The sequence below is a fragment of the Desmodus rotundus genome, chromosome 7 (assembly GCF_022682495.2).
Source record: "Desmodus rotundus isolate HL8 chromosome 7, HLdesRot8A.1, whole genome shotgun sequence".
NCBI lineage: Eukaryota > Metazoa > Chordata > Mammalia > Chiroptera > Phyllostomidae > Desmodus > Desmodus rotundus.
Genome location: NC_071393.1, coordinates 6,532,808 through 6,671,488, shown reverse-complemented (window position 1 = coordinate 6,671,488; position 138,681 = coordinate 6,532,808). Strand labels below are relative to the sequence as shown.

The window sequence follows — 138,681 nt, the reverse complement described above, 5'->3', positions numbered from 1 at the left end:
GTGGCCACAATGGGCGGGAAGCTACCAGCATCCAGTGAGTAGCCGCAGCCCAGGATTCTTCTCAACATCTTACAATGTCCAGGACAGCAACCCCCCTCCCCCACCCCACCAACAAAGAATTATCCAGCCCCAACTGTCAACAGTGCCAAGATGGAGAAACTGGCTTCATTTCGGAGCACCTGCCCCCGTCACCTTAGTCACTGGAGGAGGTTGTCCCTGTTATTCCTTCTCCTTGTATCGTTTAAGCACAATTTGGACCAGACCCACGGCAGGCGTCCCAGGGTCCTCGAGAAGACACTCGGGGAGCTCAGAACAAACCACATTGCCCCGCTGTGTCAGGATCGCAGAAGCAGGAACTCACACAAAAGAGTTCCATGCGAGTGATTTATTAAGGAAGTGCTCTAGAGAAACGAGAAGGCGATGAAGTGAGGCAGAGGAGGAACAGGGAGAGCCCGGGCAGGATGAGGTTTCAGCCAAGCCTCAGCTCCGCCTGATCCTGTGGGGACCCAGGCGTGTAAGTTACAGCTCAGGGATTGTCCCAGCGCACTCGAGGCAAAGCAGCTGAGCTTTCAAACCTGTGCTGGTCACTCCAGAGCGGCACCAGGGAATATTCTGTGTCTGAGCCCCACTGGCCCTCTGGGCTGGCAGGCAGAGCAGCCAGCCGGGAGCTGGAAGCAGCCAGCCAAGAACAGCCACAGGTGTAGCTACCAGGAGCTAAGGCTCCCAGAAGCCAGAGAATGTTCACACAGATACACCTGGGGGATCCGGATGGTGAACTGACCATGGAAATCTGCAGAAAACCTGGGCGATCCGGTGAAAATGAGCACCCCCATGTGCTGTTTCTGCTCTGCAAAGCGGCAGATCCTGTCGATGTGGCCCTCCTTCCCAGGGGCCAGCGGAAGGGGACAGGCATTGGCGAGCCGGGAGCTGTGACGTGACATCAGTGGGCATCGTCAGTACCAAATCCTTGCCCAGAGTCTTTGCCGCTCACGCTCCCCCATCATAAAAGGTTATAGACGTCGCTTCCTCCTCATGATTTATGTTTCTACAAAGGTTGCTCATAAAAAGCACATCTGTATGTCAAATCCACTTGACTTAATCAGCTCAGAGAAGGTTCTTCACTCCCGCTCTGCCTCTTTGAGCCAGTAACCATCTCCAGAATGGCTCCGCAGCCATGGATGAGGCTGGGATACTCGAGAATTCCCCGAAAGTTGTTTCCGAAATTCTACGTGGATGTGAGTGTTCATAACGAGGCTATGTTGGTGTCCCGGGGGCCTGGGACCCAAAACACATCCAAAGATAGAAGACAGACGTTCCCCTTTTGGCAGCGCTTAATTTCCTACTTCACGATGTTTATTAGTTCGCTCAGGCTGCCGTAGCAAAGTGCCGCCAAGAGGGTAACTTATGTAACAGAAATTTTTTCTTCCCGTTCTGGAGACCGGAAGTCCCAGACCGAGGTTGGCAGGAGCGGTTCCTTCTGTGGCCGGGAGGGAGACTGTCTGCGCCCTGCCTGCCCCTGGCTTCAGGAGGTTTGCAGACAGTCTTCGGTGTTTCAACCGATCTCTGCCTCCACCTTCACAGGGCGTCTGGGTTCTCCCCGTGTGCCATTCTGCATCCAAATGTCCTCTTTTTATAGGGACACCGGTCATATGGGATGAGGGGCCACCCTATTCTAATATGACCTCACTTTAATTACATCTGCAATGACCCTATTCCCAAATAAGGCCACATGCGGATGCACTAGAGGTTGGGCTTCACGATAAAACTATTTGGGAAACTGAATTTTAGAACATCTTAACACAGGGCAGGCACTATCTTGTGTTGTCGGGGGTGGTGCCCCCCGCCAAGGGTAGAGGCTGGGAAGGGGAAAGGAATGATGCGGGTGGGAGTAACTAGTTGGCTGTGGCGAGAGCGAGCCAGCCCCAGCCCACCACCTCTGAGAGGCCTTCCTAGTGGCCTCCAGTGTCTCCCACCCTTTTGTAGACCTCTTCTGCCCACCGAGCCCACCTCTTACCCCTGCCACTTTTGGGGGGTACCAGATCACCAGTGCACAACCTAGAAGTGGGTGGGAGGTGAGTCACTGGGTGGCCTTGACCATGGGGGAATGGGAGCCCATGGAGCAGGCTCCCCTCCCTTACGCCCTGAGCAGAGGCTTCTGCAATGCATCTCCTATAGCTTCCGAGGTCCTGCAGGACTCACACCAGTTGCCAGGAGCCAGGCCGAGAAAGTAACGAGTGTCCCTGTCGGCTTCTTTCCAGTCCCTCACTCCTGCTCCCTGGGGCACCTGTCCGCACATGAACCCTCGCTTGGGCTCTGCTTTCAGAGCTGAGCTAAGATAATTCTGCGAGCTGAGACCACAGGGAAACCGGAGTGGCCTTCCGGCTGGCGCCATCAGCAGGGCCCATCCCTCGTGTGGACTGACGAAGCTCTGGGGAGAGAGCTGGGAGGATGAGGGAAGAGAGGTGTAGGGGCTGGGGCAGCAAGTCCCCGACGACAAGCCACCAGCCTCTGCTTGTCAGGAGCTCAGGGGCACCTGTAGACACCCCTGCACCGCTGAACAGCCCCATTTCCTAAAAACCCAGGAATGTGAGCTTGCCTCCCTAACACCCCATTTTTTCCAAAAATTAAAAACGCTCTCCCTACCCACCCATTCCCGCCCTTCGTTCCTAAAACAGCAAGGGCTCAAAGCTTTGAAAAGCCTCCCCTGTTAACATGTAACGTCGGGCAAGTTCCTTAGACGGCCCGCACCTCTGTTTTCTCATCTGTAAAGTGGGGTCACAACAGTGCTGGCCTCACAGTGTCCTTGCAAAGTTTACATGAGGTCAGTCCCGCAAGGCCGCTTCCTGCCTGCCCTCCTTCCTAGCGAGCACGCAACAAACACAAACAAAGCCAGCGGTTTCCAGGGAACCGGGTGGGGGAGGGGGGCTGGTGACCGGAAGGGAGTGTGAAGACTTTGGCGGGGATTGGGGGGGGGAGGGCTGAGAATCTACTGTTTCCCCATCTGGCTGTGTTCAGTTTGTGACAATTCAGTGTGCTGATAACGTGCCTCCTCCTGTATGCGTGTTATACTTGAATAAGAAATTCGAAGGCCAAAAAATAAAATAAAATAAAATAAAATCACCTGTCGCTGCCGGTGGTGGCAGCATGGCACCCCCAGGCTGTAGGAGAAAGTGGAAGAATCCTTGGCCGCAGGGAAACTCCCAGTAAGCGGTGACCCAAACCATTGGGGCACCTCCCAGGTGGGTAAATACTGGGTTGGTTCCTGGTTGCGTGCCTCCCCGTCTCCAGACCTCAGTTTCTCCTCGTGACCCATCACCTTCGCCTGATTCCACCGTCTTGTCATGGTTCTCCATTTTACTCATGGGGAAACTGAGGCCCCCAACAGCGCATTACGAATTATTAGGCTCCAGAGCTGGCCCATTCCCTGGGGACTGGCCGTGTGACCTCTCCCTGGGGACCAGGCACTGTTCTAGAATGTTCATTTCTTAGCTCATTCCATCCTCACTTTAGCATTCCCATTTCACAGAGGAGGAAGCTAAGGCACAGCGAGGCAAAGTCCACAGAAGCGACGCTCGCGCTCCCAACCGCCCCGTAGCGCCAGGCCCCTGCAGCGGGGGGGGGGGGGGGGGGGGGGGGGGGGGGGAGTTGCTCCTAGCTCCCACCCTCCCAATCCCTCTTTCCCCTCCCCCACCCAAGCATTTAGCCGGGCTGGGTCCTTGCCAAGTCTCAGCTGTCACAGCGTTCCCACCTTTGATCACCAGTCAGCGTTCTTGAAGTGCCGAGTCTCCCAGATGTTGGGCTGATCAAAGGCAGCTGTTGCCCGGACCCTCCCCAGAGCACAAGATTAGAGACGCAGGCAGGACCGGGGCGGGCGGTGGGCGGGGCGCACGCGTGATGGAACCGCTCCGCCGGGGGGCGGGGCCAGGCTGAGTGAAGGCGGAGCCTGCTGGCCTGGGGTCCCTGTCGCTGCAGGTTGAAGCAGGATCAGGTTCCACCAGCGCTGGGCAGAGAAACCGAGGCTTGGGACAGAGAGCTACGCCATGGGCTTAACTTCAGAAATGCTGGCGCTGGCTGCAGGGACCCTCCAAACCGGCTCAGAAGCAAAATCTCAGAGATTAAAACTCGAGGTTGCCAGGAACGTTAGTAATGACCATATTTTTTTCTGGCACGTCGCCAAGAGCTGAATTTTACGTTTACAATTAATTTAAAAACCACAGATGAAACAGCGTGTACACACAATCTTGTGGGCCTTTCCCCCCCAGTATAGTTATAGGAACAGAGGGTGAAAAACTGGAAAGCATACACCGGAAAACCTGCGGTGGGCGGATCTGAGCTGAGGGAAGGCTCTTCCTTTCACTTCTGCCTCATCCATTGACTCAACAACACTTAGGGGCATATTCTCAAATAGCAGCACCTAAGATTATGCTACGTTTGTAATAATTTTTTTAATTTAAGTAAAATATTAAATGGTATATAGAGTGGATATTCTCTAAAACATAAGTCTGTAAAGGATAGGTGCTAGAGATTAGATACATACATAGATAGATAGAGACACATATAAGGCTAAAAACATGAGTAGAAATACATGAGCCCCAGCACCTGCTATTTGATTGGCAGGTAGCTAACCCCACCTCCCTCCTTGTCTCGGTTTCCATTTCCCGTGGGAGAAACAGAGGTGTATGTTGTGCTGGAATGGCTCCAGTTCCCACCCTCAGAAACCCCAAGATCACAAACCCTGATGGGAGCTGATGTGAGGGCAGCTCCCCTATTTCTGAGAGTTCGACTTGTGCCCAGCACTTCGAATGCATTTTTCTCCCGCCCTCTCAACAGCCGATGCAGCAAATACTACCCCCTGATTTTACCAGCTGCAGAAGCCGGGACACAGACTGGCTGGAGACAGAGGGGCACAGGGCCTGCCTCACACCAAGCTGATTGTTAAGTTTGCAGGGATTTTGTGAACCATTTGTCAAACACAGCCGTTATGAACAATGAACTTATGTAAGCTCACATTTAAATAGATTCCATGAAGAACGGAGGAAGCCTTCAGCTCACCACCTTCTCATTGTCTTACTGCATTGTACTCTTACGTGTGTTCCTGGCTGGTGGACGTACATGGCATTAAGGGGGGGGGGGTGCTACCTTGCACTTACAGAAATCAGCCACAGCTGGGGCCTTTATACCATGGAAATTGGCAAATGCCTCACAGCCAAGGGACCAAGTCCTCCAGGTACATAAATAAATAAAATGTGCCCCAACCAGTTTGGCTCAGTGGGTTGGGCGTTGGCCCCACAAAGCGAAAGGTCGCTGGTTCTATTCCCAGTCAGGGCACACGCCCAGGTTGCAGGTTCAGTCCCCAGTCAGGGCACATACGAAAGGCAACCAATCAATGTTTCTCTCTCACATCAATGTTTTTCTCCCTCTCCTTCTCCCTTCCCCTCTCTAAATAAATACAGTCTTTAAAAAAAATAGAAGACATAAGATGCAAGTTTCATGTAAGCGGAAACGAGTCATTCTATTGGGAATGGAAAGCACGCAAATTGAACCCTTTTCTATGGATGCCGCTGCAAGTTTTAAACAAGGTCCCGGTCCTCTCTGCATCCTTGGCCACAAGGTGGACAGTGGCTTCCCTGGGCATGTAGTTGAGAAGTACGCGGTGTTGAGGAGACGCCCTTTATTAAGCACTTACTGTATGCCGGGGTATGTGCAGAGCCCTCTAAGAAAATTTTCTCATCTATTCCCACAACAGATGTTTGGGCGTTTGAATACATCCAGGAAAACCCACGCACATCATGTTTCTGCTTCCCCTAGTCACGGCCCCAACAGTACGGAGCCGTGCCCCCTGGGCATGGGAGGGTAAACTGACACCCAGCTAGCAGGTGCCCTGGTTGCTCTTCCTCACCGGGCAGCGCCTGTCCTCAGTCCCCACACGTGCTATCCCCTAAGACGTAAGAGCCGCGATAGGGGAGTCCCTGGCAAACAGCTTAGGATTCAAGAGCCACATCCTGCTGGCAGCAGCTGACTTCTCATGGGCCTGGGGACTGTGCACAGTCAAGGGGTTCAAAGTTAGGTCAACCACATCCCTCCTCCTGCCTGGAATCTGGATGCAGCAACCCAGACTCCACATCAAGGTCACAGCCCAAGATGATCAGACCCATGTAAATGTCTTCAGCTGAACCTTTTGTGGGTCCCCATGTTGTCCTCGTGACCCCAGAACACCAAGCCCTGCCACACCCTGTCCTGCACACACAGGATGCCCTTTCCCCTGGAATTATCTCCTCCTCCTCCTCCTCCCAGCCTCCACTCTGCTGCCTCCTTTTCCCTTTCTCTCAGTTTCTCTTCACGGACCAACCCGGGCAGGGAAAGGCCTCCTCTGTGGCCTTCAGGCTCACATAGAAAGTGCCAGGGTGAGCAACATTGAACATATGTAACAAGCAGTAAGGCTGGGGTAGCAACCCATCAACATGGCCTTGAACTTGAGCAGAGGGATTATGTCTAGGAAACAACTGGTCCACCCATGCTGCCGAGCATGGCTGAGCATCATCTCTGCTTACCCTCATCACGCCGGGTCACGGGGTCTCCTTCTCCAGCTATATCCCCTTTAAGGATGTGAGCCATGTCCCACTGGAGTGTAGGAACCGGGTCCTACTCTCTCGAACAATCAGTATTTGCTGAGTGCCAAATGGAATTGAACTTCACTAGCACTGTGTTCCAGTAACTGTGTTACTAGCACTGTGTTGCTCGACTCACCTGTAAAACAGGTCAGTAGCAAGATCTGCCTTGTGCTTTGGCTGCGAGGGGACCATGATGGAAAGTGCTTAGCATGATTCCCACGATCATTCATTAAGTGGGAGTTGTTTATTATTATTTTGTGGGGGTTGGTTTTATGGGCTCATTGGCTGAAAGGGGAGCCCTCCCCAGGGAGAAAGGAGAGACAGATCGGGCAGTGCAGAGAGGCGAGCTAGGTAGCCTATGGCTCTGCCTCGGTGCTCCCAGAGCCGGAGTCTCCTCACCCCTCCGTTCCAGCCCCCTAAGAGCATGAGACCAAAGAGGGGGCTGATCAATCACCGGGACTTTAAAGGCTGCTCGGCTTTCATACATCGCGTCCGCCCAATGTTTCTCTTAGCTGCGTGCTAACACCCGTTTGTTTGGAGCTCACAGCAAATACATCTTGGAGAGGACTTTGATCCCTGGCAGCTGTGTACGTGTGAGTGAGGCAGAGTCCCAGGGGCAGGCAGAGCCTGGGAAGGAGGCGGGCTGGACTTGTCTTTCTGATGTCCTCTGGGTTTGGCCCTTCCTCTCCCAAGCCCCACCCCAGCATGCTGCCCTTGGAGGCAGAATCAAGAGCGAAAGCCCATTCTCCAAAGTCACAGAGTCCTGGGTTCAAATTGGGCTCTCTCCTTTTCCAGCTGTGTGACCTTGGGCAAGTCACTCAGCCTCTCTGGGCATCACTTTCCTCACGTGTTAAAAGGGCTTTAGAATTGTTCTTGAGGACAGTAGTCTGAATAGGAATAAATAGGATTGTGCACAAAAAAAAACACTTGTGCCAAGGTAGGAAGTTGACAAATGTCTGAATGAGCAAATTTTGGTTCTATTTGCAAGAAAGGCACCACATCCTTGTAATTAAAGGCACCAGCAGGGTCAGGTGCCAGATGACGCCATGCTCCTACTGTCCTGCTGTGTGACCCTGGGCACGTCACTTCCCCTTTGTGAACCTCAGTCTCCTCGTCTACAAAATGGAAATCACAATAGCGCCTCCCTAACGGGGAAATGAATATGAACTTAACGCAGGCAGGACTTCGATATGCTGAGAAGGGCCCTCGGCACCCACTCAGTAAACACGGCCTTCGTCACCATCACGAGTGGCAGAGGAGCAACGCCCTCGCCTCTCTGAGCAGATTCCTATCGGGAAAGACGAATAGTAACAACAACAAGAATAACAAAGAACTCACAGGGTAGGGGAGGCACTGAGACCACATGGGGAAGAGCCCTGCGTGTGGACAGATGAAGTGATGGGTCGCGGGGTCATTTAGCGCAACATTTCCTCAGTTTCTCCAGCCGGAAAAGGAGGAAGCTTTCCCCCACCCACTGATTCAGACGTGGCAGTGTATGTGGCCCTCTCTGTGGCAGGTGGAAGAGCCACCTCTTTTTTCCAGCCTTGTTGAGAACATCCCCCTTTCGCTGAGTGGAGTGCTCCATCTGGCCAGGCAGGAGGGCACAGAGGTGTTCCTGTCCCTTCAGCATTGGGGGCAGCAAGCCAGGGCAGGCCCTCCAGGGTGGCTCAGAAACAAACACGAGGAAGAACCCCCCCCCTCATGTGCCTCTCCATCCCCATGGCCACCACCCTAGTCCATGGCCACAGACACCTCTCACTGGATGGCAGTGGCAGCCTCCCAGGGCCTCCTTGTTCAGAAAAGACCCAACACCCTTCTCCTCTGCTCCATTAATAGGACTCTGAGTTGGTTGGGGGTGCCCACCTGTGCACCTGAAGGACTACATTTCCTAGCAGCTCTTACAGCTGGAGAGAGCCATGTGCCCAAATCCTGGCTAATGGTAGATAGGTGGAAGCTGTTGGGAGGATCTTCTGTCTGGAGGCCCTTTAAGAATATCTGCTTCTGCTGACAAGAATAAAGGGGAGGGGCAGGAGAAGGCAGGGAGACCCATCGGATCGGGATACAGGCCTGACACTTGGGAGGGAGAGGAGGAAGGAAGGACACCGCTCTGAGAGCATCTTGACTAGCCCACTGGGGGCCCCAGAGCGAAGATCGCCCACTAGAGGAGTCCCACAGTGGGTGGAAATGGCCTGGCTCCGGGACCCCACCAGCTCAGTGATCAGTGGGGAGCAGCCTGGGGAAAGTGTGGCCTTAACATGGACACAGTGCGGGACTTGCGGCCTGTCACACAGCCTGAGTCCCTGTAACAGGGTCTCAGGCGAGTTGCTGCGTGGCTCACCTCCACAGTGGCCACAGCACTGTCTCCCCCTCCCCGCCCTTTACACTCACAGGAGGGCACAGCTGCCCCTGAGGCTCAGGTCCCAGGGTGCCCGGCCCCCCAGTCTGTCCTCTGGCTGGAGTTGTCGGGATTTAAATGAAAGCAGTCATGGTGTCTAGGGAGAAGTCCCCACGAGCGAAGCCGAGAGCTGTGTGGGGAGCTCTGGCACTTTAACATGGCTCCTGTGGTGTGTGAGGCAGGAAGGGGCCGAGGGCCACTTTGTCCTTCCCAAATTCTCACAAGCCTTCCGGGCGGCAGGTTTCCTCCAGCAACTCGGCCCCTGCGGAGAAGAAATGGTAAAACACGGGGGGCCACAGCAGGGTGCTGTGACCCCCTCGGGAAGCCTGAGTCTCCGAGGGAGACTGAGGCTTCTTCCCTTGTTGGCTTCCGGGGGCTGCCAGGTTCCTGGCCTGCAGCGGCATAACGTCCCTCCACTCCATCTCCCATCGCCTTCTCCTCTGGGGGTGCCTAATGTCCCCCTGCTTCCTTTCCAAAGGGCACGTGTGGTGGTCTTTAGGGTCCACCTGGAAAATTTGAGGTACTCTCATCTCAAAATCCTTAGCCCAATCACATGTGCAAAGACACTTATTCCCCCTTTTTTTTGGTAGCACATAAGGTGGCATTCTCAGGTGGCAGGGATTGGGGTGTGGACATCCACCTAGTGCGGGGGCTATTTCACCGTCTTTACCACGGGCTCCCACTGTCTTAGGGTCCTGGCATCTCCTTCCCCTGCCCCTTTCTCTGCAGGTCATTGCCTCACTGAAGTATCTTCAAGACCTCAGCACCATGTGTCCCTGCCTCCCTTCCCGGACAGAGCTCCCCCTCCTCTTGCTCTCTGCACACAGGCCCCTCTGGCTTTCTTTAACTTTCTCCAGAGTCAGTCCATTTATCCAGAAATAATTTACTGCCCATCTATAGTCAGGCAGTAGGGTGAGCTGAGTTCTGCAAGGAGGCAGGGTTCTGTCTCCCTACATGGACAGAATCAAGAATAAGCCCCATCTGTTGTACACCAAGCCAGTTTTGGTGAGGGCCTGTGGACAGCGTCCTCCAAACGTCCTGCCGTGCCCATTCAGGTCCCCAAGCACCGCTCTGCACCGATTGATACGCGGTCCTCTATCGCCGCCTTGTGGTCCATCCGTAGAATTGCAGGGAGCCATTCTAACTGGGCAGCACAAAGATCAGCTACGAAACGATGGGGTTCCAGTGAGCTGCCGGTCTGACCCTCTTGCCCCCGCTGCCTGGGACATCAAAATAAGATGCTGGTGTTACTGGCCCCTTGCTAGGCAGCATGAACATGTTATCTCAAGTATTCACCACCATCCTGGAGAGGGGCATCATTGGTCCTGCTTTATAAATAAAAGATGAGGTTCAGAGAGGGATATTGACTTACCCAAGATCACACAGCAGGAAGTGTCGGAGGTGGAACTAGAACCCAGGTGTGTTCACCTCTGCGTCCAGGCTCTAGGTCTCTGTCTCAGGTTGGGCTATTTCATGCTGTGGTTTTCCAGGGCCCACTCCCCTCAGCTGCCGAAGGGAAGAAGAGAGTGGGGTAGATGGTGGCCCCGTGGAGTCCAAAAGGAAAGCCAGGAGGGTCAGGCAGGCTTGGCGTTTGGTTTGCCTGGGGACACTCTCCTCACACAGAAGGCCAGAAATCAGTCTTAGACCTTTGACCCTGGAGGAATGCAGCCCCCTGCCCCTCTGAGATGATGCCTTTGAGGGTACAAAGCTCGTCCCTCAGTGACTGCACCGCTCGTGGGACGGTGGGGATGCACACCTGCCCCGCAATGTCAGTCTCTCTCACTCGCCTGCGAGCCACATCGGAACAGGGAGCTGGCCAGCCCTGACCATCATCACTGTCTCAGTGCCCATTACATATTAGAGCAAGTGAGTGGGTGAGCAAATGAACATGCTGGCTTCTGTCTAGTTGAACCATCTACCTAGCTGGACCACAGCCAAACTGAGTGACTGTCATAGAGCTATACTTCCCACTGGTCGATGTTTTACGATAAAAGAACGTAAGGCTCAGATAGACGGTGGGACGCACTGTGAAAAGCAGGGGTCTTGACTGAAGGGCTTTCCCCAGACATTAGCATCCCAAGGTGCGCTGAGAGTTTGTAGGGCTGAGTTACGTTACATAGTTTTTTCTCAGCCTACTTAGGCACCCTTCTCCTCCCTCTCTCCACAGAAGACTTAGAGATGTCTCGCTGGTCGCTGTTGCACAAAAACAATGTTGCAAGTGTTTTCTTAAATTCACCGCAAGAGCGGGGCTCTGATGTTGGGTAAGAATGCGTCCTCGCCTTGTTTTCCCAGCCATTCAGCATGCCCCCTAAGCAGGAGTGACTACAGTGAAGATGCCTGAGAACCATTAAAGGCAAGTTGAAGCCAGGGGTTTGTGATCTGGCTCACTTCCTGATTCTGTCAATAAAGTTGTATCAGAACACATTCGTCACACTTATTCCTCTGGCTGCTCGGAGTGGCAGAGTTGAGTCACTGTGACAGACACAGCTGTATGGCTCACACCCTACAGCCAAGTTTGCTGACTGTTGATTTAGATCCGTAGAACAAACAAACATACTAGGTACAGTTTGCCATGAAGGCTGTGCGAGGCAGGCAAAGAGCGATGGGCCTGGGACCCTGTGGGGACAGGCATCTGGACGGAGTGGGGGGCCCAGAGCAATTCACATTCATGCGTTTGCTGTGAGTGACTGTTTTTACACAGCTTGTATTGCCCGCCTGCCAGGCACCCGGTGTCGGGACACTCTTGGTCGTGTCTCAGGCATGGTTCTCAGGAAGCTGACTCATAGGTGGAGTTTAGCACACAGGAGGTTTCTTTGGGGGTGCCCATGGCATCAGAGAGCACCCGGGGGAGGGAAGGGAAGGAATGGGAAGGGAAGGGAGCAGAAGTGGGTAGGGGGAGTCACCTTCAGCTGCAGTGACAAAAGAGGCCTGAGCTGGCCTTTTGGAAGATTCTGAACCCAGGCTGAGACTTCAGGGGTGCCCCTGGTAGGGCAGGGAGGCTGGGCCTTTATAACTCCCCAGGCCAAGCGTCATTGGACTGCAGCCCTGCAGGAAGGGGCACAGCCTGGGTTGAGGCAGCCCTCTGTAGCTGAGGAGAGTCTGTAAACCGAATTCCATGGAAGGGGGCGCTGGGTGGGACGTCCCACCGTCCACCGTAGTGAGCACAGGCAGACCCAGCCCTTGCCCAGTAGTGAGCCCTACCTTCTCGGGGGTCAACGGTCATTCAGCATGTGGGCAAGCAAATACCTATGGAATGGCAAACGGCTGGGGGAAACGGAAGGTGTGCTCAGAGGCACAATCAGCGTGGCCCTAAGATGGACTGGGGTGTTCTCTCTGAGGATGAGGCATTTAAGCTGAGGCCCAAGGGATGAGCTGGACGAGGTCAGATGAAGAGTTGAAGGATGAGCTCAGGATGTGCAAAGGCCCTGAGGTGGTGTGTTAGTCTCCTAGGGCCACTGCAACACACGACCACAGTCTGGGTGGCTTAGCACCACGGCAACGTGTCCTCGCACAGTGCTGGGGCCTGGAGGGCTGAAACCCTGGCGCTCATAGGGCTGGGCGGGCTCCGAAGGCTCTTCCAGCTTGCAGTGGCTGCCAGCAACCCTTGGCTTGTGGCTGCATCACTGAAGATCTGCCTCTGTGGTTGCCTGGAGGTCTCCCTGTGTGTCTGTGTCTCCACGGGGCCTCCTTATAAGGACACCAGACATTGACTTTGAGGCCCACCCAACATCCAAGATGATCTCCTCTTAACATTCTTAACTAATTAGATCAGCAAAGACCCTGTTTCCAAATGAGGTCACATCCACTGATTCCAAGGACTTCAACATAGGTTGTTGGGGACACAATTCAAGCCCCAGCAGGTGAGAACAAGGGTTGCCCGTTGGAGAAGCAGAAAGTGGCCCGTGTGGCTGTGGCTGGGGTGGGGAGTGGTGGTCCGTAGCTGCACCTCAAAGGACCTCAAGGTCAAAGTGAGGAAACAAACTTTCTTTCCAAACCGGGCCTTGGTGGTCCTTTCATGCAGAGGAGGCATCTGCCCGTGGCACAGCTGAAAAAATGAGAAAATGAAGGGTGATTCTGGGTTTATTTGTAGTTCATCCCCAGAAGGCCCTGCCTCGGGCCCCGGCCAGCATGGCAGCCAGCAAGATTAAACAGGCAAGGAGATTTGGGGCCTCCAGAGTCCCGGGTAAGACCCCCATCTGCTTGTCTCCTCAGAACGGGCTGAGCTTTCCCCAGCCACATTCTGTTTGATGAATGATTTGCGACCGCTGCTGCGAATATTTATGGTTGACTGCGGAAAGCAGGAGGGGCCCCCACATCTCTGATGTTCAGTCCCCAGCAGGGCCTGGAGGAGAGGGGCAAGGTTCAGCCACCATCTGCCCCCAGTGAGCTGCCTGATGTCCATGCAGGTGTGGCGGAGGCTGGTGCACACCTGGTCTCCTGTCTCAGGTGACTCTGGCCACCTCAATCCCTCGAGGCTCTTCTGCAGATGCCTCAGAGCCAGGGGGCTGCTCTTCTGAGGGGTTTCTGGGGTGATGGTCTGCGAAATGTTGGGGCCACATTCAAGGTGTCAGGTGGTGACACACGGCAATGGTCTTTGTCACCCGCGGCTACCCCAGCTTCCTGATTCCTGACAGTGACCATAGGTAGAGAGGAGCAAAAGGAGCCCCCTTGAACCTGACCTTGGTCCTCCGTTTCCCTGCATGTCAACAGATAGGAAGACCGTGACTGCCTCTGACTCTTTCTAAAACGGGCGATATTTCTCAGACCCACACAGGGCTTGTTGGTGACAAAGGGGACAGCTTTCTAGAGAAGGAAACCGGCAGACAGCGCCTTCACCAGGTGATCAGAGTCCCCATCAGCCAGTACACATCTTAACCGAATGGAATCGTGCAGAAATATCAGATTAACCCACACCGAGAGATGCTCTCTAACGCAGCTGCCTGGGAGCCTTCAAAAGCACCGGGCTCCTGACAGATGAAGACAGACTGAGGCCATACAGCAGGTTCTGAAGAAATATGACAAGGAAGAGCATTGTGAATTATGGACCAGGAGGGAAAAAATGAATTAGATTCTAAAAAAATTGATTCGACACACACCCAACAGCAATTCCCCCTCTCCCCATGGTAGTCCTGTTCTTTCTAGAGAAGACCCCATCACCCATCTCTCCTTTGCTCCCCCAGAGACAGCCACATGCAGGGAAAAATCAAGCCTTCTCTGCGAGGGTGAGGCAGTGAACACACTGAGCTTCGCGATGGCCTCTGTTGCAACTACCCCACCCTGCTCTTTCCTCGACAGCGAAAGAGCACCTGCAGAGGAGGCATGCATGCACGGGTGTGGCTCTGTGCCAATAAAACTTTATTGATGGACACTGACATTTGAATTTCCTATCATTTTTACGGGTCACAAAACATCATTCTTCTTTTGATTTTTTTTTCCCCCGCAACCATTTGAAAATATGGAGGAGGTTAAGGGGTGGAGGGATTGAGCAAAAAAGGAGTAAGGATTCGTGGACGTGGCCAACAGTGTGGTGATTGCTGGGTGATGGGGGGTGGATAAGGGGGCTTCATGGTAATGGGAAAAAATACAATAAAGATTACATAAAAAATAAAAATAAAAATGTGGAAAACATTAGCTGGGTGCAGCCATAGAAAAATGGGCGGCAGGCCAAACGTGGCCGGGATAGGGTCTGGGGGCCTGCGTGGAACAGCAAGTGCACAGCGAGAGACTTTTTCTTTTCCACAAAGGAAGCCTGTGCCCGCAACTCGCTGTCCCCCTTTAACAACGGACCTCGGTGATTATCCCACATCGGTAAAGAATGAGGTCCTCCACCCTTGTAATTGTCAATATCTTTTAAAAATATTTACTGTGCTCCTTAGTTTAGCATCCATTTAGACTCAGAAAAGTCGTGAGAAGGTTAGAGTTTTCATGCAGGCTGCACCCAGCACACCCTGTTTTCAGCGTTACTGCCACGTGTTCCACTTGTCACAACCAATGAACCAATGGTGACACCTTATTGTTAACCAAAGGCCATGCTTTCGTTCGACATCCCAGTTTCTCCCCATGTCCACTGGCTGTCCCAGGACACCACGTCCCTTTTAGTTGTCACGTCCCTTTGGGCTCCTCTTGGCTGTGACAGTGTCTCAGAATGTCCTTGTTTATGATGATCTAGGTGTTTGGGTTTTTTTTTTCTGTTTGTTTGTAGAGAGAGAAGAGGGAAGAGAGAGAAACGTCCGTTTGTCCCTCCACATTCTTGTGCCTTCATTACGTGATTCTTGCAGGTGCCCTGACCGGAGATCGAACCCACAGCCTCGGCGAATCGGGACCATGCTCCAACCAACCGAGCTGCTAGGCCGGGGTGCGCTAGGTGTTTCTGAAGCATTCTGGTTAGGGATTTCGCAGGATGTCCCTCCACTGGGGTTTCTCTGACGTTTTCCCCTAATTAGATTTCTCGTGGAGAATATTGAGCTCCGTGTTCACTCTCTGTCCAGCCTCTCTCAGCCCGTTCGAACCTCCCACCCCACTTCTGGCCTTTCCTTGATGGGAAGTTATTCCCTCAGGTGCAGCCCCACTGGTGAAGGCAGCCGTGAGTGGGGCTGCCTCACACCTGGCTGATTGTTTTTTTTTAATTCCCAGGTGTAATCAGAGAGGCCAGCCCCATGGGGTCCAGGTGCCCCCGATCATGTTTGCTGGGGGAGAAAAGGAGACAGAAGACAAAACAGGAAGTCAGGAGAGCAAGGAGGCTAATAATAACTGTATAACATGGTTGTATATTAAATGCCCGGGAATATACGGCCCAGGAACAGTCCCTCCAACTGCGACATGTGGCGACCATATTCTCTTGGCCCGGCGTTGAAACGTGTGGACTGGCAAAGAGCATTTCACTTTCTTTAAATACCTTCCGGTTTGTGAATTTCTTTAGGGAAGGCTACATGTAGCTGCGTGTTGTAATAAAGGCAGTTCGTGAAAATAATAAAATAAAAAAACACAAAACCAGGACTGGCTGGGCAACCCACACTTGACCTCTCATAAAAGGCTAAGATCTCGGAGCAGCTTCATAAAGGCTGCTCCAGGCGGTTCTGACCAAAGTCACGAATTGCAGGGGGGAAAACCAAACACCCAAATTGTCATTTAACTAAAAAGTACTTTTACACATACCAATACGTATCTGTTAAATAAATAAGTGACTTTCAAACACAGAACCCCCCGGGCACGGGCTCTAGGCTCCAGGGGACATTTTGCGTGTGTCTGTGAGTTTGCACTGAATAAACAGTCAACATAAGACATGCAGAGGGTGAAATCTGATGTTCAGAGTCACTTACTAGAGAGCAAGTAAGTCCTCTAGTGATGGATTGAATCGTGTCCCCCCAAAAAGATATGACCATGTTCTAATCCCTGGAACCTAGGAGTGACCATATTAGCATATATAATGAAGGATTTCTAGGTGAGATCATTCTAGATTTAAGATAGCCCCTAAACTCAATGGCAGTGTCCTAATAAGAGAAAAGAGGGGAGAAGCCCACGTGAAGATGGAGGGAGAGTGGAGGGATATAAGTTACAAGCCCAGGAACACCTGGAGCCACCTGACCGGGAAGGGAGGGGAAAGATTCTCCCCTAGGGCCTGCCGAGGCAATAGCAGCCCAGCTGACACCCTGATTTCGGGATTCTGGCCTCCAGAACTGAAACAAAAAAAGATTTGTTGTTTTCAGCCTCTAAATTGCTGGTAATTGGTTAAAGAAGCTCCAGAAACCAACGCACCCCCCTAATCCTATCACTTAAAACTATTTAACCCCTACTGCTACATAATGCTTAATGGCCACACGACTTAGAGCAAGCTGCTTTACTCCTCTGGTTCCCAGTTCACTGTCTGGCAAAAACGGGGTCGTTTATTCCCAATGCACACATTCCAATATTTACAGGCGATGTTCAGTAACTGATTCAAGGCACTTGGCAACCTCTCTCGCCTCAGTTTCCCCATTTCTAAAGGGAAGCAAGAACCCCCAATCCTGTCCGTATTCTCAAGTGTAGGACTCAATAACATAAAATAGTAAAGGAGGCTGAAATCATTTCCTCGTCTACACAGCTGCAGAATCCCCCGCAATCCTCCGCAACCCCCAGCCTGTGTTAGGCACCAGCGCCCCCTGCCGACTTTGCGTTGGTCTCAATAGGCCCCGCCAAACAGCCTGTGCCTGCGCAGAATGCAAGCGTCAGGCCCGCCCCCTGTGGGTGTGACTTCCTAATGTCGCTTTGGCTTTGGCCACGCCCACTTCCGGGGCCAGCCTAGGTCTGGAGCATGTGACTCTATTCCTGCTCATTAAAGATGGCGGCGCCCGTCGCTGCAGCGTGAAAGTGGTTGGTGGAAGACGCTGTTCCTCCGTGCTGGAATCCAAATAGTGGCACCGTGCGCCATGTCGCGATTGATTGTGAAGAACCTCCCGAATGGGGTGAGTGCAGGGCCTGACCCGGGGATCTGAAATTAGGACCAGTCAGGAGCCGGGGGTTGGTAGGGGAGAATTGAGGGGTTTTCGCTCTGGGGCAGGACTCTGGGCGATTCGAAAACCAGGAGGGCAGGATCTTTGGCTCATCTCCACTTGACAGTGGGAGGGGACGGATAGTGACTGCTCAAGGCTTCACAGCTAGCCTGTGGGGACCTGACCCCCAGCTGGACAACTTTTCCCAGGCAAATGCCAGTCCCCACCTCGTGCCGAAAGTCTGCTCCCCCACCCCCTCTCGTCCGATCCCGTTGTGTTAGTGACTTTTGACTGGATGACACACTGTTCCTATAGCCTTTTCGCACTCGGGACTGTTGGAGAGGCGTGTGGGGAGTAATAGTCTCAGGGCCTGCGTTCCAATTCTCCCTGCCATCTTTAGGGCGTGGCCCATTAGCTTGAGACAGCTGAGTGGATGTGAAGGGCTTTTTAAACCATTATCCAGTACTTGTCTCTGTTCCCCTAGAACCTAGCACAGAATCAGTGACAGGCATTCAGTAAACACACGTCCAATAAATGAGTGGAGAAATAGATGAATGAGTGAGATACCAGACGACTGGGTGCACTGGACCATCCTCACCTATGTCCCTACACCTTTCCACGCATGGAAAACTTTCCGCACCACTGCTGCTAACGAACTCATTCCTGAAATCCAAAGTGTGCCATTTGGGTGCTATTAGAGATCTTCTGTATTCTCGACTCTCCCCCTTGGGACCCTCTCTCCTTAGAAAGTGTGAGGACACAAAGCCATTTCTGTTTCATTGCTGTGGTTTTTTAACTTTACCTCCCCACCCTGGGTTGGGGATTGGGGGGGGCACTATGATACAATTAAAAAATTCAAACAGTAGTACAGTAGTGTATAAAGGGAGAAGCAAAGTTTATTCCACCCTAACAGCCCCCAGGGTAGGAAGATTTCATTGCAGCCGTTCTGAGTCTTGATTTCCTCGTTGATGAAGTGGGTAGGGGACTTGCTCAAGGCCACACAGCCAGTAAGTGTTCAAGCTAGAGCTGAACCAGGTCTCATTGTAGAGCACGCTTCTTGGGGAAGCCACAGCCTCCAATCTTCAGCCCATTCTGTCCCCTCTTGGCTCTGAGGCCTCCCAGGTCCTCCCTCACGGCACCCCTTCTGCACTAGATGAAGGAGGAGCGTTTCAAGCAGCTGTTTGCTGCCTTTGGCGCGCTGACGGACTGCAGCCTGAAGTTCACCAAAGACGGCAAGTTCCGCAAGTTTGGCTTCATCGGCTTCAAATCCGAGGAAGAGGCCCAACAGGCCCTGAACCATTTCAACAGGAGTTTCATCGACACATCCCGGATCACGGTGAGTCGGTGCAGTCTCGCCCCTGCCTGTCTGTCGAAAATGATCTTTCCCTCCACCCTCCTGTCCCCTTTTGGGCTGTGATGTCAATGGTGTTCCTCTCTTGTTCTCATTCTTTCATGCCTACGGGCCCCCTGGAGAGCTTGTTAAAACAGTTTCCTGGGGCCTGTTTTCAGAGTTTCTTATTCAGTATGTTGGGGACCCAAGAATTTGCATGTCTAACAAGCTGACAGGTGATGTGATACCACCTGTTTGCATCATTCATTCATGAGCCTGTTCACCAGGCACTCAGTGAGTGCTCACTTGATACCGGGAATTTAGAGCGTGGTACCACTGGCCCCATCCTCATGGAGCCAACAGCCTACAGACAGGCAGGGGGAAGGGGGACGCCAGGTAGAGGCTGCTTTCAGTCAGTGTGGTCAGTGCTGGAGAACAAAAGGTGCCCTTTTCCTTGCTGGGAGTGAGTGGTGAGGCAGGAGAGCTTCCTGGAGGAGGAGGTCCCACTCGTGTCACTCATGGACATTTAACGACTTGGTAAAAACATTTGTAACACTTTGTTGAGAAGGGAAAGCCAGATACTGATGAACAGTATACATCACGGGACCCCGTTTATAGACTCATTTCCCTCCATCTCTCTGTGTGTGATAGCGCGTAGAGCCGTGTGGAAGGACTTTTACCAGAATAGTAATTCCTCTCTGGGTGATAGGAAGGAATTGGGATAAAAAAAGTTTTTCACCTTCTAGGACTTTCCTCTGTTGTTTGAATTGTACACGTTGAGCACACGTCACTGTCACTGAAACAGCAGAACTATTTTGAGAAGGTCACACGAAGGGTGTAACAGTGGCACCTCCTTCCCAAGGGGAGTAGCTGGTTGACGGTGTCCCCTGGGCTGTGGCAGGAAGTGCCCACCAGGGCCCCCAGCAGGGCCACCTGTCACAAAGGTCATCTCGGGGTGTGTTGGAGGGTTAGGGCCAGAGAGGCGCGTCAACTTCGGCGTGACACTCAGCACTCTCCCCTGCCCCAGGGGGGCGCCCTGCTCTTCGCAGAGCCCCAGAGCTGTTCTCAGGCCGGTCAAGCGCACTTCACGGTGAGTATGGTAACATGAGAGCCGTTAGCTCTGCCTCGCCTTGTGCCGTGACCTTGTGCCGCCCTTCGGATTGAATGGCAGAGAACCTGGGCTCCAGAGCCGGAGTCCCGGCGTCCCAGTCTCCATTCTGTCACTCTGTGCCCGGGTGGCTGGGCAAATCACTGAACTTCTCCGTGCTTCAGTGCCCTGATCTGGGATGTAGGGAGGTCACGGTCCCTCCCCCGCACTGTCGGGCAGCTCACATACTTAGTCACAGAGCACCGAGACTCCCGGCGTGAGGGGCTCTTCGGTAAATGTTAGTGACCATAGCGACCTCAAAGAGGGCAAAGCCGAGGCTAGAGGAGGACAGGTACTTTGCTTCAGCCAACTCAGCTAGTCAGTGGCAATTGCCTTTTAAAAAGCCCCAGCTCTGAGGTGCTGAAGTGGGGCACCCAGCTGGGCGCAGTGGCGGGTGTCACCATCATCACCCTCTCTCTCCCGTGCAGGTGGAGTTCTGCAAGTCATTTGGGGACCCGACAAAGCCCCGAGCCTGGAGCAAGCATGCCCAGAAACCAAGCCAATCCAAGCCACCTCCAAAGGACAAAGACTCTGTCCCCCCAGAAGCTAAGAAAGTACGTAGAAGGTCACTCCGGCCCTCGAGCCCTGTGTCAGCAGGGTGGTGACCCCTGGGGGCTCGGTGGTGGGAACAGGGATGACCTGAGAGTCCCTCTCAACAGTTCCTGAAGGCAGGCCCTCCCAGGACAGTATAGTTTCATCTCCCCTCACTCACCCTACATCTGCGACCCTCACCGTCTGTGCCTTCTGTTTTTAGGACAAGAAGAAAAAGTCAGCAAGTAAGCTGGAGAAGGTGAGTCTGTCCTGTTGACCGAGGGAGTGGGCGTCCAGGCGTGGCCCTGGGAGGGCTGCATAGGCCGGGAGAAGGCGGCCGGCAGAGCCATGCCTGGGGCTTCTTAGTCTTCTTGTCTGGTGAAGAGTCCACTCTGCCCTCCCAGGACTGACCCAGCTGACCCCAGGGGTCTTCCAGACATGGGGGGAAATGAACTTGGGAGGATGCTCTGACCCTCCTGAGAGTTAGGAGGGGTGAGTCTGACCCGAGTCTTCTCTTCTTCCCACTGCCCTGCCGCATTGTCACCAGCTAAAGAAGGACGCCGAGTTCCAGGAGTTCCTGTCGGTCCACCAGAAGCGGACACAGGCAGCCACTTGGGCTAACGATGCCCTGGACGTGGAGCCCTCAAAGGGGAAGAGCAAGCCGGCCAGTGACTACCTGAACTTCGACTCCGATTCGGGCCAGGAGAGTGAGGAGGAGGGAGCTGGGGAGGGCTCTGAAGGTGAGGCCATTGCTGTGCATCTGTGAGTTCCCGCACGCTTAAGGGCCTGCACACTCCTGGGCTTACACCAGCTTGGGGCCGCTCGGTGCCAGACACTGCCCTCTAGTGGGATGGTTATCCCAGCAGCCGGAACATTGGCCTTGACTGATCTCAGTCACTTACTCATTCATTCGATCACTCAGACATCAAGCACTTACTGTATGCCAGGCACGGCTTTAGGCATTGGGGATACAACGGTGAGAAAGATGGGAGAATCCTGCCTTGAGATACCACAAAGGAATAAGTTCCTTATTTAGTATGTTACGTGCAGCCGGGTGCTGCAGAGAGGAGGCAGGAAAGGGGAGAGGAGAGTTCCCAGGGAAGGCCTCGGGGGACGTGGCCCATGATGTAGGTTGGAAGGAGGTAAGGGAGGAGCCCCTGTCCTCAGAAGGTGCTCACGGTATAGGGTGGGGACCGGTGGGTACATGAGCTGCTGCAATCCAGAGTAAGGGTGGTCGAGGGTCGGGAGTCAATTTTGGCTTAAAGCAAGAGAATGAGCTTGATGTGACTGCTATGCATGGTTAAGCTCCTGTGCAGAGCTGGGCGTTGGTGGAATGCCGTAGGGGAGGGGCAGGACGGGGTTGCAGGGGAGGGCACGGCGGGGCGGAAGACACGGCAGGGTGGAGGGCGCTCTGTGCGGCCCAGGGTGGCTGCGGCCCTGGGAGCTGGCGGGTGGGCTGGGGCTCTGGTTTCTTCCTGCGAGCCCCTGGAAACCACTGGGGGGTTTCACCCAGAGCAGCAAAAAGTCCCACGGGTCGCAATCAAAAGAATGGATGACGAGGGCAAGGCTGGTGCGGGGAGCCACATAGTCCTCGATGTGTGGCTCGTACAGTATCAAAACTCCCGCATCTCACCCCATTTGACGTGTACCAGAGGACCCTCTGGGGCTGTGCAGCACAGGGCCCCTGGTCCTGGTGGGCGTGGCACCGCCATGCCCCCTGCCGTCCTGGGCCCCTGGTGTGCATGTGACTGGCTGACTCCCAGCCCCCCCTGTCTTCCCAGAAGAGGACAACGGCCCCGAACCGAAGGCGGCTGTGTGGAAGGAGCTGTCGGACATGGAGTACCTGAAATCCAAGGTGGTGAGGGCCGACTCGCCATGCTCCTCTGGGGAGGAGGAGAGTGAGGATGAAGCTGTGAACTGTGACGAGGGGAGCAAGGATGAGGAGGAGGATCTCTGCTCTCCGCTCACCCAGCGGGACCAAGACAGGACAGGGCCGGACCCAGAGCAGGGGACACCATCTGGGAGCAAGAAGCCACAGGAGGCCAGAGCCAAGGTGTGTGTGGGCCAGGGCATGCCAGGCACCAGAGGGAAGAGGGGGGCCTGCGTGCCCCCACCCCTGTCCCCTGCAGGCCTGAGGCCTGGCTGCCTTCTGAAGGGAGGTGCTGGTGGCTATTGGCATCTTCTACTGTGCGTTTAGTGGCAGTGCAGACAGATGTCAGCCCCCAATCAACAGTAATAGATAAGGTTAATTGAGCACTTACTACACGCTAGGTATAGTACCTGCCATATCATTTGTCGTTGGCTCTCACGGCAGTCATGGGGGGCAGGTATCCTTCATGTCCTGCTTTACAGAGGAAGGAACTCCGCCCAGAGCAGGAAAGTGACTTGCCCAAGGTCACAGCTGGGGAGTGAAGGAGTCAGGACGCAGACCCAGGTCTGCCGGGCTCCGAGGTTCAGGTTAGAAATGCGGGTGCAGCCCTCATGGCCACCATCTCATCTCCCCCCGGGGGCCTCTGCTTGGAGACGGGACGGTGCGTTGAGTCGTTGGGTCCCCGTGCCCTCATCTCTGGGTCCCTGTGCCGAAGTGTGTGCTGCAGCTCAGAAGGCCTCGGGTTTCAGGAAGCCACCCTGCGCCCTGTGCTACCTCACGCCCGTGCTGCCTGGGGCAGCGGCCCTGGTCGAGTACACTGCTCTTCCTGCAGTGAGTCCGGAAGTGCCCACTCGTGCTACACAGAACAGATGTCACCTCAAAATGCCCTCAGTCAGAACGGCTTTACTGGCAAATGAGGTCAAGTTCAGGCAGGTTTTGTTGCCAAAGGAGTTACCAAAAGTGTGGAGTTTTCAGAGCTGTTTGGATTGCAGAATTACAGAAAAGACCCTGAACCCACCATTTCTCTCATCATCCTGGAGATGCTGTAGGACAGCGGTGTCTGCACCGTGTCTGCACGGACTGAGCCCTGAATCTGTGGCAGCAAACGTGGCCTCACCTCAGGCTGCTTCCCGTGCCCTCTGCCCCTCCTTGCAGCTGGGGCCCCTGTGAGCACACTCCATCGACCTGCCGGCCGGACTGCGTGTCTGCAGGGCAGGTCCTGCCAGCATCCCCAGTGCGCTCTCGGAGTCACCCGGAGCAAGATGTACCTTGTGCCTGGGACTCACCGAGCGCCTGTCTGTCTGTTCTGTCCTCAGACGGAGAAGCCAGCAGCCCAGAGGGAGCCCACCACCCCTCACACAGTGAAGCTGCGGGGAGCCCCGTTCAACGTCACGGAGGTTTGTGCCACTCCCTGGGGACAAGGGCAGGGAGCCAGACGTGAGGGTGGGGTGCCAGGGGCCTCTGCAGCCTGGGGGTCCAGGACCCGCTGAGGACTTGAGCTGGAGAGAATCGGAGGCCGAAAGGCCCATAAGTAAGGCGTCAGGCATTGTCAGGGGAGGAAATGCGTGGCTGTCCCGAGGCGAGAAAGACCGTTCTACTCTCAGATCCCATGTGCGAGGGGGGACAGGCTTCTGCCGTTGGAAGGGAAGAAAGGCCCAGCTACCGGACACTGAAGGCTTTGTGATCCATGGTCTGGGTTGCAGAGGCAGCCTTGGACAACGTGAGCTGCCACAAGGCACGGCCGTGTCCCCGCGACTGTTAACAGAGCCAGGCGGCAGGCCTGATGGGGCCACGTGCTGTAGTCGGCTGGCTCTGCGTCTGCTGCTGAGAACGCTTGGTAAAATCTCCCTCCTCGTGCAAGTCCCACGTGGTGACGGCCACTCACGAATCCCCGGGACACCTCCTTCCACATTTCTCCCTCTGTGTGTAAACAGCGAGTCCTGCCCTTTGTTTTCCAAAACCAGCCCTGCAGCAGGGACTGTTGAGCCCACCCTCGTCGTTAACTTAGGTCACGGATGTCTTGAATGTCGAATGCTGTGCTACAGAATGGTCTTTCACGCGCGCACAGCCCTTACTCTGGACGCTCGGGGACGGAGCCGCCTGTGTCCGAAGTCGGGGCGCCGGGTGGCTTCTGCTCTCACTGTTGATAAATAATGATGCAGTCGGCATTCTGTGGGCTCAGCTGTTGCAGGTTTCTTTCTGTGAAGATCATGTTTTAGACTTTGGGGGCCGTGTGTCCACATCCTTTCCGTTGTGCATCATTATTATTATTATTCCCCTTCTCCTCCTCCTCCTCGTCGTCCTCCTCCTCCTCCTCTTCTTCTTTTTAAAATACTCCTTCTAAAATGTAAGAGCCAGCGTTAGTGCGCAGGTCATGGGCGGGCGGCCCTTGCCCCGCGTCCGTGTTTGGTGCAGGCGCATGGGCATGGCCGAGGCTCGATGCGCCACGGTGGTGCCCCCGGAAGCTCTGCGGGTTCATGCTCCCTTCCGCAGAGCGCGCAGGTCCGTTCCCGGGAGCCCCAGAGATCCCCCTCAGCACAAGAGGGGCACCTGCCGCCTCGTTTGAAGTCATGTCTGAAGTTGATAGTGGGATCAATCATCCTTTCGCATTGTATAAACCACACGTATATCTGTTTTTGCAAAGTGCTTGACCATCTTTTGCCCTTTTTTTCTCTGGAAGGGATCCTCTTTATTGATAGTTTTTCTGTTCACTAGTTTTTAAAAAGTAAAACTTAAGCAACTTCTGAGTTATTTGCATTTGGGTTATACGAAACCATGTGAGTTGTCTGGTAATTTAGGGTCAAAAGCCTTTCAATACCAACCATGCAGAAAACCATGTGCTTTAACTAAAAAAAAAAAAAAAGTAAACATTAGGTGGCTTTTTGCAAAATTAAGACACAAAAACAGTCACTTCTTCCCTCTCCACAGTGACAAAATACAATGGAAGAAAAGATTCCTTTTATATATGGACCGAAAAGAAAGTTACCTTTAACACTCTAGTGCAGTCGAAAAAGTTGAGATTTAGTTAACTTGGCTAACTAAACTGTGGCACTTTGAAACAGTGGAATATGATGTGTCCTTAAAAAGAATGCTCTGGAAGGTTCTCCAGGACGTGTATAATCAGGTAAAAGACACAGGCGTGGAATCGTGTGGAGAGACACACAGATGCTCGTGTCCTACTGTTAAGTGTGCGGGGGGGATCTCCCAGCATCTCAAAACGAGGAAAAGGCTTTCTTGGAATAACTGAGTCATTGACACTGTTGACAAACGGGAAGCTGCCCGGGGAGGGACGCAGAGCGTTGCTGGACTGCCCCACCGACCTGCGGCCCTTTGACCGGCTGGGCCGCCCGGACACCCCGAGCTCCTCGGCACTGGTTCCTGTGGAGTTCCGCTCTGCGTTTGTGCGGGTCCAGTGGGTCTGCGCCGCTCCCGTGTTCAGAACAGAGATGTAGTTCGGAACCTGGCCCGCCCGCAGCAGCAGCTTCGCCTGTGCCAGCACTGGCACCGTGAAGTAGCAGGGACAGGCATCTGTGCTGCGACGAGTGCGATGAGCAGCAGCAAAGGCCAGATCGAACCCAAGTGTATAAAAAGGTTCTTATGGGGGGAAAAGATCAGACACGATGCTTTCAGATGCTGACGGCAGCATTACTGTTTCAGATGTATGTCCTTCAGCTCCAGTTTCTTTTCAAATTTTTTCCAAGTTCATCTTAGTGATGGAGAAAAGGTATGTGTGGTTTAGAGGAAAGCGAGGAACGGTAAGGGACGAACCACGCTGGCAACCCTTCTGAATTCAGGAGTTCGGCCGGTCTCTTTCTTTGGGTTGCCCTGTCACCATGGGGTCAGTAAAGGGGGAAACCTTCCTTCTCCTCACAGAAGAACGTGCTGGAATTCCTGGCGCCCCTGAAACCGGCAGCCATCCGAATAGTGAGAAACGCTCACGGGAACAAAACGGGTAAGGTCGGGGCTGTTGGGCGCTGGCGCGGCAGCAGGGGACAGTGGAGGCTGGGGCGGCCGAACTGGGGAGACACGGGGAGGGCAGCTGTTCTTGTCCTGTCTGTGGTTCTGTGGCTTGGTTAGACTGCCGGGCTGGGGGTCTACCTCTCATCCTGGCCTCTGGCGGCCTGGTGTGTGGTCCTCCCTGCTTCTCTCGCCTCCCCGCCTCCCCCTTGGCCCACACGGATGTACGCCAGCAGGCTCACCTGTTGCTTTCAACAGACGGGCCCAATCCTGGGGCTCGCTGAGCAAAGCCCCTGGGCTATGGTCCTGACAGGCGCCACTCTGAGCTGCCCAGAATGAGTGCCGTCTCCCCTCACTGCCCTCTCTCAGCCCCACTCGGGGGAGTCAGCCCACTCACCGCCTGGGCTTCGGAGCCCTGGGTCTGGCTGCTCTGGGGCAGGGGACATGCTGGAAGGAAGGGTCTGAGCTTGGAGGGGTGGGAGCCTGCCTGTGGCTCTTGCGGGCCAGGCCAGTGGTACAGGACACGCAGCTGTAGAGTTGGCTCTGCTCAGACAGCCACACCTAGGCTCTCCGGGCAGCGCTGGGCACGCAGGCCGGCCTCAGCAAGAAGATGCTGGCACGGGCTGGGGCAGCCGGGATCAGCGGGGGCCAGTGCCAGGGAAGAAAGGGCTCCTGCTCTCGGTCTGGTCCTGTCGCCTCCAGGTTCCTGTACCTCCTGCCCGGCTCTTCTCCGAGCACCAGTGCCCTGCCCACCGTGCAGGGCCCGTGAGAAGGGGTCCCCTGGGGGCTTAAAGCAAGGGGAGGCCATGGTCATATTCAGAGTGGCCCCTGGCCTGAGCAGGGCCCACAGGAGGCAAGTGGGCTGGGCGGGGGGCTTTTGCAGTCCCTCCTGCAGAGGATGAGTGGTGGGCAGGGCCCAGCTGTGGCTGCAGGGGGTTGAAGGGGAGGGAAGAGAGTGACAGGTGCTTATGGGGCAGGCGAGGCCTCTGGGTGCGGGAGCGGAGGGGAGGGAGGAACCCAGGGGGGAGAACCTGAACAGCCTTGTGGTAGAGACCAAGCCCCTGGGGGTGGCCCACATCACAGCACCGCCTCCTGCCAGCTTTGGGCAGGCCTGCGGCATGTCACTGCACTCTGGGGAGGCAGAGGAACGTCGCCTGCAGGGCCAGGCCCCAGGAGGTCGAGGATGGAGGTGGCTCCCTGTGCCTGCCTCTGTGTGTGTCAGAGCCTCAGGCTCGTGGGCAGAGTAGCAGTGGAGAGAGCCCCTCCGGTGCTGAGCCGGGTCACGGCACCACCACCGCAGGCCCGTCTCCCCTAGAGCAGACCTGTGGGGGGGGGGGGGGCAGGAGGGAGGCAGAGAGGCTTGTGTTTCTGAAACCCGCGCTCCGGTGGCATCCTGGTGAAACGGGGCCCGGGGTCCGACGCTCCTGCAGAGGGAGACTTGGCCGGCCATGGGGGGGCAGTGTGGGGATGCCTTGCATTTGGAGAACAGGCAAACAGAGATTTCCCCCACTTCCTGCTCAGACTCTCCCCAACACCTAGCTCGGCGTGGGAGACTGCATGTCCACAGGACCTGCGATCTGACCTTCGTCATTGTCCTTCCTCAGGGTACGTCTTCGTGGATTTCAGCAGCGAGGAGGAAGTGAAGAAAGCTTTGAAATGCAACAGAGAATACATGGGTAAGGACAGCGCACCCATGCCAGTCTGCGCGGTGGCAGGGGTCCGTTTACTCAGCTGCGTGCTCCATACGTCTTGGTCTGCTGTGTGTCTTGGTCTGCTGTGTGCCGGGCCCTGTCTAGGCACCAGGGAGGCGGCAGGGAGCAGAACAGACCAAATTCCCTGCCCTTGTGCCTTGAGTTACAGTGGGCCGACATACAGGGGGAGAGGGGAAGGAATCCAATGGCCCAGCGACGAAAAGTAGAGCAGGAGGGGCTTGGGCTTGGAGGAGGCCCAGCAGCCCCCACCAGGCCTGAGCAGCCAGCACGGAGTCCCTGGCGAGCTCCGGGCCTGCCCCTGGAGCCCTGACCCCTCTCCCCTTGCAGGGGGCCGCTACATCGAGGTGTTCAGGGAGCAGAATGTCCCCATAGCCAAGGGGACCCTGAAGACTAGTGCCAAACCCTGGCAAGGCCGGACACTAGGGGAGAACGAGGAGGAGGAGGACCTGGCGGACTCCGGGAGGCTCTTTGTGCGAAACCTGCCCTACACCAGCACCGAGGAGGATCTGGAGCAGCTCTTCTCCAAATTCGGTAGGGCGCGACCCTGGGGGGGGGGGCGTACACCCACAGCCCGTCGCCTCCCTCAGCTTCAACCTTGGGCTAATGGCCTTCCCCTCCCACCTTGGTTTTTTCATCCATAAAATGGGGCTGATGGTCCCTGAGCTGCTGTGAGAATTCCAATGTGACGTACGTAGCAAGCTCGAAGCAGTCGGTCACGTTACCAGCACCTTTTGCTGCCTGCACCCACGCTCTCTGAGCTCTCCCTCTGAACCCAGGACCGCCGGGCTCCGGTGTGCTTTTCTGCTACGCCCCTTGCTGCCCGAGCCCTTGCCTCAGTATTAGAAGCCCAGTACCTGCGTGGGTGCGAACATGACCGTGCTCCTTGGTCTAAATGGCCTTGCTCCCCAATCTGAGCATCCGAACACATGTGGTAGCGGGGGTTATTTGTCCTCTAGTCATTGTTGCTATTGTTACTTCACAGGACATGAACTTGAAGACCCGTAGCTTAACTGGTTACACAGGGTGTATTTGTACAATCGTGGCTGTAGAAGGGAAGGAAGTTAGGGTTTAAAACGACAGTGAGGTCTTGATGCTTCCGGCATCCCCCAGAGGGTCTCCCACTTTTATTCAGGGGCCGGCTCTGGGTCGTGGAGGATCATAGGGTGGATGAGTGCCTGTCGTGGGGACAGAGAGGCCCTGAATAGGACTCTGCCTTCAGGCAAATTGGTGTGACCTCTCAGGCCGTGATTACTGCTGTCCTGGACCCTTCCCCCAGGCCAGTGTGACGTTTATAGCAGGGCTGGCTGCACAGGGACAGGATCAATAGCCTGCACGTCACACCCAGGTTCAGAGCAGACACGGATTCAGGAAGGTGAACTTGAACTTGAGTGCAATGAGAGGAAACACGTCTAGGGCACTAACAGCAGGCACTGTTCAGTAGGCTTCTCGCATTCATGCGATTGGCCCTCCCAGCTGCCCTATGAGCAAGGTGCTCTTGAGATGCCACTTTACAGGTGAGAAGACTGAGGCACCTGAAGGCTGGTAACCTCCCAAGGCTGCACAAGTAGGTGGTGGGGGCAGGATCCAGCCCCAGCACCTCTGCTCCCAGGGCAGACTCGTAAAGCGCTGTGAAAGGACACGCTTGCCTCGTGAAGCAGCCTCACTGCCGCCTCCGGCCACGTCCTTCCGCAGGCTGGCCCAGAGCAGCAGCGCAGCGCTCTCGCCATTATAGCCCGTCCCCTGTTGAGTGCCGAGCGTGCAGCCCATCTCGGCCTGCAGGACACTGACGCTCGCCTGTCCGCAGGGCCCCTGTCCGAGCTGCATTACCCCATCGACAGCCTGACCAAGAAACCCAAGGGCTTTGCCTTCGTCACCTTCATGTTCCCCGAGCACGCCGTGAAGGCCTACGCGGAGGTGGACGGGCAGGTGTTCCAGGTGACCGCTCCGGGCTGGTGGGGTGCTGCAGGGCCCAGGTGACGGGCAGAGGCTGTGTGCGTGTGGGCATGTGTGTGCACACCCCACGTTTGTAAGAAAGCACACCCAGTGGCGTGTGAAGCCCATAGAGGGTAGAGCTCCTTGCGGCAGGGTCTGCCCTGGTTGCACTGATCTGTCAGCACCTCGGACAGCGCCTAGCATGTAGTAGGCACTCAGAGAGCATTTGCTAAATGAAAGAATACGTTCTCTGTCTGAGAAAGAAAGGATTTGGAAGAGGAACGAGGAAGGAAGGAAGTAATTTGGCGCAGTCCCATTAAATGGCCACGGTGGAATGTAAGGCCTCGTGTGTCTGAGTAAGGTGCTTAGTGCACATCCTCCCGCTGAGGCCGCCTCTCCTCCCTCCCCGTTTCTCATTCCTTCCTTCATGGTTCGCTGACTTCTCTGTGGTCCCTGGGCCAGACCTCCGCGCAGGGGCAGGATGGGGCCCAGGCCTGAGTGGGGTGGCGGTGCTGCGGGCGGCACTTACAAACTGACCAGTTTCCTTCATGAGGCTGTGACAAATGGCCTCCTCCCCAGTGTCAGGCCCCTGTGTCACGGGGCCAGGTCCCCATTCTGGATCGAGGGTAAACGTGTGGTTGTTCGGCCTAAGGCCACGTCTTCCGACGGGGATTTCAGCACAGGGTGCAGCCTACTCCTGGAGAGGCCAGCGTGCTGCCCCTTCCTCCCTTCACCCCTCCTGCTCGTCCCGCTCCAGGGCAGGATGCTCCACGTGTTACCATCCACCATCAGGAAGGAGGCCAGCGAGGATGCCAGCACCCCGGGATCATCCTCCTACAAGAAGAAAAAAGAGGCCAAAGACAAAGCCAACAGCTCCAGGTGCTTCCCCAGGACTCGCCTCTGAGCCTGACCCAGGCTCCCGCTGCCCTCGCCCCGCGCTTTCCCAGCTGCCCGGTGCGCTGGTGCCTTGCAGTGGGTGGGGTCAGGCTCTCGCTTGTAACCTTGCTGAGCCCAGCTTCCTTGTCTGCACAACGGGGCGTCATCGTGGTGCCTCAGTTGTGTGGTGTTCTGAGGTTAAATGAGTTGACGTAGGCAGAGCACTTAGTCCCTGGCACAGAGTAGGTGCTTAACAAATGTCAGGCGTTATTAATACCACTGTTGCTGTCCTTGTCCTCAGGCCCTGGGTGCTTGGCCCACCCAGGCAAGTTGTGGGGAGGAGGCGGCTTTGGGGCTTAGAACAGCAGGTGGTAACCTCACTATTCCTGTCACTGAGCCATGGTCTGATGCCCCTGCTATGCCTCTGCCTCGCAGCTCTCACAACTGGAACACACTGTTCATGGGCCCCAATGCGGTGGCCGACGCCATCGCACAGAAGTACAGTGCCACCAAGAGCCAAGTGTTCGACCATGTGAGTGAGCAGCCCGTCCGATGTCCCCATCTCTGGGCCAACCACAAGGGGGCAGAGAGCAGGGAGGGGGCACTGTGCTGGGGTGGGGGTGAGCTTGGTGTCTGGGTGGAGCAGCAGAGAGGCCCGGGTGACCGGAGTGGAGGGAGGGGGAAGGGCACGCCGGAGAGGGGCCTGGGGCCCTTGACTTACAGTGAGAGACGCGGGAGCCAGAGCCGGCACCTCAGCAGGGTCGGCGAGGTGCGCCGATGGGTCCTCTCCATGCAAGGCTCCTGCCCAGGCTGCTGGGAGTTGGGAGGGCTGGCTAATCACCTGCCCAACAGCCAATATGGCCTCTCCCTGTCCCTCATCCCACAGGAGACCAAGGGCAGCGTGGCCGTGCGGGTGGCCCTCGGGGAGACCCAGCTAGTCCAAGAAGTACGGCGCTTCCTCATCGACAACGGGGTCAGTCTGGATTCCTTCAGCCAGGTGGGTTCATACAGCCCGGCTCAGCTGCTCAGGCCCCCGGGCCCTGGCGAGCTTTCAGGTCAGGGGTGTGCCGTTGGGTTTCAGGATCAGCCTGCAAGGGTGACGATCATCGTTAACTTTAGTCTCTGAAGAAAATGAGGAAATCACGTGGGCTGAGACAAGGGGCCCATCTGACCCGGATGGTGTCTCTCGGGGGCCACGTGCAAGAGGGCTCCCTCGTAACCCACGGTTCCTTCACACAAACCCAGGGCAGGGGCGAACGTGCCATCGTTCCCCCCACCAGCTCCTCACCGAGAGCACCTGTTGTCTGTCTGGAGCGTGAGACCTTCCCCAAACCAAGCAGGGGAGAAGTCGGCACCTCCACATGTTCACGCTCCACCAGGTGGGGGTTCTTCTTAGGTTTATGGTTGTTCAAGCCTAGAAGGTCCTCCTCTTCATCTTGCAGACAGGAAGCAGAGGCCCAGAGAGAGGGGGAGGTGACGTAACAGTCCCACAGAGTCTGTGGCAGGAGCCTGGTCTCGGTCTCAGCGTCTGGCTCCCAAACGGCTCCCCCTCAGACTGGCCAGTCTCAGATTTCCCCTTAAAGGGTACACAGGGTAGACGGGTGGGTGAGTAGTGGGAAGTGGGGTGACGGATCCGAGGTAGGTGGGTGGGTGGACGGATGGTACGCAGCTACATCAGTAGCTAACGTTTAGTCAGACACACCAACACACCCTCCTCCTTCCCCCGAGTCACTCTCACCACAGCTGCGGAAGGGCAGCCCTGTTGTGGTCCCGTGGTCCAGAAGGCACTGCGGTCACAGAGTGAAGCCACGTGTCTGGGTCACACAGCCAGCAGGGTGGAGCTGGGCTGAAAATCAGGCCCCAGAGTCCACGCCCCGAACCATTACACCTAAAGCGCCCACGGGTGCCCAGCCCTTCCCACCTGCAGGCGCTGCCACACTGCTGGCCTCACTCCGTCCTCAAGGCCACCCTGTGAGGCCCGCAGGCTGGGGGTACTGTTAGCCCATTTTGCAGAGGAGCAAACGGTGGCCCACAGGGAAAGCAGTTGGCCCAGGGTTTCAGCTTAGATCCGTGGCCAAGCTGAGACTCAATGCCAGGGGATCCTTCTACCGGAATTTGTCCACTTTTTGACTCTCTTTCTACGCCACCAGTGTTACTCTTTCAGTAAAACAGTCGTGCACACACAGAGCTTCTGCTGTGTGCGCCCTCTGCCTGTATGTGTGCGGCTATTGCACCCTGCTCCTGGGCGGCCCTGGGGCCAGGCAGGGCCAAGGCCTAGCTCAGCACCTTCCTTGAGGCCAGATAGCTAGCGCCTTGGTTTGGGTTCTTCCAAAAGCAGACACTGGGGCAGATGCAAGGGTAAGTAGTGGACTGGGCAGAGGACAGTGGTGAGAAAGGCTGAGCAGGAGGCAGGAGACAAGTGCAGGGCGGGCTTAGGACAGTCCATGTATAGTGGCAGCCTGAGTCCCACGTTGGGCCACCTGCAGGATTACCCCAAAGGCCCGGGGTGCACCAGCTCCTGTGAGCCTGGGGCTGCTCCTGGCACCTGTTGCCTGCCATGTGTGGTAGCAGGCGGTCTGCAGTGGCCAGAAAGGGCCTTCAGCACCGAGTCACAGTCACCGGTCTGGGCAGAGCACTCTGGAAGGCCCACCAGGGGCTGCAGGGGCACCAGTGGGGGGTCAGGACTTGACCCAGGGGGTCCACTCTGGAGCCCTCATCCTTACCCATTCCATGGAGCCCCCTCTTACCGGTGGAGCCACATGCCTGAGACAGTGGCATCTCCTGGGCCCGCTTTTGAAGTGCCTGACGACGGACGTTTCCAAAGGGGCACCTGGTCTGGAGTCAGCCACTGGTCAGTGCTGGTGTCAGGGACTGGGGACCCTCCCTCCCGTTGTTCCAAGTGTGTTCCTCTCCACCCTTACAGGCCGCTGCAGAGCGAAGCAAAACCGTGATTCTGGCAAAGAACCTGCCAGCAGGCACCTTGGCGGCCGAGCTGCAGGAGATCTTTGGCCGGTTCGGCAGCCTGGGCCGCGTGCTGCTGCCCGAGGGTGGCATCACCGCCATCGTGGAGTTCCTGGAGCCCCTGGAGGCCCGCAAGGCCTTCAGGCACCTGGCCTATTCCAAGGTAGGGCTGCCCAGGCCTGCTTCCCGGAGGGCGTGAACCAAGCCGCTATAGAGACGGTCTCAGTGCAGGCCTGGCCTGTAGGAGCCCGGCTTAAAAACCATGGTCTCTGTCCCAATCGCGGGTTTATGCCCCACTGAGAGCACCTGGGTGGGAGAGTGTGAGAGGGCACCTCAGAACCGCCCCCAGGAAGCAGCCTTGGCACCCTGCCTGCCTCTGGTCTCCTGGGCTCTCTGTGCCCCCGTGAGCGGACCCAGCGTTCTTGGTGCTCTGGCATCTTGTACCTGCGACAGTTTGGAGGTCAGCGCTGCAGGTGGGCTGCCTCCTGCTTCTGGGTGAGAAGAGAAAACGAACGTGTACACACACACGTTGATGTTTAGGGTCCTGTGGCCGCCATGGCGAGCTGCCCCAAACTCGTGGCTTAGAGCAGCGGAAATGCCTCCCCTCGCCCTTCTGGAGGCGGGAGGGCTGACGTCAAGGTGTCCTCGGCAGGGAGGGCGCAGGGGAGGCTCCTTCCTCGCCTCTTCCCGCTCCGGGTGGCACCAGGCGTCCTCGGCCTGTGGCTGCAGCAATCCCATCTCTGCCTGTCTCGTGTGCCTTTGCCTTTTCTCAGTTTCTGTCTCTGGACCTGGGGCCCACCCACATAACCTGGATGATCTCATTTAAGATCCTTCACCTAATGACATTTGCAAAGACCCTCTCCCCGCCCCCCCCCCAAATACGGTCAGGATGTGGACATGTCTCTTGGGGGCCACCTTTTAACCTACTGCAGGTGGTTTCTGCTTACAGGCACTTGTGGTTTGTGGCTTTACTCAGAGTCTCCCCCTTTGAAAGAACTTTGAAAGTGGTGCACGCACATTTGCACCGCATGGCCTGAGTGTCGGGTGGGGGGGCACGGTCTCTAGTGGCCCTTCTGCACTTCCTGCAGGAGAGCTGCATTTCATCCCTGGTTCTGTCCCCCCAACCCCACACCCCATTCACACTGTGGTTAGAGAAATCACAGGGGACACAAATGTATCCAGTGACAGCAATGCTCGGCCTCTCCCGAGCCCTGAGCCGCAGCGCAAAGGGTTCTGGGCTGTGCTCTCCCTGCTGGCTCCAGTCCGGGCTGAGTCGCTCATACTCTTTGAACTTCAGGCTCTTCATCTGTGTCAGGCACTGAGTCCTCCCTGCCCCTGTCCCTGCAGTTCCACCATGTCCCCCTGTATCTGGAGTGGGCTCCAGTGGGCGTCTTCTCCAGCTCAGCCCTGCAGAAGAAAGGAGCCCAAGACACACCTGTGGAGCCTGCAGAAAAGGACACAGCGGAGCCAGAGACGGGTGAGAGCCTAGTCTGGGATCAGGGTGTCCTGGGACAGCGGGGGAAGGACTGGGGGTGGGGCCACAGTGAATATTTATTCGGTTTGAAGTTCTTTATTCATCCTGGAGACAAGTGGGTGCCAAACCCCTGGATTTCACAGGCAGGTGAAAGAGCATGAAATTGATGGGAGCAGCGTGAGGCAGTCAGCTTTCTAGCTTGCGGGTTAGAGGTAGTGAGGTGGGAAAGAAAACTGGAATCTATCATTAGGGACTCAGAACACAGCAAGGGAAAGCGGCCTTATTTCACACCGCACCCCATGCCTCCTGGGTGAGGGTTATTCTGCAGCGTCCTTGACGTGGCCCAGCACCCTCTGGCGTCCAGGGGCTGCAAAGGCAGGAAAGGGGAGGGAAGGGGTGCTGTGGGCAGTGGGGACGGTTCGTTCTCATTGAGACTGTTCCGCAGACTGAGATGCCTCACCTTCCTGCACCCCACCGAAGTGTCGGGTGCCCCTACAGACAGTGGTAACCTGAACCACCCCCCATATTCCCAAACGCCACTTAGGGGGTAGGCCAGCCCCCAGGGGAGAACACTTGGTCTGGGGACCACGACTGCATCTTAGAATTCAACACCTTTAGGAAAGGTTTTTAAAGGGCTGTGATAGGCCTTTTAACTGGGGGCTAAGATTTTGCTCATCAGTGACATCCCTCCCCCTTCCCTCTACTTACTAGTTTATTAGAGTAAGAATTAAAAAAAAATAACTCTTCTATCTACCATCTCCATTGCTCTTATTTTAAAAAAGGTGTTTACCAGCAAAATGGAAGGTGGTGGTAAAATTCCCAGGTTAAAGAGCGGTCCTGTAACTGAATAGACCTCACTATCCACAGACCTCCTTACTGTCCGCGTCTCTCCTTGTCACCCTGCGTCGGTAAAGCCTTCAGAACTGGCCCTGGCCATCCAGGGCATGGGGAGCCCTGGTCTGGACATCCGGTTCCCATCATGGGGAAGATGATTCAGCCTGTGCCCCTTGGGGCTCTGACAGTGTCTGTGGTCGTGTGGTCGTTGGAGGGCCCGGTTGTCGGTGGAAACCTTGCCGACCCCCTCCTGAGCCCGTTGGTGGGTTAGTTGTGTCAGGGGTTGGATTGGGGTCTCCTTCTAACCCTGCTCCTGTCAGAGAGTCCTCTGTGTCACTGTGGTTTGTCCTAAGTGACCATCACCTCCAAGCCATCAGCTCCCTCAGCGTTCATGCCCCTTGTTGGACTTGAACCTGACCAAAAGCATAGTGCTCTTTCAAAGCACAGAGATTTGGCAGGAGTAGGGGCCCTGGACCCCCATCACCACAGAGGCCTGCTTCGGAAGGACACGGTGCCCCCGTGGGCCACTGCTGCACGGGGCCACGCTCACGGGCCCGTGTTGCTGCCTCCCTCCCTCCCTCCACTCTGTTCCTCTGGAACACTTTGGTCACACTTTATTTTACTTGCTTGTTTTCCGTAACGGCCATCTCTGCCAGACGGGGAACCATGAGGGCAGAGAGCGCCTGTCGCCCCCGTGAGATGTGGCCCCAGGCACGGAGGAGCTGCCCTACTGTGTGTCGGGGGGGCGGACAAGTGCAGGGAGAGGGGTTTTTTCACCCCTCCCTACATCTGTGAAAGGTGGGAGCCAGGCCTCTAGCGCGTAGTAGGAGCTTAGTGACATTGGAAGGTTGGTTCTCCGTTGATAGGCCAGGCTCAGAGCCTGACCTGTGATGGTAACCCTATCAATGCCAATAATTGTCACAGTGAGTACCAACCAATGTCCCCCCCGTCACCTTACCCTTAATTCTGTTTCAGATGCTTGTCACTTCTAGGAAATACATCCTGGGTGGTTCATTTCCTCAGGGTCTGTCTGCCTGACTCCCCTGCTAGAATGTCCCGTCCACAAGGCCAGTGCCCCATCTGCTTGCTCACTGTTGTACCCCAACCCCTGGAAAAGTGCCCGGCGCCCAGTAGGAGAGCTGTAGGTGGGTGCTGAGCAAGCCCATGGGCAGAAGCAGCACTTACTCCCTGCTGGGCCCTGCGCTGCGCACTTCGGCTTCCTCAGAACGTGTGGCTCTGAGCTCCTGGGAAATCACTAGCTGCCTTGACATCCTCTCCTAGCTCTGTGGCTGGCCCAGCTGCCGCCTTCTCGGAGGCTTCGTTTCTGCGTCTGTGCAAAGGGCCTGGTGCCCATACCTGCCTCTGTCCAGTGCAGGGCTGCCTGTGACCCCCCTTCCTCTGCCGTGAGCACCTGTTTCCTGCCACCCGCTAAGCCGATGTCACCACGAGGTCATGACATATTCTTCTTCCCCACAAGCTCCCACATGGCAGGGGGCAGGTGGGGCTGTTTGGGGACAGCTGAGATGTCACAGTGGTAACAGATGGTGGCCCTGGGGACAGACTGGAGGCTTTGCAGTGATAGTGTCCCCTGCTCTGAGGTTGGACAGCTGCCCAGCCCGCCCCCTGTCCCCAGGTTGATGTATCAAGAGCATCCCAGAGAGACTGGTCCCAGGAGGCCCTGCCTCGCGGGGCCGCTGTCCAGGGTCCTGCCGTGGCTCCCACAAGGCGGCCCTGGAGTGGTCGTGGGGTGGGGGGCACCATTCCAGCACGTAGGTCCAGATCTCCTGCTGCTTCTGTGCTGGTGTCTAGCCCCTCCTGGTCCCACGTTGTCATCAGCTGAGTTCCCCCAGAACTCGTCTGTGGGGACTCTTATTGCCCTTTCTGTTCTTTTTCTAACACGTACATCGTACACAGTCCCCTCTGTCCTCTGCGCTGCTCCCTGTCACCCGCTCCTCCCCCACGCCCGGCCTCCACATTGTTCTCAAAGCTTCTGCAGATCCCCATCCCCACTGCACAGGACTCCACCCACCCCTCGCCCTGGGTTTTCTCCGCAGAGGAAGGCGAGCAGGGGGGGTGTGGACAGAGCGTTTTGTTCACCCCCCCCCCCCCCCCCCCCCCCCCCGCCTTCTGCAGGCAGAGCTGTACCAGTCCTGAGGGAGGGGCCATGTGTTTTATCTCCCCACCACCGAGACCCTCACCTCCAGATAAAGGGCTCCGAGTGGGGGCAGGCCCTGAAAAGCTGCTCGCAGCCGATAACAGTCTGCCGTCAGCCTTCCGCTCGGAGCCGGGGGGGGGGGGGGGGGGGGGGGGCTAAATTCTGCCACCTGATTATAATAAGGCCCCATGCGGCAATGCGTGACTGGGTGTTATTGTGCTAACTGCGGGTGGAAGCGCCTTCTCCCCAGCCTCCCTCAGCCCACCTCTCCCCACCCCTGGGCCCAGCCCTGCTTCCTTCCTTTCTTCTTCCCTTTCTGCTGGTTCCTGGTGATTTTGTTGGCAAACATCTGTTTGGGTTTTACAATACCTCGTTTTTTTCTTTCTAGTCTTTCTACGGCCTCCCCACTCGGGGTCAGGAGCAAAAGGGCTTTTTATAATGACCTTTGCTTCTTGGCCCTCTCCACACCTCTCTGGACGCAGGCATGGGCCGCAGAGGGGCCTGGCCACTCAGCGAGCCGAAGCTCTTCCTGGGGATGTGGCTGGCAAGAGCTTGGTCCCCGGACTCCGGTGTGATGCTGGCTGTTTTCAGAAGCTGGCAGCAGGCAGGCCACCCTGCAGGGAAGGGGGAAGAGGGCTGCATGATCTCTCCACCAAGTCTTCGGCTAACTATCCTATCTGCAGGGCCCAGGATTCTGATGTTTCCCCCTGGATTTTTCAAGGCCTGGCCACTCAGCGTGGGCAGTTGGGGTGACCCAGGCACCGTTCATCCTCGTAATTGTCCTACAAATGGACACCTTTTTTTTCGTCACCTTTTTTTTAGGTGGAAAGAAGGAAGCACAGAGAGGGTGAGTGACTTATACAAGGTCACTCATCTGAGAGAGCCAGGATGTGTGACTCAAAGCCACCCTCTCAGGTCTGTGCCTTTAGCTATGACTCTCAGGCACCTGCCTGCCGTCTGCAGAGCACCAACCGTGTTCCAGACACATGCACCTGCTGGACACAGTCCTCAGTCCACGTGTATTTGGAGCCAGGTAATGGGGATACAGTGCTGGCTAAGGCAGACCTGGCCCCGGCGTTTAGTGAGCTTCCTTTCTAGGTGGGGAACACAGACAAGGTAGTTTTAGATCAGGGTAAGGGCTCTGAAGAGTGGGCCCCAGGGGAATGTGATGGCAAGTGGCCATGCCTGGCGACCCCTGGTGCTAGGGAGGACAGGGAGAGCTCTGAGGGAAGGACATCTGAGCAGAGACCTGATGAGAAGCCAGGTCTGGGAAGATGGGAGATGAGGAAGTGGGTCAGTGAGGTGGCGGGGGCAGCAGGTGCAAAGGCCCTGTGGCAGGGTGGGCTGTAGCAGCAGAGTAAAGGGCTGTGCTGCTGGACTGGGTGGGGGGACAAGGTGGGAAGAGCTGGCAGGCCCGGGAAAAGTGAGGAGGCCGCTATGTCATCCAGACTAGAAGCAGCGATGTCTTGGACCAGGGTCCTGGCACGTGGGTGGAATGGCAGTCACTTGTACTTCTGAACAACCCGGAGGAGGGCAAGGCTGTGTGTGTGTGTGTCTCCACTTTCTAGGTGGGAGGCAGTGGTTAAGCCAGTCGCTTGGGGACACACAGGTGGTAGTGTCTCCGCCAGATCACGCTCACTTCCAAGGTCGTGCGCTGCCTCCTGCCTGCAGTCTGTGGGCCCGCTTCTTGTGTTTTCCCTCCCCCCTTTTCTCAGCAGATCTCAGGACCGTGGTGCCCTCGTCCTGTTGGTCCTCCAGCTCGGGGCGTGGCAGGTGCAGGGAGGCGGGTGCTGGGAGAGAGCGGAAGTCTCTGTGCTGCTGTGGGGCCAGGCCAAGCCCGGTTGCCTTCGGTCTCAGTCAGATGTCCCTCCCACACACTGGAGTCGCGGGGGGTTGGCTGATCCTTTAGAAGTAGGAGGAAGCAGGTGCGCCAGGTAGGGAACAGGTCCTGGCGGCCCCTCAGTCCCCTCTCCTTCCTCCTGGGCTGAGGCTGAGGGCAGCTCTTCCTCCAGGGAAGGAGGGGCTGCGTCTCTTTCTGGGGTGCTGTCGGCTCAGCTCAGCTCTGTTCCCAAACCCAGACATCCGCCCTTCCTGGCAGGTGCCTGTCCATGGCCTTTGAAACAAGCACATGGCAGCAGACGAGCCTCTGCTCCTGGGGCAGGGAGGCAGGGCGGAGTGGATGGGCCGTGGTCAGAGCTGGTGGGCTCCCCTGAGTTGTCCTGTGAGGCTGCGCACACCGAGAGTGCCATGCTGGGACCTGGCAGAGGCCAAGGGAGGGGTCACCAGTCTGTGCCCAGAGTCTGTGCTGTGGCCGGAAGTGGGGGATCGAGCACAGAGACCTCATTGGCCGCTTGTTACCACACGGCGACCACCGCCTATTTCAGAAGCCGTGTGCGTGCCCTCGAGGTAGTCGCCAATGAACATCTGACCGCCCTGGGTTGACCTTCCCACGTGACGACAGCAGCTGGCTGGTGTCACGAAGGGGCCACCCCCTTGAACCGCGTGAGCCCTCTCAGGCACCGTCATCCCCACTGTTCTTTGCTCTTTAAAAAGATACTTTTTAGTCTTCTGATGAACCTCTGTCACAACCTGAAGATGCCTGAGACTTGGGGTTCAGATAGAGCAGCCTCCAGGAGTGTCCCTGGGCCGCCCACTGGTGATGTGGCTGCTGTGGTCATTAGCGAGATAGTGAACTTGAGGCGTCGAGCCACGTGCCTGGCACAGTAGGGTCTCATCAGCTCCCTCCCTTCTTTCATCTCCAGGACGGCAAGGCAAGGCGGCCCGGGCTGGAGATGTTGTGGCTGAAGGTCACGGTGTTCATTTGCATTGAGGTTCGCATTCGGAACCTCAAGTCCGAGCCACTTTGCGTAGCTTTGCTCCCCGTCCTTAGTAATTAGTAGCTGTTTGCTCCCTGCTTTGCTTTGAAAGCTGGGTTTTGAGTACAGATGGACACACCATGGAGTCCCTTCTTGGGTAAAGTTTGCGGGAAAGGAACCTTTGTGTGGATCCCCTCTTTTTGTCCTGGAGAGAGTCTGGGTTCGGGCTGCACCTCCGAGGGGAAAGCATGAGGGGTGGGGGCTGCCTCTGCCGCTGATGTTCCACAGAAAATATCATCACCATGGCCGGTTCCACTGGGGCTAAAAGGGCTCTTTTATGACACAAAAGATCCGTTGGCACCGCCCTGGGACTCACAAGCAGTAGGCTTACATCGGAAAGGGCGGGGGTGGGGGACGGAGAGGCTTGGGTGCTGGGCATGAGTGTGGGGACAGGTTTGGACCCCACACAGCACCTTGGGTTTCCCAGAAGGTCGAGCCTTTTGAGTGCAGGCGTGAGAGCGTGACCAGGGCTGGCTGTCCCCATCAGCAGTGGGCCGGCATGCAGAGTGGCCTGGCTGGGCCTGTGGGGTTGCCCACCCTGCTCCAGCGGGTGAGGGGTTTGCCGGCACAGCCTGCTGACTGCCTTTTGCTTTGAGAAGGGGTTTGACTTCCTGGAGAATGTGGGAGGAGCTTCAGAGGCTTGAGTGTGGAGGGGGCATCTGTCCCTGGCCCCAGTCATGTGACTTGGGGAAAACTGGGGAGGTTGATGGAACTGAACATGTTTCCAAGCGGCAGGGCCCCTCGGGGGTCCTCGTGAGGCTCCAGTCGCCCGCGGGTGACATTCACACCGAGCCCCAGGGCTCCAGGCTCCGAGTGGCAGCTTCACACCCAGCTAACGTCCAGCTAGCTTCATGTTACTGAAATGTGTTCACGTTGATTCCTGTTTCTGAAATGTGTTCCTTCACAGTCAGGGGTGGTTACAGGGGTGGGGGGGGGCAGGATGAAACCACGACCCTCTGTGGCCCCCTTCTTTAGAAACAACCAGGAGCGTGGTATGCCCAGCCTACCTGTCTTCTGGGGTGGGTGGGTGTGTGTGTGTGTGTGTGTGTGTGTGTGTGTGTGTGTGTGTGTGTGTGAGAAACAGAAGAAGTCGCTTCATTACAAAAACAACAGACTTGCTGATTTTTACCTAATTCCACTTATATTACCAGTGCAAAGTATATGTCATAGGAAGGAAGTTACCAAACCCGAAAATACTGTGCGTAAGTGGAACGAGCCCACCGTGCAGAGCTAGCGAGCAAGTGGGACGTTACAGTGGCTGCTGCCATCGTAACTAGTTCAAAGTACACACCAGGTCTGCGGTCGAGGGCAGAGTGTAAACACGTGAAAGTGAGTTTCTCAAGGAAGAGTCGGAACGTTTGTTTGAGCAACTTAAAATATGAATGAGGGTCGTCAAATATAGAACCAGCCGAAACATTTGCTGTTCTTCTTTCCTGAACAAGAGCTGTCACGGCGCGCGTCTCTCCAGGCCTGCTGAGGAGGTCTGTGAGCGGCTCAGGGTGGTCTTGAACCCTCTCCCGGTTCCCCGTGGACAATGGAGGGCGGTCACGTCGTGTGGTGTTTCATATCTTACTTTTTCTCCTGGTTGTTACGAGCACCCTTCTCTGTTTAGCAACTCAGACTGCCCGCGAACTTGTCCGTGTTGTTGAAAACACTCAGGAAGCATCACGTGTAGTGACTACACTCGTTCCAGCCTGTGGTCGCATTCCCGTGACCTTCCCACTCTCCTGCTCACGCGCAGGGGGTGGTTTCCCCGAGTGTGCGCTGTTGTGCGTGACGGAATCCGACCCGTCACAGGCAGGTGAAGACACTCCGGAGCTGTGTGCGTCGGAAACCAAAAATGAATGTAGCGTCCCTCTGTCTCAAGGGTTGTTGAGAATGTTCTACATTTTGCTCACATTCTCTGATTTCTGAAACGTCTTAAAGTCGCGTTTTAATTTGAAAGTTCATTAAGTTGGGGGGTTTTTTTGAATTTTTTTTTTTTTGAGAAAAAATAAACTTGCTGAGGTTTGGGGCTCCATAAACTCGTTCACACAGCAGTTCGTTTGGAAGTTCAAGTTAGTGTGACCTGGTCCAATTTAAGGGTCGTCGTCTTCAGCCTGCATTCCAGATTCCCTTCTCTTCAAAACAGGAAGGAAGGAGGCAGCACAGTCTCTCTCTCCCCTCCTCTCTCTCTCTCTCTCTCCTCCCCCCTCAGGAGTTGCTAAAGCCCAGCCCACGCTAGGAGTCAGTGTCCGTCCTGATGCGGCCCACCCAGCAGAAAACCCTTGATCTAGCAGCTTCTGTGACTTAGGCAGAGTAGATGTCATTTAATGGATTTTGGGTTTTGGGTTTTTTTGGTGGGGACCCAGTGCCTGACAGTGAGACTATGGAACCTGCAAAGGCAACAGAAGGAGGAGCAGATGCCTCTTCATCAAAGGTGGAAGAAGAAGAGGAGGAGGAGGAGGAGGAGGAGAGCCTTCCTGGGTGCACTCTGTTTATTAAAAATCTGAACTTTGACACCACCGAGGAGACCCTGAAGGGGGTGAGTGCCGGCTCCAGGCGGCGGGGGGCAGGGAAGGGAAATGAGGCCGGCTCCCGCAGCCACCACGCTTGTCCTGCCTGTGGACGCGCCTGGTGGTCACGTGTAGTTTAACACCAGCCCCACCTGCTGACCTCTGCCGGGCTGCCCTGCAGGCACCTCACCCAGGAACACCTCTCGCAGCCACCAGACCGGCCTGGGGGTGGGGTACACACCCACGCACACGGAGGGACGTGTCGGGATGTCTCAGGAGTGCGCGTCCTGCAAAGGTTACAGTCAGTGGTAGTGTCCCGTGCTTAGAAAGCACAGCCCATCGGAGTCTGCGGTGGCGGGCACAGCCCTGTCCTCAAAGTCACGCCTGCGGCGGCTGCATGGCTGCAGGATCGGCCGGGAACCGCTGGCAACCCGTGTTGACACTCTCTTCCAGGTGTTCTCCAAAGTGGGTGCAGTGAAGAGCTGCTCCATCTCCAGGAAGAAGAACAAAGCAGGTATTCTCTGTGAAAGTGCCACTGGGGCGAAGCGGGGCTGTGGGAACTGGGTGGCTATGGGTGGGGCTGGAGCTGTGTGGGCCACAGCCAGACCCAACGCTCACTCAGCCGGCCCTGCCGAAGGGGCAGGGGGCTGCGCCGAGGGGCCCACGGGGCTGTCAGGCAGAGGGTCACGGGAGAGAATGCCCTTTCTCCATAAGCCCAGAGGGCAGCAGGGAGGGAAATGGTGTGACTAGAGCCACAGAAGAAGGGCCACCAGCAGGAGCTGAGGGCGTGAGTTGGACCCCGGCACTGCCAGAACCACACCCTATGGAAGGAGCCAGGGTCCCAGTCTCTCCCCTCACCCACCCATCTCAGATCCCGGCTGCCCCGTGGCCCAGCCCTTTGGGAGGCCAGGCCAGGGAGGCCAGGCCAGGGAGCCCAGGGAGAGCTTTCACAGGGGGTCAGCCTCCCAGGGCAGAAGGGCAGAGAGTGCCCAGTGTCAGTGATGCGGCTTTGAACTTGACTAGTGTGCTTCCTAATGCGCTTCTTAAATGTCACGCTCGCACAGACTCCAGCGACCCTCAGCACCTTGGGTCTCCCAAGGAGCGTGTTTTCAAACTTTCACTGAAGAACGAATATTTAAAGTCGCCACACGGTGGCACTGCTTGTCAGCCAGCAGCTCTGAGTCTCAGCTCCCTGGCCCAGAGCTGTGTTTGGGCAGCGCCTGGGGGTTCTCCCTGCCGGTTCTTGTGAGTGGGCCTGCACGCAGGCAGGTCCCCATGGGTGGCTCAGTGCTCACAGACAAGTCAGGAGACAGAGATGGGGACCCCGAGTGAGGCCCAGGGAGCAAAGCTTGAGCCTCACTTGGACCCGTCAGACTTGAGCCAGCCCTCGAGTTCGTCTCTGGGAAAGAGTGGAGAATAAGGGTAGTAAATGGGTGTGAGGTGCTCAGGGAGGCAGCATCCCATTTTGTGTCGAAAGGACAAGGGGCCACCAGAGGTCTTACTCGTGTGCAAGCCCTGTAAACGCTTCCCTGCCCCCAAGTATACGACTTCAGAGTCGGGAAGCCAACGTTCCTGATACATCTTCGAGATACCCCCGCTCTCTGAACTCTTGCTCCTCACCACCTGGAACTGGGGAACCAGACTGGTGCGGACAATGCCGTCCCCTCCCCCTCCCAACTTCGGGTCCGCAAGCGCATGCGTGCGGATGGCGGGAAGTACCTGCGGGGCGTTAGCCTCCCTGCGTGTGCCTTTCACGCACATGCTCACCTTACGCATTCTGCATGGGAGGCAGCGGGGCACTGCCCAGGTGGAGGTTTTGTCACTTGTCATGGCGATGGTCATCCCCGTTAGTTCCCTCTCCCTCCCAAAGGCGGAATTCTATTATGAAGTTAATTATCACGTCAATCATCTGTTAATTAATAGTCAGCCGGGCCTCAGGTGGTGGCTATATAACCTCATTGGTTGATTCTTCGAGATGACTAGTAATAAATGGCAAGCCCGGGAGCTGAAATATTTTGGGGAATGAAGAGCGGTCTGAAGGAACGAGGATATGAAGCCGAGGGCCAGGGCACATCAGAGCCCTTGCACTTGGCTTTGTGCTCACTCTTCAATTTCCTCCGCACCCCTCTCCCCTCCAGGAGCGCTGCTGTCCATGGGGTTTGGCTTCGTGGAGTACAGGAAGCCTGAGCAGGCCCAGAAAGCACTCAAGCAGCTCCAGGTAAAGGGGCTTCTCAGGTGGGGCCCCCGCAGTCACGTGGCGGGCGCTGGGGCGGGGGTCCCGTCAACCCTCCGATATGGAGTGGGAACACTGATAAGGCCGAGCTTTCTCTAGGGCACTGGGGCCCAAGGAAAATCAGGAAGCTTCCTCCGCACCCCAGAGTCACTGTGATGCATTCGTTTAAGCCGCACCTCCTCATCAAGGGTCTGGCGTGTGCTGGGCTCTGTGCTAGGTCTGGGCACGCCGGTGGGGAGGGCCTGCAAGTAAACACACAAGGCCACGACGTGCTCGGACGGAGACAAACCGGGCACTGTGATGGGGCGGACAGCTTTAGGTTGTGTGACTTCTCTGAGGAGCTGGCAGTTCAGCTGACACCTGCTTAACCGGATGGAGTCAGCAACACAGAGGCCTGGGAGTAGAGCCATCCGGGAAGTAGGGACAGCACGTGCAAAGGGCCTGAGGCAGGGACGCCAAGGCAGGAGGGAGCTGCTATGTTTGAGGAGCAGGAAGAGGCCAGTGCGGGCAGGGACAGTGTGGGAGGCAGGTGTGGGGGCAGTGAGGTGTCCTCAGAGGCTTGCAGCACATTGGGGACATATCTGATTTCTGCCTCAGGACAGGCTCCAGCTACTGTGTGGAGAGTGGATCACAGGAGGCAGGAGGGAGACCACTGAGTCACCCAAGCAGGAGGGGATGATGGCCTGGGCCAGGGTGGAGGCCGTGGCGGCGGGAGGAGGGGCTGGGCTCAGAGGGGTTTAGACGTGGACGCACAGTCCTGTGCCAACGGAGAGAGGAGCAGTGCCCTGCTGCTCGGCCCAGAGTGCGGGGCACGTCAGGGTCCTCCATAGCAGGAGGGGAGCTGGGGCTGCAGGGAGCAGAATGACCTGGGGTTTGCACCCCACAGGGAGCCAGGCCTTGGCTTGAAACTGCCCTCAGCACCCGTCCCCTGAGGCCCCACACCCCCAGGCCCGTCCGTGGCAGGGGACAAGGATCCGTGCCTTCTCAGGCACCTCTTCTTTCTGTAGACCCCCTTGCTCCCTGCTGTCACTGGCCTGTCCCGTTCTGCAGGAGAGGTGACCCAGAACAAGCTAGGTGCTCACGATGGTGTCTCTAGAACAGGCTTCTGAACCCTGAGTCCATGGAGGCCTTCGGCAGGTCCAGGGACCCTTTTACGTCACATTCAGAACTCCACGGGTCTGTGTGTGTGTGGCAGGAGGCCAGGCAGTGTGAAGGTCAAACAGCGTGAGTAGGGCGAAGCGTACAAGCCAGGCTGCGCACAACCCCCAGCTCTCGTTGCCTCTCTGAGAGGTGCGCCGTGCCCAGTGGGGCTGGGCTGCACTTGGCGGGAAGGGGGCCCAGGCAGGGCCACCACCCTGGGGAGCTTCGCTTATTTGTAGGAGCCTCCAGGTGACTGACTCTGTCCCAGGAGAGCTTCCTGGTGAAGGGAAAGGCCTTGGGCTTCATCAAAACCGTAACCGGGCACTTGACCAATACAGTTGTTTCAGCAGAATTTTGACCTTCCCCTTGACTCAAGGCAGCTCCACCAAGGGCTGCTGGCTCAGGTTTGTGTAGGACGATGGGGACGAGGTGGCCTCTGCTGTGCCTTTAGTTTGAGAGGCTCTCTCTCTGCACCCAGCTCCCAAGCTCAGGGCCCATGGGGCCGGGCGGTCAGTGTAAGTGAGGGGCAGGCCTACCCAGAGTGAAGCCTGGCACGCTTGCCCTGTCTGAAGGGCCAGCCACGGCTCAGTGTCAGCCAGCGAGCGCCTCGTGGGAAGGCGGGCCTCACAGACAGACACCAGGTCCTCTCTGGGGTTCTTGTGGGCTGCGGTTTTCTGAGAGGCGCTGGGAGTCCCCCGTGGCCGTGAGATGTACTCACTTACTGGCTTTTGGCTCCACGCACTCCGCAGCCCGTCTTTCCCCACGCGAGTCGGGGTCCCGCAGGGTTCTGCTCTGCACAGCATCGTCTTCAGTTCCTCGCGTTGCGCACCCACACGAGCACATTGCCCTGGAGAACCGCTCCTGCAGACGGTGCGTGCTGTATTTCATAGGCGATTTAAGGGATTTTTGAGGGTAATTTTGCTCATACGCCAGTTTTGCCTCAAGGGACTGACGTGAGAGCCTAGCTTAGGTGCAGCTCCACTGTGATTGGGAGTTTATTTTTAAGAGCATACAAACTACACTGGACTATCTGCAAGCCAGCCCAAAGGGGCGTGCCTGGCCTGAGAACGCTGATAAACAGTGGAAAATTCTGTGCCCCTCGAGTGGCATAAAGGTCAAGGCCCACTCGTGGCTCGAGAGGACACTGGAGGGCTGGGTCTCCGTGACCACCAGCTGCTGCCCGGGCTCCGCATGAGCCGTTTCCAGGAAAAGCCACTCTGTCCTGGACTCTAGCTAACCCCTCCTCCTGGTGAGAGTCAGTGCCCCCTCCGAAGCTGCGACCCCCTCACTCGGCTGACTCTGGGGAGGGGCAGGGGTATGGGCGAGGATTTCGAGGAGAGCAGAGGGACAGGCTGTGTTGTCTTGTCTTTTAGGGCCACGTCGTTGACAGCCACAAGCTGGAAGTGAGGATCTCGGAACGAGCCACTAAGTGAGTCTTCAATGCCCTCTCTTTGCCTCTTTGCCTGGATCTGAGCCGGCCCTTTCTGCTCTGGTGTTGCCGCCCCGAGGGGCATCTCACAGCCCGCTACCATCCTCTCGCCCAGCCCCTCTTCCTAAGTAAGGCGGTGTCTCGTCTGCCAACCCAACACCACTTCCCTGATGAACTGGGACTGGGCCAGTGTTTCGATAAACGTGTGACGCATGGATATTATAATAAAAGGGACGCAGGCAGGACAGACAAGCAAGCCCCACTCATCTGGGCCGTGCGCATAAACCAAGGAAGACTTGCAGCGTGCCAGCACTGGCCGGGCCAGCAGAAGCTAGCAAACCAGGTGTTCGGCTCTCTGGGGCTCTCTCCTGTGGTGCTGGTCAGCAGTGCCCGGAGCGGCCTCCGGCTAATTTGAAGGAGACTCAGTAGGTGTTAAAGGTGGAGACTGGCGACAGGCCGATTGCCCAATGCCCAGCGTCTTGGAGGAGTGAGCTTTTTTCCAGAGTCTTAGTTTTGCCCTGACATCTCCGCCTGTGCGTGTATCTCCATGAGCTAATATACGTGAGGCGCTTCAAACGGTGCCCAGCACAGAATGCATGCTCCGTGCGAGGTGTTACTACCATTGTCATTATCATCTACCTGCCTCAGGTGATGAAGCGGCCACTGCTAGCCGTCCTGCAGCCACTTGAAGATATTTATTCGGTACTTTCCTGCCACTTGCTCACTTGTGTGGTCCTTGAGCAGATGAGCTGCCAGTGAGCTGACCTATTTCTTCCTTCTCTCTCCGTTTTCAACGCTGCTTGAGAACCCAGCCTCGGCCCCCTCTGGTGTGGTCCGCCCAGGTGCCCTAGAAATCGAATGGGGGTGCCCAGGCTTGGAGCCCTGCGGCCTTGGGTTCTGGTCCAGGAGCCGGGTGACCTTGGGTGGGTGACTGTGCCTGGAAATGAAAATGTGACGGCCAGAGGTTGGTGTCAAGCCTCTGCCCGAGCACTTGGCCGTGGTGGCGATCTTTCTTTGCTGTCCCCCAGTCCCAGGGAGCCGGGCCGGAGGCACCTCGCATACCCTCATTCCTAGCCAGCGCTCGTGCGTCGCTCTTTTGTAACCAAGACCCTAGAAAGCCAGCTGCGCGCCAGACGCCCTCCCCGGATGCTGGGGACCGGGTTCCTTGTGGGGCTGACCTGTGGGGGGCGTGTTCGATAAGCCCCTCTGCAGTGATGGGGACCACCTGTGCTGTTCCACAGCCGTGCCGTCCAGTAGGGACGCTGCCTGCGCACACACGGTACGTGCACACTTGGAACTGGCAAGTGGCACCGTGCTGACTGTCTGCTGCCTAACGAAGTGCCCTGAACGCCACAGCCTGAAGCAGCAGCATTTACCATCTCAGAGTTCCCGTGGGCCAGGGGTCCGGGAGCAGTGTAGCCGGCAGCTCCATCTCCAGGTCGCTCCCCGGGCTACACTCAGGACGTTGGCCTGGACTGCAGTCTTATCGGAAGGCTTGGGTGTGGCTGGTGGCCTGCTTCCTGGGTGTTGCCCTCGAGTGGCCATGGGCAGGAGGCCTCAGCTCCCACGCCTCTCCGTAGAGTGCGACAGCCCAGAGTGAGCGAGATAGGGAACGAGCCAGCTGTCCAACAGGCAGTGGCAGGGGGACACAGCCCCGTCCCTCGCGGCTTGTTTTAGAAGTCGCATACCATCGCTGAGCTGTCTTCTGTGGGTTGCACAGCCCTGTTCCGATGCAGTGCGTCCCACACACTACACATGGGCCCCAGCACGAAGGGGCAGGGACCACGGGGACCATCCTGGGGGTCGGCTGCCCCGGCAAATGAGAAACTGAACTTTGAATTCATTTCATTTGTACTTGGTTTCGCTGCCTGCGTGGGGCTAGCGAGCACTGTTGCCCAGCACGGCCCTAGGGACAGGGAGAGGCTAGCAACGTCGTTTCGTGTCATGGGTTGCGAGGTGATGATGCGTGCCACCCGGAAGAGAAACAAAGCCAGGGTCACTTGTGCAGTAGAGAGAGTGAGGGAGGCCTCTGAGGAGGCGGCGGTCCCTGTGGCAGCAGTCCCTGTCAGCCAGGGGCACTGTGCAGTGCTCGACACGTCCCCTCTTGTCAGGCCCTCAGACGACGTGATGAGCCTGGCACTAACGGTGGACCCTGTCTGTCGTTGAGGAAACTGAGGCAAGAGGCCAAGTAACGTTCCCTGACCGCACAGACCCTAGGGGCTGAGTTGGCATGGGCTCCCATATTGTTAGCTCGCAGCCGGGCGTGACGCCGCCCTGCTTGGACAGAGTGGGAGGTCTCCCTGGGGAGCAGTGGGGGGGGGGGAGGTAGGGCTGCATTGGGGGCAGCCTTGGACCTCTGGCTGAGGGTTTCTCCTGTCACCCCTGTCCTGTATTCACGGCAGGAAACTGGGTGGTGTCCCTCGGGTGAGGGTGGACACACACTGTCCAGCAAGTCAGGGTCCTCCTGCATCTGGAAAACCGCAGAGCAGACTACATGTGGGGAGAGATAGGCCTCGCCCTCGTCTGAGTCTCTTATAGCCCCGTGTCCCTGAGGTGAAGGGCGGGGGACACCAGGGGTGGGATGTGTCGACCAGAGAGGCCATGGTCCGCCTCCCCCGGGGGCACTGCCCCTCCCCCGAGACCTCAGCCCCACTTACGCCCCCTGCTCCCCAACCTGAGCAGCAGATGAGCACCAGGTCTGGGAAGGGGCAGCAGCTGCTGACATCCAAGTGACCCAACCCCTTTTCCCACCCTGCAGGCCAGCCCTGACATCCACTCGGAAGAAACAAGTCCCCAGAAAGCAGACCACCTCCAAGATTCTGGTGCGGAACATCCCCTTCCAGGCTGACAGCCGGGAGATCCGCGAGCTCTTCAGGTGAGGCGCGCCGGTTCGGTCCAGGGGAAGGCGTGTGTGTGGGGAGCCTGCCGGAGCCTTGGGGAAGGCAGCCATCGGGGCCACGGTGGCTCTGCTGAAGGTCAGCGCCATGGTCTTTCCCAGGTCATCTGTGGCTGCCTGTGACTTCTCTCCCTCCATCTCAGCCACTGCTCTCCAGAGGCGGGACTGGAAAGGGTGGTCTTCTCCATCCCCATCAGCTCTGCCCTTGAGCTTCTGAAGTTGCTGTTGCCCAGGTCACTGCTTTGGTTTAAGCCAGTGGTTCTTCACCTCGGCGGCACATTTGCATCACTGGGTGACTTGAAAACGTGCCTTTGCTCAGGCCCAGCCCCCACAGTTGGATTCCCCCAATCAGGGGTGTGGCCCAGACGTTGGGATTTTAAATGTCCAGCCAGGGCGGGGCCCACTGGTCTGTGTGGCGGTCTGGAGAGGGAGCCCCTTTTGGGGTGAGAGCAAATCACCTACACGGAACGCAGTCTAGCAGTTGCTAGCATGGGGTCAAAACGTGGAGGTCTCTGGAGCCCGGCAGGTAAGGGGACCTGCAGGAGTAGGCTCCGTGGGGACTGATGCAGTGACGTCACGCAGAGGTGCAGGTTTTATTGGACCAGTTCTTTCCGAATTTGAAAGAGAAACTGGCAACCGAACTCTCGGGGGGGGGGGGGGGGCGGTTGGCGGCTCACTCGCTGTCTAAACTCAGACACTGTGCAGGACAGAGTCTGTCTGGGGACCAGGGCCCGCCAGGTCGCCAGCCCTGTGCTGGTGCCTCACGCCGTCCGGTTTTCCTGAGCAGCCAGGTGGCACCCAGCACCACGCCCCAGATGCAGTGCCCGCATGAGGGGAATGTTTGAAGCCGAGGCGCTTCCCAGGCGTGTGCCACGTGGCACCGAGAGGCTGTCCAGCCCTCAGAACGGAACAGTAGATGACATGAGCCCCAACCAAGCAGCTCAGTCAGGCTTGGCTGGGACCTAAGAGAGTTCTGGAAACCCACGTGGGTGAACATGAAGGATTCTGCATACGAGGCCCCGTTCACGCAACCTGTGTTTTTCTGGTTCTGGCGTGGAGAGCAAATCTGTGTGAAAATTGCCAGTTGGCGTCTTGCAAGGTCGCCTGTGGGTGCAGAAGGTGAGTTCTGTGTTTTAGAGACTGGAGAGGCGCGTCTGTGCGAGAGCTGCCTCTGCGCGCTCACTCAGTGGGTTAAAGAAGGGGGTCATTTAGAGGGTTTGCTTCCGAAGCCCCCATCCTCCCGTGCGTTCTGAGTCACAAATGAGTGTGCGGCTCCTTAACAGGCGTGGTTAGCGGGGGTTGAGGCAGAGACACCGGCCCCGCAGGGTTCTGTCCAGCAGGGTCTGAGCTTGAGCCAGGTTCCCCTGCATGGGGACAGTCTGGGGGGATGTTTTCCTGCGGCGATCAGTCAAGAGGAGTGAGTAAGGTGGTCGTTACAATAGGTTCAGAAGCGTAGCCTGTGGCGCCTGCTCTTTAAGGAGAGCGCGACTGGAGAACTCCCCGGCGGAAACGGGAGTGCTGTGCGCAGCACCTGTTGAGCAGGAAATAGTGTCCTGTCGGGATGGCAGCTTCACTTGCTCCCGAGGTCGGTTTAGGGTACCACCTCTCCAGGGAACAGAGACCCCGGTGGAAAGGGAAAACACTTTGTTTGATCTCGCGTTTTATATTTATTTTGAGAAGACAAGGAATTAGTGTCCACGGAGCATAGGAACACGCGGTGTCTCTTCTCCCTGCCGTTGTTCCACAGGGAGTTCTCATCAGCCCCTGGAGACTGGAGACTTCCAGGCAGGCTCACCTTGCTTTGTTGTACACATGTCTGGGGCAGTTCCTAGGGGCGGCCAGCAGGGGTCGCTGCGAGCCTTCTCGGGGAGGCAAGCTTGTCCAGGAAACCACAGGCCTGATTTCAGACAAAGCCAGTGTCCAGCAAAGGTCAGAACCAGGGGGAGGTTTCAGGGTTTGGGAGAACCTGTCTGGTCCATTTGTCCAGGCAGGTTTTGCAGACCTGTCCTACCAGGTGTGATCGAAATGACAGCTCCATCTGCAGAGCTCCCATTGCTCTATGCTGGGCAACCTGCGAAGGAGGGGTGGGGTGGACGCCCTTGTCCGTTCTGCACCGGAAGGAAATGGGAGGCCTGGGGACGTGAGGCATCCTGCCCGGACCACACCGCTGAGCCAGGATCTGAAAGTTGGTGTCAGTCTGCGCTGCCAGGCCTAGAGGGCGCTGTCGGTTCCCACGTCCCCTCAGCGGACCCCGAGAGTGTCCCCTGTAACGGGCTCTGCGCTGGGCACTGAGCGTGTGGCTGTCTCAGGAGCAGCACAGGCTCCTCTCCAGGGAGTTCACCGTCTCTGGAGGAGCAGGCAGGAGGGTGGCAGAGACAGTCCGACAGTGCCATACCCAGGGCGTGCGCCGTGCATGCAGGGCTGTGGGAGAGCACCTCGGGTCTCCAAAGACAGCCCACGGGGCCATGCAAGCCGGGACCACAGCTGCCCAGTGAGGCATTGTCTGCCCGGAGGCAGCTGGCACAGTTCTGCGGGATCGTCATCTGGGACGACGTGGGGCTGACCCTTCAGAACAGTCGGAGTGGAGGCCCAGTGGTGGGTTAGGAGACAGCAGTCCTCTCTCTCTACCACCCCCTTTCTGGGCCTCAGTTTCCCCTGGTGTAAAACACTAACGACAGTGTGTGCTGTGGTTTATGGCGAGGGTAGAGTAATAAAGGGTAATGGCTGTTATTAACAGTAAGCATAGTTTTCAAGCCCACCCCCTGTGTCAGGCACTGTGAGCCGAAGTGCCTCTTGTCATTACGTGTCCATTCACTGGAACAGCCCTGCGGGGTGGTCAGTGCCGTCTCCGATTCCAAGTGAACACACCAGCTCTGGAGCCCCACTTCCACTGGGTCATCAGCCCGCTCGGTCTGGCACCCAGCTCCCTCGCCATGTGGCTAGTGCGAGGGCCGTTGAAAGGATTGTATGAGATTGTGCATGTGAGGCCCTCACCACAAGCGCCTGCACAGAGTGGGCGCTAACCAGCGCTCACTGCAGTCATTCAACACAGAGCCGGCGGCCCCACCGGCTTCGAGCTCAGGGCGGGTCTGGCCCTGGGCAGAGCCTGAGCTCTACCGCAGTGCCAAATGGAGGTCCTCTGCAGCGTGTGTGTGTGTGTGTGTGTGTGTGTGTGTGTGTGTGTGTGTCTCCTTCCCCGAGCGTGTCCCGTCTCCCAGGCCTCCCGCACTGGAGTCCGCTCCAGGAGCCAGGCGGCTCACGCCAAGCTTTCCGGAAGGCAGTAATCTTTGGGAAGGGGGTTCCGCCAACAGGCGGGCCGTGAGCGCCGGGCCTGGGGAGTCGCACGTGGCCCCATGCTTACTTACATGGTGCTCTGCTCTCCCCGTCTTCAAGTCCTTACTTTTTGAACAGGAGGCCTTGACTGTTCGTGTTCTGCTGGGCTCTGCAGGGCAACAGAAAGACCGGGAGGTTTGGAGTCAGAGTGTTTCCTCTTCTGCGGGAGGGGATCGAAAGCCGTGCCCGCCTCCCTCCCCTCCCTGACGGGAAAGGCTCAGTGAGAGGAGGGGTGGGCGGACTGACGGGGGTTGGGGACATTTCACAGAGGCTCATCTGTTGTTGTCCTTGTCGTCACGAGTTACCTCCGTGGGTCGTGGCTCAGGAGCAGGGTGCGGACTGACCTGCCCTGTGAGGACGACGTAAGAACGCCCAGGCAGTTCTCAGTTCCGGGAGAGGTGGGGAGCTGGTGGGGGTCACCCCTGCCGATAGACTGTGTGGGGTTGGGACAGCTCCCCTTTTCCCTGGGCTGTGCCACTTCCCAGCTCTGAGCCTCAGTTTTCCACGTCTGCAAAACAGGAATAAGAGGGACGTGGCGGACAGCTAGGTGGTGACGATGAGTCAGTGTATGTGCGATGCCCAGCGCGACGTGCAGCTCGGGACGGGCGCCGGGAGAGCAGAGCTGCTCACACTGCACTTCCTCTGGGCGGGCAGTTACCCCAGGGCACTGAGTTACTGCTGTTTAAGGTGAGGCCTTCCGTTCCCCCTCCCACTGCCTCAGTCCCGACCCCCAGCCAGGGCAGCTTGGCCTGTCTCGTTCTTCCGCAGCCCCCAGCGCGGTCCACCCGGCCCGCCTCATGGCTGCCCTCAGAGGGCTGTCCACATGGTTGTTTGGCACGTCACCCCACCTCCCCCCGCCGACACACCCCAGGCTAGAATCTCAGACACCCCACTGCTGTGTGCACAGGTCCCTGGTACAGCGTGGTGCTCGGTAAGTATTTGCTGAGCACAGGGTCCCTGCGCAGAACCTGACTCCGTGGAGTCCTGATGAAGAGAGGGCGCATGAGGGGCAGAGAGGCTGAGGAGTTCGCCCAGGGTCACACAGCTTTGCAGCAGCACTGCCAGAGCCCCACCCCCTGGGACTGTCCCCAAGTGTCAGGGATGTCAGGTGGGCACTGCCGGCAGATCAGGCAGGCTGGGCCAGCGGCTGCAGGCTACAGAGGGAGAGCTTTTCATCTGAGCCTCTTTTTTTTTCCTCCTTTCTCAGAGGTGCGAACCACCTGCTAGGGGTGTGAATGGGCAAGCTCACAACAGGTGTCTGGAGACCTTAATTACAGGGCTTGCATCTCCTGTCCCCAGCGCATCTGTCTGTCCCTGGCCTCCTCTCCTCATTTCCTCTTGCAGTGACCATGACCGGGACCTGGAGGGAAGGCAGAGGGCAGCTTGCCTGCTGAGTTCCTCTCGGGCTTGCACCTCGTACCCCTCGCCCAGGTGTGGGGTCACTGCCTGATTAACTCCTGGTTGTCAGAAGTACTTTTCCAAAAGCAGTGAGCTTCCCGCCCTGTCACCTGCCCTGGACGATGGGGCTACTTCCTGTTTACCAGGCTTCCTAGGGAAGAAGTCCTGCAAAAAAAAAAACAAACCCCAAAACCAGCCAGCCCAGAGCGTTGGAGTAGGGGAGTGTGGGTGGGGGGAGAGGATACCCTCAGCCTGGTTATGGGTGGGGCAAGGAGGGCGAGGCTGTCCCCAGGTACCCGCCCCCACCTCTGCAGAGCCCCTAGGTGGAGGGCGTCACACCCAGTCGTCATTTTCATGCTGTCTGGCTGCGTCACCCCCGGTGGCAGAGCTGAGTAGTTGTGTCAGAGACCAAATGGCCCTGGAGCCTGCAAATTATTGGCTCTCTGGCCCTTTATGGGGGCAGTGTGTCAGCCCCTCAGCTAAATTACACAGTGGGTCTCTCTGGAGGTGGGGCATGCCCTAGGTGAGGGGTTTTGGTTTTCTGGTTTTAGTTACACAAAGTATTTTTCCCCCCTTTTATAAAACTTACAAACATTACAGGTAAGACCATAACCCTTCGATCCCCACTGAGGACAAGGGGCGAGGCCCTGGCTCAGTTTCTGGGTTCACTTCTACAGCCACTGCCCCCTCTGACCCGTTTCCTCCTCAGGGGTCCATTCCCCTCCTCCTTGGCTGACGATTTGTCTTGTTTTGTTTGAAGACTAGTTTTTAAGAGCTAAGTTGAGAGGTAGGTACAGAGAGTTCTCACGTGTCCCATCTCCACCCATGCACAGCCTCCCCCCGTCATCAGCACCCCCACCAGAGTGGGCCACATGTTACAGACAGGGAACCTGCATGGACGTGCCGTCACCCAGAGTCCGCAGTTTACATCGAGGTCCCTCTCGCTGTTGTGTGTCCCATGGGTTTGGACAAATGCGTAAGGACAGGTGTCCACCGTTGCAGTATCGTACGGAGTAGCCACACTGCCCTAAAAAGTACCCATTTTACTGATGAGCGTTTGAGCGGTTTGCACTTGTTTTTCTATTTCAGATATTGTTCCTGTGAACATTCTTGCGTGTGTCTTTCGGTGGCCATGTGCTTGGTCTCTGTAGGGTGTCTGTGTGGGGGCCGTATTGCTGGGTCATGGGATGTGCCTGTGTCAGCATTAGTAGGTATTTCTGAACCCCCTTCCCAAAGGAGTGGTATCCGTTTGCTCTGTTTGGACGTTCTGGTTGCCCCTTGTCCTTGCCAACACTTGGTATTGTCTGTCTTTCTCTTTTTAGCCGTTTCGTGGATTTGTGATGGCACCATCACACTGCGGTTTTAATTTGCACTTTCCTGATGGCTCAAGAAATCAAATGTTTTTTTATATGAGTATTTGGATATACTTTTTTGTGGAATGCCTGTTCAAGTCTTTTGCCCATTTTTTTAAAAATGGAGTTGTCTGATTTTCTTATCCATTGTTCTTGTTAGTTTCCTAGTCACATTTTGTGTAAGTTTATATGTTGTAAACCTCAGCTCTCCGGTGGGTGTGTGACTGGCGTCCCCCGTGCTCCCGTTGTGCAGTTAGCCTAACGGTGTCCTTGGATGAACGAGGCTCTTAGCATTGCCGCTCTGTCATTTTCTCCCCTTCGTGGTGAGAACTTCTGTGTCCTGTGGAAGAAATCGTGGCCTCCTCCAAGCGCATGAAGTTAGCTTGGTGTGTTTTCCTCTGAAAACTCTGACCTTTCACACTTGGCTGTGCGACCCGTCTGCAATTGATTTTTGTGTGCGGCGTGAGGCAGAGATCGAGGGACGCTTCCCCCCGTGTGGGTGTTCAATGGGCCTGACGTGATTTGTTGCGAAGACCGTTCTCTCCTCCACTCTGCGGTATTGATTTTGTCATAAATCAGGTGACTGTGTGTGTGAGGGTCTGCTCCTGGACACGCTGACTCGTTCACGGGTCTATTTGTCTACCCCTGTGCCAATACACAGTCCTAATCACTGTGGCTTGCTTGTAGCTCAGTGTCTGGTGTCTTTGTTCTCCAGGCTCCCGGGGGCTGTCCCAGCCCTCTGCGCTTGCCGGCCTTTGGGTTTTTATCCCACAGCAGCTGCAGGTTCTGAGCAGAGGGAGTGGGGGGTCTGACGTCCTGTCAAAGGTCTTGTGAGGGACATAGGTCAGAGTGAGTGTGAGGAGACCTCCCAGGAGGCTTTGGGGTCACCTGGGCCAGAGGTGACTGTGGCCTGTCCAGGTGTCCATGGTGGAGGTGGAGTGCCGGTCAGTGTGGGGCTGCATTCGTGGGGACCGGCTGATGGCTGCGGAGAGGCCTGGGGTGAAGAGGGGAGTCGAGGACGACCGCTGTATTTAGGTCGAAGCAGCTCACCGGGGGCATCGAGGGTGGGCAGGCCCAGGGAGGCATCAGCCCCACTCCACCCACGCCCCCTTCCTCACCTGTGAGGTGTTACACAGCCACCGGCCATGATGGTGGGGCCCATGCCGTGATTCTCAGTCACCTGCCCGTGTGTTCTGGGTTCTGGTGGTCGGTCCTGTCGGGGACACCCCAGTTCAGGTTGCCTGTCAGCTCCTCAGATGTCCTCTGTGGCACCAGCGTTGCTGTGTCGCTGTTCCTCACGGGCGCATCCTCAGCCCTGTGACCCAGGCAGGCTGTGTGGACTCCGGGCGCTTGCACAGCCCTTACCAGAGGGCCAGCCGTGCGGTGCTTTTGTGCTCACAACGTCACCTTCTGTCCCTGACAAACCCCGGGAAGCCCTAAGCCCCGAGCGAGCAGCACAGGCGGGCCTACAGTCCCAGGCACTTTTTCCTACAACAGCAGCAGGGACAGAGGTGCGCCCTGCGCCCTCCGATGTGCCCAGCAGCACACAGCTGTTAAGTCCTCGTGACACTCCTGCCTTCAGCAGCGTCACCACTGGGGCTGCACGTGTATGTGAGGCTTCTTAGGGCCAGTCTGTGAACACTGCACGCGGGCCCTCTGTGAGTCAGCGCCGGCCAGTTTCAGAGAGCCCACTGCTGTCCCCGGGTCCCTACGTTCCAAGGAAGCAAGAAGCCACCTGGAAAGATGATTGCGGTGATAGGGCAGGAGCAGAAATGACCAAGGAGTTCATCCTTCCACAAAGGGAACATCCCAGGGACCGGAAGCAGGCATCTTTCCTAATGTCTTATCAACAGAAAAGATCTGGGGTTCCAAATGGACTCCAGGGCTCACGTTCGCTGTGCGGTGCAGCCCAGCAGAACCACGTGGGGTCCAGGTCCCAGATGTGGTCACCTCCTGCCCCCCAATGTGTGACCACAGCTTGAATGGAGCTTTTAATGTTTTAGTGTGGGGCCCACTGGCGTAGGGGGGCGGGGCACGAGCAAACCAGACTAGACAAATTGGAGGACCTAGGGCTGGCCAGCTGACAAAAGGAATGCTGGCGGGGAGAGGACAGGGCTGAGACTCACCGCACATGGCACCCGGCATCAGGTTTCTGCTCTGAGGACAAATGAGTGAAATACGCAAGCCTATCAGAATGGCTGCAAAAAACAGGACTAACCCAAAATGCCGACGAGGATGCTGGGAAACTGGGTCTCTTGCACACTGCCGGTGGGAACGTCGACAGCGTGGCTGCGTGGCAGAGGCACCCGGGCAGCATCTCACGAACAAAGCACACACTCCCCATGGGCGCCGGCGACTGCACTTGGGCACCCGAACCAGGGACACAGAAACTTCCACTCGCACAAAAACCTGTGTGCACGCCCACCGGCTGACGAGCGGGCGAACCCGATGTGGTCTGTCCGTACAATGGAATGTTATTCTGCCATAAATAGGAATGAGGCAGTGACACACCGCAGCGTGGACGAACCTTGAAAACATTATGCCGAGTGAAAGAAGACAGGCACAAAAGGCCTCGTACTGTGTGATTTCATTTATAGGAAATGTCCAGAACAGGCGCACAGAGAGAGGGAGAAAGTAGATCAATGGTTGCTGGGGGCTGGCGAGGCGGGGGAGGGCAGTCGCTGAAGGGTGCGGGGTTTCTTTTCAAGCGGCTGAGAATGTTCTGAGATTGACTTCGCTGATGGTTGCAGGACTCCGAAGATGCTAAAAAAACAGTGATTTGTCCACTTTAAGTGGGTGAGTTGTATGGGAAGTGAATCATATTTAATACAGCTGTCACCAAAGAAGGAAGGGAGGGGGAGAGAGAAAAGAAAGAGAAAGTAAGACGTCTGCACACAGACATTCACCGCAGCTCTATTCGGAATAGCGCAAAACTGGACGTGACCCAGGTGTCCTTCGGCGGCGAGTGGAATTGGGGTCCATCCGTGCTGGGGCATGTTCCTAAGCGAGAAAACAGAGCACAGTATTGATACGTGCACAGTATTGAGCCCGAACGACTCCAGAGAACGATGCTGAGGGGAAAAGCTAATTCTGAAAGGTTACGTGCTGTGTGATTCCATTTACGGAACATTCTTTTTCAGAAACTTAGAATCATACCTTACAGTGCGCTCGCCACACTAACTGCAGTAATCGTCCGTCAGTGTGCAGACCTGTCCTGACACCAGCGGTTGCTATTCCTGCTCACCTCTTCGCCAACCCCCCACAGCCTCCCCTCTGGTAACCGTCCCTCTGGTCTCTGTTTCTGTGCGTCTGCTTTTATTTTGTGTGCTTGTTTGGCTTTGTTTTTAGATTCCACATATAAGTGAAACCATCCATAACCTCTTAAAATGCCAGAATGAGAGACAGAGCGGATGAGTGGTGTCCCCAGATTAGGGAGGCAGGCAGGGGGAGAGGTGGCGTGACTACAGAAGGGGAGCAGGCAGGACCCCTGTGATAGATCGTCCCGTTCTCTGAGCGGCTGGCTGTAGTCACTCAAGTCTGCGTGCGATCGCATTGCATAGGATGAAATGCGCACACAAAGGGGGCTGTAGTTATGTAGGGTGTGACCGTTGGGGGCCGGGGGAGGAGTGATGGGTTATTTCCTACAACCGCGTGTGAACCTATTATTATCTCTAAGTAAAACATTAAAAGAATAAGCCCCAATCCATAAAGGATTAAAAAAGGGTACTCTGCAGTAGTGAGTAGCCCATCACCAGGGGCAAGCAAGTAAAGGCTAAAGCTAAGTCTGCTAAGGATGCCATAAAAGGGATTTCTGCTGGAGCGAGAGGCCAGGCGCACTGCCTTCGAGACACTTCCACCCGGGAGTTGTCGGCAGTGGCGTGTGTGGGGGTCAGAGAAGGAGTCCTCTGGGCCTTGGGGTCCACCACAGGTCTGACCACAAGCGAGTCTTTGGTCGGAAGGGAATGAACACTCAGCAGCCACACAGTTAATAGCCAGGTTTGGGGGGAGGGGGGTAGAGAAATTACTTCAACTTTTATATGCTCTATAAAGAGTATATACGCTTTATTGCTTAAATCTAGGCTAATGGAGCCCAGGGAAATGAACAGGCTGGCCCAGTGAGCATATTCTACCTCCTAGGATCTATTTTTATTTAGTAGGTTTGTGTGTGACCCTGGTGCTGTAGAGAATGTAGAAAAATACTAAGCTTCAGCCGTTTGTGGGGTGAGAAAACCCTGCTTAGCTGTTTCTTCTCTGTTCAGAGAGGAAAAACCAGCGTGTAACTTCCTTGGGCTCTCATCAGTCTCTGTCCCTGCAGCCGCTGGTCTTGCAGGCTGGGCACAAGGCCGCGTTTCTCCCGTGCCTTCCCTGTTGACCATCTCCAGGAACGCTGCCCCAAGGGGCTGGGTAGGGACAGGCACCAGGGGAAACTCTTCATTTGAGAGGCCCACTTTGCAGAAATTCCAGACCCTTAGCTTTTTAAAAAATTATCCTGCTCTCGGCCTAGCAGTGTGTCCCCCAGGGGTGGTCAGCGCTGGGAAAGTCGCTGCTGCTGGCACCAAGACCGGGCAGCGCTGGCTCAGAGGAGGGGCTCCGGCTCCCTGAGTTCTTCCTTTCCGTGCTGCCCTTGTCCTTCTGCCATCGGGATTGGCTCTCACCTTGGAAAGGCGCCAGCGTGATTTTCCAAGTGAGAAGGATCCTGAATTCTGGCCCAGTTCCGCCCCGCACCCACTGTGTGACCTTGGGCGGCGGCACGACTTCCCAAGCCTGTTTGTTGAATGAAGGGCAGACCTGCCTGGTGAGGCCATCCATGGGGGACAGCTTCCACCACGAGAGCCAACACCAGTCCTCGTTGGTCATGGCAGGCCAGAACTCTGTGTCGGTGGGTTGTGGGGCCACATGGGCTCCCCGGGAAGTGGCATGGTGACTGCTTGGTGACGTCTGCCACAGACCCTCTGGGAGGTGAGTCGCTGCGGGTATTGGCCTAGGGACATGGTGTCCGTCGCTTGAGCTTTTCCAGTTCCAGAGGGCTGGGGGAGAGAGCAGTCCCAACCCGGGGGCGCATGTGGAAGCCTGCTGAGTTTTCCCCTCGAAAAACTCACTGCAAACTCTGAGGGCTGAAAACACTTGGGTTGTCACTTTCTTCCTTTCTTTGAGATTCCGTGGGCCCATAGATTTGGTCTAACATTGCGGCTGTTTTCTTTCCATCCGCAGCCGGGTTGGTTCCAGATCAGGTGACAGAGGCCCAGACAGTGGGACTGGGCACCCTGGGGCGGGCGTGCAGGTCCTGGGGATTAGGGTGGCACTGTGCGACCTGATTCTGTGTGGTCAGACACGGACCCCGACGCCGTCCCCACAGCCTGCTCCAACCTTGCTTTCCCACCTCCTCTCTCTCCATTCACTTCCCTTTCAGCTACAAGGTCTCCGGCTTTGTCTGGGCTTGTCGGGAGGGCGGCAGTCGGCTCATTGTTGCAGCTGATAATTGTGCTCGGAGTCTCGGGCTGGGTGCTGAAAGGCAGCCGGGGGCCCCAGGATGTCCTGGGAGGCTTCTGAGTAGGAGTGACTTCTGTCTCCTCCCGTGGGGTCTCGGAGCTTCCCGTGGAAAAGGGAGGTCTCAGCGTACTGCTTTTTAGTTAAGAAAGAGCTCGTTGGTTCAGCAAATATTTACTAAGCATCTCTAATGAGGCAGGGACTGTGCCAGGCGCTGGGTTACAGAAACAAACGTGAACTCCGGGAAGGGAAGGGACTGGCGTGGCTTAAGGGGAAGTGGAGACGGGGTTCACTCCATTAAAACCCTTTTGTAGAGGCCAGGTCTTCCACATTGTCGGTCTGGTTACAACCTCCCTGTAGAACAGCAAGAGTCACAGCTGTGTCTGGTTTGCTGTAAGGACAAAGTCAGTGATTCTGGTAGCGGACGTGGCCTTTCTCCGGCCCGGGGCAACTGTCCTAGATAGCGTGGTTCGTGCCCGCAGCTCCTCCAAGGCGCCCTGATGGCACTGAGAGCTGAGGGCTGGGCTGCAAGTGCAGTCCTCTCTGGTCAGCTGGGTCTCCGAGGAAAGTAGCCTCATCTTTCTGCTCCCCCCAAGGACACTGAAGCGAGGGGGCTTCAGTGCAGGATCTTCTGTGAAAGGGTTTTCTGTCCAAAAGGGACATTTCATCACATCAGGGCCCGAGACCTGTGTTTGTCAGACTCGAGTAATGCATCAAGAGCTCTTTTAAAGAAAGGTGAAAATCTCACAGCTCTGCCCCGCGGGGATAATGTAAATATTTTTATTAATATGCGACTTAAGTGTGTGTAGATGTAAAACTCAGAGTAAACTGACAGCTTCCGCTCGTGGTTCTCTTAGGACCATAAAACCAGAACCCATTCTCAAATTAAATACAAACAAAATTTAAAATCAATAAAATTCAAATTAAGAACATTAGTTCAGTGTGATGGGTGGTGTTTTGCGAAGCGAGGTTCAGAACGTGGGTTTTAACCTTAGGAGGATGTAGCCTCGGGTCCAGATCTGCACGCCGTCTGGCGCGCGTGGGTCCGAGATGCGAACCCAGAGAGCACCTGCGCCAGTCTGTCCAGGGCGGGTCGCCGGACAAAGGCGCTCCCAGGGCAGCATGTTCAGACCCCTCGCTCATCAGGGTCTCGGCCAGTCACCAGACGCCTCTCCGCACGCGGCCTCCCTTCGCCGCTATGGGCGCTGCCTCAGTCACAGGGAAACAAGTTAGCTTTGTAGAGTCGTTGACGTGACCCGTGATGGATAACCGAGTACCCACTCTCAGAACTGAGAACAGAGAAGTGCTTCGTCGGTCGGTCACTCCTGCCGATTGGCTGATCTCTTGCTGCAGGTTGGCCAGTATAAAGATGGGTTCCCCAGACACAGCACCCACTCCCACGCTGAGGAGAGGGACCGGCCACCGCGGCCAGGTCTTCTGCGGTCAGCGAGCCTGTACCACCGTGTGCCAGGTCTCTATAGCACGGTTGTAATACACCTGTTAAGTTCGATGGTGTAAATGCGCACAGAAGGTTTGACAATGATCCCACAAAAGTAGCCTATCCCCCCCAGCCCTGCCCTCCCTCCCCTCACACACGCGTGCACCCAGATCTACCTGCAAGGCAGCGGGCCGCGTGTTGAAAAACTCTTCTGGTAAATGAGCTCTTTCCGCGGCTCACATTTCCGGTCTGAGATGCTGGTGGGGTCCGCGTAGACCTGGGGTCCTTTTCCCTGCCAAGGCCCCCCGTGGTTGAACGCCACCAGTCATTACTCACCTGATGGCGTGGTCTCGGTCATTCTGCTGCCTGTCACCAAGGGCGAATACAGTTTGGGGAGCCTGTTAGCCAGTCTTGAGTGTGCTGGGGGAGGATGTGGACAGAGGCGCCACTGGGTGTCATCGAAGTCACCCAACAAGGGGCCGCTCAGTGAAGGGGCTCTTCCAGCTGGACACTGTGTGCGAAGGTTGCTTGACTTAGAGACAGCATCTTAGAGCGTCAGCGCCGGGACCAGTGGGAGTCCCACCACTGGAGCTCCGTCCGACCTGTACAGCTGACCGTGGCAGCCCCGGGGGTCTGCCGGACTGGTGGTGGATGTTGGCTCCTCCATTATTACCATCTGTCCGGCTTGGAGCAGTCATTGAAATACCCTGAACTGGTGAAGTGAGGACCATAGCACATACGTGTTGGGGTTATTACGAGTATTCAATGAGTTGCTGAAAGTAAAGCTGCTTGCCCAGCACCATGGTTCTCAAACTGTGTGCCGAGGAACCTTGGGATGCCTCCGTGACCTCACAGGTGCACTGTGGGATAGGTTAGGTTTCCTAGAGAAACACAGTAACATCTATCCGAGATGGTGCCAGCTCCTGTTAAATTGTTTAGACCTGTTCATAGGTCAGGCTATTAAGTTACGACGGGACTGTTTGGTATTTTTTGGCTTACAGATGCCGTGGAAAACCCACTGAGACACTGCAGGCACTGCGGCCCAAGGAAGTTCGGGAACCTGTAGTTAGTGTTATTTCACTGTAATGCAACCAGAAAGCCTCTGCTGGCCTCAAGATTCCGTTCGGTTTCGACTCATTTCCCTGTGGGGGCTCAGGGTTGGTGCCCCGGGTTATCAGGCTGTTCCTCCTGCCTCCCTGCCCTTCTCCTCTGATCCCTTGTAAAGTACACTGATTTCCCAGCTCAGGTTTTGGAAGGTCCCCCAGCTGCCTGCAGTCATCTCAGAGGGGTGTCATGAGAGCATCCAAACCATAAAAGTCTTAGAAGAAAATTAATTTGCTTGAATGTCCCTGCCTCAGAGTGTTCCTGGTGGGGGCCGGCACCCACAGTCTGGACCCTGGCGTTGGGGGTGGGGAGAGGCTCTCCCCAGTCAGGGGCAGCGGATGGCCTTGTCCACCCTTAGCCGCTGAAGTGTCTGCGGCGCCGAGCTGAGAAATCCTCCAGCTCTCAGCAGCATGTTATGTGAGGGGGCTGCTGCATCCCCGATTTTCGGGTCAGGGGGAGCACATTAACAGGGAAGATCGGAGAACCCCAGGCCTAGGGGCTTCTGGTTTTGTTTGCTTTGGTTGGTTTTCGTCCCTCCTTCCAGCCCCCTGCGGCCATCTGGCTGGCTGGAGCACACGGCCTACAGGTGCTAGGTTAAACCGCACAAGAACGCAACGTGTGGCCACCTCCGGCCCGCAGGAGGAGCCCTGCGTTGAACCCTGCGGTTAGCCCTCACACATGCGTGCTGTCTCTGCAAGTGCGGGTTTTTCTGACTTAAAAAGTAAACTGTAATCGCAGGACTAAAACACAGATATATTTTCTGCATCGAAAGACAGACTGTCGCCCTTAGCGTGGCGCCGCCCGCCTCCCCAGAGGAACTCACACTATCCGTTCGGTGCAGCTGCTTTCGGTCTTGTCTCTGCGTCTGGTCCACGTGTGACCCTGCGGCCTGCATATGCCATTGCGCTGGGCCTGCTCGGACAGAAATGGTGCCGTGTTTATGTTTCGTGAACCTTCCCTCGCTCCTCTGGAAGGTGTCTGGATTTCTTTCCGGTTTAGTCCGTGGAGCTCTACCTAGTTCTTAATGCCCAGCGTCCCCTCTCTCCTCCGCGGGACCATGCAGCCCATTTTACAGATGAGGAAAACGGAGTTCAGAGTGCAGAGGGGGCAAGCCGGTGGACACCCAGCCTGGGCTCTCCTACTCTACCAGCCGGCCTTCCCGTGTCCCTGCTGCTCTGCAGCTGGCCCATTGTCCTTTAAAGGCTGATGGACATCTCCTAATAACTGAGTAGGGGGTAGGGCTTCCTGGCAGACCACCATTCCGGTTAATGGAGAGCTACCATTGATAACCATGGATGGCCAATTTCCAAGGAATTAGATTAGAATAAAACATACTCAACACTGGAGCTCGATGGGGTGTAATTGAGTCTCTGACGATCCAGAAGGCGACTCAGGGCCTGCAGGGCCCCGGGTCAGCATTGTGAATATGAGTTATCACTGCGCACGGGCAGGAGCCTTGGCTAATGGGGCTTCCTGGCCGCTGGCCGAAGCAGCTCTCGTCGTGTGCAGCCACCCCTGTGATGGGCCTTGTCTTCTGGCCAGAGAGCAGGCTTGTAGAAGGGCGCAGTCCCTGTCCAGCATCCGAAAGCACAGGGCACCTGCGGGCAGGTGGCTGCCCCCCTGTGGCTTTAGCACCACCCCACGAGGTGTGTCCCGCTGGAGCTCTCCAAAGCACCCTGAGACAGAGCCTGGGCGCCCCAGTCAGACGGCCCAGGCCTCGAGTGCTGGCCCAGGGCGTCCCCCGTGGGGAGGAGCAGGCCTGCAGCTCCCTCCCTTTCCAGGAAGGCGAAGCTCTGTGAGCTCCAGTCAAGGTTCCAGCAACTTGCCTAGGAACCTGTAAAGGTTCTTCGTATTTTCTTTTTATTTACAAGTATATTCCTCACTTCTGAAGGGTTAAGACCTTAATTCATCAGTGTAGACATTTAAGAAAAAATGTCAGTTGGAAGAAAATTCTATTACAACTCCCGGACTGAGAAATACTTCAGGAAAGAGGCACTAAACTTAACCCTGAGCTTCCTAGCAGCCAAAGCAAGAAGGGGGAAGGCACCAGGACCTGCTAATTTTTAATCTGCCCCCCAGCCCTCAACTAGAGAGCGCATGCTCTGTCTGTGGTCTGATACAAGAGGCCCTCACAGAACGTCGTCTCGTTCAGCGTCGATGAGATGCTGTAGGAACTTGACTCTGGTCATAGCAGTCAGCCTGTGTGAAGCTGGATATGGTTTCGTGTAAAGTCACAGAACCTACTGATGACATTAAGTGCGGACTCACTGTACCTAAAACCGTAAGACTGACAAGCATCATCTTCTCCAGCGTGTTTTACTCAGTAGTACAGAAACAAGTGATATTTTAGTTTGGGCACCGATACAGCCCTGTTGTGGAGTAACGGGCGGTGTTTACGTGAAATGTTAAAATAAGCACGAGTCAGCTTGTAGTCGCACTCACGGAGTCTTTAGAAGTGTGTCTTCTCATTTGCCGTCTGGGAGAAGGTACCTGGCTGGAAAGTGTTGAGAAGTCGTGAGTCGTGTGGAGAGAAAGAAGTAGAAGGAGGGCAGAAGAAAGGGGCTGGTCGTGCCGGATTGGGAGAAGGTGGGGGCCTGACACGTGCTCGCTGTGCCGTGCTGGGCCGTGCCTTGTGCCGTGCTGGGCTGTGCCGGGCTAGCCTGTGCTGTGCGTCAGCAAGGTGTGCCGAGAGCAGCTGTGTTCTGGAGGATTTCCTGCAACAGTGGAAATATGTGACCATCGAGCGCTCGGCAGGTGGCTTGTGCAACTGAGGAAGTGAATTTCAGTTTTATTTAATTGAGCCTTAAAGAGCAAAACAGACGTTTTTCATCTCAAATAGTCACACGTGGCGGTGGCTGCCCTATTGGACGGCACAGGTCTAGAACCTTAAAAATGCCCTTACCCGTTGATCTAGTCATTCTGTGAGGGGCAGTGCTTTCGATCCAGCAGTTCAGTGAAGGAAGCAAGAGTCTGAACAGCGTGTACATGTGATCGCTGAGTGAACAGAGAAAAAGGACTGGAAGGAAGTGCATCGAAGTCATAGTCGTCGTCGATGAGCTGCTGGCTCTCTTTATTCCTTCTCTGTGCTCCCGTGTGTTGGGCGGTTGCCTGCACTGAGCGCAGAGGCTGCTTCACAGTCCGAAGGGAAAGAGTTTCTTAAAACAGGGCAGTCACCCATTGTTTTATTAGATTGCCAGGGCGGGGGCAGGGGGGCAGCGTAGAGGGGGTCACAGAACACTCTGGCTCAAGCTCAGGACGCAGCCCACATGTGACGGGCCTGTGGGTGACTCTCAGCGACCCGGCCGCCCCGCCTCTGTTCCCCTGCTCTTTACCTGCAAAGCCACTAACCCTTTTGAAATCCGAGTTGTGTGAAGTGAGGCCAGGACAGTACCGCCTCCGTGGGGTGGTTTTTTTGTCCAGTGATTTATGTACTTTCAAAACTCTTGTATACACAAAACTCTATGGAATCTTCCTCTGTTATTAGCAAGTCACACTTTTCCTCTTCTAAAAGTCTGTCTTCTGATGAGAAAAGTAGCCCCTTCCAGAGAGTTTGGGAAGTTCAACAAAAGCCAAAGCACCCCCTCCCCGGCCCTGCCCACATTCCCACCACCGGCCGCAGCAATCTCTCTCACATGCACTTCCCTGCGTCCTCCTACCCATGCCCCTGTGGGCGGGGCAGGTGGCAATGCCACCATCTCCAGGTGAGGAGCCCAAGGTGGGAACGTGGGGCGCCTAGCCTGAGGTTTTGGCCCTGGTTGACTGGCAGCGCTGAGGCCTGAGCCCGAGCTCTAGTCCACCCTCTTTCCCTGGCGCTGTAGGTGAGGTTTGACGTAACCCCCAAATCGTTGGCATCCCCCCTATTCCTGAATCCTGAGAGCCTCTTGTCCTTCCAAGTGTGGCACTTCAAAGCCTGAGATAATGGCTTGGCTCCCAGAGTAAGTTACACTGGCCGATGCTTCCTTTGTGTGAGTTTGCTGTTGGAAGCAGGCGCGGCCGACACAGACAGGGCTGTTCAGGGCGTGCATTGTCACACACGCTCGGAAAGCGCGAGATGTTTACCCGACGCGTGGACGGAGGAATAAAGGCTTTCTGTGAGGGAAGGCGTGGGAAGAAAGATAGGCGCGTGGAAGAGGTTTTAATCCAGACGGCCCTATGGCACTTCCCTGGGACGATTGTACTCTGCCCACCTTGACTTTCAATAAAGATCCTTTAACGGCTGGTTCGCAAAAGCGCTTTCTTTACCACAGCCCAGGCATCACCTCTGCTTCTCTTAATACAGCTGAGCGCCATCCAGAACAGTCAAAGAAAAATTCAGTGCATTTTTAAGGGCCTCTGAACCTCCTAGGTGAGGAAGGAATTTTCACAGATGTCCTGTAGCCTCAAGTAAATGAATGTCACAGCCCCTGTCCACCCTCCCCCCCCCCCCCCCCCCCGCCCCACCTGGACAGCTAGAGACCCTGCCTTGACAGGCAGAGAGAGTCCCCAGGCAAGCACGCACCCCGGCCAATGAGAAGGAAGTCCCAGGTCTGCTTGCCTCCTCACGCAGCGCAAAGCCCCCTCCCTCCCGGGAAAGCTGGGGAAGTGCTGACCACACACTCTGTATTCCCTGAGGCTTGTTTGTGCTTTTCTAAACAAGTTGTGCGAATGTTGACTTCCCCGTGGGAGAAACAGCCCCAGTTTTAGGAAGAGAGTTGGTTTGATGAATAAAAACAGAAAGACAGCCCAGCAGCCCCGCTGTGGTCTGTGGGAGGGGCCCAGGGACCCTTGCGATGTCTCCAGGATGGAGCCCACGGTTCCTTCTCTTTCTTGGCCGCAGCCTCCTCAGGTTGGTGCACAGAAAACACCCCACGGGTTGTTGCCACTCAGAGACTCCATCCGCACACCCCAGTGCAGCCCGCAGGAGTGCGCAGCATCGCTTCCGGGAGGGATTTCCCACCCGCTCCGAAGTCCTGGGGGACCCCTGGGAAGGGGGTGGAGTGGGGACAGTCTTCCTCGGCTAGCTGGTTCCGCTGGTTTTTTTAACCCATCTGTCTGAAGTGGCCAGAGCTTGTCTCCATTCTAGCATCCCCGAGCCTTCCCTGCCACGCTTGGAAGCCGGTGGGGTGGGGGAGAGTGGCGGCACAGCCCCACGCACGAAGAGTCCCTCATTTGTGTCTCATTTTCGAGTTATTATCGAGCCGCCGGTCGAGAGAGTGTTCTGACAGCAGCTGTCAGCAAGGTGCAGGCGCTGCCATCGCCTCTGATCGGCTGAAGACTCCTGTGGCAGTGTGCTGAGTAATAACCAAGCCCACCCGCCCCCGCCACAAGCAGGGAGCAGGGAGGCCAGGAGGGGAGCCCAGGGAGGACAAGCAGATGAGAGCAGAGGCAGGGACACGCCCGGCCACTCCAGGCCCAGAGCCGGCCTGGCTGAGCCCCGCAGCCCCTCAGCATTAGCGGTTCTGTGACTCTCGCTAGAGAAACCAACTGTAAAAGACTCAGGCTGTGCCTTGTGTTTTATTTATTTTATTTAGGGTTTGGGCAGCAAGGGTGGGGTGGGGGCTGAGGATCTGTCCAAACAGCCACTCAGCCTTGTCTGAGTTCATTCGCCAGATTAGTGAGGTGACCACATGCTGAAGTGCAGGGGTGCGCGGGTTTGCCCTTCTTCCTCGAAGAGTCTCCTCTCTCCGTGACGTAAATCGTCCCACGTGTTCTTTCCCAGCGCGGTGCGTTGAGGCAGGGGAATAAGTAATGCTTCATGTTCACTGCCTTTTACCCAAGCAGTTTAAAATTCATTCTTTTCTCTCCTTTTTATTTATTTATTTTTAAATATGAAAAAAAACGTTAGCGACACCAGAAAGCAGACGTTTTGCGATTGGGAAGCGAGCACACTTCTGCCTTAAATTGAGGACCCTTGGGGGCAGCCTCAGACGCATAGCGACTGCTGGCGAGTGTAACCTTTGTGGGCCACGCACGGGAGACGGTGCGTCACTCCTGTTTCCTCCCCCAACCTCCCACACCCACTCAGACTCGCACAACGGGGTCTCTCGCTTTGAGTTCCAGCTGCCGTCATCACACCTGGGACCGAGGTCACCCTGGGAGTTGGAGGTGTGCGCCCACTGCGCGCCCATGGGTTCTCCATGCCTGCTGGCACCAGAGAGCTGAGCAAAAGCCATATCCTTGGAGTGTCCAGCTTTTGCCCGTTGAGACCTTTGGCAGTGCGTGCAGTCACTTAGGGTTGTCGGGACACAGGGAGAGCCCCTGGCTTCCAGTGGGCACGGGCTGGGTGCTGCTAAGCACCCGGCAAGGCGCAGCTCAGCCCCCAAACAAAGAAGTTCCCCCCAAGATGTCAGGAGTGCCGTGGCCGAGAAACCCCGGACTCTCACAAGGGAAGGGACCTCGTTTCCAGAGAAGACAATACCGGACCTGGGAGTGTCCCAGTGTTTCCGAGTGGGGGTGCTGTTGGCATGCAGGGCTGTCCCTTTCACAGGAGTGGCTGCCACCCAGAAAAAGCCAGCAGCGCTTCCCATCACTGCGACAGCCACAGGGGCCCCCACGGATTCCCAGAGGCCCTTAGCTTGTTTTTAGAGACGCCCCTGAGCTCCGTGCCAGGCCCAGTTCTCACCCCTCCCTTTTATTCCAGTCTCCACAGCAGTCCCAGGAGGACGGTGTTTTTACCTCCGTTTCAGAGAAAAGGGAGGGAAGAGAAACTCAGGCGACCTCCCTTGCCTGCAGCCCAGAAGCAGGGGGGATGGGGTTGAAACCCGGATCTGCCAGAGGCCCCAGCCCTAGCCCCTCTGCTCCCGGCCGGCCCTCGCACAGCCCCAGACCCTCAGCTGGTGAGTGGGTAGACTCGGGCCCCATCCTCCCACCTCGTCTCCTTTTCTCGCAAATCTTGAGAGAATGCTCGTGAAGGGGCTTTGAAAAAACAGTACAAATGTAAGGACATTGCAGTAATTATTGTACCTGCCAGGAATCGGAAACCACATGAATAGTGAAGACCACTCCTCGTGACCCGGCGCCGTCAGCCACCAGAATTTGGATGCAGAAGATCAGGTTCAAAGGCAGACTAGCTTCATCCTGAAATGCAGAGGGGTCGCAGAGCAGTACCAAGTGCCCCTCGAGGGATGCAATGTTGGTTCTTCAGGACCGTGCTGCGTGGTGGCGTGAAACTGTGAGGATGGAAGGGCCTTTCCAAGGGAATGCTTCTGAAGCCTCGAGTATTCCAAAGGCCCCGACTCAGAATCTTAATGGAGGGGCATTCTGTGCCCACCTCTGTCTTCCCAGCTTGGTGACGGATGACAGCAGCAGGTTAAGGGCCCTGACCATAGGCCCGGCTGCACCTCCAGGTTGCCTTTCACAACGTAAGGAATCCTGGGCCTTAGCCCAGTGAAATCGGAACCTCCGGGTGCTGGCATTTTTTAAAACTGCCCCCGCCCCGCTGATGCAGGCCCGCGGCAGACAAGGCTGCGGTCACTCTCCTGGATGGGAGGTCGGCAGGCTGTGTCCACAGAGAGCCAGGCAGCAGATGCTTTCAGCTCCGGGGTCGGACGGTCTCTGTCCCCGTGGTCCACTGCGCCCCGTACTTGGAACGCAGCCGTCCGCAGAAGGTACGCGCGTGGACACGGCTGGCTCAGCACAGCTTCACTGTGGGCACTGAAGTGGGGGTGTCCCATGGTTCTCGTGTCATGAACTGTTACTCTTGATTTTCTCCTTACAACCACGTACAAACGGGGAAACCATTCTCAGCTCGCGGGCTGTGCCGAACAAGTGGCGGTCGCAGGCCAGCTTGGCTGTAGTTCCCGGCACGCACCACAACCAGCGATCGGACCTGCAACTGGACAGCTGAGCCACACCAGCCAGGGCACCACAGCACCTTCTGGGCAAGAATGTTCTTTGGGAGAATGGCCTGCTTCTTCCGCATTTTCTGTTCCTCAAAATTATATTTCTTTGTTACTCCTTCTCTTTTGCCTTTTCCCCCAAAATGCTGAGACTCACCACTTTTCTCCAGGCATCCCCAGGACTTTGCCACCCACCACCCGCTCCTGGGAAGAAGTGGGGGCTTTAGTGTGGCACGCGACCGCCTGGGGGTGCAGGCCTGGAGTAAGCACCAGGTCCTGAACCTGCACCCCTGGAATCGGCGCGGTGGCTCGGAATGTCCCCAGTGGGGCAGCAGGGCTGGGGGTGCCTGCCCATGGGGACTGTCAGGGAGCTACCCCAGTGGAGGGGACTGGCTGTTGAGGCCAGTTCACTCGTGGGGTCGGTGACTTGCTCAAGGTCACAGGGACACACAGGCCAGGTTTCCGAGGTCTCTAAACAGCTGGAGAGAGCAGAGGGAACAGTGCCCGCTACAGGTGGCCTGTCCATCTGCCCGTTCCAAGAGGATGGCGGTTTTCTGTTCACCCCGAGCCAGGAGGCCCCAGCCTCCTCCCATACTATCTCCGTTCACTGGCTCGTCACCCCAGCTTCCAGAGCGATTTCTCCCCAGACAGGAGGAGATGGATCCCAGCCACACTCCTGGAGGACAGAGGCCACCAGGGCTCTGCCCTGCTGGTGGTGGCCTGAGAGGTTCGGGGGCAGAAGTTCTGGCCTGAGAGGGTCGGGCTTCAGCAGCCTGAGTGATGGCCAGGTGCACAGTCGGGAACGGGAAGTCTGTGGATGCGCCCCCAGGGGCAAGGGGGTGTGCACACCTCCTGTCCTTCCACCCACCAGAGTAGTTGGGCCTCCTAAAGGGACAGTCCCGTCCCCACCGCTTTGAGAGCCACAGGTGTCGGTAGCACGAAGGGGCTTCTCCCGCCAGTGGAAGAAACCTCTCAAGTGAGGGAGACCAGCAGTCACGGGGCCGGAACAGGGGGGCTCTGTCTTGTCTACACCCGCGGCCCCAGCTGCAGAGAAGGCGTCACTGGCCCTCTGTTCCTGGCTTCATCTTCCTCCCTGGAGGAGGGGGAGCCAGTCAAAGGCTCTGACGAGCGGTTGCTTTCAAGGAAGACACTCCAAGCTCTGGATGTAAAAGGAACGTAACTGGCGGCCAGAGAGAGACTCGGTCTGGAGTGGAAATCCCTGCGGTGGTTCCGATTCACTTGTTTCCCTCCCACAAAAGTAGATATTTAAGGCATTCCCACCTGGGTCCCGGCTTAAAAAAAAAAAAAAAAGTTCTCTCTCTTCCATGTCTGCATCTGGGGGCCTGCCCTGGCCACGGAAACTGAGATTGGTTTTGGAGGTGGGGACATCCAGCCACACGACACTGGTCCCTCTTCCTCCCTTCCCATGACAGATGGTTAAGTTATTCCCAGGGGGCCAGCACTCTGAGGTTCGCCACCACAGCGGCGGAATCATGGCAACCGCGGCCGTCGCTGCGGCCTCACTTTCTTCTGCAGCCTCAGCTGCCGAGAAACTTGGTCGGGAAAGTCGTTACCGGGCCAGGTGGGGGATGCAGGACAGGGCGTGCACCTCTGTCCCACAGCCGTTACTGCGGCGCCCCACTGGGACAAGCCTGGTGCGTGTGGGGAAGCAAATCGGGGGTGGGGGCTCTTAGCGTGTGGTGTCGGTGCTCATGGTGACAGGCCCAGAACTCAGGGAAGTTTGGTGACGGCTTGCTTCCAGGAGGTGGGGCGGGGGCAGAGAGGACCCCTTCCTTTCTACAGACTGAATTCTTCCCTTTGTCCGTTTATTTCCTGAGTTAGCAAGTGCATGGTGGGGCCCTGGGGGTGCAGGGGTGGCCAAGACCAGCGACGCCCCTGCCCTGCCTGTGAGGATGGTGTGCTCAGGCAGGAAGACGGACAGTGGATGGGTAGCGCTGGAGAGTGGCACACACCGTGCTAACTTGCCCTGGGCTGACAGGCTGATGGGCGGGGGAGGCTTCCCTGAGGAGGGGTCTGTGACCTGAGACTCATGGTGAGAAAGATCTAGCCTCGCAGAGGCAAGGCGGGCAGGGTGCGCTCCAGCCCTGAATCGGCGTGGCTGTGACCTAGAGTCCAGGCTGGGGGTGGGGGCCTGGCAGGGAGGAGGGCATGGGAGCGGTCACGAGGTTGGCCACCACAGCCTCAGCCCAGCTGCAGCAAAATCTGGGCCTGAGGGGAGACGGGTGGGAAGGGGGGTGCGAGGTCTGGCCCCTGTCCGCTCCCACCGCAGCCCCTGCGGCCAGTTTCTCATGCTTCACTCCAGGAAAACTGTTGTCGGCGGTCATATCTACCCCCGCCCCCCCCCCGCTGCCTTTTTCTTTTCCTTCCACTCACATACCTCGGTGAGGATCTCGTTTGGGGAGCAGTTTTCTTATGTGGAGACCCGTTGGCGACCTCAGACTGCCTGCCTCCCGTCTCGGGTCCGTGCCGCAGCGTGTCTGTTGGGTGAGGGTGAGGGCAGCTCCCTGTTCCCTCAGCACCGCGTCTTGTTGCTCCATGGCAGGGCGAGGAGGCGGGCTTTCCTCCCCCTGGGCCGGGGCCACCGTGGGTGCCAGGCTCAGCCTTCTCAATGGTGGGCTCCCCCGGCATGGTCCCTCATTAGGCCCCTCGGGTAGACGACAGGTCGGGAGGTGAGGTGGAGAGGCGTAAGGACTGTCTCTGCAAACCTCCCTAATTACCAGTTGACTTGGGTTTTCTCATGGCCTCTAGCAAGTGCCCCTTGGTCTAATGAGTACCTGATTAAGGAAAACACGTACCTCGGGGGCGTGGAGGCAAAGACCCCTGCTCATCAGGGCAGCGTGAGTAGAGTAGCACGCAGCGGTGCGGGAGGCGGCCCCAGGGCCCTGGGATGCCTCGGCGTGGGGGTGGTGGGGGGTGAGATGGGTCAAGAACTGGGCTCGTCAGACTTGTGGGCAGAGTTGTGATGGCGAATGTTGTGTATCGACCGGACAGCCGCCAGGTGCCCAGGTGGCTGCCATAGATGGTTCGTAAGCCCGGGGCCTAGTGGCGCTCCAGTTAGACTATATTCCCCCAGTCGGGTAGGGGCCGGGTCTGGCCCAGGGGCCATGGCTTGTCAACCCCTGGTCTGAAAGAACCAGCGCCTTTTCTCATCACTTCAAATGGGAAGCACCGTCCAGGGCTAAGGGCCTGCACTAGTCAGGATGGCCTCCGCGTGCTGCAGCCACAACCAAGCCCTGGGCCTCGGTAGCCAAACGCCACCCCACCTGTGCGCATGTCCGGGCTCTGCTCCTCTCCTTCTCTCTCTCAGGGCCCAGACGGAGTCTCAGGCTTCCCCTCGGCAGGGAAGAGGGAGCTGGACACCACACCCAGGCTTCTGCTCTCTCTTCGCTGGCCACATCTGGTCTCGGGGCTCTGCCTGCTCTGCCTGCCTGCAGGGGAGACTGACCCACCCCCACACACCTTCAGTGAGTGTTTCTGGAACACGCTGATGCTCACTGGTGTAGCCGAGGGGATGTCTCCCCACAAGGGAAACCTCGTTTCAAGTGAAGTCCCCCCAGAATGCCAGCGTGCAAACCACACCCAAGTGGGAGAGGCTGAGACAGCACCTCCCTGGCCTCAGGGACAGCCCATGGCAGGGGCAGCACCTCCCCTGCGTCTGTAATGGGGGCCCTGGGCCCTAAGGACAGGCGAGAACACAAATAGCAGGGTGCTCCCTAGGGAGGGCTTCTCCTACCTGCCTTAGTCGCCTCCCTCCCGCATCCCGTCATCTGCTTCCTCCCTCGTTCCCATTGCTTCAGAGACACCATGTCGCTGAATCCTCATCTCAACTTGAACCTGTTGTCCCCTTTCGTCAGATGAGCAAGCCGAGGCCCAGAGCAGAGGAGCTGCCTGACCCCACTGCATGCTCAGACCCCTGCTCCAGTGGCGCCCCCAGACGTCCGGTCCCTCCCGGTCTGAGGGGACGCCGAACGTGGGCGCTAACTCGCCCTTGCTGGTGGGGAGCAGCTCCCCACCAGGGGGTGGGAAACACCCTGGCTGATCCAGATGCGGTTTCTCTTCTTCCTCTGAGGGCGTGAGTGCTGCCAGAGAAATCCAGTCAGGCTTTAATTATCTCCCACCCCGAGGCGCAGGTCACCCAGGCGTGCTGCCTCGGAAAAGGCTGTGGCCACGGTCCTCGTTGTCCTCCTCTTCTGCATGGAGCGGAGGAGTTAGGGGGGCCGGGGAGAGAGGATGGGGAGGCACAGCAAGATTCGCACAAACAGCCCCTCTCCCGCGCACCGAGAGGGAGCGGGAGGTAAAGCACGGCCAGGCCCGTGTGCATCACCCGGGGTGTGGCGGTGCACTTTCCCTCCTCGCAAACTTGGCCGACGCTGCTCTCTAACTCACTGGTGAGGTAAACAGCTCTTGCAGAGGGGCCCCTTTCCCTCCCGATGGCTCATTCCTCTCCTATTCTCTTCGCCTCCGCCTGGGGCACCTTGGTTTCCCCACACCCCAGGTCCGCTCTGGGCATGCCATCATGGAAAGGGCCCTCCCCACCTACACGCACCCAGATCCCCCACGGCAGGACCCGCAGGCTCTCACAGCCACACCACTCACAGGGACCCCTTCCTCCCCCATCCAGAGCCCATGTCTCCCTGTCCACCCACGGCCCGAGTCACACCAGCCGACCCTGGACTTCCTCCTCCCCTCCTGCCATGAGTCGTGTTCTGTATTGGTTTATTTGGCCCCAAACAAATGGTCCTCCTCACAAATCCATTTCTACCTCCCACTGCATCTTCAAACTCACCAGCCATCCTGAGCTCCAGTTGTTTTATTGTTGTTTTCCTTCCCAGGCTTTTAAAAACAGTATCTGTCCCAGCCTGGTGCCTCCCCCCTCCACCCCCCGTGCTGGCAGCCTCAGCAGCATGCATCAGCGCCCGTCTCCCGCCTGCCCCTGGAATGGCCTCTGGGGCCTTCCAGCGAAGGCTCGTGCTGTGGGTTCGCGTCTCGCGCCTTCTGCAGGGGTGGCTCAGCTGTCACCCTGACATCACTGCTACTGGCTTTCCTCGTGGGCTGCCTGATGCTGGGGGCGGTCTGGGGCGCCCCTCCCAGGGGCAGGGCTCAGAAGCCTCTGGAATGCCAAGTTCAGAGCTGCCCTGCAGATCTGTCATCAGCTCCTCAGGCTCTGGCGAGAAAATGAGGACTGCGGTCAAGGGCAGAATTGGGCTCCTTGGCCCAGAGCGGGCGTAGCACAGTGGAGTAGGAGGGCTGCGGACTCGCAGTTGGACAGCCCTGGCTGGAGGCCCTGCGAGCCCAACAGGCCACCCCTGGGGGGTCCCGTGTCCTGGGATGCTGCCGCCCTGGGGTTGCCCTGCTCCGGGGGCACAGGACGGGCGCTCAGCAAACACCAGCCCCTCCCGGCTCCGTTTCTTGTTTCTGGCATTGAGGACTTTTGGGTCGTGAGGGTGCCCCGAAACAGCAATGAGGGAAACACGCTGAGGAGCCTGCCAGACACCGCGGGTGCTGTCCAGGGTGCTGAGCACCCGGGAGTCCAGCGGGGAGACTAGCGTGGGAAGTCTGACAGCAAGGAAGAGGGGGAAGCTGGTAACAGCAAACACAAGCTCTTTGCAGGCGGGCAGGCTGGGTAGCAACACCTCTGAGGTGGCGCCCTTCCTGCCTGCGTTCTCTCCCTGTCTCACCGCGTAGCGGGTAACAGCTGGGGCTGTGGTCCTTATTGTTGCCTCGTGCTGCGAGGGTCCCTCGGTTGGTGGCAGGATGTATGGTTCTTGGCTCGGGGGCACCTGGCACTCACCACTCGGTGCAAAAACACAGTAACTCAGCCTGTCGCTGCTGGATGCCTGTCGTTGCCCCCACCGCTGAGGAATGAGGGCGTCCCTGGGAGGGACCACCCCCCCTGCCTCTGGGTGCCGGTCGTCTCCGCCAGCGTTGCCTGCGCCGGGTGCCTTTCCCCAACCCGTGTGAGGATGCGGAGCCCAGGCTGTGTCTGGGGCGCCGGTCGGCCCACGTGGAGGTTTTGGGGGCTCACACAGAGGTCGGCAAGCGAAGGCTCGCATGCCAGCCCGTTTTTACCAAGTTACATTGGCAAGAAGCCCCGCCCATCATTTACATGTTGTCTTCCTTGCAGAAGGGGCAGCTTCCTTGCAAAAGTGACAGGGCTGAGTGGTCGCAAAGGCACAAGTGTTCACTGTCTGACCCTTTCCAGGCAGAGTGTGCGTGCCCTGGTCTCACTGGGGCCATCGGTCATCACTCCTCAAGGCCTTTTAGGGACCTGCCACTGTTAACCCTGGCCCTTCTCAGCTGTTCTGGAATGAGAACCTAGATAGCAAGTTGGTGAAGGAAAAGCAAGTGGCCCCTGAGTGGCCAAGGGGGTGGGGTCAAGGGCTTTCCCACAGGTGACAGGCAGGAGCCGAGTGTGTGGTTCCGGCCTCGTGGTTAAGGTCTGTTTACAGGGGGCCACAGGGCCCACTTGATGTTGGCACCATGTAATTGCTTTGCTCCGAGCCCCCCGGTCCCCAAGTCTCCGCCTCGGTCCCTCAGGGCTGGCACAGGCTCCCATCCCATTTGTGCTCCCCGGAGGGTTCCTACCACCGTCTCACCCGTCCCTAGAGAGAATGCCATCGGGACACCACACAGGCTTGTCTGGTGCTAAGGAGCTCGCTTGCACCTCTCCAGACAGGGCAGAAGACGTGGGCCCAGAGGTCGGAGTGTAGCGTCCACACTGGTGCACCCAGAGCTGTGAGCCCCATGTGGTCCATCTCGAGTCTCCAGGATGCGCCCCCCTGGTCAGTGAGCGGAGGTGGTGGTGGTGGTCGTGGGCTGCTGCTCTGCACTCTCACTGGGGCGGCCATCCCCGCGGAGTTTCCTAATGCCCCCTGACTGGAACTTTCTCCCTATCTCCACGTGTCCCTGAAAGTCCCCCCCCCCAGACCCCACAAGCTCAGCAGAAGTTCTTTCCGTGTTTGCGAGACCACGCTTCTCTTCCCATCGTCCTTCCAATCAGCTGCCCCCTGCAGTCCCTGGTGAGGAGGGCCTAGGTCGCAGGAAGACTGGTGGGAGTCGGGACAGGCCTGACTCGTCGGAGAGCAGTGAGGGGCTGGTGGGAATCAAGCGGAGGTGGTCCAGGTTTGTGGTGTGCGGTCCTCGTTCAGGTTCCGAGAATTGAAATCGGTCCAAAAGAAATGACAGTGACAGGTCTCTGTGTGGCCCAGAGGCGGGGCCGGGGCGCGGGCAGCCACCCTTCATTCAGCCTTCTCGGGAGGCCTGGCTGTGACCTGGCATGGGGTGCCCTGGGCCAGTGGCAAAGGGTGTCCTCCTCCTCACGGTGGCCCACCCTGAGAAGGAGTGTCCAGCTGCCCACTCTGTTTTGCCCGGGGGCTCACCCCACCTTCTCCCGCCTCACAGGGACTCCAGGGACAGGCGCTCTGGCCCATTGTTGGGTTCCTGGGTGTGGTGGTTGGGGGGTGGGGCAGGAGTTCACCTCTAGCGGCCCCTCTCAGCAAGGCAGCAGACGTGGGCGAAGCAGAAGCCATCGAGTGCGAGCAAGTCTGACCACAGCTGCCGACGCCCCAGGTCTTCTCCGCGGTCTTCCCTGTTTTCTGAAGTCCCAGCAGAGATAACAGCAATAGGCCAGATATGTGGCACATTAATAATTTTACCAGATTTAAGTGAATGAGAAAGAGGCCATTTTTTTTTCCTTTTAATTTTTTCTTTTCTCCTCTCAAATACTCCCTGTACTGAGGAAAACAGCACCAAAGGGTGTTAAATTGGTTTTGAATGTCCACCTCTGGCCAGCCACATTCTCGGAACGATTTTCTTAGCCTAAATCACCCACTTTGTTTTCTTGGGATGGGGTTAGCTGTGCTTGAAGCAGCTGAACACCGGAGGGGGTGAGCGTGAGGGGCGCTGTGCTGGGTATGCCATTAACTGGCTCCAGCAGGGGCGGGGAACTGCCCGGCACGCCCGCCCCGGCCAGAGGCTGCGTCTCTCTGAAAGGAGCTGTGCCAGGGGCCTGCTCGACTGAGGACAGAGCTCAGTGCCTGGGCCTGGCTGAGAGACGCCTCCCCGAGGACACTCCCTTCTAACTCTCATGTAAAACTAGCAGGAGGCGAGGGTAGGATGGAGAACTGCGTCTCTTGTCAGGGGTCCGCGAATCACAAAGTCACATTGGGCCCAGGGCCCCCGAAGGGGACCGCTAGCCCAGCCCACTCCTTCTCGGCTTCCACCAGAAACAGCGTGAGGGCTTGAGGGCGCCACAGGCTCTGCACCCACACAGGTCCTTGTAGTGGGCGCGGCATCAGCAGCACCTCCATGCCCCTGCTCCTGGTCATCGCCAGGGCCAGGCAGTCAGCAGCCTTGTACGGATGTGGCAGGGGAGCGGTTGTGTCCATTTTACAGATGACAGAACAGCCTCAGGAAGGTGATGGGGTGCAGGGCTGGGGTCTGAAGCCAGGTCTGGCTCCAAACTTAGGCTCTTTCAGCGATGCTGAGACTTTGGCCCCTCAGCATCGAAACTAGACTTGTTCTGCAGCAAGTCCCCACTGCGTGGTCCCTGGAGAATTAGAGGTTTCCCTGGAGTGTTAAAGGCGAAGGCCCTTCTCCTTGCTGTGCGCTTGACCTTCCATGATGACAGCCTTGGGTCTTTTTTATTTACCAAACTGTATTCCCCAACTGTGTTCCATGGAGGACCAGTGTCCTAAGACAGGGGTCCCCCACCCCAGGCCACATACTGGAACCAGCAGGGTGAGGGAGAGAAGCCTTGGTTGCATTACTGCTTGAGCTCCGCCTCCTGTCTCCCCCGCCCCCCTGACCAAGCCGTGGAAAAATTACCTTCCACGAAATCAGTCCCTGGTGCCAAAAAGGCTGGGGACCGCTGTCCTAAGAGATGCTAGTAGGTTTTCTTGTTTGTGGGGAGGAGGGGTTCAGTGGCCCCAGGGCTTTCAGGAATAGTCTTCTCTCTCACTCTCCCAGGTAGACCCTCCAGGCCCCTGATATCTCGAGGCACTGACAAGGTCTGCAGCCAGGGAGCTGTGTGTAACAGGTGTCTCCCAAGCTCATTCCATCCCGCAAGCCTTTTTGTACGGAATACCTGTCACCACCTCTCAGGGCAAGTCTGAGAAGTACTGGCTTTAAAGGGGACCTCTAAAGTCGGTTTTGAAAACTACTCGCATGACGTTTCCCGCCGGAGGAGCACGCTCAGGTCCAGCAGATGGTGTTCAGCCCCACATTGCTTCTGCACGCCTTCGGCTGCGTGTAGGCATGGCCCCGCCGGGGCGGAGCGGTGTCTGAGAGCACGGAGGGGCAGAGCTGCACAGGGCCGAGGGGCGTCGTGGGCTGGCCATGGGGTTGGGGCAGGTCCCTTCCGCAGCCCGCGCCTCGCCTTCTCCACCTGTGAAACAGACGCCCGCGTCCCGCCTCGCGGGGCTGCTGAGGGCTGCAGGAGGTGGCGTGCCTGGTCCGGGTGTGCCTTCCATGGTGGGCCTCTGGGGGCACAGGGGGAAACATGGAAACTCCACGTCTACGTGTGTTTTCTCTCACCCCCTAAGACTTTCTAACTTACAGATACTTAGAGGTGAGCACATGCCATGAAACAGCAGTCCACACAGCTGCCCGAATGTGGGGGGGAATGTTCAAAACTGTTTACTGAGGATATCTTTCACTGGGGCGGGAGGGGGGATTGAAAACCACTGGTTTATAATCAGCCAGAAAGAGGTGCGCCCCAGGGAGGCCAGAGCGCGCCCGGCCCACTCTGGGGATCTGTGCCCGCTCACGGACTCGCGCAGGACGTGGACGCCCGGCAAATGCATGACCCACGGTCCCTGAGGACAGCACACACTGACATTCCTCCTGTGCCTCAGATCTCGGTCTGGGCCCTGGAGAAGGGAGGGGCAGTGTGTTCACTGCAGGTGCAGCCACAGGTGTGTGAACACCTGGAGTAGTTGCTGGGGGTGGGGGAGCAAACCACAGTGGCCAGCCCGTCTCTGTCCTCAGGTTGCTTAGAATCCCACATTTTATGTGAACACAGGCAGCAGAGGGGAAGGGCAGAGGCACCAATCTCGGGTAACGAGGAGCTAAGGAAACCCCATCGTTTTGGGAGTAGACCAGTCCTTCCGATTCCTTAGGACCGAGTCAGAGTGGAAGTCCGGCGTGGAGACGCCACACAGGCTCATCTGTTGGGTTTGTTGACACAGTGGCTAACTGCTTGGACTTCGCACCAGTATTTAAACACCTCATTTCTCAGGAGACTCTGAATTGCAGGCCGCTGTAGAAGAAAGGTCTGCGTGAGCGTCCCAGGCCCCGATGTCCACTGGCGATGTCCACTGGCCGTCCAGGCTGGGGCTACGTGGCCCCTGCGCCCTCTGCTGGAGCCGAGCTCCTCAGCCTGGAGCCGAGCTCCTCAGCCTGGAGCAGACTCACTCACATGGAGTGCTGGTGCCCTACACCTGGGCCGGCCCCACCCCACCCCCAGCCTCGGAGCCAGACCGGGATGACCCTGACGCCCCTGGTCCAGGGGTCACAGGGCTGGAGGTTTCTGCCATTGGCCCCTGCTCTCTCGGCCCCCTTCCGTCATCTGTCTGCCCGGAGGTGTTTGACTTGGGGGCCAGCATCCTGTACCTTCTGTGCTTCTATTGACCTGGCTCCGGCACGTCTGTCTGTCTTGTCTCTCTCTCTCTCTCTCTCTCACACACACACCCCGGTTCAGCCTGGAAACCACTCAGACAGGAGCTCTCATCTCCCAGTGCCCCGTACCCTCCCCCGGAGCCTCTCGGGAGAGCCCAGACGCGCTGATTCAGAGACAGCATTGAACTGCTCGTCCCCGGGATCCCTCATCCAGAAAACGAGAGGGTCACGCTCGCCTGCAGAGGACCCCATGAAAGGCTATTGAGACCCGCTAAACGCTGGCCCCCATACTTCTTCCCGCGCTTTCTTGGAAGCCAGGCCATTTTTCAGGCTTCAAGAGGCAAAAATAAGAGGGAGCATACGCTGATGGTGATAAGGTAACCTTTTCACATCCGACCATCGCTGTAATGAGCAGTGAGTCACTGGAAAAGTTCCACCTAAAAGGCATTCCGTAAAAAGACGGAGAGGGAACAAAAGAGGAAGAGACTGGATGCGTAACTGCGCCTCCACTAACCAGCTCCCGGAGCCATCGTCCCTTGCTCGGTATTGGCTCCACGTGGGGCTGACACACGCTCACTGGTGTGACCTTCTAGGGGAGGCAAAAGAGCTCCTGCAGGTCGAACCGCACGGCGCGGATGTAGCCGAACCACGCGGACCCAGCCGAGCCTGGGCTCTGTGGGGTGGCTTCCCTGCTTACCAGGCTTCCAGTCCTGTCTGTGCGCGTTGCAGAGGTGGTACGTCTGGACAGTGGGTCCTGTGCGCCAGCACCCCCCACTGCAGGAGTCCGCCATCACCAGCAGAGTCCTGGTTTTGTCTCCGGACCTCCCATCGGCCTGCCAGTCTCTCCGCCTTGCTTCAACTGGGGCCCTAGGCCACGTGGCAGCGAAAGGGAGATGTGAGGAGGGACACTGGGCAAAGGTGCTGCCAACCTGCCAGGCTCATTCGCCCAGTGGGTACCACTCCGTGGGCCCATGGGTTCATGGGTGGACCCACCTTGAGAATGGGTGCAGGAGGAGTGGGGAAGTGCAAGAAATCAGAAGCGCCCAGCTATAGCTCATATGCAGGGGAGATAAGGGAGTTAGTTTATCCCAAAGTCCTCTTGTGTCTATGGGATAGGCAGGGGCCAATGCCCACCCGCCAGCTCTTCTCCCAGGCCAGGGTCCCCTGGGAGCAAGGGTGGCGTCTGGCCCACCATTGACCACCCCTCCCACCCCCCAGCACAGTGCACAGGCTTAGGGACAAACCAGCCACTCTGAGCCCAGGTCACTCATTAGCACCTGCGAGACCTTGGGCAGATCACTCTCTGAGTGTTGGGGGAATCACGTGACTTTCGAGCCTCAGTTTTGTAAGCCGTGCGATGTGCAAGTTAGAAAATCGTGGTGTGTTTGAAAGGCTTTTCAGTGCCAGGAGACTTGGCTCTTCTTCCTCCCTCCAGAAGGAACAGAAAGAAGCCTGCAGTTTATTCTTACCCACAAAGCCGCCCCTTCATCTTGTGCTGCCTCGGATGGGAGCTGATTTCTGGTTTCCCTCAGCCACGCCCTGAGCGCAGGCAGAAAAAACCACAGTCGGGCTCCGCACTTCCCCATGCGACTCGGCCCTTCTGCTGGGACTCTGCTGCTTCCCCTGATGCGAGCCAGAGCGCGACAAGGACTTGTGTCCTGGGAGCAGCACGGCCGTGGCTCCTCAGGGTGTGCCAACCCCCACTTGGTGCCAGCGTGTGGGCTTGAGGGATGGGGCACCTCCCAGCCTGCTCATTAAGCCCCAAACAGGCACCAGAGCAGCTATAAAAACGTCAAGGTCAGCATCTCGGGAGGTTCTCTGTCTCCTCCTCACCTTCCTCGCTCCCTTCTCTCTCGTCCCATCATTTTGGCCTAGGAGAGAGGAATACTCATCCCTTTTAGTTTGGTGGCTGAGCCAAAGACCCTTAGCAGTCACCGTCCAGCCTTGACAGGTCTGGGGGGGGGGGTGGGGGGTGGGGTGCACAGCACATCCAGAGGGAAGAAGCCCCCGAGTGCAGGCTGGTCTGCCTTCGGGCCTGTGGGCAAGCACCATTTGCATGGCCAGACTTGTGTATGACGCCGGGCACAATCGCCTCGCCTGGTGCAACACCTCGGCGCCCTCCCCTGCCCGCTCGCACCCACACTCACCTCAAAGGAAATTAGAAACTCGGCGACAAACGCCGGTCGGTCGTCCAAAACCCGCAAACCCGCCACCAGTCGGTGCTTGCGCGGTGGAGGGGGCGGGCCGCAGTGCGGGGGAGTAATTGGTGAACCCGAGGTGAATGAAATAATTGGAAAAGTGAGGTGTGAGTTCGTTACTGAAGTGTGAGCATGGTGGGGGAGGGAAGGAGGGCCATGTTTAAAGGCCCGGTATATCCCTTTTATTCACAGCTTCTGATACAGTAATTGCTATTTTGTGGTTTCTATTATCTACACAGTGGGGAGCGCAGCGCCTCCTTCCCCCAGCGGCAGAGTCTGGGCACAGGGAGGAGCTGCCGGTGCCCCGGGATTTGCCTCCCCCTGCGGCCCCTCCGCCCGGCCCGGCCTCACCCAGGTGGCAACCCCTGCTCCCAGGAGACGAGGGTTCACGCACAACTTCCTCCAAAGCCACTCTTAAAAATGGCTCCGTGGACTTTGCTGTCAGATAAGAACCTTAATAATGGCTGGTATTTATATATCGCTTATCTCCAAGGAGCTAAAGGTACTTCATCGATTTTTTCCCCCCCCAACCCTTTTTTCCCCCCATTTTAATTCTCTTTGCTCTCTCTCTGAGATCACCAGTATCAATCAGCCTTACATTACCGCACGCGGTAGTATAGGGAAGGCAGCCCCCACTCGCCTGGCGTGTTCGTGAGCCGGTAGGGAAGCGCCGTCTGGGTTTGCGCCCCGGGCCGTGGGGCCTGGACAGGTTGCATCGCCTCTCTGGCCCTTGGTTTTCTCATCTGTGAAACAGGCAGCATCTCCACTAGCCCCAGTCATTGCCCCTGGAAGCGGTATGTTTAAAAGCCTCCGCCCATCCCGGGCACCCGGGCACTGGTACCCAGGGGGATGGCAGCAGTGATGGCGTCTGGAAGTCCCAGCCCTTCAATTCAGGGATTCACAGCGTCGGGCAGTTCCTTGTGAGATCTAACCCTCACCTCCCAGCTGCTCCGCGGGCCCCAGCTCTCCCTTGCCCTCTTCTCAGACAGAAGGGGAGACGAGCTTGCCGCCACCACCTTCCTCCTCTCCTGGAGAATAACGGGGTACGGGGAGCTTCTTGGGCCTCAGGACGCAGTGTGATGTTTGCCCTGCAGAGACCTGCCTGGAGACCCCAGACAGTGGCCGTGACCTCCCTCCCCCGTCAGGCCCCCAGCTGCCTGGCCTGGGACAGGATCCCCACTCTCTGATCCCCGCCCACGATCTCCCGTGGGTCCAGGCCTCTGTCACGGCTCCTGCTGCCGAGCTCTCAAATGCCACTTCTCCAGTCCACGTAAGCGTGGCTCCTCCAGCCTCTCCTCATCAGCTTCTTTCTCCACCTTTTAATTATTTCCCTCGCCTTTCTCCGGACCCGCAGCTGCTTGCCATGCACGAGGCGTCCACAGCTTGCCGTGCGCTGCAGAGAGGGAGGGATTAACCTCCCAGTCGCTCTCTCCCCTCCCTCTTCTCCCTCTCTCGTTCTTTCTCTCTCTCTCTCTCTCTCTCTCTCTCTCTCTCTCTCTCTCTCTCTCTCTCTCTCTCCCTTTCGCGTGTTCACAGACACTCAGGCTGGCTCACCACACATTACAGAGGGCTAAGAAGACGTCGGGGCAGAGGCCATTGAGACCGTCAGTGCACAGGATCGTAGCCCCTGTGGGCAGAGGCCGGGGATCTGCACACAGCAAGGTGGAAGGACCTGGGACTCAGTCGGCCTCCCTTGTCCTGGGGTCTTGGGCAGGTCACATTCTGGCCCTGCCTCGTACTAGCAGAACTGCCGCCTCCCCAAGCCTCAGTTTCTTTATCTGTAGAATGGGTGTGGTAAAGCTGATGTCTCACATCCCTGCGGCTCCCACTGGTCATCCCCAGCACGGCGCTCTGAGTGTAATTAATATACAGTGGCCGTGGCTGCCTCTAGGGCTGCCGCTTGCTCGTTGGTTCATTTCAAACACACTGCCAGGCGTCCACTCTGAGCCAGGCGCCAGTCTCCTCGCTGCAGGCCTTGTGATGAACAAGGCGGGTGTTTTTTTACTGTGGCAGAGCTGAGTTCCAGCCCCAGGGGAAGGCAGGCAGCTACGCAGATGTCCGCACCACAGTGCCCGGCTGCTGGTGGGGCATCCAGCCCAGCCGACGGCAGAGCATCTCAGGCAGCTCAGGGCGAGCCGTGGCGAAGCGAAGGCCCGAGAGAGAGCCTGGAGCCTGGAGCCTGGAGCTGGGGTGGACAGCAGGTGGAGAGACCAGCACAGCCATAGGCTCTCTGTGACCGTGCCCACACAGAGCCTCGCGTGCCCCAGGCACACAGGAGGCCTTGCCCGGCCTCCCTGTGCCTGTCAGCCCTGTCACACCTGGTCTGAGTGCTCGCAGACACCTGTCCTCAAGGCCCTCGGACGCACCATCCCTGCAGTCCCTGTGTCTCTGAAGAACTCTGAGCCAAAGGACCATTTATCTGAAGGCACATGAGAGGGACCTTAGCCATCCGCTGCCCGCCCGGCCCAGGGCCAGCCCTGGCAGAGGCGCAGGGGCTCCACAGAGCAAGAGAGGCAGCATGCCTGTCACCGGGCGCGGCCGCCTTTAGGTGGCAGAAGAAAGCAGGGTTTGTGTCCTGGACTCCTCAGCTCTGTCACATGCCTCCTGCCTGTCCCCACCTGCCCAGCTCCTGGGCCCCAACCCACGCCCTCCGCCTGGGCCAGGAAGACTGACAGGGCTCCACTGCCCGTCCCCTCCAGCCCCTCCCCTGCCTGGGAGGCTGGCCTTGTCAGCAGCAGCTCGGTTCTGTCGCCTGCTCAGAGAGGCACGGGGAGGGGGGAGCGGAGCTGCCGGGCAGAGCTCCGAGGAGACGTGCAGACTCATTTTGAGGACTCATAATGCCGCATTTACACACTGTCCTGACTTCAGAAATTGGGCCAGCAGATGCCTGGTCATGCGGGCAGGGCTGCGGGTCAGCGCCTCGGACTTAGCTTACATCGTTTAGCGAGAGCAAGCGGCCTTCACTGTGGTTTTTACCCAATCTTCTCTGGCCCCGAAGTGTCCTAGACCATCGTGCATCCGTGTGTGTGCCCAGTCGCCCGCAAGTGTGTGTCGATTTTCAAATAAAATAATAACTCTCCGCAGATGCCGGGCACATTAAATATTTATCAGTAGCAGTTTGCACGTATGTGTTTGATAAATGGACGTTAGGAGGGGGCTGGGGCATGCGAGAGAGAGGCTAGAGAGAAGGGAGGCCTGATCCTTTTGTCCGGAAATCCTCTGAGGTTGATGCAGGAGGAGAGCAGGGGCCCCGGGGGTGGTCCCAGCCACGTGTACCTGTTTGACCCCTGTCCGGGAGCCAAGCCATTAGCTTCTCCAGAGCTTCGCCTGACTTAGGCGCAGCAGCTGTGAGAACGGAAGTGCCGAGGGAGGGAGGTGGCGTCTACAGGGAGGAGCTGTGTCATTCAGGCGTCTTGTGCTGAAGACAGGTCCCGAGTGCTGGGCTTGTTCAGTGCAGAGCTCCGCTTTGTGGGGAGACCCCTCCCCCCCATGCCAGCCAGCACACCAGCAGCCCTCGCCTCCCCAGCCTGGCCGTGCCTGTGCAAGGCTGGGGACCCCCTCGGGCCGGGGGGTAGGCATGTGTGCCGGCCTGTCAGAGAGGAACCAGCATTCTCTGTCAACATCTGCATCCCGCCCAGTGTGGTGGCCAGGGCCTGGAGAAGGAGGCCGCTTATGCCCCGGAGTACATGCTGGCCGGGCGGGAGCCGACACGGGTGTGCGCGTGTGTGCACGTGCATCTGCCGGGGCTTCTCTCGCCTGACAGGAAGGACCGAGCTGTGAGCATCGGCCCCACCCCCTTTGCAAGGCCCCATTCTGAAAGTCCCGTGTGTTTGCCTTTGTCCCTAGCACCTTCGGGGAGCTGAAGACCGTCCGCTTGCCGAAGAAGATGGCCGGGACCGGCTCGCACAGAGGGTTCGGCTTCGTGGACTTCCTCACCAAGCAGGACGCGAAGGTGAGGAGGCGGCCCCCCCCCCCCCCCCACCCACTCTCCTCTCCTTTCTGGGTTCTTGTAGGAAAAGCAGCAGAGCTCAGGGCTTTCCTCCTGTCTGTTGTCCCCTGGCCTTGGGAGGAAAGACGCTGGTTTTGTGTTTGGAGGAAGGGGCCGTCTGTGTCCTCCTCCCACTCCCCACGTCGTACATGCAGGGACCTGACATACACAGTGGGGGAGCGAGGGGGTTTCCCAGGCCTCCCCAGATCAGACAGGAAGCCCCTAGGGCGTGAGACCCGCAACCCGGCTGGGCAGCACAGAGGAGCTGTGCAGAGGGCACCCAGGGACAGTTCTGACATGGAGAATCCAAGGCCCCCGAGTGGGGACCCATGGGGACACGTCTTTCCCTTCATCCCTCCTCCTGGTGGCTGGGGCTTCTGTCTGGAGCTGGCTGCAGCCCAGGCAGGGGCCGCTGTGCACAGAGCTCCCCCAGGCTCCTTGGAGATACAGGAGACAAGCAGCCTGTGGATGTGGGCGCTGGGGAGCGTGTGGGGCTTCATCCTCGCAGTGGGAACTGACTGCGTGCCCGCCCAGCCCGGCAGCAGGTGCGGGGCAGACGGTGACGGGTCCCATCTTCATCCGCAGCCCCTGCCCTGGAAGACCAGAGCAGAGCCCCTTGGGGAGGTGGCTGTGACGCTGTGGTGTGTCATCGTGGGTGCCCTCAGTGAGCCTGTGCTCTCGGGTGGCGTCTTTCCTCTAGGCCTCGTGTTTTCTTGGGGACACAGTAGAGCTGCGTGCAGGTCTCCCTAACGGTGGGAAAACCCTCCGCCTCCAAGAACCTTGGCCTGTAGCAAGTTGGCGTTGCCAGAGGCCCAGTGCGGGGCGGGGGCGGGGGGGTGAAGGTGACACCTCAGAGACGTGGCTGCGGCCTTTGTGGGTCCTGGGGGGACACACAGGCAGAGAGGGCTCCCCTCGGCCCCAGGGGGCCTTGCCAGCCACCTTTGTCTCGGCGTCTCGAGCTCAAGTGCCTGTTTTGTTGGCACGTGGCCGCATGTGTCCAGACGTCTGCTCCTCTTTCTCTCCCGTGGTGGCGGCGGGGACAGAGGCAGCACGCACCAGGCCCTGGCGTTGGCTCAGGGGAACCAGGGGACAGCCGTGCAGAGAGCCGTCTGTTACTGCTAGCAGCTCAGCTTTCCTAGCCCCATGCCTCAGTTTCCCCATCTGTCAAAAAGGAATGCTAGTGGGTCCCCCCTCACAGGGGAAAGGCAGGTGGTGCACAGGAAACCCGGGCACCGGGCCTGGCACACGGGCGAACTGTTTCCACCAGCCCAGGTCCCTTCAGAGCTGGCCGGCCTTTCTCCTGTGGACGGAGAGAGGAAGGTAGCGCCAGCGTGGGGGCCGCCTGCCAGAGCACGCGCTCTGGAGCCACGCTGCCTGAGTTTGGATCCCAGTACTGCCACCTGCCTGCCGCGTGATCTCAGCAGGCGACCTGTTTTCCACATGCCTCACCCGCCCCTATGAAATGGTATCGGGGGTTTTGTCATCAGGTTGTGAGGTTGAGATGAGGTGATGTTTTCAGAAGTACGCTGGGCCCCCCTGAGCTCTGCCTGGTGGCTGTGAGGAGGAGGACGGTGACCACGGCAACAACGGGGCTGATCTGGACAGGGAAGGAGCCCGCCTCCCACACGGCCTCTCGCCAGAGTAAGGCTGGCATCAGGATGGGCGTGGCCCATGGGCCAAGAGGCTTAGACCAGGCGTTGGCTCCCCACCTTGAAGTGTCGCGCACCCCACTGCCAGGATGTGGGCATCGTTAGAATGGAAGGGGGTCTCGGGGGCACGGGCAGCACAGATGCCCGAACGGCCCATGCTCCACACCAAGGCCAGGGTGCCGAGGCTATTTCCGAAGCCCAACACAGCTTCTGGTGATTTGTTGAGGTGGCCCCTCCCCCTCCACCCTTCCCCACCTTTGACTCTGGGATCCAGGAGAAAGGCCACCAAGGACAATGAGGACTCACCCCATAGCCCTTTGCCTCCCACGGGCAGCGGCCTGGCTTTGGAGCTGTGTCTGGCCCTGCAGCCCTGCAAGGCTCTTCCCTGTCACCTCGTGCGAGTCCCCTCTCTGTGCCACCACCAAACAAGCCAGCCCTCCTCCAAGTCTGAACCCCCAGTGGCGCCTCTCTCCTGCGAAGCTCCCTTTGCTCTTTTTGCTTCCCAGAGAAGCTGCCTTGCTTCTCCCTGTCTGTCTGGAGAACTTTATTGTCTTCCGAGTGGAGCATCTAGCGCTCTCCGCTGACCCACAGAGCCGCACACACTGCCAACCAGTGAATAGAATTGTGAATATTGTAAGTATCTAGTTAGCTCGAGGGTGGGCGTGCGTTACAAGAGGGTGAGCAATGCTGCAAGGAGACGTTGAACAAACCCTCCGAAGATTTTTTTTTTTTTAAACCTTTGCAGAAGGAAAGCGTGGGACTCCCTGGGCTGGCAGAGGCGCCTCTGAGCCATGTCCCTAGGCGGCCTTCCTTCTTTGGAAGCCCTCCAGGCAGGAGACCCCCTTTAGAAACCTTCCCAGGGCTCGGTGGCACCCTGCCCCTCTCACCTCCGTGCCCTCGGGTTTCCCGTCACCATGCCCTCCGTGAAGAGCAGAGACAAGTCACTCTTTTGGCTGCCGCACCCACTTGAACTTGGAGCTGTAAGCCCCGGTGGGAGGAAGGGAGAGACGGAGGGGTGCAGAGACTGGAGTCTGTAAAGCTGTGGTTCTGGCAGCGCCTGTGCCGGGGCTTGAACCTGGGCCGTGGGCTCCCGGCACAAAGCCCATTTCCCGGCCTCCGCCAGTTCACTTCCCCAGCTGGCAGAGGAGAGAGGGACTCTGTCACAGTGGGTCCCTGGCACCACCGCCTCGGCTGGGCCCCAGGCAGGTGTCCTCTGCTTGCTCCTGCCCTCCAGAGCAGGTCTGCCGGCCGCGCCCGTTGCCCCCGTGTTCCATCCCGAGCGTCACCAGGACTGTTCCCCGTCAAATCACTCGGGGTGAAGCCCACGCTCCAAAACTGGAAAGAGAATTCCAGCACAAGGCCCCAAGAAGGCTGCCATGGCCGAGCTCAGAGTAACCAGGCAACTGATGACAATAGCCAGAGGCTCCCATGGCCGAATGCACCGGCTTTGTGTGTGACGCGTGCGCCGCACCCACTCTGTCTCGTCCCAGCCCACAGCAGCCTTTGCAAATCAGGCGGGAGGTTTGCAGAAGTACCCCCACCCCCCCGATTCTTGGAGTGTGTGCTAAGCCCCGTCTGAGCCACCAAGCCCCATAAACTGGAGGGCAGCCCCGGCCTGGCTCTGCAGTGGGGACGCCACACCGGGGGTGGGACCTAGCTGTCTGCCCTGGACCCAGCTCCATGAGCTGGCAGTCTCCCAACCTGGGACATGTTACCAGCTGCACCGTTCCGGACAGTAACTGTCACCCCTGGAAGTGCCGGTGTCATCTAAACCTCCAGGTGTGGCGATCCAGTGTTTTCCAAAGAACCTCCTGCCACGAGGTGGGGAGCAGTGAGGGTGGGCAGAGACAGATGGCGGCAGACAGGACATCAGGGCCTGGAACGCGTCCCGGTGCAGCGGTCCTGCCAGAGGCCGGAGTCTGGACCCCAGGGGCACCTCCCTCCTGCGAAGCTCCCTTTGCTCTTCTTGCTTCCCCGTCTGTCCGGAGAACGTGACTGTCTGCGTGGGGCATCTGGCGCTCTCCACTGACCTGCAGAGCTGCGTGCACTGCCTGCGGGTGAATAGAACGACTTCCCAGACAGAGCTCCCGCACGCACTTGTGTGCTCAGCTGTCCACAGTGTCCACGGCGCTGGCCACGTGGTCCCCTGGGCCCTGACGATGTTTCTGGAAGGGCAGCTCTCGGCCTTGGTAAAAGCTACCAACTCCAGAAGCATGACTTGCATGTGTAGCGTTTAGTCCTCCGGGAAGTCTGGGAGATAGGAGGTAGGGAGCCAGACGACAGATGGAACCTGAAGTTCAGAGGGAGGGAGTCCCTCACCCAGGGCCTTCAGTGCTGGGTGGGGCTGGGAACTGTCTGTCATCAGACTCCAGAGCCCACATATTCAGCACCTCCCTCCCTCCCTCCCCTCCTGTGTCCGCGGACACAGAGGGCCCGCGCCCTCCTCGTTCCAGCGCACCCTCACCCTCACCCAGCCCCGGAAGCACCCCAAAGGAAAGGACTCGTCAGCGACATGTTGGAAGAAGACCAAGAGGCCGTTCCTGACGACATCTCTTGGGAGCAAGCGCAGGGTGAAAGCAGGTCGTCTGGCCCCCAGAGGAGGAGCAGGCGTCCCTGCAGCAGTGCTCTCCCCGGGCAGGTGGCCTGGGGCTCCCGACCGGCTTCCCCAGCCGGTGTGCTCATCCCCATTGGCCGAGAGGCCGCTGTTGGGGATGCCACCTCCTTCCTTTACCCAGACCGGCGGCCATGGGGGAGGGGGGAAGGAGCACAGAGAGCAGCCTCGCCGCCGGACACCAGGATGTTCACGTTCCCCCACGCGTGCGCCTTTCACTGCTCCCCAGCCCGCTGCCACTTTGTACTTTTGCAGTTGCAGCTGTTTTTATTTGCCGCCGCTGCTGTTGCTTTAAAAGGTCTATTTTCACATGGAATGTTATCCAATTAGCAGAGCAATGTGTTGGCTTAAATAAACACTTGGGGGGAGCCGGCAGCAGGGAGACGTGACGGCGGCCGGCGGTGGCAGGCAGAGACGTCCTCACTGCGGTAAACAGCCGCAGCTTTAACTGCGGGTCGCTCCAGTCAGTGTCACCTCTCTCGGGTCTCAGTCCTGCATGCCACCGGGGCAGGGGCGGGCCCAGCCTGCTGGGGGTGACACCAGGCATTTCGGAGGGGCTCCCGTTAGGCCTCTCTGCGCCCATGGCCGTCACCTTGCAGGTTCCCCTGAAACAGGATGTGTGGTGGGCAGAGGTGGCAGTGAGTGAGCCAGACAGCCGCACCAGCTGTGCTGGGCCGTGGCGGTGCACCGTCCACGCCAGTCACCCTCGGCAGCAGCAGTGAGTGTGCGACACACACGTGCTTCGCTGAGTGCGAGCAGGCCCAGAGTGCAGACCCCATGGGGCCTGTGGGGCAGCCAGGGTCCTGCGGGTCATCTGCCGGGTCGGGGGGTGGAGTTCCTGGGGCATGTCGACCCTGCACAGCCCGTGTTCAGAAGGGACAAGGCCGAGCAGTAATCAGCAGTGTGACCGTGGGCGAGGGACTTCGTGTCCCCAATCCCCAGGTCACTCATCCGCACGTGGGAAAGGATGACGCTGTCCCTTGCGGCTCTCGTGAGGATGAAGTGGAGCGCGGTGTGTAGAGGCCTCGCGCAGGCCCAGGGAAGCGGAGGCCGCCGAGCGCTCTGGGCCCCGCAGATCGAAGGGGCTGTGGCTAAAGCCCAGGTATCAGTTGTTGTTTGTCTTCCAGCACGTTACCCAGAAGCACCTTCGGGACTCGGGGTCCGGTCCCCACCTTCCTGGTCAGGTGTGTGCGCTCAGGCCCGTGTTTCGCCTTGTGTCTGTCATCAGAGCCCAGGGGTGGAGACAAAAGGTGTTTGAATCCTGAGCTTTGCATTTCAAGGTAGAGACTCAGGCTCGGCCGACATATCTGTGGGCAGGGACCCAGATCCGGACAAGCCACCCTCCTCGGGAGAAGGTGAAGGTCACTCATCACCAAGTGTCAGCAGCGCCGAGACAGACCCTACTGCCACCCTCCTGCCCTGAGGCCTGCCCGGCCCCCGTGAGGTTGGGTGCAGCAGACAGGGCTCTGCAGCCCTGGGAAGGGCTGGGGTTCAGATACCTTCCCTTCGGGTTTATCGGGCAATCCTACGAGTACCCAGGAAAGGCAACAAGCCCGCTCTGGGGCCCACTGTGGAGCCCACGGCCATCAGCAGGCTACGCTGTCTCAGTACCATGTCACTTCTGATCCTTGACTTCCTGGGACTGGCCCTCTTCTCCTGGTGGCTCTTTTATCTCCCAGAGATTAGAGGTGGTGTGTCCCCTTCATGTCCCCTGTTTTGGTCTTTGGCTCGCGGTAGGGCCTCCAGGGATGCAGAGTTGAGTTGGATTGAGGCGAGCGGATGGATGCCTGGAAGGAAAGCTGTTTATCAGGAAGATCTTAGCCACGACAGCCTGGAACAGGGCCCTGGGTGTTTGCCTTAGGAGGTCGCCCTCAGCTCCCCGGGACTGTAACTTGGGGAGGTGCTGAGGGGGCCACGGTCAGAGTCACCAATACTGTGCAAAGAGCTGCACTGGCCCCAGGACCAGCCTCTTCCCAGCTCCCCCTGTGGGTCCACACGCCGCTGCAGGACTTGCCAAGAGCCTGTGTACAGCACTCTGGGCGTGTGAGGACGGATGAAAAGCAGCTGTCCCTCGGCACAGGACATCCCCCACAGGGGAATGACGCAGTGCCCCGCGCAGTGGGCCCTCCGCCCAGGAGGCACAGGCCCAGGGTCTCGCCCCCTTCGGCAGAGAAGGAGCCCCCAACAGCCCCAGCCCAGCGCGGTGTTCTGGTTCCCTTTGCCCTCTCCCTGTGCTCCTGGGCGCATGTGGTCATTCTCGGTCAGCTCAGGTCACGCTTACTCCAGGCAACGGGGACACAGATGGCTTGGGACACGTTGATGGTGTCCGCATCCAGGTGGAGTTGACACCTCCTGACAGAGGCAGCCCTCCCACTCTGCACGACACAGTGCAGGAAGGGCCAGAGGGCACCCTGGCCTTTGAAAAGCAGGAAGTCCGTCCTCAGCTCTGCCCAGGGCCAGGGGCCAGGGCCCTGGGGACCGGAGTCCCGCCAGAGGCATCTCGTGGGCCTTTGCTGCCGGTGGGGGGAGGAGGCTGCCTGCCAGGAGAGCTGCAGAAAGGTCAGGCCCCGGGCTGCACTGGCAGCCATCCAGGGCCTTTCCAGTGCTGGGAAGGTGGCTGCCAGGCCTGGTCACAGTCGAGCCCGCGGCTGTCACGCCCTCCGCCTTCACAGACTTCCTCCCGGGAACGTGGAGAAGGCAGCTGAGGCTAGCGCTCTTGGTGCCCGTAGCTGGTGGCTCAGGTCACAGGAGACCAGAGGGGTATGATTTCGGGACACCCACGCCAGGGAGCCAGGCAGTGCAGCAGCTCTGGACTCCAGCTGGCAACTCGGAGCATCCTTGTCAGCCCCCAACCCTCCACACAGGGCCAGGGCACGAGACCCGCTGTCCGGGCGTAAGTCCACCTGCCCCGGTGGAGGCAGAGACGGGGGCAGCCATCCAGGTCAGGAAGCAGAGCCTCCCCCGAGACGGTTCAGATGAAGAGATCTGTGGAGGGTCAGTAGGTCTTAGACTCAACAGGGGAGCCCCTGGGGAATCAGTTACATTGGGAGCTGTCACCTGGTCAGGTGTGTGCGCTCAGGCATCTGCTAAAGGGGTGCTTGGCGGGGCCCGTGGGCCAGAGCCACAGTCCTAGAAGGGAACAGGGGAAGAATGCCCTGCCCCCTGCCATTCAATCTCCCCTTTGCTAGCCCTGAAGAGAAACCAGGGGCCGGGGTGCCCTGGACTGGCTGACGGTCCATGGGGTCAGCTCCAAGAGCGCAGGGAATGGGGCTGGGCGGGGAGCGGGAAAACCAGCCCTGGGCCAGCAGGTGGTAACAGGATGTGGCCCCAGAGGTCAGGGCGCCTGGGCCCTTAAAGCGCCGTTCTGGGTCTCAGGCTTCTGCCATGACCCAGCTGAGGGTTTGGTGGTTTGGCGTGTCCTAGGTGCCGTTTTCCTTCCCGTGAGGCTCCAAGGTCATGGGTGTTGGTCTCCTGTCCTTCTCTCCCTATGTCAGGCCCAGGGCTGTGTGTGTGTCTGGTCTTGTCCCAAGCAAAAGGCAGTGTCATCATCGGGGATGAGACGTGCTCCCCTCCCCGCCATCTTCCTGGTCTGAATCTTGGCTGTGACGGAAGCTCGGCAGGACCTCCACCTGCAGCCAGGACCAGCCTAACGGTCCCTCCCAGTCAGGAGCCCCGCAGTGAGGGGAACTCCAGCTTGCTCTGTAAATTCTGACTGAGCACGCTCTGGTAGCAAGGGTAAGAGGCCTTCCCTCCAGGTTCATGGCCAAGTCGAGGAGACTGGCATGCAAGCAGGTGTGCAGGGAGGAGGGGCACCCTTCCAAGGCTAGGGCGGAACTCCGGAGGCCCAGAGACAGAGTGCATGGAGGCTGAAGAGACAGGAGGAGGGACATCGACCTGGGCACAGACCCTGGCCAGAGCGCCAGTTTTCCCTTGGAAGTAGGGGGAAACTTCCGTCCTCACGCATGGGTGGAGGTTGTGTGCTTAGAGTTCCATGGAACCCAGGAAATCCGTGAGCCATGGTAAGAAAAGGCTGTTGGGCTGCAAGGGGGGAAACCAGGCAGGATTTGGAGGGACAGAAAGGGCCAGGGGCGTGCAGCCATCCACTTCCTGTGTCAGGACACCGAGCCCTGCGCTGACCACGGAGCCCCCCAAGATGCACAAGGCCCCCAGGCTTTCTCAGCAGGGGCGCGCCATGCCTGGAGCCAAGGTCAGACTCGGGGGAGAAGGCGGCTCAGGTCTCAGTGGAGTCGAGTGCGGGCACAGGGACCACACAGGTCAGTTTTAGCCCTGAGTCACTGCGCTCGCTGCCCGACAGTTGGAGGCCACCACCTCTCCCCACTGAGGAAGCGGGTGCTCAGGGCCACAACCTGGTTTCCTGTTAACCCGAGGGGACCACAACTGGGACAGGTCACCCTGCTGTCTCTGGAGAGCCACACGCTGTGCTGAAACTTCAAGTACAAAAGGGCTTTTGTGTCCTGCCACCCGTTCCCACTCTGCAGGGTGACAGTGGGGGTGGCGGGGCATCACAACTGTAACTGCCGGTGTCAGTGAGACTCAGGTGGTTCCGGCGGCGTCGCCAGTGTTGGTTCACTGCATCCTTCCGTCCGTTCTTTGCTGCCACCTCGAAACTGAGGCTCCTAGAGGCTCGGCAGCTTGGCCAGGATCACAGAGCTTTCATGTGGCAGAGCAGGGATTTGAACCAGCGGCTCAGGTGCAGAGCTCCCTGTCTTACCGGCAGTGCCTCCTCGCTGCTTTGAGTGAAAAGCCCTGACCTAGGAGGAGGTGAGGACTCACGAGGGATTTTATGTCAGGGAGGCCAAGAGGGGGTTTCCAGCCCCCCCTCCTGCAGTGAATGAGAACCTCACCAGGGTCTGTGTGGTGCGGGAAGGGAGACCGCATCCCCAAGAGGAAGGGAGAGGCGGAGATGTGATGGCTGCCGTCAGGCCTTGTTTGGGGGCCCCTCCCGTGCTCTGATGTTTTATTTGCCCGAGTTCAGGCTTAGCTTCCCCAGACACAGCCTCTTGGCCGCCCCCGCCTGAGTGCCCTCAGGACCGCAGCTCCTCGGGGACCCTGGCTCTGGGATGGAGTGCCAGGCTCCCGACCCGCCTCTCCCCCGTCTTCAGACCCCAGCTCCCCCGATCCGGCTGTTCTCCTGCCTCGCCAGCTGAGAACGAGTGTGTTGTAAAGCTCTGAATGGGCCATTTCGGCTCGGAGTCCAGATGCATTTTTATATCCGCGTGGAAAAAACCGCAGAGGCTCTGCTGGCAGTCAGAAAGAGTTTTTTTAAATTAAAGTTAGAAAGAAAAAAAAGGGAGAGAAAAACTTCCCTGCACCTGGCCCCTCTCCGAAAAGCACAGGGGAGAACAAAGCTTTTCTGCAGTGTGGCCACATGGCTGATTTAAAAAGATGCGTGTGCCACCCTCCTCCCACTCGTGCTTCGCAGACTCAGCTGTCCCTGAACAGCTACTGTGTGCCATCGCCAGGGCCAGCGTGTCAGCCCCGCTGTCCAGGTGAGGGCAGCGGGGCAGGGCAGGTGGCCAGCCCCAGGTGACAGTGTAATTTCCCCAGGCTGCTGTAGCCAGGTTCCGCAGGCTGGGCGGCTTCAAACAGCAGATGGCTTGGCCTACAGTTCCAGAGGCCAGAAGTTCAAAACCAAGGTGTTGGCAGGGGTGGTTCCTCCTCAGGGAGAATCTGTTCCATGCCTCTCTCCTAGCTTCTGGCGACAGCCGGCATTCCTAGACGTGTAGAGGTGGCACTCCAGTCTCTGTGTCTCTCATGAGGATACCAGTCATTGGGTTGGAGGCCCACTCTGGGCCGGCGTGTCCTCACCTTAACGTGACTAACTTCTGTCTGCAGAGACCATGTTTCCCAGCAAGCTCCCGTCCTGAGGTCCCAGGGGTCAGGGTTTCCGCGTGTCTTCTGTTGGGGGACACAGTGCGACTGCTAAGTCACACTGCAGCTGAGGGCCAGCATGAGGCTGGTTCCAGCACAGAGCCCCCTGCTTGCCGCTCCTCGAGGTGCACCAGGAGCAAGAGGGGCAGCTCCTGCCGGGCTCCAGGGCTGAGGGGCGCCGGGCGCCAGCCCTCCGCAAACCCAGCGCCTCCTGGCCTCTCTGCAGAGAGAAGAACCGCAAATGTCCCAAGTCTGTACCAGCAACACGGTGACGAGAACTAGCATCTGCTGAGCGCTGACCGTTTGTGCCCACACTCTTCTAGGCACTTTCCACGTTGTCTCTCATTTTCTGTAGACCTCTCGGGGTGGAGTACCTTTGATGTTCCCATTTTATAGATGAGGAGACCGAGGCCCGGGAGAGTCATTCACCCGCCCAGGTCTTGAAGCTAGGACCTGCAGGGCCCAGGCCCCTGACCACAAAGTGTGGCAGCCTCTGTACCAGGGGAGTGTTTCAGGAAGAGCCCTGCCCACTGCCCTGTAGCTTAAGACCGAGCGATGTCTAGCAGGGGGCTCGCCAGTTCCGTGTGATTCCATTCGTATGACTGTCCAGAAGGGCCATATCGCAGGGACAGGAAGCAGATCAGTGCTCACTGGGGCCGGGGGTTGGGGGGCGGTTGTGATGACGAGGATGTTCTAAGACGGACTGTGGTAATTGGCGGTTGTGTGGCTGTGGGTGTGCTAACGACCGCTGAATGGCACCCTTCAGATGGGCGCCTCCAGCGGTGTGGGAGTTACACCTCAGTAAAGTCAGAAAACAAACACCAGAGGGAGGGAGGCGGACACAGTGGGGAGGTCAGGGAGAGAGAGCGAAGACAGCAGTGTGCAGAGCCTGCGGCAGGACCCGGGCCACTGGGGAAGAAGCTGGTGGCCCAGGGCCAGTGAGGAGGCAGGGGGCAGCTGGGCAGGGGGCAGCAGAGAGACATGGGGGATGGAATCTCCGGGGCCTGCATGGTTGTCATGAGGCAGCCAGACGGGGCTCAGCTTTCCCAGGAGGCGCTGCCCCAACAGCTGGGTGGAAGGGCCAGGTCATGGGGTTGGCCCCACCCCTCACCTCCCCTGCCAGGCTGTGTGGTGGGGAAGAAGCTGCTGCCTGGCCCACACCCAACAGCAGGTCCCAGTGGTGGGTATATTGACTGTGCTGCTCCCACAGCTCCCTCCCTGGGGGTAGAGCCCATGAACTGAGAAGATGTGCCCTGCGGCTCTCACCACCTCGCGGACAGCGAGTGTTGCTCAGGCCGGAAGCTGGCCTCAGAGTCTGCCGTGCTGGTGCTGGCAGATGGAGGGTGGGGGGGGCGCACAGTGGAGTGGCCAAGGTGTGGTCGGTCTTAGCTAATGCGCTGTGTTTTGTCCCTCGCCCCTGCTTCTCCAGAGGGCCTTCAACGCCCTGTGTCACAGCACCCACTTGTACGGCCGGAGGCTGGTCCTGGAGTGGGCCGACTCTGAGGTGACCTTGCAGGCCCTGCGGCGGAAGACGGCCGAGCGCTTCCACGGTAAGAGCAGTGGGGCTGCTGGGATGACTCCCATGGGCCTCGGGGCCAGGGCGCCGGGAGGCGGCTGGAGGGGCACATCAGGAGCCTCCAGGCCCTTTGGGCTTCTGGTCAGGTCATGGGGAGGCCTGACAGGAAAGGGGAAAGAGGGAGAGTGGGCCAGGGTGTTCATTGCCCCACCTCCCTTCCTCCCGGGCTGCCCCGGCCAGCTGCCACTCCCCCCCAGGGGGCTCACGACCCGTGGCCTCTCCAAGTGCTGTCTGCCCAGGTTCCACTGGCTGGCCCAGGGGGCCACTGGTGCCGGTTTCCCTGCCCCCCCCTTTATTAGACTCTCCCCAGTTACCTGATTTAAGGACTGTCCACTTCCCAACAGGGCCCTGATGGTGCCAGCACTTAACTCCTCTTACACACCTTTGTGGTGTCATGTGGCCTCGCCGATTGGTCCATCCCCGGAGAGTAGCAGTGAGCACCTGCTCTGCCCTCAGGCTGGGGGTGCGGCTGTGACCTAGTGGGGCTGTGAGTCCAGGTGGAAGAGGCTGCGCATGCTGTTTGAGCAGGTGGTGCAGGAAGGCCTCCCCACAGAGGTGACATTTGTGCCCAGGAAAGAGCTGCCTGGGCAAAGGGACCCCAGGGTTGGCTTGAGCGTGGCACATGGTGGAGGGGCAGGTGGCGAGGGCTGGAGAGGCTGGCTTTGCGGAGGGGCTCAGTGCCCGCCTGCAGCGTCTCCCACAGTGCTCTGACATCGCGGGTGGCATGTTGCCGCTGTCCCCCCAGGAGTCCCAGCACGACCCAGTTCTCGGTGCTTTCCTGGACAAGCCACGTTACTACAGCACCTGAGCTGCTCCCCTTACTGTCCCCGTCCCCATGGGGCAGCTGGGGGCTAACTGTCACCTGGGGAAAGTCTGGGGGTGTTGGCTGCAAAGTCCACCTTTGCCCCACTTGTCTGCAGAGGGGGAGCCCGGACCTAGGACAGGATCATTTGCTGTCCCAGCCAGTCACACTCGCTTCCCAGATCAGGCTGGTGTTGGGGGATTGCTCTTGTGGGGCTGTGAGTGTCCCAGCGGGCCTCCCTGGTCTTGTTGGGGCAGCACGCATACCGTCTGAGCAGTGTCTCGGTCACGCAAGACTGCATCCACCGCAGGTGTGCTTGGAGCCCCAGCCAGGGTGGAAGCCCTTCAGGGAGCCCCTCTTGCTCGCCGCCCCGGTGCCTTTCCAGCCCGATCCTTCCCACTGCACCTCGTAGAGCGCGCTGTTCCCTGGCAACCCGCAGGCCTCTTTGCACATCCTGTTCCCTTTGCTGAGAACGCCTTGCTTCTCAATTTTTTTTTTTAACCTGGCAAGCGCCTACCCAGTCTTCAAGGCTCAGCTCAAATGACACTTCCTCCGGGAAGCCTTCCCTTTCCCCACCACTGCCCAGGTATCAGTGATTGCTGCATCCTCTGCTTTCCACCTCTGTCCTTGTACTTCCCTGCTGGGTCATCGTCCTCTCCTCCATGGCTTTGGCCTCACAGGACCCATGCCTCCCCCAGAGGGGGCACTGCTGCGTGCTCATCTCTGTCACTAATTCGTGCCTCTCTGGGCCCCCGGGCCTGGCTGTCAGTCCAAAGTGGAGGGACTAGAATCCAGAGGAATCAGGCAGGGCTGAGCACATAGTCATCGGCTTACAACTCAGTGAGTCCCCAAATCCTGCCGTGCAGAGAGAGAACCTGTCTGTATCGACAGCCATCGACAAGCCCAAATGCACCATCGGCAAATGTTTGTGTAAGGGACTCTCCCGACTCCCCCTGTGCCCACCCCCAGGGCCAGCGAGGAGTGCAGGCTCAGCACTCCAGCCCGGCATCGAAGAGAAGCCCCTTCGATAAATTGAGCTCCACAGACAGCATCATCGCCTCACCCTGCTTGGAAGCGTTTCTGTGTGATTGGCTCTCCCAGACAGGACGGATGCAGTAACAGTATAATGAAGACTGCGTTTATTTGGGCACCCGCCCTGTGAGATGAGACAGCCCCATTTGATGGGTGACAGAACTGAGACCCAGCAAGCACTGAAGTGACCCGTGATGGCTGTCATTTGCGAGGGATGTGCTCTGTGCCAGGGGCCACCCTCGGGATGTGGCGCACTCTGTCTCATTTTATAGACAGAGAAACTGAGGCTCAGCATTGTGCCCAAGGTCACTCAGGTACAAAGTGGCAGAGCTGAGATTCGAACTGACCAACACTAGAGCCGCTCCCTCCTGTCCTGTGCACCCTGCGTTATTCCAGCCAATGCCATTGGCAGAGGCCTGGGGCCTGCAATAGATCTGGGCTACCTGAGTGTTCGCTTTATGGCTTCCTTCCCTGATTCATCCACCACCCTGATTCATCCAGACCCTGCACCCAGAACTTCGGGGTTCCTTCCAGAAGTGGAGGAAATGAATAATAAATTGTGATGGAAAATACCACATGGCCCTTCACAGTGGCGGGGCCTTGTAGAAGCCCTGTGGTGTGCTTGTTACACTGTCCCATGTCAGGTGAGGAAGCCGAGTCCAGGGGTAGGGTAAAGCCCCTGCAGCCAGCCAGGGTGTCAGAGCCACACCGGGAGTCGGGGCTCTTTCTGAGCCCCTCTAGGGGAGCACCGCCCTCCCAGGTTCTGGAAGGGGCCAGCCCTGAGCTGGAGGCGACCCTCCCACCAACCCGGCCCCAGCCGGGGTTCACCTCGCCTCAAGGGATGGCAGGAAGAGCCCCTGGGGCAGGGCCCAGAGGTGGGCAGCAGTGAGGAGCTGTTACCCTCCCCCAGGCTGCCCCCCCTTGTGGGGAGGGAACTCTCGGTGCTCTCTGTCCTCTGCCCTCTGCTCTCCTGCCAGGTCTCCTGTTGGCCTGTCCCACTCCTAAGCCAAAGGGCCAGGACCCTAGTGACACATTTCTGGGGACACAGCAGGACAGAGGATGGATCTGGTGGCAAACATCAGGGCATGTGGTTGGGGGGCAGGTTTTCGGGGGGCAGGGGCAGCAGTGCGTGCTGGGACAGGGAGCAAAATGTCCTTGCGATGCCACCTGCCTCGAGGGGTCACCAGCAAACCCAGCTGAGTGCCAGACTCCAAGCTGACCTCACCTGTGTGGGGCGTGAAGCGGTGGCAAAGAGTGGCCTGCGAGTTTGGGGGCCCAAGAGCCTGGGAGTAAACACCTGTTTTTACGGCGCTCTTTTCCTGAGGAGTGCACGGCCATCCTTGGAAAATGGAAGAATGTTCCGTCTGGAACACAGCAGAACGGGAGGCAAGGATGTTTAGGCCGAGTCCATGAAACCTCGTCTCCCTGGGTCCCAGAGCCCTCGAGTGGGCTGGCGTCAGAGCGGCTGCAAACCCCAGGAATGCTGTGTGTGCGCACACGTGTGTGCAGCTCTCTGGCAAGAGGATCTGTCATTGTCATTAGATGTTCTATGAGTTCCTGGTCCCCGAAAGCTTAGCTTTGGGAGAAAGGGCGTTGACGCTGAAATCAACAGGACCTGGCCTTGGCGGCTCCCTGGCCAAGGGTCCTGGGACGGGTCCTCATGCCGTCTGGGCTTCCGTGTCCCCTGCACAGGTGAGGGCGATGCAGGTGCTGGTCCCTGCAGTCCTGAGAAGATGGTCGGGAGACAGCGAAGGGGCACAAGCTGCCTTTTTTAACCCACACAACACGGGCAGGAGGTGGACGCCCTCGTTTGTCCCGTTTGCCACAGGAGGGGACCGAGGCACACGGAGATGCGGTAGCCTGCCCGGCGCACACAGGTCGTCGGAGCTGGAAGCAGTCTGGCCACCGGGCCTGTACTCTGTGACTTCTCCATTCGGCCTTCCCCAGTAATCAGGACACGGGGGAGGAGTGAGGGCAGGCACCCTGCCCCGCCCCATCGTGCACCTCCTCAGGCAGCAGGGATCCCCGGTGGAGCCCTGAGTGTTCCAAGCAGGGCTGCTGGCCCCTGCCCTCTCCCCCACTCCACCCCTCTCTGTGGCGGAAAGTGCCCAGCTCACTTGTGCTTAACCTGCATTGCTGAGAGCTCCCAGGGCCCTGGCAGACTCAGGGCAGACGGGATCTAGGCCCGATTCCCACCCAGGCCCTGAGCTCTGCTAGGAAGGCTCTCAGCTCTCAGGGAGCTGGAAGCCCCGTCTGCCCAGCCTGAGCACCACAGAGGGCTCCTGGGGCAATGCAGGCCGTGGAATGAACGTGGCAGGTGGCTGGGGTGGATAGAGGGGTGTGTTGGCCTCAGCCAAAGCTCTCGTTGTGGCCGGGACAGTCAGCACAGTTACCCCTATTTTGTCCCTGTGCCTGGGCTCATCGTCTCCAGCAGAGCAGCTGCTCCCTGGTGGTCTGGGAGCTACCCAGTCCCGGGACCAGCCTCCTGCTCCTCGTCAGGTCCCTGATGAGCTCCGATCTGGGTGGACAGACAGCTTGCCCAAGGGCACCCAGCTGCTAGTGGCTGAGTGGGGGGTCAGAGCTGGGCTGTTGGCCGTCCTATCGGACAAGTCATTCTATCAGTGGGTGTGTGTTGCTGGGCCTCAGCTTTGTCGTCTGTACAACGGGACCAGGGTGCCTGCCTCGTTAGGGGAATGGCAGGCCTCAAAGGGGATGAGGCCTGTGAAGCCCCCCTGCACACCACGAGCATGTCACAGGTGCCATCCACCATGCTAGCCCACCAGGAACGGTCCCTGTCTCTCTTGCATTCTGGTCTGTCCAGGCCGGGGAAGGGTACTCGGTGGGCGAGGACTGAGACGTGCGGGGGAGCCCGGGTTGTTGTGAGCCTGGACAGTGACGCATGTGCCTGTGTGCCTGTGTGCGTGTGTGTGAGAGAGAGAGAGAGAGACAGAGAATACAAATAGGCCTAGCACGTGGGCTCAGGGGTGTTTGCATCCAACTCTAGATGTCTCCTGGTCCCCCGTGGCTCCAGTGCCTAGCCCTGGGTGTGGCCCACAGCAGGTGCTCTTAGGACACTGCAGCGGTGATACGGAGTGTTCCTAATGTCTTGCCATTCAGCGCCATTTTGGCAAACGAGCCGGGCACCCAGTCTGGTGCTCGCGGTTTATCTGGGGTCCCTTACTGCCAGCCAGAAGAAGCTGATTTGGTTTTAACCACCCCAGTACTTCCCGCCCACCCCCACGTGGAAACCTTTATTTCATCCATTGTCCCTGGATAAGGGCAGGGTCACATTTTCCCATGCAAATTGATGCCTAAGAAACACCCGGGAAGTTGAACACCAAAGAACAGGTCCTTCAGAGTCATTTGAAAAGTTGGCTCTACCCTGACTAGGCAGAGCCCTGGGCACTGGACAGAGGTGCTTTTGGAAGAGGGCTGGAATAGTAAGCCAGCCATTTTTGCCCAGACTGGTGCTCCCCCGCTTCCCTTCCCAGCCCAGCCTCCGTCTTCTCGTCTCCACCTCGGCCCCCCTTTCCCAGGCAGGTGAAGTGCAGCCTTGCGTGTGGGAGGGTGGGGGGAGAGCAAGGAGGGAAGAAAGGAAAGTCGGCCACTGGCTGTGTTCTTTTCTTCCCAAGCGTGTTACAGACCAGCGGGGTCACGGCATCGAGAAGCTTTCAGGGCCTGGCAGGCCGAGGTACCTGCGGGCCCGCCCAGAGAATGTAACGGCACGGAGGCGATTCGCCCGCAGAACCCTCTGTGTTCAAGCGTGCGCAGCCGGGGAGGCGCAGGCAAACGGGCTTTTGTTTGGCCAGGAGTGCGGCCATGCTTCCCCATGTCGTCTTCCTCCAGCCGGGCGGGCTGACGGGCTGTGGCTAGCGACTGCACCTTTCACCTCCCGAGCTGGGAGTGCAGACACGACCTGAGTGGCAAGTGGCTGGCAGCGGCACCGGCCCCGCCCGGCCAGACACAGATGGGGCACTTGTTCTCCGGTCACTGGCCTCCAGCACACAGCTGCCCTCCCAGCCGGACGGGGCGGAATGTGACTGTGCCCTCAGCTGTCCCCACACCCCGTGCCTTCAGGGTGTCAGATTGGGCTTGTCCCTGTCGCCCCTCGTCCTCTAAGCTCCCCCATCACACCCCTCACCTCCTCCCCCTGCTGCTCTGCGTGCACACGTGCAACCAGCTGGCATCTCCTCTCCCCACCAGGCTTCACCCCCCAGGGGACCCTGGCCACGCCCGGCCCCGGCCCCGTGTCTAGTGCGAGTGGGCACTCGTTCACTGTTGAGGAATAAACAAGTGTAAATAAGCGCCTGTCGTCAGCTTGGGCCTTTCTAGTTGAGCATGGAATACACACTAGGCACAATGCAAGTGTCAGCTCGGTCCGTCTTCACTGTCCCCCCAGGCTGGACAGTGTGCCCCAGGCCCCGTGGTTAGTGAGCCTGGCAGCCTGCCCTGGAACCCTGTTGGTCGGAAGCCAGATAAGCCTCCCCCTGAGCCTGGGAGCACCGCCAGTCCCAGGCGGTCATGTGATGTCTTATCAAAGATCAGGTCAGGTGAAAGAGGAAGAGAAGGGGGGAGAGCTTTACCGGAGACCTGCCGGTGTGTGTGTTTGGGGGGGGTCTCCTTGTAGCCTCACAGCTCCTGGAGAGGGCGCTGTTCCCTGGTGTCCGAGGTGCACACGGAGACCCAGAGAGGTCTAGTGACTTGCCTGGGGCACACAGCTCCGCACACTGCGGAACACACAACCCTGCTTCAGCACTCCCTGCACCCCCCGCCGTTCCTAAGTCCCAGACCGTCCCCCTGGGTCTGACCTGGCACCCAATCCAGACGGGCGGGCAGTGGTTGCAAACTACAGCCACAGCCAAACGCAGCCTGCAGCCTTTCTGTAAATGACGTTTCAGGGGCACACAGCCACATCCATGTGCACACGCAGGGGCTGTGGCTGGGTTCTCACCTGTGAGGGCGAGTCGAGTGGCTGTGTCAGAGGTCCTGTGGCCCGTAAAACCTAAAATCTCGGCTGCCTCGCTCTTCACAGAAGAAGTTCGGAGCCCTCAAGCCTTGTGAAACGGCTGCTTTTATTTTATCCAAAAGCTGCAGGTGTCTGAGTCCCCCTTTTCTCTGAGAGCGCAGGATCCCAGAGGCCGCATGACCACACCTTGTCCCCCGGCGGGAGCCCTCTGCATCGAGACTCCAGCTCGCCCTGGAGAGGGGCCCCGTCGCTTTGCTGCCCCTCCATTTTCACTCCTCCCTTCACTCAGCGCTTCACTGTCATCTATATCAAGCCTCACTCAGCACTGAGGACAGTGCAGCAAACACGGGGCTGATGTCTGAGTGGGAGGGACAGGTGATGAAAAGGAAGAAGTTAGTGACAACTTCCCTGTTCTGATAGGAGCAAGCCCCGTGGAGGTGATCAGAGGGGAGTGGGGCGGGGAGGACGGGTCTCAGATACAACGGTTGGAAGTCTGCCTGGCCATCAGGACTCGTGTGACGGGAAGGAGCCAGACCGCCAGCGATTTGGGGGGAAGCCACTTCAGGTAGAGGTTACCGCAGGTGCAAAGGCCCTGGGGCAGAAGCATGTTCCCAGCAGGCCACTGGCGAGAGAACAAGTCCAGGGCAGGGAGCTGTTGGAAACAAGCAGGGCTCCCTTGTGGGTGTGGCAGGGAGCCTGGCTTTTATTCCAGACACGGCAGGAAGTCCCTCAAAGATTTAAAGAGGGCAGTGCCATGCCTGATTTATACCGCCGGACCCTCCTCACTGCTGCATGGCGCCCGCGTAGTAGGGGGACAAGAGTGGTGGCAGCGGCCCCATGGTAGTCATCCCGGTAAGTGACGGTGAAGGCCTGGGCAGGGACAGAGACAGGATGGAAAGAAACAGGTGGCCTGAGCATTGTGGTGGAGGTGGGGCCAGCTGGGCTTGCTTCCGCAAGTCCAGAGGGAAATTGAGGCAGGTGCAGAGTTCTTGGCTCTGAGCCCCTCCGAGGCTGGCAGTGCCACGTGACGATGAGGCCTGGGAAGCCAGGGAGGCGGTGGGGACCTGGCGTTGGGTTTGAGGTGCCTGTTGGGCCCCCTGTCAGATGTCAAGCAGGTAGATCGGAGTTCGGAGCTCAGGGGCGAAGTCTGGGCCGAGATGTAAATTTGGAAGTCATCAGCACGCAGATGATATTTAAAGCCTGCGACAGTTCACCAGTCCCCCCGCCCCCCGGGTCCGTAACTTAATCATTCACAAGACGGCACATTTTCAAAAGATCAGGGACCAGGAGAGTCCATTATCCCCACGCCGGCCCTTGACAGTGTGCCTCCTTGATCTTGGCCTTGAAAACATGATCATCCGGCTTTAGAAATCGCAGTCAGGAAAGTTCAGGCAAGTATGTGAAGTCACAGAATTTATTATTCTAAATATCCCTTTGCTGTGGTTCTTCCCAGCTCCCTGGAGGCAGACGGGGCCTGTAAGCTACCCTGGCCTCATCTTTATTCCTCCATTTGGGTGCTGCTGGTTCCCCGCCACTTAAGGCTTTGCTGTAGCAGCCCTTCCTGCAGAGGTGGGGAGGGGCAGGTGAGGGGAAGGGCCACGAGGGGGGTTGGGGGCCTGCAGGAGATGTGCCCCTGGCCTTGGACGTGGGTTCCCTTCCCTGTTTTGTTCTTCCCCCTGCTCCCCATGGTGCTGGTAGGTGGCCCTGGGGGAGAGGTAGGAATTGGCCTGGAGATCCGCTCTGTCTCACACACCCGCAGCCATCCCAGCGGGTGGAGGCAGAATCAGGAGAAGAAAAATCAAGAGGCAGGAATTGTTTTGGTCAAGGCAGCTCCTAGGCAGCAGCTGCCAGCCAGGGTGCAAATGCGTGGCCATGGAGAGGGAGCCGCACTCCCAAGGCAGAATGCTGCTGCCCGCACAGGTGCCACGGAGGCTGAGCAAGCTGGGGCAGGTGTCTCCAGGTCGCCCCAGCCTCTCTGAGTGGTGTTTTGGAAATAGTTCCAAGCGCTTGGGCAATATCCTGCACACTCTGCGCCCCTCCCCCGGGAGCGGCTGTCCGTGCGGGAAGGCACTTGCTCCCAATCCAGCCAAATTGTTATTGACTTGTGTTCCCTGCGTTCTGCAAACATTTCACTCAGCCGTCGCCAGCGAGGCCAGGATTCCCTGCTAGGGCTAACGGGGAAACCAGCTGTGCGGGCCATTTCTCCTGCTCTTCCTCATCCATCACGGAATTAAACTGACAGAAGGAGGATTTCAGAGTGACTTGGGAGGGGAAGGGGCTGGGCCAGGATTGGACGAGGGGCCGGGGTCCTGGGGACCGGCGAGCTACAAATAGGGGCAGGAGGAGGGTGGACTTCCCGCCAGGTTGTGGCTGGCGGCAGGGGGCGGCCGGTTTTGATTCTGAACCGCAGGCTGGCCCAGGCTGAAGAAGCCCGAGGAAACACACGGGCGAGGAGGTTGTCATTACTGCTTCATGATCGCAAGCGAGGCCAGTGGGGTTTTGTCGACAGAGAGGGGAGAGAAATTCAGAGGCTTCGTGGGCAAGCCGTCAACCGAGATCAGCCACAAATCTTTATCTTGCCTACAAGCCATGAAAAAATGTATTTTTTTAACTGATCACCACTCTTTTGCTATCAGATTTGGCCTGAAATTTGAGGCTTTGGCTTCTCTTGAACAATCAGGTCAGACGACCCCGGTCCTGCGTGCCAGTGGGGTGGCCAGCGCTGAGTGGTATGGCCTTTCCTCTGGACACAGTCTGCAGCTCTCCCTGTAGTGTCCCGCTCAGGCCACCGGCCAGCATCCCGTGCCCCCCCAGCCCCATCAGGCCTTCACACTCATAATGCTGGTACAGACATCACCCGGATGAGATCCGAGAGACACCGTTGCCACTTCCTCTCTTCCAGCCTCTATCCTTAACCCCAGGGCCTGTGCCAAGAGAAGGGGACAGAGAGCTAATGTCAACCAAGCCCCTTGAAACTGAAGGGTCCCGCAGGCCTGCGGCAGTGGGTGGAGGACGCCTCCCCACCTTCCCTGGTTCCTCCTCCTCTCTTCCTCCTTGGTGAGGCACCGCCACCCTGACACTCCCCTTCCTGTCCTCCTGCATGGCTGCCCCAGCCGCTGACCAGTGTGAACACATGCAGGACAGGGGCCTGGTGCCCAGAGCAGAACGCAGTCAGCTTCCAGGTGGCGCGGTGGGTCAGCCTGGACTCACAGGGAGCCAGGGTGCTCGGCAGTGCGTCTGTTATCAGCAGCAATCGGGGCAGTCTCAGTGGCCAGTGCCAGCTCCAGCAGAACCTCAGGGGGTAGAGCCCTGGCACTGGTGATTTTCCAGATGATTCTGTCTGGTAGTTAGGTTGAGAACCATTGGCCTCTTGAGAAAATTGCCGATGCAGGCAGGTGGGTGCCGTTCTGGGACTGGTTTTACAGCTCTCCTGCTAAGGAGTCCTTCTGAGGGGGATTGGGCCAGGGCCTCCACTGCAGGGCGGGCAGCTGAGCCCCGGGACCCTGGGCGTCACCGTGGAGTGACGAGAAGGCCCTGGCCAGAGCTGAGTCCAAAGCCCCGAGTGGGAGTGTCTGTGATTACATGTGACCATGTGACTTCCCCAGACCCCAGAGTGGCTGCTTCCACATCTGACAAATGGGACAGTAAAGTCACCCAGCTCCTGTGAAGCCACCCAGCCTGCTACCCAGAGGAGAGCTCGGACAGAGGGCACAGGCATTCGCGGCTCTGATGCACCCTCTGCCCCTCAGCCCTCAGTGCTGACTGGGCCTACTGGGCCCTCGGTTGACCTGGCTCTGCCCACCTGGCACTGGCTATGTGCTCTCGCCTCATCGCACGGACGCCCACGCAGTAGGCACTACGCCCGTTCTGCAGACGGGACCCGGGGTGGCTCAGAGAACAGCCGGGGCTCCCGTGTGGCCTCCACCACTGGTGGTTCAGCATGCTCTTTGGGGTTTTCTTGGTGCCGTGTCGCCAGCCCCAGGCCCAGCGCACAGTAGGTGCTCAATGAACACTGGCTGTGAACTGCCTAAGGCAAGCGCACTCGAGGTCCCCATGAGCTCAGGAGAACAGGTGCTGTGCCCGTGTAGCAGAGAGGGAACTGAGGTACAGCTGGCGTTGGCAGCTCCCTTCAGTCCCCAGGCCCAGGGCCCGCAAGGTGGGGACCACTCATGTGTCCCAGAGCCGCTGCTCACGCCGCGGGTGGGTGGCCGTCAGGACAGGGCACTGACGGAGCCTCTGCGTGGGTCCGGGGCTGTTTCGCCATCCCGGGTTTACAGAGGAGGGAAGTGACCGGAGCGGCGTTCGTAATGGCAGAGCAAGGCTAGCCTTGACTGAGCGCTCACCCTGTGCCAGGCCCCAAGTGTGGTAACTTCTGGTTCTCTTCAGCTCTCTCGGCACGGGGTGCTGTGCAGTTACTGCAGACTGAGCTCAGAGAGGTGCGGCCCTGGCCCCAGGTCACCCAGCAGCCTGGCTGCAGCCTGCACCTCAAGCCTTTGGCTCAGAAGCCGCCTCCCTGGTGCTTCACGCCCACCACTTCTCGGGGGGCCTTTGCCAGCACCTTCTCCCCACCTACCCCAGACCAGCCATGCTCTCGTCCCCTCTCCACTTGCCTCTCCTCAATGTTCTGCCTCCAGAACAAAACCCCATGAAGCGCTTTCTCTTGTCCTCCAACAGCCCCCCCGCCCGTGCCCACCCCCTTGCCTTTCTCTCTGCCCGCCTGTGCCTTCCACACAGGGCGCCAGTGCCAGCCAGGGACGGCAGCGAGACATGGGCTGGCATTCTGTCAAGGAATTAATTGAAAAATAAAATCATTAGATGGGAACTCCAGAAATGCAAAATGGTGGTTGGAGGGTGCGGGGGGGAGGGGGCAGGACTGGGGGGTTGTTGGGGGCCGGCTGAGCTTTTTGTCAAGTTAATTTCTCGGGTATGGATGTTGGGTGACATTCACTTGTTGTTTATCTCTGGGTGCAGCTGTAGTGCTGAAAGAAAACGCACAGCTTGTTTTGTTTATTTATTTTACACCTTTCTCTGGTTCTGCATTATGTTTGTTTGGTGAAAACCCACTGAGGCTTTTGATGTCAGGGAAGTGGGATCGCAGCAGCTGCTGCCTGCAAGCAGAAGCTCCGCGTGCAGGCAGGGCCCGCGGGCGGCGCTGGGCGGCATTCGGTGGGAATTCAGGGCCTGCTGTGTCCTCTGGGGGGGTGCATCTGGGGGCCCGACCTGAGCCAGCAACGCCAGGCCCACGAGAGCAGGAACCGCGTGCCGGCATGAGCCCGGATGCTCTTCTCGCTAGTCCTTGCCGTTGTCCCGGGAGATGGGCCCTGCCTTTGTCCCTAGTGAGCAGGCCCAGAGAGCAGCAGTGACTTGCCCAAGGTCACTGAGCCATGAAGTGGCAGAGCTGGGACCTCAGACTGCCTGGCGTCCAAGGCCGTGGAGTCAGCCAGTCAGCATCCTGCCCCCCACGCCTCTGCCCCACTGCAGTGGGTGCTCCTGCGCCTCCATCTTCTAACCTGGGGGGACGATGGGGCGCTGTGCCTCCTTTGGCCGCGATGTACTAGCCTTCTTCCTGTGGCAGCCCCCACCTGTTGGTTCGCGTCGGCCCAGTGGCAGTACCAGAGACAAAGACGCTGACCTCAGCACCACCGGTGGGCCCCCCCAGCAGCCCCATGAGGAGAGGTATAGATGGTGTCCCCACTTTGCGGGTTAGGGGAACGGAGACCCAGGGGCTGGGTCTGTGGTGGGGCTGTGGCGACAGGGCCAGCAGGAAGGAGGACTGCTCCCAGGGGTCAGCAGACAGTGGCCACAGAGGTGGGAGAGGTGGAGGACCCACCCCGCTTGCCCATTTTAAACATGAGGGTTGACTCTCAGACGGTGTGCGTGCTCTGCCTGAGGTCACACAACTTGGGAAGTGCCACAGCCAAGTGGGCCTCACTCTAAAGCCAGACATGGTGACCTCATGCCCTTTCACGGGGTCCTGTATGACCTCGGCTGTGTCCCCTGCCCGAGGCAGGGCCCCTCGAGAGATGCCACCTGCCACCACACAGGCAGCAGGTGTGGGTTGCAAATTGGATGTCCCAAGGCTGCCTCGAGTGAGCTGCGGGCCCTCGGGGTGCGCTGGCCTCTGCACCTCATCTTCCCACCTGGGAAGTGCGGTGTCGGCACCCCCACCCCCAGAAGGGCGGGCTTGTGGAACTCGGACGAGATGCTGCTTGTAAAGTGCCTGTCTTGTGTGTCGCCTGTTCTGGCGGTGTCCCCTCCCTCTGGGCCTCAGTTTCCCCAGCCAGAGGACATCTCAGGTGCCTCCCTGCTCTGCCACTCCTTTGTCTGACTGTTTGCAGGCATCAGCAGCTTTAATTTTAAAGAATCACTCACCCTGTAGCCATTTATTCTCATTCAACAGACGGTCGCAGAGCACCCACCTGTGCTGGGCCCTGGGACACGGCCGCCCATCAGACAGCCCTGCCCGCCCCCGCCGCCACTCCCGGTGTTTGTCACCAGGAGGGGGGTCAGTGACAGGCCCACGGGCCCTATTTTGCTGCCCATCCATTTCCCAGCTCCTATTACCTGCCCACAAATTCCATTTCCAGAGGCCATTGTGCACCTCCGGAGCCTGTGATTATCCAGAAACCAGGAGCACCAAGCGGGGGCAGGAAAGGAAGCAGGGTCTCCGTGGGGGCTCCATCCCACGCCCCTCCCTTCTCAGTGATGGGTACAGCTGCCAGGCCTCCAGGCTCCCGGGCAGAGGTGGGAGGCAGCCTCCTACACCTTCCTCACCCTTGCCTTGCCACCTCCCCACTTCCCACGCGATTCACTCATCTCCTCGTTTTGCATTGAGTTCTCACCACGGGCAGGGCAGTGTGCAAAGAGGGGACACAGAGAGGACAGGACAGCGTCCCACACAAAGCAATGCCTGCCGTGAGGAGCAGGGCAGAGGGTAGGGGTCCTCTTTTCGATGGCGGTCAGGGGACTCCTCTCTGAGGGCGACATGGCCGCTGGGGTTCGAGTGAGTCCGGGCCTGGGGCCTGCAGGCGGGGAGGTGTTGAGGTGGGAGCACATTGCACACATCTGGAGTGGGGGCAGCTCCAAGGGAGGCTGCCGGAGGGCTTTGGATTTCCCTCGTATGTTCTAGAAGGGTCCCTCGGGCTTCTGTGTAGAGAATTAGAATGGGCGGTGGTGAGGGCAAGGGCCGCAGCAGAGGGCTGGATGAGAGGGGGCCGGTAGCCGTGGAGATGAGAAAAGGGGTTGGTGTCCCAGGCAGTTTGGGAGGAATGACATAAAAAATGGACTTGAAAAGGCTGGATTATGTGCCCAGGACCACCTAGAAGAGACCCGAGATTCCCCATCACTGGGGCCAGCGCTGGGCTGGACTGCGCGGGCACCCAGGTGAGAGAGATGAGCCTGCAGGCAGCCCCCAGCCCAGTGGGGGTGATGCCTGCTCCTGGGAGACTTCACAGAGGAGGCGTTTGAACTGGGGAGGCAAGGGGATTGGAACTGCCTGTCCACAGCTGCCTCTGTTCGAGTCCAGGGCTGTCCATGAGGGAGGCTGGCTGTTACCGAGGGGTTGGACGTGCAGAGGGGGACGGAGCAGGCCAGCCCCGGGCCCAGCTGCCCCACTCCGTGTCCTTCCCAGATAGTCAGGACCAGCGCACCCTCTCCTGCCACCTTGTCTCTCCCTGGCCTTCTCTGGCCAGCAGCAGAGACTTTCAATGAAAAATGTGGCTGGGGTTCAAACTCTGGCTTCCTGCCTGTGACACGTAGTAGGTACTTAGTCAATAGCATTAGGGGCCCAGAGGGCAGGTATTTTGCTGAGCCCTCCGTGCCCTTTCATACCTTCCTACTGGGCGTCCACTTCCCCTTCCCCCTTGCCTCACAGAGAATTCCTCTGCATTCTTCAAAGCCCAACTCAAATCACTGGTCCTCGCTAAAGCCACCCTGGTTGTTCCTCCCTCCCTGCCTCCTCTGGAATCCTTGAGCAACCATTCACCCAGCATTTATTGATCACCTACTACACGCTAGCTGACCACTACAGGGTTAAGACTCAGTACCCCTATTTCCCAACCCTTGCCCTGGCAAGTCCGCCCACGCCAGGCAGGGATGCCTTAACCCCTGAGCTGCTGGAGGAGGCCTTCCTCCCTCTCTTTAGAAATGGGGTCCTTCCCTCTGTGGGAGGAGATGGGGAGGGGGTGGCCCCCAGAGCAGGAGTCCCTGGGCCCTAAGGCAGCAGCCTCCCATGGCAAAGCTGAGACTAACCCGCAGTCTCTCTCTCTTCTCTCATGGTTTCTCCCCGCTTCCCCCTGGCCTCCTTCTCCTTCCTACCTCCCCTTCAATGTTCTTTCTCCCCATTCTCATCTTATTGTTTCTGTGGCTCCTCTCTCTCACCGCATCCCATCTTCCTGTTCCTGTGTCTCCATTCTCCCGCTCCCTCCCCGTTCTGCTTGCCCCTCTCCCTCCCTCCCTCCCTCTCCGCCATCTCTCTCTTCCTGCCTCCAACCCTCTCGGCTGTTCTTTTCTCCTCTCTTGCCATCTGGGCTCCCACAGAGCCCCCGAAGAAAAAGCGGTCTGTGGTGTTGGACGAGATCCTGGAGCAGCTGGAAGACAGTGAAAACGACAGTGAGGAGCAAACCCTTCAGCTGCGAGCTGGCACCGAGAGGGTACGTGACTCCAGGGCCGTGAGGACGGGGGACAGCCGCTCTGGCTCCCGCGCTCCCTGCCACGTGGGCTGGGGGGCGGGGTGCAGCGTGCTCACTCGGCTGCGTGGAAGCGGCAGGCAGTCCCACCCTCCACGGTTCGAGGTCAGAGGGGATGATGGCCTCCGTCCGTGGCCGGCTGCCTGCTGCTTTCACAGAAGTTCTCCGACTCGCTCCTCCTCCCAGCAGGTCCCATCCTGCTGGTAGGAGGGTCAGGGCCCAGAGGGGTCCTGGCTTCGCTCCAGGGCCCCAGCACCTAGGAGTAAGAACCCAGCACTCCGCTGCCCCCCTGGGGGGCTGAAGGCAGCTCCTTGGAGTTAGGTTCCACTCCACCGGGATCTCTGACCCCACTACGCAACCTCCCTGGGCCCAGCCTCCTCCTCACTGTCTGGTTCCGGCCTCTCAAGGCGTCAGTGAGAGGGAATGCTGCGATGGTCCATGGAAAATGCCAGGCACAGGGCTGAGTGTATGAGACGGGCTCCAGAAGCTTCCATTCTCACCCTCCCCTCCAGGGATGCTGAGCTGGAGTCCCACCTGCGTCTGTCCAAGGGCCTGCTCACAGCTGGGGACTTGGCCTCGGTCCTGCCCCATCCTCATCACGGGACTGCAAGCCCTGGTGTCATCCCCCAGGTGTCCTCCGGCCCTGCTGACCAGAGCTGGGGAGGCCTCTGAGCTGCTGTGGAGCCCCCGCTCCGAGCCCAGGCACCAGCCCTGCTGGTTGAGCCCAGCTGTGCCCCTAACAGCAGGCACCCCCTGCTCGCAGGCTGGGGGTCCTGTGAAATGCATCCCGGTCCCCGGCCCTGGCGAGCAGTGTTCCCAGACCTGCTCCCAGCCTGGGGTGCCCACACACACACCGGCTCCAGCCCGGAGAGCGAACCTCACCCAAGGGAGGGCTTGTGCCCAGCACGCGCCAGGGAGCAGCAGGCCCGCGTGGCCTGGGTCTGAACCACAGCCCAGCTGTGCCCAGCTGTGTAACCTCAGACCCCCAAGGTCCCTTCTGCCCCTCAGCATCTTTTTCTCTAAAATGGGGGTGATGTACCTCCCTCAGAGATGGTGCTTGGACTCAATCGGTGCTCTCGGCCCTTGAGTTTACTCCTTATTGAGGCCTGTGGGGGGCTCCAAGTGAGAGAACCACCGGCCAGACCCTCGGGCTCCCAATGGTCGGGACAGAACCGGGAGGAGGCTGTGACAGAGGCAGGAGTGAGCAGGCTCCTAGGAGAGGCGAGGGGGCGCTCCAGGACCACGGGCTCAGCGGGGTCCCTTTCCCCTGCCAGGCCTGTGCACTCAGGTATTGGGGAACGGGGCTTGAGTGACAGGTTCGAAGCCAGGCTACTTCCAGAGCTGGGGCCAAACCTGGGTCCCTGGGCCATCCCCACCTGCTCTGACCCGGTAGGTCCTGTTTCCCAGGCTCCCCTGCCAACAGGCTTCCTGTCAGGCTTGGCCAGGGGAGCACCAGCGGGCACCTGGGGTCCAGGGTACCCCTGCCCTCTGTCCTGCGGGGCTTCTCCACTGAGGAGCCAGCCTTGGATTCTAGAAGCTGCTGCCTCATGGAGGCCATGCAGCCAGAGTGCTGTCACCCCCTGGCACCTGGCCCTCAGCTATTCCAGCTCCTCTGGAGCTTGTTCAGCTCCGAGTCCCCTCCGTGGAGCTACCTGACAGGGACAGTGAGGGCGTGGGGAGCCAGTGAGGCCTGCTTTCGGGGTGCCTGGAAGGAGGCCTGGAGGTGGCCTGGTGGTGGGACAGAGAAAGTGGAGTTGGGAGATAGGAGTGCAGTTAGCTCGTGTGTGTGGGTCTCCGGAGGCTGAGCAAGGGGAACTGGGGGCGCCCATAGCTTGGCGGTCTGTGCGGTGAGCCCAGGGCGCGGGGCCCAAGGAGCCCTGAAGGGTGGGAGGGGTTCGGAATGTGGGGCCAGGCTCCAGGAAGGAGCACAGGCCGCCTGCAGGAGGGGCCGGTGGTCAGGCAGGAGGACAGAGGTGAGGGACAGGGAGGTGCGTTTCTTGGGGAGAGCTAGGCGGGAATCTCAGCTCCCTACCCACTGCCCGGGTGACCTGCAGCCGGGGGCTCAGCATCTCCTGCCTTGATTTCCCTGTCTTTAAAATGGCCACAAGAAGTCTTGCCTCCTAGGACTATCTTTAAGATTAAATAAAAGATCATGGAGGGAAAGCACTGAGCAGGCTGCTGTTTCGTGCCTAGTGAACACTAAGAAAACGACACCATCGTCGTCGTTAGTATTATTAGTTAACAGAGGATAGCTGTTGGGGCTGCCCCCAGTGAGTGCCCAAGGAAGTCGGACCCCAGCTCAGGTCCATTCGGCCTGCGGGGCCACATCAGGGCACAGGCAGCACAGGGAGCCACCGGGAGGGGGTTGTGGTGGGAAGGAAGGAGTCCGTGTACCCAGGAAGATGGCCTGGGGTTGGCGGAGGGGGCGGCACCCTCTGGCCACCAGCCCCAGAGCAGGCTGAGCAAGCACATGATTCACCCGGTTCGTCCTTGCGCAGAGCCGAGGCCAGGCCCCAGGTGGGCCAGTGGTTGCTGTGTTTGTTTCCAACTCCTTCCGTCCAGGACCCCTCAGGCAGTGTACCTGAAAGTCAGGGCTTCTGGGTACTCGTCAGCATCCCACCAGCAAAGGTCTAGGCTGTGGGGTGATGCCTGGGCGTGCAGGGGAGGCCTGCCTCCTTCCTCCTGGGAAACGCAAGCTGGCTTCCTCTGGCCGGCTTGCACACAGGGCAGGGGCTGAAGCAAAGGTACCTCGTGGCTTTTCAGAAAGGCGAGGCTGAAAGGGCACAGGCCCGAGGCAGAGGCCGGCAGAGCCAAGTGCTAATCCTCACCCCCTCTATTCATCCACCCACCCACCCAGCCATCCATTAGTCAGGCATGTAGTTGGTGCCCTGGGGGAGGGCACTGTTGGGTGCCTGGGAAACCAGGGCAGAGACGCTGGGGCCACCCGCAGGTCCGTCTCCAGACGGGGAGACCCGCACGCCAGGCGGAAGACAACTTCCAGTGGCCTCAGCCCAAGGGTGTTCCCTCCTTTCCTTTCCCCGCCACCTCGGGCCTTTTTGTCTTCTGTGGCCTGGCCGCCCTCTCAGCACCCGCCTGTGCTCCGCAGCGTCTAGGAAAGGATTAGTGCAAGCCGAGCATGCAGGCTTTGGTGAACAGAGCCGAGTTTGGTTTCAACATCTAATTCAATTTGTTCTGCCGAGATTGAAATATGAAATGGTTGCCAGTCAAACGTTCAAAGGACGGTGAACGCCTGCTGAAATTTAAATTTTAATGAAAATGACTTTAACCCTTTGGTGCACCTCGCAGGAAAGGAACACTCTCCAGTCCCGCAGAACCGCCTCTCAGGTTCTCCCCTCCACCCACTGCTCTTCCGCTCAGCTTCACTAGTAATACGTAGTCATTTTTTCCAGCACCAGTAGTACTGAAAGACTAAGGGATACTTGCTTAATAACAACTTCTCCCGTATTGCCCCAGCCGTGGAAGCAGACACCTCCCACTCTAGGTGACTTGGACAAGCCCTGTGCAGACAAGCCCGGGACCCCGCTAGGTGCCCTTGGCACACCTGAGCTCCTCCTTGGCCCCTGTCCCAGCTGGGAGTGTCCGTCTGTGTTGTGGCTTCACGTCTGTCCTCCCTCTGGACTGTAGACCCCAGGAGAGCAGAGGCTCGTACACCGCTCCCCCCCACCCTGCGCCCCTGGTGGGAAGGCGGTGCTTGGCAGGGCTGGAGGAGGGGTGAGCGCCCCACCCCATCCTCCCAGAAGCTGTAGGGGGTGATGCGGTAATATAGAGGTGGAGGCTCCGAGAGGCAGGTGACACTCTCCAGGTGACACCACACAAAGGGCTGGCACGTCGCAGGGACCCCGAGGTCCCGTCCTCCAGCTCTCCTGTTGCCAGGGCAGCACATGCAGAAGAGCCTGGCCCTGTGCTGGCAGCTACTTAGTATCGTCAAGTGCTGTCAACCTCTGGGTGAGTGTTACGGATGAGTATGGTGTGGCCCTGGCATCCTGGGGCGCCAGGGTGAGGAGTGAGGATGGTGGAGTGGCCCTGCGACTCCCCTGAGGACACTCAGCTCCCAGGGGCTGAGCCCTTGGCCTAGTCCTTGGGGACTCGCAGAGCCAGGGAGCCCTAGGAGCACATAAGACACCTCAGTGCGTGCGTGCGTGCATCCAGCAGACGTTGGCTGAGCATGCCCTGCACCAAGCCCAGCCCTGGGTGCTAGGGAGACAGACAGCACACGTTACCTCCTCTGGTGTTGCTGAGGCTGCGTTCTACTCCGGCAGCCCAGTGGGGCTGACAGAAGGCCCCCTGAGGAGCTGGCGTGTGAGCAGAGCTGGGCCAAAGGCACTGTGGGAGATCATCTGCTTTTCTTCAGGAGACCTAAGAAGCAACGTGGGGAACTGAGTCCTGTATAGGCAGAGCCGGGAAGTCTAGCTTGAAGCTCACAAGATTCCAGTTCATTTTGAAGCCACTTCTAGATGGTTCCAAACTCTTTTGGCCACAGGACCCATTTCTCCAAACCAAAGTCTCATGCAGAACCCCACATAGACCATAGATAAAGCAGAACTGCTGTGTTCCAAGTCAGGATCCAAGGACCAGCCCCCACACCTTCATCCTCCCCCTGAGCCGCTGAGAGCTTTGAGTACCACTGAGCTAAAGGCGCCTCACAAAGCGCGGATGATTTTCTGCAGCCCGCAGACAAACTGGTTTTAATTTTTAGTTTATGAGTTTACTTTCACGTGAATGTTACAAATACACAGCTCATCAAACCTGTGATTTTGCCAGGCTCTAAGAAGGAGGCACAGATTTCAGTGAAGTGGTACAAAGAAAACTATTAAGAACATAAAGCTAATAAGTGGTAAAGAAAGTGCTTGAGTGGTCTAAACCAGGGGTTGGCAAACTGGCTTGTGGGCCAGATCCAGCTGCTGCCTGTGTGTATAAATAAAGTTTTATTAGCACACAACCACGCCCCTTGGGTTACATCTCTTTCAGGGCTGCCTACCCGCCGCATAAACAGAGTTGAGTGGTTGTGGCAAGAGGCTGTCCGGCCTGCAGAGCCTGGAATAGTTACCAGCTGGCCGTCCACATCAAGTTTGCTGTGGGACCTGAAGTCAGCCCCTCTGATTTCACAGCTCAGACATCAGACCAGAGAGGCCAGCGGCTTCTACAAGGTCACACTGTGCAGAACTCCCCGTCCTGTGCTCTTCCCACTCCGGCCCTGGAGCCAGCCCTTTGTCCCCTGCTGTGAACTGAGCACCAGCAGTCCAACTCCCTGGGGATGTGAGGGTTGTGTGGGTACACTGTGAGGCTGTACCAGCATTCTCTGTTGTTACCCCATTCCCCCAACATCAGGGAGTGTCCCCCGCACCCACGGGAGGCTTTCGCCATCACCCGCCACCCAGGAGGCCACAGTGCTCCAGCGCTGGCCCAGAGCTCTGGGGCTGCGGCTCAGCGGCAGAATTAAAGGGGCCCTGCAATCCAATTAGAGCGTTGCCAGAAGCCAGGGCTGTGTCCCCTCCAGCTCCCTTAATAAACCCCACTTTGCCTTAATTGCGGCTTTCATGAAAATGACCCACTGGGGCCCAGCGCCCGTCCTTGGATGCAGGCCAGCAGCCAGCACTTTCCGTTGTGCGCATTTCTGGGTGGCAGCTGCTCCGGTCCCCCCTGGGAACCTCCGGGAGCTCTCCCTTCTCCTGGTCCCCAAAAGGTTCCAGGCGATGCCGCTGCCACCTCCTGTGGCTGCAAGTCACCCTGCAGGCTGCAGAGCGCTCGGTTGAGTCTCAGGTGAGTCACAAGGCGGACACTGTCGCCCTCACTGCACAGGTGGGGTAGCAGCCTGGAGCCGTGAAGTGAGCTCCAAGGCCGTGAAGGTGCTGGAAGAGGCCAGGCCCCTTCCCTGTGGCAGGTTCCGGTCATGGTTCCCAATTGTCCCCAGAGCAGCCGAGACAGGGGCTGAGGGGGTTGGATCCAGAGCCCGTGATCCCCCTCCCCTTCTGATACTTCTGCTCGTGGGCTTGAGATCCAGCTTCTTCCCCTGGCACTCAGCTGACGAACAGCAGCCGGCCCCAAAGCCGGGGCCAGCTGGCCGGGGTGGCCTTGCAGAGGCAGAGCTTTGGTTAGAGTGTGCTTCCGCCCCTGGGACAGGCCCACCCATCAGCGGATTAGATGAGGAGGCTGACACCTCGGGACTGTGGGAAGGCAGGCAGGCAGGGATGCAGCTCCCTCTGAGCCACTTCCTCACGGGGCCCGGGACGGCTCCCTGCCACACCTGGAAGGCCCTGCACAGCCTCGTGTCCCCTCAGTCCACAGCCCTGTGGCCAAAAGTCACATGGTTAAACCTGCCTTAGAGAGATGCTGGGGACAGTGTCCCTCCCTCCTGGGAGCCTGTCTGCCCCACAAACGGAGGTCCCCATCCCCGTGGGGTCAGGCTGCGAGCAGGGTCTTAGGGAGACGGGGTCACTTTCTAGGTCTATGTGACTATACCCGATTTCTGCCTTTTGAACCGAATTGGAACTGGAGGCCCGTGAGCACCACTCAAAGGCCCACATGTACGGTGCTTTCAGATTCTTAGCCCACAAAGAGTTTAAGGTCCACTGTCCCAGGCCCAAGCCGTAGTTGTCCGTGGAAATCCCAGAGAGACACAGGGGTCTTGGTGCCTTCACAGGAAGACATGTTTGCTACCTGCCTGTTGGCCAAAGCAGGTCTGGTGGCAGAGCCCACATTCGGCACGGGAGGGACCCCCCAGGAGGTGTGGGGTGGGAGGGGTGAAGAATGGGTCCCACACACACGGGAGCACCTACTAAGCGTTCACGGGAGCCCAGGTCATCCGTAGAGAAACAGGACATTCAGAAACTCTGCTGACTTAACGAGGGAAATTCTAGCCAGGCAGGTGGCCCCAGGTGGCCCTCGTTGAGTCCCCAGGTGTGAATGGGCCATCAGTTAACTCCCTCCCGCCAGCAGGTTCTGTGCTCTGTTCCCCTGCCCCCTTTAAAAGGCTCCCAGGGTTCTCCCACAGCTGGACCCGTTCGTGTGGGTTCCGGAGGCTCCGTCTGCTCAAACCCCGTTTTCACTGGGAAATGCCAGGCTTTAGAAACCAGAGGTTGGGGTTTAGCCGAGTTCCTCTGCAGTTGGTTTCCTCTCCAATCCTAGAGCCTTTCCTGCTCCCGGCTGGGGTGCTCTCATTTCTGGCAGCAGGGGGGAGGCTAAAAAGTAACTTCTCTTTCTGTTTCTAAAAACCCAAACTTGAACTTTCTGGTGTCTGAAAAGCTGCCCCTATTTCTCCACCTCCCTCCTGTTCAGCAGGTAGGAGATCCGCCTAGAAGAATATGCTCATTTCCACCCCACTCAGCAAAGCAGCTCTCAGAGCCCGTCGGGGGTGGGGGGCACACTCAGTGTTTTCTCCGAGTTGACTGGCAGCTGATTACTTCTGCATCTTGTCTGGGAGTCTCAGCTTCTGGAGCAAAAGCCACTGGACCCTCAAGGCAGGGTACTTTCTAGAAACCCGAGTTCTTGGGGGGAAGAGTTGAAGCTCTGCCCTTTCGCCCAGAAGCACAGGTTCGAATCTTCACCTGCTTCCTCTGAAGATGGAGACTAGACCGTCCCTCCCCGGGGGTGGGTTATGGGACCCAGGCACTGGCTGGTGAGCCAGGGTGGAGGGTTGCCCCCAGCACCCGGGGAAGGACTCACCCACCCAGCCTGGGAAGCCCAGCTGGCCCCTGCCTGTCCCGGCCACCACAGAGGGTGGACCGCTGTCAGCCAGGGGCGGCCCCCAGGGGGCTGTGACCTGGCCGGGGGCTCCGCTGCACGTCCCGGCTGCTCAGGGCCCCTCATCCTCGCAGCGGCCTCCTCCCCGAGGCAGGAGTCACGTGGCAGCAGAGTGAGGTTTCAGATGCATCCACTCATGAATATCAATCAGGCCTGGTAATTCACAGTAAGTGGGATCCAGACTGACTAATAATCAAGGCTTTCACCCCAAACCGGGTCCGAGGACGGAGAACGGCAGTGGTGTGCAGCGGCGGGCAGGTGTGGGCACGATGTGACCGGAATTGGCAAACCCGACAGCTGAGCCGCAGATGGCAGAGTGGTCCTGAGGGGCTGCCAGACAGCCTGGGGAGCAGGGGTCCACTCACAGGCAGCAGGGGGCGGGGGAGCTGGGAGCGGGCTCAGGGCCATGGGACCCATACGGGTTCCCCTCCACCCTCTTTCTCTCTGGGTTCTTCTGACCATGGATGTGGGGGCCAGCTAGATACCCCAGGAAAGATGGGTTACCTGGGGCAGACCCTTATCCCCAAGCAAGGAAGGCCTGGTCCTGAGGGTCAAGGGTGGAGGCCAGGCCCGTTCTGAGCACTTCCCATGGTGCTGAGCACGCGTTCTCCCTGGGGTCAGGGTACCTGAATTAGGGGCAGCTGGGTGGGAACACGCCAGGCTGCTGGGCTGACGTCCCAGCTCTACGCCCTGCGAGCTCTGACTTTGGGACCAGGTCACCTGGCCTTTCTGTGCCTCAGTCTCCTTTTGCATAAAATGGGGGTGATAGGAACACCCACAGAAGGCTCACCGAGCAGACCGGGGGCAGGTGATTGCCAAGCCATGTGACTCGGGCCAGACACATGTCTGTGCCCTGGCCCCACCTGGAGGATACGAAGCCCCAGGCACACCATGGGCCTTGGGCGAGGGCCACCTCCCTCCTTCCCTTGGCCTCCCCCATTCTAGTCTTGGTTCATCCCCTGTCCTGGCAAGCAGCCATCGTCATCACTTCCTCACCGTGGATTAACCCCTCTAATAATTCTTCATCGCCCCTCGAGATGGCCGTCATTATCGCCATCCTCGTCTCCCGCGAGAAAGCAGAAACTCGGGGAGGTCAGGTGCCCAGCCCAAAGTCACACCACTCTGGGATTAGAACCAGCAGCCTGCGGTCTGTGCTGCCCACACCCCACACTGCAGCGCTCGGCCTGCCTGGTCTGCCTCTGCCTTCGTCTTTGAAACGTGGAGACACAGCCCTGCCCCTTGAGGAAGCATCTCGAGGCTCTGAGACATCCCTCGGGCTCGGGCTCGGGCCTGCTGCGTGAGAGCCTGTCCAGCCCTGCAGGTGCCTCTGATGGGTTTTCAGGGCGGGGCTGAGTCCTAATGACTCCACCATCTTTCTCTGAGAGCCTAATTCTTGGCCCTCGGAATTCAATGACAAAGTCAAGTCCAATGATCAGTTACTGAGGCTTCACTGTAGTCCTATGACCCGTGGACACTGCTGTTTCCCTGCATTTTGCATTTGAGGAAACAGGCTCTGGGCCAGACTTCAGAGGCCTCCCCAGAATCCCCCAGCTCAGCAGAGGCTGGCGTGGTGGTCCTGCCGGGTCCGGACTTTCAACCGCAAGCCCCAGTCCACCCGCCAAGGCCCGTGACAGCAGGGCACTTCCTAGAACCTCCCTCTGGCTGGGCCCCGGGGTCCGTGGGAAAGAAGGCAGACAGCCCTGGCCCTAGAGGGGAGCAGACTGAGACCGCTGAGGTGGGGGTGCGCCCTGGGAGCCCAGCGGAGTCTCCCAGCTCAGATGGGGTGAGGGTGTGTGGGTGGTCATGGGTGCGGAAGGGCGGGAGCCCAGACACGTGGCTCTGCGGCATCTGCAGCTGAGCCTGCAGGAGGCTCGGTGCCCAGCACAGCCGCCCTCTACTGGTGCAGACGGCAGCCAGGGCGTGCAGTCCGTGTCCACACTGGCACGGTTCCTGGTGTGGGGCAGGCAGCACACAGGTGGTGTAACAGCCACAGCCTCTGGGGCCCGGGGAGGTGAGGAAGGCGTCTGCCTTCGTCACAAACAAGGCTGTGCCCGTCCGCGACGTACGTGATATCCCGTCAGGCAGAGAGGAAGGGCTGGAAGACAGAGCTAGTAGAGGGGCCACCTGCTGAGGACACAGCAGTCACGCCCTTGTGAGGACGAACTGAGGTGCGGCCGGCCAGGCACTTGAGCGCAGCACCTGCACCTAGTAAGTGCTTAGTGAACACGCTGGGACGGTGACTGTCTCCGTGCTGTGCATTCCTGTTCACAGTCCCATCGATTCTGAAGCAGATGCCAGGTCAGCTCCAGATTCCCCAGCCTGAACTGCAGAGGCAGGCAATATTCACGAGGGGCCCTGGGGAATAGAGGAGCCAACTCGCAGCTGCTGCTAATTTTTATTTGCATCTCAAGTGGGTGCCATGGGCGCTTGCCTCCGGTCCTCTGTCTCCCGTCCGTCCAAGGGCTCCCAGTCCCCTCTGCCCGCCCGTGGGATGGTAAGGCTTGGCCATCAGAGCTCGGGAGGCCCAGCCCCACCTCCCAGGAGACGCTGGGTAGTTTCTCATTTCTCCCTTGAGCAGCTTCACAGCCGAGTCCAACCTGCGGCGGGGGCTCGCTGGGGTGGAGGCCCAGCCCCAGGGAAGGAGGCGAGTGAGGGAATAAATGCCCCCAATGCTGGGCGCTGCCCCACCCACAGCAAACGTGAAACAACCAGGAGGTGCTCCAGGAAGAACGTGATGTACAGAGGCCGCCCTGGCCCCTCCCCGAACCCAGCCAGAGTAGTCACTAACTACATGAACGTTTCCAGCACAGAGAGTCCACTTTGCAGCAAACGGTGCAAAGGGACCCTGGTCCAGCTTCTTATCTTTTAAAGCAGAGGCTTGCCCCCTAAACCCAGGAGAGGTTTAACCACAGGGTTCTTCTGTGTGGGTTACTCAAGGGGCCAGCCGGAGTCAGGTCCTGTCTCGGGCATCGGCTGCTGTGTTAGAGTTAGCGATGCTCCTGCTGAGAACCTCCCCTGAGCCTGATTGTTATTAATAATGCTTGTCTGTAGCCACATGAGAGGGGCTCGTCTGCCCATTTTCCAGATGCAGCACCTGAGGCTCAGAGACGTACTGGCTTGCCCAGGGCTACACAGCTCAGAAACGGCAGAGTCAGGCGCCAGGGCCCGGGGTCTGTCTGACTCCAAAGCCAGTGCCCGTTCCAGGAAATAACCCTGATGGTGGGAGCAGTGAGGAGAAGAAAGGCCCCTCTACACGCACCCCTCATACGGGAACCCATCTCCTGCCTGGGCTCCAGGCAGCGCCAGACAGTATCCCTCGTCCTTCTGTGGCTCGCTTCCCATCAGCATGAGCAGCTGGAATGAGATCCTCTCACCCAGGGCGGCCAGGCCCACAGGCAGGTCCAGGCACCGCATGCGGGCATCTCCAGGTGCTGTCTCTCCCCATCAGTGTCTTGAGAGCAGATCTGACCAGGGGTCGTCCGGATGGTGCTGTGCTGAGTCCGGCTTCATGGGGCCAAGACCCGCCGTATCTCCACCGTTGTCCCACAACCTCCAATCTCGTGATCGGTCTCAGAATCCTCCAAGCCGACCCTCAGGGCTCTGCCTGCAGGCCCCTCTGTTGAGTACACCCTGCCTCTTGTCTCCAGGCCTCTGCCCAGGTGTGGGCTGCCGGGTGCACTCTGCCCCTTGTTTTCACCAGGCCTCTGCTCAGGTGTGGGTTCACCCAGGAGGCCTCCCTTCCACCGTCTTCAAAGTCGATTCTCATTTTCTTCTTAGCAGTTGCCACCTTCTGACATGCTTTCTGTTTGTTTGTTTATTGGTCCTTCCTCCTCCCTCCTCCCTCCCCCAATTAGAATGTTCCACGAAGGCAGGTGTATTACCTTGGTCGGTGTTGAGCCCTCAGAGCCCAGAACAGTGTCTGGGGCAAAGGCATGCAGGTACTGAGTGAAGGAACCTGTTAGGAAGTTAGAGAGCGGGTTCTCCATCCTACGGTCAGAACAGCCCTGTCAGCGAGTCTACCCTGACTTCGCAGGGGAGACGGCGGTGGCCCGGGACTAGGTATCGAGGCCAGGAAACCAAGTCCTCTGCATCAACGCCCCATTGCACCCTGCTTTGGTGGCGGGCCACAGGAAACTTTCTCCTCCGAGAAGGAGGGACAGTGCCGCTTGGCAAGCCGCTGCTTTCCTGAAAGAATAAAGTCAAACAAGAAGTGGGAAACTTGGGTTTGCCCGCACGGCTCGAAGCCCCAGGCAGGGCCCAGCCGCGCTCTGGGCCGGAGTGGAGAGGCCGGGGTCTTGGGGTTTGCTGGCAGACGGCGGGCTGAAGACTGCGTCTGGACTTCGTTAGAATGCAGCCGTTAGCTTGCTCCCTTCTCTCTGATGGCTGCGAGTGATTGACACTTACAAATTACCCAGCCGAAAGTGTCGAGTCTTTGACCCCTGAGTAACATCTTTGGCAAGCCTGAGATTTGCCAGCATTTTGTCATCTAATTACTACAAATCCCTTGAAAATTCACTGGCTGGTGAATTTTTAATGCGGGGCAATTTCAATGTGATGCATTGCCCAGATGGGTTCTTGCGTTTCTCGTCTCTCTCTCTCTCTTTTCCTCTTCGCTCTCTTTCTCTCTCCATCCCTCTTTGCTTAACTTTAATCATCTCAAACTTTTGAATGAGCCTGTGGCAGGAGCCCCGCCCTGAACATCTGGGCGGAGCAGCTGGAGGGTGTGGGGTCTTTGCATCTGCGCCTTCCCGTGCTGTGTGCTTTGGAAATGCGCCTGGAGACGGCCACCAGGAAAACATTTCACTGCTGCCTCCCAGACAGCCCATGGGTCCACCTGCTCCGCGTGGACTCCCCCAGCTAGCACAGCAGACCTGGCAGGGCTGAAACACCAGCCTCCTTCGCAGCACACCTCAGTGAGTGGTGGGCTGGGGGCTGTTTGCAAGGTGGGTTACTTTCACACTGAATCTTGGGCAAAGCGAGGGTTTCACCACGGTATTATGTTTACCTTGTTCTTTAGGTCGTTGGGTAATGCTGTTCACCCGGGCCGGGGAGAGGTGTCTGCCTTTGGTGGAATAGCCTGGGACTGTACCTTCCACACCGTGTGCCTGGACAACCTCCTGCCTCTTCAGACCCCAAGGGGGAAGCCAGACTGTCTCCATCCAAGCACCGCACTGACCTGCTCGTGCTACAGGATGAACTTGGAACTTCGGCCCACCGTGGGAGCAAGTCCTGTCTGCAAACCAGGAGTGAAGAGGGACCGGGGACTGAGAAATTGAGCTCACGTTTTCGCTGGTTTTAAAATACTTATTTTCCCCCTCACCTTTCATATGTATATCGGGTTCTTATTTCTAAATACAGAAGCAAGGTGCCTTTTAAACTGTCCCCGCAGCAGCCCCCCGTGGGGCACCTTCCTCACTGACAACACAGGGCGAAAAACGCGATCACAGCCATGTGCTCACTGTTGACCTCAGCCAGCCCTCTCCACCCCCACCCCCTTCCCCCTATTCAGGGAAGCGAGGTTTTGCTTTTCAGCCCCATTTCTGGTTACATGTGTACACGGCTGATAAAATATTCCACTTCACCCCTTCTCCCCATGGGACCTGCCGTCTTACGGGGAAAGGGTTTGTATGACAGCGACCGCGACAACCGTGTCGCCTGGAAACCGTGGTGATAGGGAGGGGGCCCCTGTGTCTCCGGGTCTTTTATTCAGATTCCCTCCTCTGGTGCTGATAACGGCGATGCTGGCGAGAGAAGGCCCAGGTCTCCTCCACGGGCTCCAGTCGCGGCCCTGGTGCCTTGAGCAGGGAGATGCTATCGAAGTTCGCAGTGTTCGCTGCCTAGGGACACCCACCTCCCCCGGACTTCACCTGGGATCACCCGGACAGGCAGAGAGGCCAGCTGTGCCCCTCAGCAGAGGAGGCAGTGGGTGCTGAATGCTTGAGCCCGCCGTCCCTGGACACCTTCGAAAGTTGGAGCCAGAGCCGAATCTGGAAGCAAACTGGCGGATGGATAGAAACCAGCCAACGGAGGGGGGGCGGGGCAAGGCGTTGCACGCCGTGAGGGGCGTGTCCCAGCAGCTGAGGTGGTTGGCGGGGGAGGAAGGAGATAGGGAAGCAGTGGGGGGCTCCACCCACAGGACTCTGGACAAGGCCTCTGAAGACTGATTCTTGCTTCTCCACCCACTTGATCCTCAGGTCTCCCTTCAGGTGTAACTGCTGTTCTTCAAACCCAGAATATTCCAGGGGCAGCCGGGGTGGATGCAGACATCCTTAAGCTTCTTTCTACCTCCCTTTACACAAAGCAACAGCTGACTGGGCTCTGAGTTCCCAGGAGCAGGGACTTTCCACTCAGCGTTCCGAGTGCCTCCCCTGATGTGACCGCTCCGAAGGGCCCTGACTCCGGGCTGGGCGCTCAGGGGCAGGGCCACAGACCCTGTGCTAGGAAGAGCTTCGAATAGGGTGTGGGGCTCCTCAGATAGGAATGGATTGAATAAGCTTCACGTGGGAGGTTCAGCGTCTTCTGAAAGGTCAGGAAAAGATGGGGTTCAGGCAGGAAGGCAACAAGCATTTAATAAGCACCAGGGTGGCAAAGACAAGATCCACGGCTGGCCTTGGAGAGTTCAAGTTTAGTAGACATGACCTTTTAGAAGGAGGAACCTTCAAGATGGGAGCCTGCCGGGGAGAAGGGACAACCACAGCGGCCTTCATGGGCCAGTAACCACGCGTGTACTGAGACCCCTCCAGCCAGGGCGGTTTTCAGGAGGAGCCTTTTCCAAACAAAGGTGCGCATGCGCATTATGTGTGCATTACAGCCAGGCCCCTGCACGCGGCCGACCGATGAGCACAAGCCAGCAGCGCTTGGGCCCACGTGGAAAGAAACGCACAAAAGAGAACCGTGAATGATTAATTCTGTTATCTCTCCGCTGCTGCCGCTCTCTCCAGCCCCGTGGTCCTCAAGACTGAGAAATGATGCAAAAAGGCAGGTAGGGACTAGGAATGTGCCTTTATTTTTACTATGCCTCAAAATTCCTCAGCTTTTTTCTTCTGGTTTTGTTTTATTTTGGATTGTGTGTGTGTGTGTGCGTGCACACGCAAGCATTTCGTCTCCTAACGAGAGTGCTGTTAGAACCATCGAAGTTCTGGGCTTGTTTGCGCTGTAGTGTCTACGCGACAATATCTGCCACCAGTTCTGAGACTAGGGACATTTTGTTCCTCCTCTTCTCTCGTATTCATTCATTTAATAAATACTTATTGACGGCCTGGCACTGCCCTTGGCACAGGGACACATAGCTGGGACAGAAAGTTTTTCCTCCTTAGGCCTCGTGGGAAAAGAGACGCCAGCCCAGGAACAAATAAATGTATGATTTCAAATAGGGGTGAGGGCTAGAGAAAGTGGAGGGGTGGTCCAGAAAGGCCGCTCAGAGTAAGTGACATTTAAGCCAAGACTTGAAGACGGAAAAAAAGCCACCCGTGTGTGCCGAAAATTGCAGGGGGCAAGCAGCATCTCAGGCAGAGAGACACGCAAGTTCAAAGGAAGCAGGAAGGCATTGTGCTCGAGGACTTACAGGTGGCCAGGGTTCCTGGAACACAGCGGGTGATGTGAAGAAGGGACTCGAGGGATATTTAGTCACATAGAAGCAGCTGCGGAGGGCTTGCCATTCAACAGGAAAGACATAGATAATGCAGCAGTGAAGTGGGGGAGGTGGAGTAAAAAGAGGACGTGGCAGATGCTGTGGGATAACCAGTTGTTTCCAATCTCCTTCACCTGTGCTGCCTTCCCGTTGCTTTCCCTGCCCGCCTGGCAGCTAGAGGCGTCTGAGTCACAGTTAGCCATCAGACCTCAGCAAAAACCTGCTAGAAGCTTTCCAGTTTTTGTTTTCCTGATTTAAAAAAAAAGAAAAAGAAAAATTACAAGCACTCTTCCTTCCTCTTTTCCTTTTGCCCTTAACTTGGATGTGATGCCTGGAGCTGCAGCAGCCATTTTGCACCCTTGAGGGAAAAGCCAAGAATCACAAAGACAGATGAGCCACTTAACGCCAGCCACCCATCTACAGCCTTTTTGTTATATGAAAAGAATGCCCCCCATTTACTGAAGATACAGTTAGTTGGTTTTACTGTTATTTGTCAAAAGCATTCCTGGGATGGTACAGGGAGTAAGGGATTGGGGCTGGGGAGAAGTGAATAACAATATAGGTGAATCTGAGTTCAAAAGCAGCCACCTGGAGATTCTAAAATGGAGCACTGGATGTGGAAGAGTCTTTGATGATAAAATGAGCCTGCTGTTTACTTGAAAATCTCTGCTTCAAGTTCCATGTTATTGGAAAGGGTTAAGGGGAAGTGAGTCGAGAAAGACAGGGTCCTAATCGCACCTAAAAGCAAGCTCGGTGAGCAGACTCCACCATCTGAGAAAGACTGCTTTCTGGGGCTTATTCGTGTGTCTGTTGAACCCAGATGGGGAAAGGGCCAAAGGGGATGGAGAAAAGGAAAAATTTGTTTCTGCATAAACTCTGAAGAGGCCCTAGCGCTAGCCCTGGATTTCCAGGGTTTGAGCCACATTGTGACAATAAATGTGTGAAATAAGAAAGAACAATTATAAACATGGGCAAATTACTTACCCAATGAGAACCAAAGGGAAAAAGAACACTTACTCTGGGCGGGGGGTCCTCTCTAGAGGCCCATGTGAGTTCTTGGGAAGCGGAGGTCTGCACTGAAATAGAAATCACACAACAGCCACCAGCGCCAGGTGCCTGGAGTGGAGGCTGCACGAACGTCGTGGTCGGAAGCAGGCATCCCAGGAGACAGAGGAATGTGGGGCCCTGGTTCCAAGACGCAAGGGCAGGGCAGTGCCAATCCTGCCCCCTTGATCTAGTCCTATCTGAGGTCAAGGTTCTCAGAGAAGGACCTTGAAGAAGCACCACGCCCCAGGGGAGGCCCCGATGCTGTGGCTCTCTCCCGGAGCCTTTGGCATGTTGGCATTGACCAAGCAAACACGTGGTGAATACCTCCTGTGTCCCTACTGTCCTGGGTGCTCAGTCATCTAAGCCCAAAGGGCTATTGACATAGAAGATGGTGTCACGGCAGCTACGAGAACTTAGAATCAGCAATGTTCTCACTGCCACGTTCTCTCGCGGGAAGTACTGACAGCTGTCTCTCCACCAGGACACGATTAACTTGAGCCTAGAAAACTCCAGACTTGACGTGAGTGCTGAAGATCAAACTAGCATCAGCGTTCATCAAAATAAACTAGTTTGGAGAAAGTGCCTCAAGACTTTGGTGTTACTGAAAATACTGACTTGCAGAGGAGAAGCCAGGAGACATGCAGAACCCCTGCATGACTGGGAGTTGGTCCCGTTTTCTGCTTGGTCCGCAGCTCCTTTCTCCAGCTTCAGAGAGGCAGCCACACAGGCTTCTGACTTCCCCTTCCTAACCCACATAAAGTATTGGCGTTGACACGTTTGCCATGAAAAATTGCATTTGTGGCGTAAGGTGAAAGTTGAGAGGGACCAAATAAGACCATAGACACCAGAAGGTCTGTGTGAGAAGGTGCAGAGCAGCTTGGTTTGCAAGAGCTAACCGCAGGAAGCCACCCACGTGTCTTATCGGCAGTCGACTGGGTCAGCGATGGTGGCTTGTTCGCACGGCTGACCACTGGGCGGCAGCGAAGAAGGAACACAGCAAGGACAACTCTCACTGAGCGTGCTCCCTGAGCGAGGGAAGCCAGGCCCAAAAATCACGTGGGACTCCGCTGGTCCGATGTTCAAGAAGAGGCAAAATGAATGGAAGGTGACGGAAGTCGGAATGGCGGTCGCCCTTGGGGATGGGGCGGCAATGGAGGTACTTGAGGGAGCCTGCTTGTGGGCTGGAAACGTTCCCTCACTCGATCCGGGTGGCGGTTCCACGAGTGTTTGCACGGGTAAGAATTCGCTGGAAGGTGCTCTCGGTGTTGTACCCGGATGAGAGACACTTCCAGCGCTTCTGTCACAGCCACGCACGTTTCCGTAGAGCGACCATTCTCAAACTCCTGAGTCTCAGGAACCCCGTTACACTCCTAAAGTCGTGAGGACCTCCAAAAGCTATCAATCAATATTTATTGTTTAGAAATTAAAACTGAGACACTGAAACACATTTAATTCACTTAAAAATGGTAATAAATTCAATTACACAGTCACATATTTTGTAGAAAACTAATAGTTCCCAAAAACCATGATAGATTTAGTGAGAGGAGGGGCATGGTTTGACACCTTTGCAAATTTCTGTAATGCCTGGCTCAACAGGAAACACCCACTGCTCAGACCTGCTTCTGCACTCAGTCTGATGCGATCTGTTTTGGGGTCAGGGTGTGTGAAGAGAATCTGTTCGCACAAAGATGTGGGGTGGAGCGGGGAGGGCCCTGCGGACCCCCCAGAGGGTGTCCTGGACCCCAATGTCCTCAGGTTGCCGCCTGAGAGGGCGCGGGTCCTGGCTGCCCCGTAGCAGAGAAGCAGGGCTTCGCAGGGGGCAGAGCGCCAGTGCTCAGCCTCTGAACGTCCTAACTCTCTCGGCTTAACAACCACTCTGAGTATCTGATGAAAGCTAAGGATCTTTGCCAGGAGAGAAAACCATTTTTAGTGGATGCGAGAGGGGTGTGCGTGTGCATAATTTCGGGGGCTTCACCAGCCCCTAGAGGCCCATCACTGACCTCAAAGTAACAGCCATCGGTTGGGGGAGGGGAAGGACTGTACGAGGTGGAGGGTACAGACCAGTTGGTTTGCCCCAAACAGCCCCCAGTTGCTCCTAGGCCCTGAACAAGAACACAGCCCCCTCTAGTCCCTCCCGTGCAGTCATGCAGTCACCTCCAGAGCTAATAATATCAATAACAACTTCTACTTGGGGGGAGTGTTTACGCCATGCCAGACACGATCAGGTTTACACGTGTTCTCTAAGTTAGTCCTCACGAGAGCCCTTGATGCTGTCCTTATCCCCGTGTTATAGATGGGGACACTGGCACCCAGAGAGGCAAAGTCACTCGCCCAAGTTCACGCAGCACAGCCAGGATTGCACCAGCTGGGTCTGGCAGCCACACCTGCATTCAGATCTCAGTGCCGGTGGCTTTACAACTGAGGGTGTGTGTGTGTGTGTGTGTGTGTGTGTGTGTGTGTGTGTGTGTGTGTGTGGTGTCGAGCAGGGGAATCTGTTTTCCCAAACAACTCACAATATGTGAAACAAGGGGGGACTGGCTGATTAACGTGCTGGGTAGGGGGAGCATGTACCCCGACCCCCCTCCAGTGGAGATAGCCCACTAGAGTTACAGGGCTCCACATACAGAACTGGACAACTCTTTAAAAAGTAGATGATGTCTATTGAATACTTCCTACATGCGTGGCACTGGTTAAGCATGCCTATTAATTCATTTTATTTTCCCCATAATAGACAATCCATAGCTGTGGCCTTTTTAAAGATGAGGAAACAGGTTCAGAGAGGGTAGGTAACTTGCCTAAGGCCACACAGCAAGTGGCAGTGCTGGGTGAAGAGCTCAGTGATTCCTGTGGCTCTCTGTGGAGGGGGTGCATTTCTATAATCACAGTGTTTGCATGGAAAAGTCTGGAAAAACAAGACACCAAACCCTTAACAGCGGTTACTTAGAAGGCTGAGAAAACAGATGGACCTTCATTGGCTAAACCTTTTCTTGTGATTGTTTGAAATTTTAAATCAGACACATAAAACAGGATTTTTAAAAATGTAAGGCTTATCTCCCCTCCCTGCGGAGCAGGCCGTGAGTGTGTGGCTATGTGTGTGTGCGCATGCGTGTGTATGTGTGGAGAGAAACTTCCCGAAAGCCAAAAGCTGGGTGGAGGGCTGCCCAGGTCCTGGGCACCATGAGGCTGGATTGCCAGGTGATGCCGGGCACCCACAGGGGACTCGTGACCATGCTGTTATCGTCCCCGAAGTCCTCCAGACGTGCACCCACATGTGGGTGGGCACTCAGGTCCCCCTGGAAAAAAAACTGCAGGTGCCACAAGCCACTGGAACCCCCTGGAGCCATGGGCCTGGCCCTGGGGGTGCCCACAGTCACCCCACGAGTATGAATGCCCCCCCACAACATCCCCTGGCGCTCACAAGACAAGAGATTCTCATTTTCACCCGGCACACAGCCTGTCTCCTGGAGAGCCAGGAGCCTCCTTCTATTTTTTTCCTGAATGATAATTTCCCCCCCTTTTTTTTGTAGCTAAAAATCACCCAGGCTTGTCCAGACGAGAGGGCAGAAAATTATGCCGTGAAAGAGAAGGGAAGATAATTTCTCTGGGTCACAGACATTCTCGCTTGTCATCCGTCTGCAGGAGACGTGGAGAGGGAGGGAGAGCTGCTGAGATGTGAGGCCCAAGAATGAAAATGAAGGCTGGCCCAAATCCATCACTGTCCTCCTTGGTTCTCCCTGGGGGGGGGCAGGGCTGACCCTGGTGGGGAGGGCTGAGGGGGGACAGGGGTTTGGGGCTCTGATCAGGGGCCGGAAAAAGAGGAAGGCAGCAGAGAGCGGCAGAAGACTAACCCAGCTGCCCCAGCTGGAAAGGCCCAAGTCCTGCCTTGGGCCTCAGTTTCCCCACTGAGAACTCCTCCTGTACTCCCCACCTGCACCCCTCCCACAGGCAGGAGATGACACACGGGAACATTCTGGAGCATCTGGACCATGAAAACATGAAATAAGTGAGCGGATGGCACTGTGCTCACCAAAGGCAGATGCAGCCTGCAGGCTGGGGTGGGGGTGGGCAATGCCACCCCTGTCTGGGCCTCAGTTTTCCCATCTGTAAACTGGGGAGAATAACACGACCTATCGTGAAGGGCTGTTGTCAGGACAAGGGAGAATTATGTATATGTTTCTGGCATGCTGTAGTCACACAATTGTAATAATCGAAACAATTGAAATTTACAAGGGCACTACCTAGAGTCACCCGTGTTAACAATGGGTAATGCCTCAGAGTCTCATTTCTCTCTCAAAAAAAAAAAAATCCCATAAGAGCTTAAAGAGGCACAGTGTAGAAAAACACAAAATCAATAGTCTGACAAACTGGTTTGAGTCGTAGGTGTCACTGTGTGGCCCTGGGCAAGTCATTTTCCTTCCATGGGCCTCAGTTACCCCATCTGCAAAGAGTGGGTTGTGATGCCTCACAGGGTGGCCGGGAAGACTAGAATTACTCCGTGGGACCTGCCTAGTACAGTGAGGACCTCATCATGAGAATAGCCACTCCCCAAAGGCACAGTTTGGGATTCTCTGCCCCCAGAGTGACGGTGGGAAAGGAAGACGGAGGGGCCAGCAGCCTCTGGCCCACTGGCCGGTCTCGGGCATCGTTTTCAGGTTGAAGGTGCATCAACATCCCTTGGTCCCCCTGATGCAGGGCAGGCAAGCTCTTTCTCTAAAAGGCTAGATGGTGAACATCATCAGTTTTGCAGGCAAAACAGCCAGGAACAACATGTCACAAAGGGCATATCTGGGTCCTCCTAACATTTATTTACAAAAACAAGCTGGGGGCCAGACTTGGCCACGGGACGCCGTCTGTCTCTATTTAGTGTCGTTGTCGTTGCCCTGGTGGAATGGCAGGGCCGTGGCATGAGATACCCACCCAGACCAGAGCTCTGTCAGGCTACAGCAGGCAAGT

General features: G+C 57.9%; 1 protein-coding gene and 1 long non-coding RNA gene across 7 annotated transcripts in view; one reads left to right on the top strand and one right to left on the bottom strand.

Moving 5' to 3' along the window:
* The window catches only part of LOC123480422 (uncharacterized), an 11,865-nt gene extending 8,004 nt beyond the window's left edge, over nucleotides 1-3,861 (bottom strand). For all 3 annotated transcript variants that reach the window (XR_008427393.1, XR_006656431.2, XR_008427392.1), the window contains exon 1: nucleotides 3,749-3,861. This is a non-coding gene — a long non-coding RNA (uncharacterized lncRNA). The remainder of the gene's footprint in view (nucleotides 1-3,748) is intronic.
* Nucleotides 3,862-17,301: 13,440 nt separating this feature from the next.
* On the top strand, nucleotides 17,302-134,245 carry RBM19 (RNA binding motif protein 19). Of its 4 annotated transcripts, none has more exons than XM_024566792.4 (25): nucleotides 17,302-17,447; nucleotides 18,628-18,810; nucleotides 20,380-20,505; nucleotides 20,706-20,741; nucleotides 21,030-21,222; nucleotides 22,264-22,535; nucleotides 23,669-23,749; nucleotides 26,226-26,304; nucleotides 27,914-27,985; nucleotides 28,349-28,552; nucleotides 29,826-29,956; nucleotides 30,711-30,832; nucleotides 31,265-31,361; nucleotides 31,716-31,826; nucleotides 33,753-33,953; nucleotides 35,138-35,267; nucleotides 43,481-43,653; nucleotides 44,078-44,138; nucleotides 45,763-45,842; nucleotides 48,371-48,426; nucleotides 51,185-51,301; nucleotides 89,934-90,039; nucleotides 101,657-101,777; nucleotides 117,142-117,254; nucleotides 130,069-134,245. In XM_024566792.4, the coding sequence occupies exons 1-25, from the start codon at nucleotides 17,412-17,414 to the stop codon at nucleotides 130,078-130,080; spliced, it is 2,913 nt and encodes a 970-aa protein (XP_024422560.2). In that variant the 5' UTR covers nucleotides 17,302-17,411; the 3' UTR covers nucleotides 130,081-134,245. The 4 variants fall into 4 exon arrangements, with proteins under 4 accessions (XP_024422560.2, XP_024422557.2, XP_024422561.2 ...); XM_024566789.4 differs by lacking the exon at nucleotides 130,069-134,245 and adding an exon at nucleotides 122,280-122,842; XM_024566793.4 differs by lacking the exon at nucleotides 130,069-134,245 and adding an exon at nucleotides 117,803-122,237.
* The last annotated feature ends 4,436 nt before the right edge of the window (nucleotides 134,246-138,681 follow it).

Bases quoted from the DNA above. Each gene is read 5' to 3' on its own strand.
- RBM19 (XM_024566789.4), top strand. From the start codon at position 17,412: ATGTCGCGATTGATTGTGAAGAACCTCCCGAATGGG. The intron at 22,536-23,668 runs GTGTGTGTGGGC...TTCTGTCCTCAG, and splicing joins CACAGGAGGCCAGAGCCAAG to ACGGAGAAGCCAGCAGCCCA. The intron at 44,139-45,762 runs GTATTCTCTGTG...TCTCCCCTCCAG, and splicing joins CAGGAAGAAGAACAAAGCAG to GAGCGCTGCTGTCCATGGGG.